The following is a 115226-nucleotide window of genomic DNA, read 5'->3' on the forward strand; positions in this document are numbered from 1 at the left end:
TGTACTATTGTTACCCCAAATAGCCGAGCTACCTTGACAAGGCACTCTGACTCTCGTAGAATTTCCTCCTACCGGGAACCCATAAGAATGATGTTTAGAGACTGGGAAACAAGTTACCATGAACTATTAGAAAAATCAAGTTTTGCAAAATTAGAAGAAAGACGCAAGTACCACAGATTAGTCATGTTTTATAAAATAATAAATAATATGGTAAATGTTGGTCCGATTGAAAAAATTATACGTGCTCACAGAATTGGGCGTAATGATCATAATATGAAAATGTACGTACCATTTGCAAAAACAGATTATTTCAAAAACTCTTTTTATATAAGAACTGCCAATGAGTGGAACATGCTCCCAAGTAATGTTATTAATAGTCCATCTCTTTCAACTTTCAAAATATCATTAAAAAGTTGCTTACATATTTAACTTTTTAAACTCCACAATAACAATTTGTCTTTACATTTTTATACAATTACATCCAAATTCGCGCAATATCAACTATATTTTAATTTTTACCTTAGATCATGCTGCAAATTTTTTTTTTATATAGCATTTTGATTCCTGAAATACCCAATCATTTGTATATTCAATAATGCTGTTTTGCAATCAATAATATTTTATGTATTTATTTTCGCTCTAAACTACATTGTGTATATAATTATTTGATGTATTATCGTGTTTGATATCATTTTTTTGTTGTAACTATGTTATGCAATAATAATATTTGTGAACTTTGCTTTTTATCAGGGATGCAGACTTGTACGGGTTTTTCAAACCCTTTTCTGCATCCCTAGACATGCTTGTCTGAATAAATACAATACAATACAATACAAAGAAAAAGCAAAAAGTAGACTATTCCAGATTTTACCACCAGCGTATCTAAAACAATTCTTAAAGTATTCACAAGAGTAGACTGTGGTAAAACAACATATAACGTATTGACAAGTCTACTACCGTGTGAGTCAACAACAAAGTTTACACCTAGAAAATTGCTAATTATTTTAAAGATCATATATGAACAGTAAATTAATATACATCTAATAAAAGAGTGTTTTGTCCCAAATCTTTTGGTACCATTTTTGTGTGGTATTTGTTCACGCTTGGATGAAGAGGAGGCATTGTTTGCGAGAGTGCAAAAAATCGACTTGCGCCAAAGTTATGCCTATACAGTAGGTATTATGTTGGGATTAGCGGAGTGAGAGAACGAATTGAATGTATCAAATGAAATGCATTGCATATGCTTTTTGTAGAAGCAAAGTCACTCACACAAACAAACACGCGCACAAATGTTCGTTGATATTTAATATTTTATATTTGATATGTGTGGCGTGATTAATTTTGTTAGGGATGTTATTTGGATCTGCAAAGACCGAATTAATACCCAAATCCCAATTGTTTTATTTAAATATCACATAAGCAACTTTGGCGCAAGTCGATTTTTGCACTCTCGCAAACAATGCCCCCTGTTCATCCAAGCGTAAACACATACGACACAAAATTATACTAAATGATTCGGGATAAAACACTCTTTCATAAGATGTAAAATAATTTACTGTTCATAAATGATTTTTATAACAATTAGCAATTTTCTAGGTGTAAACTTTTTTTTTACTCACACTGTAGTGTTAAAACCACCTCATTGCACAATCGAACCAGGGTTTTTCAATGAACACAGTTGTACATATACTACATGCTAAAAATAGTCACGTCTAGTGAAAATGGATTGCAATTTTAATGCTTTTTTATTATGTATATTCAAGCTATTTACATCATAATCAAATTCCTACAACAATAGCTGCAGCTCTTTTCTGTAGTCTTAACAGAATATTTATGTTTAGTACAGAACAGTTCCCACACACGGAACAAGAATACTCAAATATTGGATGTATGGTACATTTTGATATTTTATTCAAAATGAAAGAACTTATAAATTTACTGAGCTTTCTTCAAACATATCCGGAAAGGCTTGTTCCGAGGTACCTGTAATGCTCTTTACCTACTCGACCTCTAAAGTTTGAAAAGCTTAGCATAAAAGGAAGCACTATCAAATGAAATGAAAGTCGTTACCTGTCTGAGTTCCGGCAATCGCAGCCTTGGTTACAGACGTTAGTCCTAAACATAGAGGTGATTTAGATATTAACAATGGATGATAGAAAGTATATTTATCGAAATAGAAATTTATGTAATAGAAACATAAATAAAGGAGTAATTTATAGGCCTCCTGATCAGTCTGTGCAATAACTTTTAGATATAGCCAAACTGGTTCAAGCTTTCGCAAAATAAACACAAATACCACATCATGTCATGAAGCTAATGAATTGTTAAATCTGCTGGTAACCTTTTTTATGTATCCACTCATTAATTACACTACTTGGATGACCGTTCATTGTGTTTCTTTATTAGATTATGTTATTACTAATGAATCTCAGATTTGTTTTCCTGTGTTTAGTGTTTTTCATCATAAGATCAAGGAAAAGGGGGGAGGGTAGTGAGCACTAATTTATTATTTTTTGTTTTGGTCCGGAGGGCACATGCCCCCTGTGCCCCCCCCCCTGGATCCGCCACTAGACTGCTCTTCTTAATTTCACCTTTAAAATAGTGGAAACCAACAATTAATGTCAATCACAGCAGTAGAATTTGTATTCCAAAAAATGATGGTTAGTCACTTTCATCACAGTAACGTTACACATTTTTTTTTAAAGAATAAATTTGCCTTACCTGTTATTTGGGGTATTTAAACACTTTCGCAACAACCACATCAGAAACAATATGATAACAATATTAACAATCTCTCTCTTTCTCTCTTTTTCTCTCCCTATATCTCTCTCTTTCTCTCTGTTTCAATATCTATCTATCTCTCTTTTCTCTCTCTCTCTCTCTCTCCCTCTCTCGTTTAATCTCTCTCTCTTTCCCTGTCTTTCTTTCTCTCTCTCTCTCTCTCTCTCTTTCTCCTTGGCTCTCTTTCTTATAGTTGATATAGAAGTCTTACCTGCCACCATGATGATCATTGCCCATAGCATGATGATAGAGATCCGCTTCACCAGACGGTTCAGTCTGTCCATGGTCAATGAGTTTCTCAATCACAATAACATACAAACCTCGTCCAGATACGACTCTTTAACTATTAGTCTCAGCTTCGAGCTCCGTTACTTATCGCTCTCATGTGCTATATTACAAACTTAGTATGTGACCATCTCAAATCCCGCCAAAATTATTGTGAGGGCGAATAAATAGATTCTCTTTTGGCACTGACTTAAAGGACTATAATCTAGTAATCCAAAAAATATGTTTACTTCAACCTATTTAAGTAGTTGTGGTGGTGTTTACGTTTTAATTTATTATTCATTGTCGAGTCATGATCGGACAATTCTAGCTGGTATATCTTTGGTAAAAGACAGAATACATCGCATACATGTACTGTAAGGGGGTAATGGCCAAGTTTCCGGGAAGGGGGGGGGGGGCTGACGTATTCTATTTAACATATAAGTTGCATTAGAAGAAGAAGAAAAATGGAAGTCAACAACGTTTAGCTAATACATCGAGGAAGGCTATAATCTTGGAGGTTTGCTAACTGTTGTTATCATTTTAATTTTGTCACATTTTTAAACGTCGAAACGTATGTGTCCTCTGGTATCCGCACCTCCTGTATTTAAAAGTGCGTTGTACATTTCGAGATGCCGCCGTGAGGGACCCGCACGGGCAATATTCATTTTAAATGGCCCTCGGACGGCAGACGCCTGTTGTTGTGCATATCATCCAGGGCTCTTGAGGGGCCGTGAGGGCGCCGTAGGGTACACGTACTGAATCCTTGAGCACCGCAAGGCGCCCGTAAAGATTTTTCATGAGAATTGACCCCCAAAATCGCGAGGGGCCCGTCCGGGCAACGTGCGGAGCCCGCATGGGACCCGTAAGGTGCCCTACTGGCCCTTTACGGACTTTCTACGGCCTAACGGTCAGATAAAAAACGCCGGGAGAATTGGGAGCAGCCAACTCAGCACCACGGCGCCCGTACGGCTTAAAATACTGTCCCGGCGCCCGTAGGAACTTTACGGCAACCGGCCGGACCTCGGCCGAAAATTCCCAAAATGTCTGTTTTGACTCGCCGTACGGGCCCCGGAGTGTATGTGTGAAAGCCCCATTAGTACATACCCCCACTAGTTCGAAGTATTGTTTACGCTTTTCATTTTACCTTCACTTTATGTCCGTTGTAACCTTTTATAGCGCGTCAAAATTCTAACCAATTGTTGATGCTGACCTAGGCGTATATGATATAACAATGTCACCTGCCTGTCTCGTGTGCATTGGGCAGAAGGGCGTCATCGGTCAATGAACTCTTCCAGAACTAATCGAGAACTCACGTGTTATATCATTCTCTTCTAGGTGTTTCAACGACTATGACCCCCGGGCAGCCAAACGAGGGAACCTCTACCCCTCAGACCAGTGGCGTAATGAGCAAAAACGTTTTGAGGGGGCTGACAAAAAAAAATCGCAGCACCCCACTCTAACATGCAGGCCCCGCTGAACGTTTCGCAAAGTGGGGTCTAGGGGCAAAGCCCCCGGCGGGGGCCAAGGGGCGGAGCTCCTGAAGCTCAAGGGGTATTGGCATCAGTGGCGGATCAAGGAATTTCTTACCGGGGGGGGGGGGGCACAAAATGGCATGGGGTTAAATAAATGTAAAACGATGAAGCGACAGAACGAGGCTTTAGCGGAGAGGGAGCGAAGAGGGAGCGGAGCGACCAAGCGGGGGTGGCTCTGGGAGGGGGTTCTGGCCCAATCCCAGAGTAAGACGCAATTTGCATTTGCAATTTTAGAACCAAATTAGACGCATTTTCAGACACTTCCTGGAGTAATATGACGTAAAATTGCTTTCCCCTACCTTTTCCAAGAGTAGGAATCTTTTGCAATTTGAGAAACACATTTGGCGCATTGATGTCCACCGGCACTTCCTGGAAAAAATCGAGGCCTTCTGATTGGTTAGAAGTTAGAGAAAAGTGATCTGTCACGTCTTGAGACGTTGTATATGCTTTGATGCCGCACAATGCACAAAGACGGTGGTCCGGTACTTCATCAGTAGTACTTGCAAACATTTTCTCGAGTGTATAACCTGTGTCGTTATCAGGGGCGTCGCTAGATCTTTGTCAGTGGGCAGTGGGGGAGTGGGAAGGGTGTAGATGCCACCGATTACCGACAAAACGACTAACCAATTACCGACAAATATATTAATGCTAATGTCCAAATGTCTACAAATTTAACCCTATAACCCCGGGGCCAGGAACTGAGTTATTTTTCAGTCTCCCCCTCCCGCGCAAAGCGCGGAAACTTCGACACTTCATTCAATTATTAGAGAAAGAAGACGATCCGTTGTACCGTTCTCGACTCTTAATTCTTGTTTGGATCCAGTTCCCCCCCCCCCCCCTCCCGCCCGAAGCGCGGCAGTTTTGACGTTTCAATCAATTATTAGTGAAAGAAGACGATTCGTTGTATATTGTTCTTGTCTGAATTCATTCCCTCCCCCCCCCCCCCTCCCGCGTGAAGCGCGGAGGCTTTGACACTTCATCAACTTATTAGAGAAAGAAGACAATTCATTGTACCGGTTCCGACTTTTAATTCTTGTCGGAATTCATTTTCGCCCATCTCGCGCGAAGCGCGGAAACTCTGACGTTTTATTAAACTATTACTCTTTATGCTTGTCTTAATTCATATTCGCCATCCCGCACGAAGCGCGGAAGCTTTCACGTTTCATTAAATTATCAGAGAAAGAAGACGATTCGTTTTATCGTGTTCTTGTCTGAATTTAGTTTAACCCCCCCCCCCTTCCCGCGCAAAGCGCGGAAGCTTTGACACTTCAATAAATTATTAAAGAAGGAAGACGATTCGTTGTAACGTTCTCCCCTCTTAATCTTGTCTAAATTCAATTTCCCCAATGGGCCCCCCTAACGGTACATGTGCAGTGTTACATGATGTAAGTATGGAACGCCCGGCAGTGCTTGACACAGTTGCCTCTGGAAAGGATTTTTTGTTACTAGTGTTACTGTTAGGGGCACGGCCCCTTAGTGACTTTAAAAAAAAACATTTGCACTTCCTGGCCATTTGGGAATGTGTCAGTTCGCAACAGAAATTGAGAAATGCGCATTTTGTTGAAAATCATGTGATATCACGAACATTTATACATCACCTGTATATGGAATTGAAAATAAGTCATGGTTCAATTTTATTTCGGGGGGGGGGGGCTGGCGCCCCCCCCCCCCCCCCCACCAGTACGCCAGTGCCTCAGACAACTACCTTCAGGGCTACACCACCGGTCTCATCTACACCATCTGCAGTAGTTCCCATACAGCAGAATGTAACGAAGGGTACAACGGGTGAGCTTCTCCGCCGCTCCTACGCCATCACAGACCGGGGAATGGTGCAGATGTTCCGTGAATGGGTTGATGTACAGGGCCAGGGCACCCCAACGATTTCTGCAGGTAAGTCACCGTCAGTGATCACCATTTTGTCTCGCCCCTTTCAATTGTATTAGCCGGTTGCACTACAGGGTTCTTGCAATTGACTGTGGCTTTGTCAATCCAGATCTAATTGTATTCAAACATTTTGATTTGATTTTGATAAAAGATCTACATGATTTTCTAAGCTTCGATATCAGCATTACATAAAATGACACTCACTTGCTTGTACTACACCATCACCTCATTGATACACAAGTATGCGTAGAAGTAGGCAACAATTTCTTTTATGAAAAATCCATGTAGGGTCTTGTTTACTTAGGTTGTTAAACTTAATCATCATTTAGGGCCGTGTGCAGAAAGTTATGTTTACTCAATCTCCTTGTATAGGGTCGTGCGTACCGATGGAAAGCCATTCCTTTCATGTCTTCTCACTGGATCTGAAGAAGATGATTTACTAGCTTAAACTTCACCCAACCCTTCAGAAGATTGGTTTGATCCAGGTTATTCCAATACATGGTACATGAAAGACGAGGACAATGATGGGCGAGATGACTATTGCAGGTACGTTTTATATTTTCATTTGTCTCTATTTTTGTCATTCATTGTCTAGGGTACAATGTTTGCATTGTACAAACAGTTACCATCGACAATTTTGCCACTTTTGCAGTTTAAGATGTCACTTGACAGAGTCAGAGACATAAATGCGAACAGTTTGTTGAGACATAATGATCCAGTGATTCTTGGACTTCCATTAAATGACATCATTAATCTCCCTCCAATATTTATCATCGGGTTCACTTCATCTTTTTGAGACTTTTTTCCACGTACATCTAAATAACATTAAATTTTCAATACTGATAGCGCCAATAGTGCAGTGACCTATTTTTTTTTTTTTTAAATTGTCGCCTTATTGGAGCGTTGATCGTAGCTGTCGTTGGTAATGTGTAACTTATTAATTATCTGCCTTGAAAGACTGCCATGTCACTCGCATCGTTTTCATATTACAAAGATGTACTTTTGATACTTCATAGTTCCATAAGTTTGTTGTAATAATAGTTGCCATGGTAACCAGAAATTGGTGCCCGAGAGACACTGTCGAACTTTCAAAGACCACTGCAATGCTCTTTATAGGCTTATACATAGGTCGATCCATAAAAGGGCTGATATCTAAATTAATGGCGTCCATCACAATCGGTTATTAAAATGAGTCTGAATAGGGAATGACACCTGCTACCATTATTTATTATAAATCTTTTTTCTTTATAGATGCATTGGTGGTGTGCCCTCTACGTTGATTGTCTGTATGGGAGCTGGAGCAAATGGATTTGAGGGACCTGGCAGCGATATCTTACCTCCTAACTCCCCCGAGGAATGTCTCTTCCACCAAGCCGATCCTTTCTTTGGCTTCTAATTGTCTCATCGTCCAATGCTTACATCGTTGGTTTATCGGATCTGATAATGAACTGAAAATTGCAAGCATTACAGGCGATATAGAATGAAAGTGATTGCCCTATGGGAAAGCATTGTACGGGTTCATCTTCTTTACCTCTAATCAATGTAATAACACAGATAGTGAAATGAATCGGGGAGGGGTTCACCGTGCACTGCCCCCCCCCCCAACACATATACTCCTGACTTGAGTGTACATGTATATACAGTACAAGCTTGATTCGTCACTTGTAGGCCCTATTAGATTTCTATCACATAAAAAACGAGATTATCCGACATTATAATGCATTAACATGTTATAGTTTAGTTTAGTTTAGTTTAGTTTATTTCTTTATTAAAAAATCACACCCGTCATCAGACGGCCGGCCTAAAAAGGCCTATGAGTGATACATCAAAAATAACAGTCATAAACAATTTGACATGATAACATAGTACAAATATAAGTATAACATAATTACAATCACAGGGGAAAAAAAAAAAAAAAAAAAAAAAATTATTCATTTAAGTAGTACAAAAGTTCTTGGCGAGTTGTTAGGATTTGGTTTGCAAAACTGGCTATTAAACTGCTTAGTGAGTCAGCTGAAATTAGGTAAATAAATTGTTGGTATGTGGAAAGATCTGAAAACGTATGGTCATGTTCTATTATATCATAAAGAAGTTGTGATCTGATGTCATTATATGCAGAACAAATCATAAAACAGTGGAACTCATCTTCTATGTTACTAGAATTACAAAAAACACAGTATCTTTCTTCATATGGGACATTTTGATAACGCCCAGTTTCAAGAGCTATAGGGGCACAACCGCATCTAAACAAAGCCAAAGCACGTCTGTTTGATCTATTTTGACATTCTATTACATATTTTGACGTGTTCAAAGATTGTTTAAAATTTCGATAAGTTCTAAGTTTATTTTTAGCATGAGCTTTCTTCCTTTTATCGTCAAAAATTGAATTTCTCCATCTATTCTCGATTAATAATTTACATGACGATGACACAGTTTTTACAAAATTGTCTGTACTAACAAGATTAGCTAAAGGTAAAACATGTACACATTGTAATTTTGAAAAAAGCTCTTTGACTCTGAAACACCAGTTTTTGACTCCATTGTTTGCTAGAGATTTAGACCAAGAAAAGATTTTACTTGGGTAGCGGTCACTATTGAGTTTACTTAAGTTACTCCATAATCTAACAACCGATTGAATTTGGTGATAGAATGGTGGGTCCCAACCCATCTCCCCTAACACTGCATTGTTAGGTGTATATTTCCCCACTCCTAAGTAAAAACGGCATGTTCTGAAAAAGACACTATTTATAACAGAATATTCATCCACACCCCAGATACCACTTGCATATTGTAGTATGGGTAAAATCATGGCATCATAAAGTTTTTTATATGTCTTGAATAAAGAGCCTCCAATCAATTTGAATTTACTTATAACAACACCCAATGCTCTGGATGCAGACTGAGCTAGCATTCTGGTACCCTTCTGAAAGCTAAGGAATTCATCAAACCACAGCCCAAGGTATTTGTAGGAGTCCACAATATCAAGCTTTTCTCCATTACAATTGAATAGTGCTGAGGTTTTAGCTTGGGACTTCTGTCTAAAATGTACAATTTGGGTTTTTGAGGCATTAAATTCAATCCTCCACTTGCGAGCCCAAGCGCCAATATTGTCTAACATACGTTGAAGGTCATTTTCATTTTCAGCAAGTACCACAATATCATCTGCATACATAAGCATGTCAATATTTGTATCTAGTACTGGAATCCCCCCATTACATAGCATGACATTGTCAACTAAATCATTAATGAAAATGTTAAAAAGAACGGGAGACAAAAGGCAACCCTGTTTGACCCCTGACTCTACTTTAAAAAAACTAGTATGATTACCATTAACATTCACAGTACACGTAGTGTCCCGGTAAAGAGCCTGTATACAATTGTAAAGCTTACCATGAACACCAATTAATCTCAACTTGTACCATAGCAAAGATCTATTAACTCGATCAAAAGCTTTTTTTGCATCTATAAAACAAACAAAAGTGTCTTTTTTACAAAGCTTTCTGTTTTCAATCATAGAGTAAAGACTGTACAGGTGGTCGAGACAACTCCTTTTCTTACGGAATCCATTCTGTTCTTCCTTAATAATACATTCTTTTTCAAGGAAATGAGTTAGTCTTTCTCTTATGATATCACAATAAATCTTACATATCACCGATATCAGAGTTATACCTCTATAGCTTAATGGTTCACGTTCATCCATTCCAGGTTTTAAAATTGGATGGATTATGCCTTTTTGCCAAGCTGTAGGGGAAATACCACGTTCAAAACAAAAGGAGAGGAGGGCATGAAGGAATTGTATTGAAGCATTGTTTTTTACCATCTCCGAAACGATACCATCTATTTCGGCAGCTTTGTTTAATTTTGCCCTCTTTACAGCTGCAGTCACCTCTGTTAATTCAATAGAAAGGTTTAAATCATTTCCTCTAGTATCAGATTCTTGAACATTACACTCTAGGATTTTCAACTGTGTGTTAACATGTGATAAGAACCCATCATCGAAACCACTGCCATTATCTTTAAACAGAGAATGGAAATCATTTTCCCATTTACTCATAACATTATCATAGTCTTCACTTATTTCTCCATCATCATTTATTATTTCCATTGGTATATTTTGGTACTTCTTTTCTTCATCTGACCCTATTCGACCAATCTCTTTCCAAAATGAACAAGAGTCTTTATTTACCATTGCATCAAGAGCATTGATTTTTTTATACTGGTAAGCTCTCTTAGCTTTTCTGACCGCTTTATCAAAAATCTTATGTGCATTTTTGTAATCAATAAACATCACTTTTTTACCCTCAGTATTCTTGCACTTCAACCATTCCTTTTGTTTACATTTAACACAATTCCATAACGATTGCAGATTATCATTCCACCAGACCTTAGGTGAATGGGGAAGACCTTTTTGGGGTCTACTAGTTTTCCTTTCCCTACAACATTTATGAACACATTTTTGGATTACTTTTTCAAAGCCATAATACACATCGTCCAAATGTTCCTGCGATGATAGACCACAGTTAAGTTTACTTATAAGCTCACTTACTGCATTTTTACTTTCTTCATCGGACATAAAGGAATCATTAATATCATTCAGTTGGTATCGCTTGGATAAATTTTGAAAACTGGGTTTAGAGTGCATCTGGTTATCACTATTTTTACACACTGTTTTTCTGTAAAAATGCCAACATAGTATTGAGTGATCTGGCACTGAACCCACCACTGGGATTGAGTGTTTGTCTAGTAGATCAGCAACTAACAAAACATCAAAATTGAAATACAAATTTATGTCATGGTAAGGTACAATGCAATAGTCCACAACTGATTTTCCTTTGTAGGACACACAGGTAAAATTATCATTTGTATATCGACCATTCAGACAGCAAAAATTTGAGGTTACACAAAAATCTGCAAACAGTCTACCTTGAGAATTTACTTCAAAGTCTATAGTCTTTCTCTGTCTCATTGGGTCTATGCCTTCAATAAAGTCTTGTAAACCTCCGGTTCTGGCATTAAAGTCACCACATATCTGGATTTTACCCAGATCTTTATACTTGTACAATCCTGAAAACAACTTATCAAAAAACTCTTCTGCATGTCCACCTCTGCTCGAGTTCTCTGGGGGTAGGTAACATATGCAAATATAAAATGAATCGTTTTGCCGCTTATCTCTCAGTTGAAGCCACATAATTCCATCATATGATTTTTCCACACACTTTAGTGAAAATGAGCGAAGAATGCGACGGTGGACCAGAAATCCAACCCCACCGGATCCTTTCCTAGCATTTTTATGCAGATGTAGTCGGTCATGACCCAACCACACATAATTGGGAACTGAAATTGATTGACTTTTAGTAAGGTGAGTTTCCACTAGGCAAATAATATCAAAATCACATTTCACAAGGATGCTTTTCCTTATTGAACATGTATCCGACCAACCACCAACATTCCAACAGGCGACACCAAGCTGGGAATAGCCATCGTTATCCTACAAATTCTCCTTACTACTACTAGCTGATGCGTCCGCGATGGGATCATTAGGGGGTTTGAACTCCACTCCATCGATGAAGAGTTTGCCATTTCTGAACAGAGTTTTCTTGCCTGAGTTGTATGCTTCAGATGCGACGTTTTTCAGTTGCTGTTTTACCTTACGGTCTGCAAGTGTCTCATCCTGCTTAATGTAGAAAGGTACCTTTGCTGCTTGCAGCTTGCGTTTGGCTCGAATGATCCTATCCCTGTCTTCCACAGAGCCGACCTTGAAGATGATGGGTCTTGTTGAACCATCCTTCTTCTTTCCAAGTCTGTGGGCTATCTCCACTTTCGTGTCGATGTCGAGGTGGTCCTTCAAAACACTATTCACTATTCCTGAGGGGATTTCGTCTTTTTTCTCTGGGCCATAATTACAGAGGATCAGATTGCACTTCCGAGAGTGTCTCTCCAGCTTATTGTTGACGTCTTGGAGGTGCTTTATGTCAGCCTCACATGAAGACATTCGCTTTGTGAGGGGCGTCACTTTTCTCTCAATATACTTTAGACTACTGATAATAAGATGTTTATAAAAAATAATACGAGACCATAATAAAGGCTTTATACTGAAGAAAACAAAATGATATCATTGTCTTAATGTTTTGCAAGTCATTATAGGTATAAAAAGAAAGGACTTATTGAACGCAAAATAAAATATATGAACAGATACACGACAGTTTTCAGGTAGGCCTATATAATGGCTCTAACAGTTCCATCTAGTGCGAAATTTGAGAAAGAAAGAACTTTGAGAAATGATCAGGAGCCAGATCGATAGAGAGAGAGAGACAGGAAAGAGAGAGAGAGAGGGGGAGAGCGAAAGAGAGAGAGAGGGAGAGAGAGAGAGAGAGATGGGGAGGGAGAGAAAGAGTGAGGTAGAGTAGAAGGGAGTGAATATAATCCTTTGAAAGGTTTTACACGTTAATTGTAATACTATTTTTATCATATAGAACAGTGTTTAACAACAATATTTTGGAACAGGAATATCAAATGGAAGTTTCCCTGTTTTGAATCATACGAGCCTCATCTTTGCCAAATAAAAGAACATTTCATTGTCCCGTGAGGATCTATGGCCAACTTGGTTTTAGTCTGTCACATCATGACGTTTATTCTTCTATTTGTGCTTGCCAAACAAAGCATTCAACATAAATTGCCCATCTTAAACCTAGTTAGCAAAGTCTCCAAATCAATATACCGGTTTTCTAACATTTCAAATTTATGGAGATTCATTTCTTGGGTACCTATATTGACGAGTTACTCCATTGACCTGTTATTAATGAATAAAATATCATACTTAGAATTCAGTTTGCATACGTTACTTGTTGTTATGTCAAGCAAGTCTTGGGCAAGTTTCCAGGTTGTCAAGAACAACCTTTGTATAAAAGGTATGCACACAATTTTAATATTTTAGTAAACCAATTCCATTCCTTGTCTTTCAGTTCAGTATATGTAGCGCCTCCTCATGACAAAGGCTTGATAAAAAAATATAACAAATCGATATGCGTGAAACGTATATATATAGCCATAATTCATTGTGTGATGTATCGGTGGTGGGGTATCTCAGTGAACCAACAGCCTTTGATACTAGCATATTTATAAGGTCTACGAGACAAACAAACCATAAGAACTGAAATAAAGTCATACATAAGAAGAACTAGGAGTAAAGTGATATTTCTTTTTAAATGGTGAACATCACGAATCTGAGAAGAGGACCAAACAAGCAAATACAAGAAATAAAGAAATAACAGAAGGGTGAAACAGGGAAATACATAAACTAAGCGGATAAAAAGAAGAGTAAAATCACAGAAATTCATAGGGAGAGATACAAGTAAGACAATGTCAGTCTCCTGGAGCCAGTCGGTCCAGTGAACGCATCAGCAAGGGTTGGTGCTGAAACGATAATCATCCCCTGATAATGTATTCATTACATTGTAGGGGTATATACAATGTCTAAACATTGTAATGTTACGCTTTGCGTTGACCCGTTCTAGGTTCGCCCTTTTTCCCCCAGAAAGTGCCCTGTTTTATGATAGTGGTGGTTATTTCACCTGACAGCTAAGAAAGCAATAAATGCTTGTTAGTACCGGTGTGTCCCCACTTTGAAAGACGCCCCGCTGACTCTGCCACGAAACGAGTGTGGATATCGTTAGTTGTAGCCCCCCCCCCCCTGTTCTGTTCATCTGATGACTATCAGGAAGAGGGAATTGTCTTCGAGTTTATTCATAACTATAATAGTTTGTCCATTGAGGTAATCTGTTATTCTATTAGCATCACTGTGTAGTTTAGGAAGTTTTAGATGGTCAGTTATTTTGTCATGTTAGACCTTTATAGTCTTTTATTATATTCTTCACATTACACTGCATATTGACCAGTATTCAAAATACCCCTGGACATGGTGGAATCCAATCGGTTATTGCAAAATGTAATTAGAGCAGAGTGTCAAGGTGCTCATGAGCCGGCTATCCGTTCACACACTGAACTGAATCCTCCGGGTGTTATGTCTCCCGGAATTGAGGTTACATAAGAGACATTTATTTCGAGGTTTCTATCATTAAATCTTTACTAATTGATTCGTCTTGTTTTTCAATTTTTGTTTTCTTCGTTGAGTTCATAACGCTTATACCGTTCATAATTATGAACCCCGTTGTTTTGATATTTAAAGATGTGACAAAAATAAAACGGTAACAAAAATGGGCAAACGTTGAAAATAATAGCCTTCCTCATTGTATTTAGTTAAACCTGGCTGACTTCCAATCTTTTTTTTAAATGTTTTTTTTTTTTTATGCAACGTATATGGGAAAGAGAATACGTCAGCCCCGATCTCCGGAAACTGGGCCACTCTCCCTCACAGTGCACATATACAATGTATTTTGTCTTTTACGAAGAATTGACCAATCATGACTCGACAAGGAATAATACATTATGACGTATACACCCCCCCCCCCTCCCCCTAACTCGCCACCATCACTAAGAAGGTTAACAAATCTAGTTTAACTAAACATAACTTTCGGATTACTGGATTATAATAATTAATTTCAGTGCCAAGAGAGAATCTCTTTATCTGCCCTCACAATAATGTTGGCGAAATTTGTAATGGTTATAATATAAGCTTGCATAATAGCACATTCATGAGAGCGATAAGTAACGGAGCTCGAAGCTGAGGCTAATAGTTTAGGAGTCTTATCTGGACGAGGTTTGTATGTTATTGTGATTGAGGAACTCATTGACCATGGACAGACTGAACCGTCTGGTGCGGGGGATCTCTATCATCATGCTATGGGCAATAATCATCATGGTGGCAGGTAAGACTTCTATATCAACTATGAGAAAGAGTGCCAGGGAGAAGGAGAGGGAGGGAGAGAGATTGAACAAGAGAGAGAGAGAGAGAGGGGGGGGGGAGAGAGGGGGTGTGTACAAGCCAGTGAAGATATCAAGCATTTTAGACTACTCCAGTCATTAGACAAATTGGAAAGTACGCTATAATTATATACAACAAGAAAGGTGCCCGCACAGGTAGGCCTAAATCTCTTGTAGAATTTGCCTAAACAGGGGAGCAACTTGCTCAATGAAAGTGATCGCTTTCCTTCGACCCCATGCTCCAAGCCACCGGAAAGTTATGCGCTACTTCGCAACTGTTGACCAGGTGATGAGATTTTAAAAAGCGCATGAAATATCACGATTTAGAATTCCTACATCAGAAAATGGTATCTCAGCAAATTTTTGCTGTCCCTTTCAATGATTTCTTATAAATTGTTAAATGTGTAATAAGTTGAACAAACTAACACAACAATTTTGTAATTTCATTCTTTTTTGTACAACTTCAAAAAATACAAAATGCGCGTGAAAGCACACATTAGCACCCACCGACCACACCCAAAACCCAACAAGCCAGAACAATAGATCTGGTCCAGCAGGGGCGGCGAATTATTTTCATGACCGGGGGGGGGGGGGGAGAAATGCGAGGGACGAGGGAGCAGTGGCGTAATGAGCAAAAACATTGCTGGGGGGGCAGAAAAAATCCGCATCACCATCACTCTTTAATGTTACGCAGGCCCTGGGAACGTTTTTCAAAGTGGGGGGGGGGGGTTAAGTATTAACGATCAGGAAGAGCAAAGCAAAGCAAATTGGAGCGTAAATTGGCGTGGGGTCCAGGGGCAAAGCCCCGGCGGTGTCAAGGGGCGGAGCCTCATGAAGGTCAGCGGTTTTAGGCATTTAATTACGGTCAGAAGAGCATATTTTCATACCTTATATGTGACACTGGCAGGAAGAAGAAGCTTAGGGGTTTTATGAATTAAATTACGATTAGACGAGCATCCAGGGGCCGCCTTAGGTGAGGGAGCATAGTGAATGAGAGGGGTGAAGGTGACGGAAGTGACTACCCCCTCACAAGTTTTGTTGTATTAAAAAAACACATTTCTTAGCAAAACTATAGTATATTAAACAACAAGCAATATACTTTTTTCACACTTCAATTTTCTCGGTATTTAGAAGATTTTTGCGTTATCATTTGTCTAAATGCTGCACTCTTGGGCCCAGAGCCTAAAAGTGTGTTGCAGTCTTGAATCAGTATTTGCTATACATTCTTTTTGGCACTTTTTCAAATTTTGAGGTGGGACGATCCCCCCCCCCTAAAAAAAATTGAGGGGGGACGTGTCCCCCACCCCCCGGATCGCCGCCCCTGCGGTCCAGTAACCCAATTGTTCTGGATCGGTAACAATAACAGGGGCCCTAATATTGACCCTTGAGGCACACCTTGGTTTAATAGAAAGTGAATTCGAACGTGATTGCCTATACAATATGTTGTTTCCTATTTGATAGGTATGATTTGAACCAAGACGATGCATTATTGGACAAATCTATATCCTGTAGTTTACATAACATTATTGACGTGTCTACTGTATCAAACGCTCGCTTTAGGTCTGTAAAGAGAGCACCGACTATTAATCGAGCGTCGATGGCATGCAGCCATGACTCATCAGTTAATGTACTAAGTGTTGAGGCTGTCGAGTGACCGGGTCTGAACTCAAACTGTACTTAATACATCATCAAGAATTAAAAAGTCACAAGGCTGCTTGTGAACAATTCTTTTTATCAGTTTACTGATAGCTGGCAGTATAGATATTGGACGGAAATACACCAGTTTACGGTTGTGTGCGCCATTTTAAACAAAGCCAATGACCTAGAGGTCATGTATTTATGCGTAAGTTAAGATTGCGCCCATGCAAATTAGGATGACATCACTGCCTACGCGCTGTGTTTTGCGCGCACATCATCATTTGCATGGGCGCAATCTTAATTTACGCATAAATACCACTGACCTCGGGTCATTGGCTTTGTTTCAAAGCCATTGACTCGAGGTCAACCGTCTGCGCATGCGCACTGATACAACCGTAAACTGGTGTATTAGTCCTTGAATTTACATCTCCTTTTGTAAACAAGGGGAACACTATAGGCCCCTCCATACCCCACTCTTCTTTTTAGTTTAGTTTTTCAAGTTAATGCCTTCAAACAAATTGATATGAAGAACTCATTGTCTTGTTTGTGTCTCTGTTAATAAAATCCACGTTTACTTTGACCATTTACTTTGTAGAATCACTGCAAAATGTTAAATATACCCGTGAGAAATGTGAAAAACTAAACTAAACTGAAACTAGAACTAGATCCTCTTTTAATGATACATTTATCTCTATTCTTTAGGGAGAAACAGATCGGAAATATCTATTTCGAAATGTGAAATGTTTATTTTTATTTTCTGTAAGCATTATTAAATCTTACGAGGCCGACTCTCTCAATGCAAAGGAGTGTATATATATATATATATATATATATATATACATTCAGCACTTTAGCAGTATGTCAGGAATCGCTTCCCGTACCAGCAGAGAGAATGATTAAATTGGTTTGTTTTACCTGACTGCTAAGAAAGCATGATTGTCTATGTTTGTAATTAAGCAACCGGAGGGCAGACGATTTTAAATCCTAACCACTGTTCTATCACTGAGCCATTGCGCAAATGAGCCATCTCATTAGTCATTTTGATAAAGGAAAATAATATGTTGTTCTATTTCAATTAGGACTAACGTCTGGAACCAAGGCTGCGATTGCCGGAAGTCAAACAGGTAAGATCTTTCATTTCATTTGATACTGCTTCGGTTTATTCAAAGCTTTTCAAACTTTAGAGGTCGAGCAGGTAAAGAGTATTATATGTTCCTCAGAACAAGCCTTACTACTACTACTACTACTACTTCTACTACTACAACTACTACTACTCCTTGTGCTCCTCATCATCCTACTCCTCCTACTACTACAACTACTACTTCTACTACTACTACTACTACTACTAATACTAATACAAATACTACCACTATTGCTGCTGCTACTACTTTACTGCTATTATTAGTACTACGACAACTACGACTACAATTCATTTTATTATTACTACTACTACAAAAACTACCACTACTACTGGTACTAATACTATAACTACTTATACTATACTTCTACTACTACTACTATTACTTTTACTACTACTACTGCTACTACTGCTACTGTTTAGGCCTACATTTATGCTGTATTTAACAGAAGAAAAAAAATACACATAGACCTGTATGTACTGTATATACACTACCATGTCAAAGTATGGTACATGTATGATAAGAAATGAGTGGTTGTATTTTTTTTTTTTTTTTTTTTTTTTTTTTTTTTTGTTAGTGGCTGGGGACAGCGATTTTAGAAGAAGGGAGGTAATGTGACGCTCGGCGTAAAATCTAACTTGTTCATTTTTATAAAACTGACTTGAAACACCAAAATATATATGTGTGACTGATTTTTCGATCGTTTCATATATTTTTGTCTATTTCACTTGTTAAATTGCTGAGTTATACTGTCAGGCTGACTTACCATTATTCTGAATGTCTGTACTCTCTGAATAAGGCTCTTACTTTATTTTTATCAATATATTTCTCTAAAAGGTTACAAATTATTTGATGTAATCGCACTTACTTTGAAATAGTTATTGCCAAGATTTATGAATATTCATGTGCGTACATGTAATATTCGCGTGGTTAAAGCATACGCGCATGATAGTGCGCTGATATACGTGACAGCCGAGTTTGATTGATGTGGCTGTACACTTTGGCATTAGATGAGCTGTGAACCTGATCTGTCTGTGAACCTTGTTGAACCGATATTTACGGTAATTATTCCTTCCGTTTCCGCCCATTGCCATTCATATGCAGATTAGCTGATTTGCATTGCACCAACAACAAATGTTGATCAATCTATTGGACTTTGTACCAGAATTGATGTTTGAATGTTTATTTTAGAGTTAAATGTGTACTTTTATGGTTTTTAAGGCCGAATACAGGCCAGAAGCAGATTGGCCAAAATCTAGCCAAAATGGGATGGCCCAAAACTAGCCAAAATGGGATGGCCCAAAACTAGCAAAATTGGTATAGTGCATATGATTAGTATGACTGCTGTGTATATGGATGCTTGTTATATTTATATTCATTTATCAGATAATAGTTATCAATATGTATGCTTGGAACTGAAACAGAATACACAAAATGGACATGAATTCTTGGATTTTATATTACCGTGCCAGTAATTTTTTATTGAATAATGCAACACTTGATAAAATGTCTTTACAATTATATTGCATTACAGAGATGTCAGTTCAGATATCGCAGTCACTGTTAAGAAATGAGTATTGGAAGTGGTGAACATATTCCCTTTATTTATTACTTTTGGTTGAGAGATTTTACTCTTTGTAGCTAATAAATCATTAGCTACGCTGAAATTAGGTGTACTTCAGGTCGCTGGATAGTTTGACTAACTGATCCTTTGCGGGTATACCTAAAGGTCTAACCACTTCCAATCTGGTTTCTGTGACAAGTAGTTCTAAGAATGTTTATACATGTACAAACTTGTATCTATTTGTGAGATATTGAATATTAGTGCTACTGCTAATTATTCAATGGAGGACTGATTATTTAATTGGTCATTGGAACATTTTCTCTTTTATTATCGATTTTTACTCTAGACTATATACCATATCTGCTGTTTGACCTAATACATTACCAGTAATATGGATTTCTGGAGGAGGAGGCTGAGAGCCTCAGTAACGTAGTCTGTCACCTGTACCTAGTAGTTTAAGAATATATCTATCTACATGTATAGCAGTTGTAACTTTTATATATTGAACATTTGAATATTTAATATTTGTATTCTATATAGTTGTACCTTAAATATATTCGTCATATTTATGAATAAAGTAAATACGATCTGACGCTATTACTTGCATAAGATTTAGTCACTTGTAAATAGATTCACAATTCAACAATTAATGATGTACAAATTAATATAAGTAACTTATGTATTTATGGAGCTGTAACTTACATGTATATTTTATCTTAGTAACACATTGATAATGATCCATTATTAAGCACTGAATTACAGAGAGCAAGGAACGAATCCCTAGACAAACCGGATGTCTTAAGATTGAAGTACGTTTAAAACTGATTAGTTAATTCTGGAAGTTAGCAATAGGTATAGGAATTGGACATTCGAGGCTATAACCTGTTGTAAAGACCCTAGGATTAAAGATCGCATGGTTATGCCGACAGAGTGAGCTGCCATGTCGAGATTAGGGGTGGATAGACCAGTGAGTAGAACTCCCGTTGAGCGGTGATTACTAATACTATAAGTTGATTATGCTATAGGCAATAAGAAGGAAGGCAGTTAAGTATTTGTACTTTAACTTGGAATGGAGTGATTATTGGATGGCTGCTGGTCAGCCTAGATTGACCGTAAGATGAAGTGGCTATGTTGTGTTTAGCCCAGAATAGAATTACTTCTCATGTTTTAGTAGGAAAGATAATGTACACTTTGGAGTAGAATTCAGTTGCTAGTGATCTATTATTGTTACATCTTAAACCTGTCCCTATAACTGTTAACATAACACGCATACACTATCCATACTTTAAGCTAGTAATTATTTAGGTAAATTATTTGTTGTCGGACAAAAGTGACAACATATCTGTATATAATGTACATTTAAACTCTTATACTTAGTAATTGCATTGCATACATACTTGAATTGAATAACGTCGACATGAATTAGGCACGAAAGCCTCACTGTTAGTTGAAATCTATTAATAAATTGTAACTTGTTATTTGTTCACTTGAGCAATTTAGGGTGACAGATTCGTTCTTACAGTAATACATGTCTGTTACACATTAGTTACAGTAGTTAAGTGTGGATGGTGATTGGTATTTTTTACATCTACTTTAGATAGCGCAATTGAGAACTTCGAGAACGAAATCATCGTCTGATTTTATTCAGATACTTATCCACGTCATTGTGCCTTTAGATTGCTCGCTACCCTACGGGAGGAATGTGATAGGGGATTTGAGAGAAAGTGCCCCAAGATACGAGTGCGAATAATGTGTGTGTTTTAACTGCGTGTACAGGACACCCAGTGTGCCCTGTCACATGTTTGCAGTGTGTTGTGCAGATCGTTAGAGAATCTGAGTTGTACAAGTCTGATACGAATATTAGGATTAAATCATGCTTACAGAGTACTGACAGAATTATTCAGATCTCATGATGATGCTTTAACTCACCTAAATGAAGAAATACAAGTAACTTGAAGTGTGGAACAGTGTAGAGATGAGCCAGGCTGCTCGTGGCACGAGTTGAATCTAGCGCGAATGTTTACGAGAGCCCAGGGTTCAGGTCTAAGGTTGACCATTAGTGCGTTGTGTTGAATTAAAGAGGTGCGAAATGAGCCAATGAGAAGGCTGTGATTTGTGAATAATTAAGTCATTTAATTATCGTTTATTGTGTGATCCAACAGGTCAGGTATTTATCTCTTTACAACATCAAGTTGTAAAGAGAAGAGAATCTAGCGCTCTTAATAAAGACTAGATGGTGGCAGCTTAGTGTGTTGTGAATGTTGACTTCATTTTTCTCTCTCACTGACTTTTCTCTCTCACTGGGGAATTACAACACCACCACCCCTCTTCCTCTTTACCCCCCCCCCCCCCCCCCCTTTCTTCCTCCCATATTCCTTCTTCCTTCCTCTATTGTATTATCTATTAACCCCCCCCCCCCTATTCCGCCACAATATTCAATGATCGTTGCCGCGGTTGAAATCGAGTCTAAAGTGATGAAATTTTAAATAATAAACTCTTTATGTTGTATAGCTCCCTCTCTAGACATTACTTTAGCTTTAAAACATTGTTTCTTGCCTATTTGTTATTTCCGTTTAGAAATTATATATCAGAACTGTATATTCTGAGATTTTCATGGTCGCAGCTACCATCGAATGGCCTTTGGCGCTATTTAAAATATTCGAAATTTACCGGGGGCACCGGTAAACTTTTGATTATTTGATTTCTCGAAAACAGAAGTGTTTTAGGGGCTAATTTATTTTTTTTTTTTAATTTAGCGCTTATAATACATCCACAGGGGCATCCAAATATATCAAAAATGTAAAGAATTACTATCCATTCAATTTTCAAAATTTCCCAAAACTTTGCATTACCATTAAATTCTATCATAATGTGATAAAGGATGTCATTTTAAACACAGTTCTGCTTGGAGTTTAAAAATAAATGTGTTTGAAGTCGAATATTGATGAAAGAATAAAACATTTCATTTTTTCTGTGTACAACAGAAAACCAAAATTATGTTTTCCTTTTGATATCAACTTTTGTTTTCAATCACATTTTTATTTTATTTTTTATTTTTTTTGTAGGGGGGGGGGGGTGGAATCTTTGCAGAAGTGTATCTTTAACAACATTCTCTTTCACATTATGATACAATTGAAGTGAAATTTTGCTTTCAAATTTTCAGGAATTTGGGGCTCCCAACACATTAAAGAGGCTTTAACGGAATGATCTAGCATGAAAATTGCCTATAAAAAAAATAAGATTTGAATGTTGACATATGCTGCATATGAGCCCCCTGTCGGCAGGACTGGTCCAATAGCGACAACCCGCTTTTTGGTGAATGGAAAGTTGATATCGGTCCTTAGGGGGTCCAATTAAGGAAGACGTAATTTGTTTGTTGTTACAGAACGCGTGGTAGAACTGGGACGTGGCAAGTCGTTGATCGTCAAGACACCTCAATACATATTCGCATATAGGTCGGCATATTTTGGTGACGTTGAAGGTTTCTATACCTGGATCGTCAAAACGCCGCAGAACTGTACTGTCCGGATTGAGTTTATTGCCCTCAATGCGAAGGTGCCCGGAGAGATTCTAGAGATCGGATCAGGAAACGATACATCTACAAATCATGTAAAGATTTTTTTTTTTTTTTAAATTTCCAGGTAGATAGTGAAGAATGTATAACAATCAGTAGGGATACAAATAATGTTCAACTAAAAAAGAAACATGACTGCAATCACACAATGACAGTGTAGTTATATCATTTTTGGGGTACAGTGCCGTACCATTGCACAGTATCACTGGAAAGCGTACTTTACACCCCTCTGAAGTATTAAGCATCTCGGGGGGAGGGGGGTAATGGTGTGGGGTTGGTTTTTTTGTTTGTTTTGTTTTTTTGTTTTTTTACTTGACCCCACACAGTTCGTTAAAACATCAAGTTATTGACAAAAAGGTAGTCAGGTACAGGAGGGGAAGAAAAGTTATTTAAAAAATAACCACAATACTCATATTGATGATGCACTGTAGTTTAATGTTTGTGTCACTGTTTTCTGTGAAATTATCCGAAAAAACTAAACTAAAAAATTAAACGAAAAACTAAGTACAATGTTCTTCTGTCAATTTTGTTTCCTCATCTTTACTTTTCAACATTTGTTCTTGTTTTTCTCTATTGATATTGCCTAAGGTACAGTAATTGCTATCGTGTTATTGGTCCATTATAGATTTGGAGCTTGACTGGAACTCAGGCGAATATCCCGAGGTGGTTTGAAATAGATTCAAACGTTGTGTGGATGTGGTTCAGATCAAATGACCACAAGAATCCTACATCGCATGGATTCAGTGCTATTATAAGGCCTACGTGTGATCAAGGTATATGTTATACTGTCTTTGGGAATTTAAAACCATAGTGTTTTTTCCCTTTCCTCTACATCTTACATTATTTTTCTACTCCCTCACCTTTATCTGTCTCTCTCTTCTCTCTCAATCACCCAAAATAGGACAGGTTTTTAAAATCCTTAACTTGTTTCTGAACTCTACTTTAACGCTCTGTGGTTTTCGTCTTCAATGATATGTGTATTTATTATTTGTGCATGTACTTTTATTTTGCTTTCTTTGAGCATGATGAGTGGAGATGAATTGAATTGAAAATGAATTGCATTTAATTAATACGCCATTGGTTAAAGTTATTCTGATAGATCGCGCAATTTGTTAACTACTTGCTTAAATTTGATATAGTATTCTTAAGTTTAACTAATAGACTATAAGTAAAATTTGATCAGGTTTATCATTCGCTAAATATGTTGATATACTCTGATAGGCACATGGTAAAACTAAATAATACCTAGTAATACATCAATGATGCATTCTTGGTAAAACCTTTGAATAATTTGAGTTGCTATTTAGGGAACCTAATGTGATACTATTACGTCAGTGGTTTGATCTGATTCATGATAGGCCAAACGTAATATGCAATGATAGTGGATACTTTATTCTGAAACGCCATTGGTTAAACTTGATCTGATACGCTATTGGTTTAAACATAACCCAGTCCGCTATTGGTTAAACATAATCTCGAACGCCATGGTTCGTCATTGGTTCAACTGCGTTAATGGTAAGGATACAAATTATACGTAGTTGCTTAAAAGTAATTTTTGGCGTCGTTGTTTAAATTCAATTTTACTTTGAAGTACGTTTGACCGATAGATCTTTTGTCTTGCCATCAAATACCAACTGAACCCTTTAACCCTTTCCTAATCTCTCTCAGATATAAACACACCGTCATACATCGACACGAGAGGTAAATATACAGATAATCAAGTTTTATTTCCTTGGATATTCAGTTCTGTCCTATCTAGAAATCGATCTAATATGTTTCTTATGCAGTAAGAATTGTTGTGTGAACCAGCGACTTGTAATAAATCAAACCTTATTAAGAATCTGGATACAAAATTTGCTGAAGACACTCAACTTTTACATTAAAGCCCCACATGACTACTTATAGCTACTTGCACCCTCTCAACAGCCAACAATGCCTAAGCGGTACTCATTGATCCCCCATGATGCCCTTTTACTTTTGTTAATTGCAAACTGATTTGATGAGATAACCAACTGCAAGTGAACTCGCAGGGCAGTATAATCCCTCCCTGCCAAACCGTAGTGCAGAGGAGCTTTAAGGAAACATTCAACAGATATACGCAATGAAAGTAGTAATAATGTAAATCGGTTATATCCAATTTGTACATGACCTCTTTGAAGAAAACAAAAACATTTATAAATCCGAGAGAGCAATGCTGTTTAGATAAAAACAAATTAATAAATAATATGATGGCACATGCATGATGCCAAAGGTTTCATTCTTTTTTACAAAAGACCTATATAAAAGTCATTTTTCAAAGCTAACGTATGTCTTATTATTTTATCCAGGTTCTGGTGTATCACTATTAAGCGGGGTTTCTTACACCATAGCTTCACCTAATTCCCCTCAGAACCATCCTCCTTCCTTGAGTAGGATCTGGCTTATTAAACTCCCTCAACCTGCTTGTCAACTTACCATCGATTTCGACAAATTTACAACAAGATCGGTAGATGCCATGGTAAATGATTTTACTAATCATTCTTCCATCTAGGGAAATGTTGTAGCGTGAGTCTTGTTGTTGGGCGGGAGGAACGGGGAGGGTGAACCGGGCTTAAAGGTAAAGACCAGTATTGGAAACGCCCCAATTTCAAAAAATGAAATGAAAGCTCTTATTACCAATCATGTGAAAAAATATGTTTTGAATATTACATGACAATAAAAGTTTTGACGGGAAACCGCCTACTAATTGATATATTTGGTAAATTAGTATATCTATATACTGTTGAGAGATACAAATGCACGTGTCACGCACGTGTGTGTAGTCCCATATACATCTTTCTGTGTACAGTGCTTCTAACTTTATGAAGATTTGGCCAAATTTCTTATAATTTTTATGATTCCAGAACTTTGCTGTACATCTATGCTAGATGATCAACCTTGTCTGATCGATTTCACAACGTTTCTTTCACTATGCAATTGCATGACCATAACTGGTCTTTAGCTTTAAGAAATTAATCCTATAATCCTGACGTAAGTTTCCTTGTAACTTTGATTCAACTGAAAGATTCTCTTATAGTCTCTTTCTAAACCAAGTCTTTGATCATGGGCTGAATTAGTTGTTTTAGTGTGTAATTCTTTTGGTTTGAATTTAAATTTAAATAAAATCTATCATGAAGTCATTTTGGCTCTGTTAATATTGACTTCATGATCTGAGAGATGAAGACAGGGAAAGGATACTGGGGGATGGGGTTTCATTTTATGTCTGGATGGGCATTGGTTACCTATACATACATACACACATATTGGTATTTATTTAGCGCCTATAATTGCTTCTTTTGTAAATAGGGGCATTATCCCTTATTGTGTCTTAAACCGTCATTGCTTCATTAAACTTTAAAGACCTGTTATCTGACCTTGTAGTTAAGTTTAGAACTGTTTAGGGTGAAGGCAAATTGCGCCTCCTTATGTTCATGGAATGTATTTATAATTATTGTCGCAAATGGAATCCATTTATTTAACCTTTTTTGTCACATTCTCTTCATTCATTCACATAGCTTGAGATCAGTTCATCTGCTTCATTAGACACTGTTCGTGCTGTCTTATATGGTGACGTCATACCGGAACCAATAACCTTCACCTCAGACTATGTTCTCATTCGGTTCAGCAGCCGAACGTACTACATCCCTGATATCACCACAGGATTCAAAGCTCATCTATACGCTGACTGTGAATCAGGTAATCGATCAGATACGATACGATGATATCGTCTTTTCAGAGCAAGAAGGGCCAGTGTATAAATGTATAATTATGATGACGTTTTCCATGCTCCAAATAGACGATATATTCTAAAGCGATCTACATGATGATTGTGATCCGACCGGGTGAGTAAAGTCTCTTTTATAGATCGGATACAATGCCAATTGCCATGAAATTATAGCTAGTCACCTATTCTAACATTAACATGGATTGTCGTGGTATACGTGACTGCTTAAACAAAGCATGATGCGATTGGATAGAATGCCAAAAGTCTATTCAGGTCAGGTTGAATAATATTCACCATGCACTAACTACACATACACAGCAATACATATACCCCCGCCCACACACACAATTATACAAAAGCACGGACACACACGCACACAAACACGCACACGTACAGATAAATACAGAGACGGTCCTCCCGGGGTGCAGGGGGGGGGGTGCACAGTGTCCCCCACCCACACTTTTTAAGTACCCCCAAAGTTCCCTTTTCTACATAGGAAGTGTGCTTTTCCTTCGACAAGTTTCCAATTTTCCTTTGCAATAAGTGTCCATTTTTCATTCTCATATGCGCCCTTTTTAATCTTTAGTAATGCGCCTTTGCAGGTACTTTCTAATAAACGATCTCCTTTCTTCATATAAGTGTCCCTTCCCCTTCTCAAGTGCCCATTTTCATATCTGGTCAGTGCCCCTTTTCAGGTGCGATAATTTTCCTTTTAACAATGATACATGCCCCTTTTCCTTTCTAATAAGGGACCTATCCCCTTTTTGCATAAATGCCCCTATCAAAATCTGATGGGTGCTCCTTTTCCGTCGACAAATAACAATTACCAATTCTCATATTAAGTTTCCATTTGTCATCCCTGGCGAGTGCCTCTTTTGGTAGTTGTAAGAAGTGCCATATTTTTCACCTCTGGTGATTACCCTTTGTACTTTGTTTTTTGTAATAAGTATCCCTTTCGATAAGAGTCCCCTTTTTCCTCCCATCTTTTAACGCGCCCATAATTTCAAGCGACTAAGAACAATTTACCCCAAAGCTCGCTCGCTACACTCGCTTGCATTTATAGATGTTAGAATTGTGAAACTTATGAAAGGTTTTTTTCAGTGCTTATAACCCCATGAGGATTGGGTTTTTTCCTCTTCATAAGATTTTTTTTTTCGCTCGGCGACCTCAACAATTTTGCATTTTTTCCTCGCTCTTAAAAGAGTTTTCAGAATATCACATCCAACTGCAAAGTATGATGCCTATCAAGCAATATCCTGTATCGTGTATGAAAAGAAACAAAAATATTGAAATCATCCCTGATCATGTAATCACAATTTATATTTATATACCAATGTCTACAAAAATTGTATATTTTCGCTTTGAAATCTCCCATTTTTCCCTGCTGAAAGTGCCCTTTTTTCTTGGTGCCCCCCCCTTCTCTTTGGAAGTCACTCCGTCGCCCCTAGCTTCAGTAATATTTTTTAGTGTACTGTTAATTTGCATCTGTTTTTACATCATATCACACTCGTATTGCGGTTCAAAGACTAGTTTAGTCGCGGATGTAGGTCTGGTTTTGCACATCCATAAGCGTCATTTCTCGACGAACAACTTTTGTATGAGTGACTAGCGCGTATCTTTAGACAGCATGTTATTGTGACATCGTATATATCGTGACTGCAAAACGAACTAAAACTCTTAGCAATACTTTAAATAACTTGCGCATGCGCATGTTTCCTTATCCAACTTGTTTAGGCCTAGATTATGACCGATTTGAAATGAGCATTCGTGTGCAGTATTCAAACTGGGGGCATGTTTTAGTACATACCCCAGTAGTTCAAAGTATTGTTTACGCTATTCATGTTGCCTTCACTTTATGTCCGCTGTAACCTTTTATAGCGCGTCAAAATTCTAAGCAGTTGTTGATGCTGACCTAGGTCCTCACAATGTCGCCTGCCTGTCTTGTGTGCATTGGGCAGAAGGGCGTCATCGGTCAATGAAGTTCAAGAACTTATCGAAAACGAACAACATGTTTTCCTATAATTGTCTTCTAGGTGTTTCATCTGCTACGACCACCGGGCAGCCAAGCGAGGGAACCGCTGCCACTCAGCCAACTACCGTCAATGCTACAACACCAGTCTCATCACGTAACTCCATGGTCCCATCTACACCATCTGCAGTAGTTCCCATACAGCAGAATGTAACGAATGGTACAACGGGTGAGCTTCTTCGCCGCTCCTACTCCATCACAGACCGGGGAATGGTGCAGATGTTCCGTGGGTGGGTCGATGTACAGGGCCAGGGCACCCCCAACGATTTCTGCAGGTAAGTCACCGTCATTGATCATCATTTTTCTCGCCCCTTTCAATTATATTAGCCGATTGCAGGGCTTTTGAAATAGACTGGGGCTTTGTAAATCTAGATTTAATTGAATTCAAACATAATGATTAATAATTTTCTCTTGATTTGAATTTGATAAAAGATCTACATGATTTTCTAAGCTTCCATATCAGCATTACATAAAATGGCACAGATCTAAACATAAGTCCTCTGTCAGATATCTTCTTCATTGATACACAGGTACGTGTAAAAGTGGGCAACAATTTCATTCATACAAATCCATGAAGGATCTTGTGCACTTAGGTGAACCAGTAACATTGTTGAAGGTTGATAAAAAAAAAATGTATTTATTTATAATTATAAGATATAGTTGAGATATTTAAGGAATCGATCAGATCAGTTTTTCCCAATTTGTATCATTAATAATAGTCTGTTTTCACTCAAACTTTCAGATTATCTTTAATATTACATCTAGCATTGAATTCACTACCTAAGCATCATTTTTTCTCACTTCAACAATGCTTCTAAGTCCCTTTAAAGTTAATCATCATTTAGGGTCGTGTGCAGAAAGTTATTTTTACTTAATCTTCTTGTATAGGGTCGTGCGCACCGATGGAAAGTCATTCCTTTCATGTCTTCTCGCTGGATCTGAAGAAGATGATTTACTAGCCTATACTTCCCCCAACCCCTCCGTAGAATGGTTTGATCCAGGTTATTCCAATACATGGTACATGAAGGATGAGGATAATGATGGGCGAGACGACTATTGCAGGTAAGTTTTATATTCTCATTTGTCTCTATTTTCCCATTCATTGTCTAGGATACAATTTTTGCATTGTACAAACAGTTACCATCGAAAATGTTGCAAATTTTGCAGTTTAAGATGTCACTTGGCAGAGTCAGAGACATAAATAAGAACAGTTTGTTGTGACATAATGATCCAGTGATTTTCTTGGACTTAAATGACATTATTCATTTCCCTCCAACATTTATCATCGGGTTCACTTCATCTTTTTGAGACTTTCTTCCAAGAACATCTAAATTACATTAAATATTTAATACTGATAGCGCCAATGGTGCAGTGACCTATTTTTGTTGTGTTTTTTTTTGTCGCCAGGCTGGAGCGTTATCGTAGCTATCCTTGATAATGTGTAACCTATACTTCATAGTTCTATAACGTTTTTATAATAATAAATAGTTGCCATGGTAACCAGACATTGGTGCCCGTGAGACACTGCCGAACTGTCAAAGACCAGTGCATTGCTCTTTGTAGGCCTATACAGAGGTCGATCCATAAAAGGGCTAATATCTAAATAAATGGCGTCCATCACAATCGGCTATTAAAATAAGTCTGGATAGGCAATGACACCTGCTACCATTATTTATTATAAATCTTTTTTGTTTACAGATGTACTGGTGGTGTGCCATCTACGTTGGTTGTCTGTATGAAAGCTGGAGCAAATGGATTTGAGGGACCTGGCAGCGATTTCTCACCTCCTAACTCCCCTGAGGAATGTCTCTTCCACCAAGCCGATCCCTTCTTTGGCTTCTAATCGTCTCCTCATCGATCCAATGCTAACATTGTTGGTATATTGGATCTGATAACGAACTGAAAATTGCAAGCATTAAGTGCGATAAAGAACGAGAGTGATTGCTCTATAGGAAAGCACTGTACGGGTTCATCTTCTTTACCTCTAATCAATGTAATAGTGAAATGAATCGGGGAGGGGTTCACCGTGCACTGCCCCCCCCCCCCCCCCCAACACATATACTCCTGACTTGAGTGTACGTGTATATACAGTACAAGCTTGATTCGTCACTTGTAGGCCCTATTAGATTTCTATCACATGAAAAGCGAGATAATCCGACATTATAATGCATTAACATGTTACATGTCAATATACTTTAGACTACTGATAATAAGATGTTTATGAAATACGAGACCATAATAAAGGCTTTATACCGAAGAAAAAAACATGATATCATTGTCTTAATGTCTTAAAGCGAGGGAACCACTGCCACTCAGCCAACTACCGTCAATGCTACAACACCAGTCTCATCAAGTACTCCAGGTTCCCATCTACTATCTGCAGTAGTTCCCATAGTGCCTCAATACAAATTATTTCATTCACCTGATAAGAATAATAGTATTTCAATAGTCATAATGCAACTGTATATATTAAGTGTCGCTAGGTAGGTCAAGCCATAACGTTTGTCCAACCTGGCAACAACTAGTGTATACAGTTCGGATTCTGTCTATTGAAATACTATTATTCGTATTAGGTGAATAAAATAATTTGTATTGAGGCACTTTACAAAGACTTATGCATTAAATTTGGTTACATTACGAAAGTGGTCTATTGTTGAGGATAGAATGAGGAACTGTATATTTTGTCCTCTTTCTGTGTTCGTCTCTTCCTGCATGCATGTATATCGTCGATCTGAAAATTTTCTAATTGTAGTCAACATGGCAGTTGAGTACGTTGACACGCATGATCAGTCGGCGTTCGTCGTGTTCTCGTCCACTCAATCTAAAAGTCCATATTGTAGCAGGTGGTCAACTTTGGCAAAGATACATGCCACTTTCATCTCCGCATGATTTCTTGTTTCTTAACTTTTACATAATCTCTCTCATTACATCAGCTTCAGAAACGACGGATAATTTCAACTTGTTGGGACGAGGTGCATCACTAATAGTTGAATTAAATTCATTTTCCCAAAAATTACTTTCTTGATGTTTTTTTAACAACTCTGTTACAACATCAGAAAAATATGATCGTTGAATCGAGATGCTTTATTAAACAGATATGTTCAGAACTTTCCACGTATCATTCCGATTTGGACATTAAAATAGTTTATTCGTATAGTGTTGCATTTTTGCTTTTTTGATAGCGTTTCTAACCCTAATTCTTAAAGGTCTATACTCAGTCCATAGCTCATTACTTTGCTTAATAACATTAGCTCTCTTTTTAACTGTATCTCTTTAATGTATTTCTTTAATTAAATTATAAGTTTACTCATTTAACCAAGGAGAGCATTGCTTCCCCATCCGTTTAGTTCTCAAAGGCATATGCTCGTTCATCATAGATAATATCATAGCTTCCCAATTCTTAGCGGAATCATCAATATCAACAATTTTGTCAATGTTGCTCCAATTTTTTTTATTTTTTTTTTACATTTCGAAAAGCAACCCAATCAACACCCTTAGACCTCCTGAAATTTGCAGGATTATGAGCATGAGTGAGTAAATGGGGTGATTTCCATATTAGGTAATTCATATAATGATCGCCCATACAAACATCAATAACACCAGACACCTTTATGTTGTCTTGATCATTCGTCAACATGTGATATATAAGTGTAGCTGTATCACTAATAATTCTAGTGCACTTTGTGGTATTATACAACCCTTGAATAGTATTTAGCTGATCATAGTAGTTTTTTCGCGTCTTAAGGGGCTATGTATTTAAATCCCCTACTATAATTGAATTTGAATTAAAATTATTCATAAATATTCAAAAAATGTCATAAGCAATTAATGATTCAAGCCTTGAAATCGGTGGTCTATACCAAATTTTGTTTAAAGGGTGGGTTGAGACAGAGGCGGCGGAGCGACTTTCAAAGTGGGGGGCACCAACAAAAAAGGGCACTTTCTGGAGAAAAAAAAGCACCTTCAAAGGGATATCTCAAAGTGAAAATATAAAAAATTTTAGACATTGGTCTATACCCCTATATATTGTGATTACATTATCGGAGGTGATTTCAATATTTGTTTCTGTTTATATATCTTATACGATATTGCTTAAGCATCATACTTTGCGATTGGGTGTGATGGTCTCAAAAATTCATTTGCGAGCGAGCAAAGCTAGCAAGGAAAATGTTTATGATTTATGAGCCTGTCGCAGTGCGAAAAAATTAAATCTTCTGAGGAGGAAAAATCCAATCTTGATGGGGTTATAAGCACATTCTCATAACGGAAGACTGAAAAGACCTTTTTTAAGTTACATAATTATAACATATATAACTACGAGCGAGCGAAGCGAGCGAGCTTTGGGGGAAATTGCTCTTATTTGCTTGAAATTAGGGGCACTTATCGAAAGGGTTATAACACTTATTAGCAAAGAAAAGGAGCACGTGTCAAAATATAAAAGCTAATTATTAGAGGTGAAAATGGGGCACTTCTTACATCTAAAAAAAGAGGCATGCACCAGGGATGAAAAGGAATGGGCATTTGTCGACGGAAAAGAGGCACCCACCATATTTTTATAAGGGCATTTATAAGAAGTGAAAGGGGCATTTATGAAAAAGGCAAAGGTTCCTTATTAGAAAGGAAAACGGGGCACATATCATTGTTAAAAGGGTAATTATCGGAGCTGAAAAGGGGCACTTATCGCATCTGAAAAGGGCCACTGACCATACATAAAAAGAGGCACTTATGAGAATGAAAAAGGGACACTTATGATAAAGGGAAATGTGCATTTGTTGAAAGAAAAGGGGCGTCGATCAGATGTTAATAGGAGCATTTATAAAAGATGAAAAGAGCACTTATCAGTAGGGGAAGAGGCACTTGTCAAAGTAAAACGAGTATATATTAGAATTGAATAGGGTCATTTACAAAAGATGAAAAGGGGCACTTATGAGAATAAAAAGGAACTATTCTCATAGATATAAAGGGGTATTTATGAGATGGGCTCTTTTTAAATGGGGCACTTATCATAAGGAAAGGAAAAGGAAAGGTGGCACATGTGAAAATATAAGGTGCGCTTATCCAGGTTGAAAAGAGGTAGTTATTAAAAGGGGAAGGTGCACTTTTTACAAAGGAAAAGAGGAACTCGTCAAAGCAAAAGGGGAACCTCTCAGATTTGAATAGGGCAATATTTAGAGGTGAAGGGTGCGCTTATCAAAAGTGAAAAGGGGCGCTTCTAGTACCTAAAAAGGGGAACTTACTAGAGATTAAAAAGGGCACTTATGAAAATGGAAAATGGACACTTATTGCAAACGAAAATGGGAACTTGTCAAAGGAAAACGGGTACGTGTCAAAATAAAAGGGGCACTTGTCAAAGTAAAAGGGGCACTTTTCCTAAGTAAAAAGGGGCACGTCTTACACAGTTAAAGGGACACTTTTGGGGTACTGTAAAAAGTGAGAGGGCACTGTGCCCCCTGCCCCCCCCCTCCCCCTGGGAGCGCCGCCTCTGGGTTGAGAGTTCTTTATATTTATATAATAAGGATTGCTTCTTATTCAAGCAGAGAATGATCTTCTAGAACTGTATATTGTTCATATTCAATATTATTGTTTATGTAAACGGCCACAACCTCACCATTTCGATTACGATCTTTCCGCATATTAAGCGAATAACCAGATATCGAAACTTCAGCATCATGACTTTCAGCATCGAGCCTCGTTTCTTTTAAAGCACAAACATGTATATCATTCTGGATTCAAATAGACTTCAAGTCGTCAAAAATGTTTAACAGACTCAAAATATTCAATTGCACACATCTTAGTCCCTTTTAGCATAAAGCATCGAATTATCCCTCATTACCATATTTACATGCAACTGTTTGACAAACTGTAGAGGGTGCATCTGCATACAAACCATTTGCATCATGCTCATAAAATGGCAATTCTTTCACAAGGCACCTCGGACAATCCAAAAAATGTTCAGAAAGATTATTAACATCTCTACTGGGACACGAGCACTGATAACACGAATCCACCGTTCGCAACAAGTGCATAATAGACCCTTTGCATTGCTCTTAACACATTTAGAACATAAACCACAATTATATTTCTTAACTATGAAAGGGGTCATTTGCTTAAAAGATGAATAAAAGAACACTTTTCATTACAAAAGAATACGAAAGACTATTAAGTAAACCACTTAAAGCCTACGCCGAATATAAAAGATCATTCAGTCACTATCCAATGATAAAACTGACTAGAGTTAAACGACCAGTACGTGCATTGTGACGCCCTGTAGCGTTCGATCCCTGTGTCTGACAAGGGTCAATGATCCGGTTCTGTATGCACACAACAAAAGAAAAGATAATAACGTGGACAAAAGATTTGGCCAATTAAAACTGCTTAGGAACTTGTTTGTAATGGGCGGAGGCATAAAAACCATAAACAATAGCAGTTTTACTCGTAAAAGTTGGCAATTAATTGAGTACAGTAATTGTAGTACACATTCAAGAGATGTACTAAGAAAATTAATCCGCTTTAGGTGATCTCTGTTTGTTAGAGTTTCACGTCGCTCATCACTAGTTACAACTTTGATGCGACCATCGTGATTCAAAACATGCTTTATGTCGTTTTTCAGTTTAGATTTGATTTCCCAGAATAAATCAGTCCTAAGCTTTGTAAGGTTTTCCTAATGAAATGAGAATGAACCACAATGCTTCGAATCTTGTTTGCATACGTTACATGTTGTTATGTCAGGCATGCCTCGAGCAAGCTTTCTATGTTGTCAAGAACAACCTTTGTTTAAAAAATATGCACACAATTTGAATATCAAATGTTTTGTAAACCGGTTAATTTCATAGAGTCAGTTTCGAGTCACTTTATAGTATACATAAACTCCTAGTCTTTCAGTTCTATAGCGCCACCTCACGACAAAGGCTTGATCAAGAGGAACAACATGTCTCAGTCGTATATAGCCATAATTATTTTTTTGATGTATCGGTCGGGGGGAGGGGTATATCAGTGTACCGATAGCCTATGATACCAGTAGATTTTATCAGATATACGAGACAGACAAACCATAATACTGAAATAAAGTCATACATGAAAAGAAATAGGAACGGAAGATTAAACGATGAACATCATGAATCTGAAAAGAGTCAAAAAAAGTAAATACAAGAAATAAAGAAATAAAAGAACGGTGAAACAGGGAAATACATCAACTAAGTAGGGCTCGTTAGTTCTGCTCCCCGCCCCTAACTACCCCGATTCAATTTATCTGACGACCTTCAGCAAAATGGAAGAGGGAGTTCTTTTCGAGTGTATCCATAACTATAATAGTTGTCTAATGTGGGTATCTTTTTCATCAATGCGCAGTGTTTTAGATGGTCAGTGATCGTTGTCAGTCACAGCCACGAATATCTTTTTTTGGTCTTTTATTATTTTCTTGTTCTCCATATAACACTGCATAATGACCTTGCTCTAAGTGCATCTAACACGATATCCCTGGATTCCAATCGGATATTAGAGGATGTAATCAAAGCATAGGGTCAAGGGTGTATTAAGCCATCTTTCCGTTCACAAACTGAGCTGGAACCTCCGGATATTATTTCTACCGGGGTAGAGGTAGTTTTATGTTGGGATTGGTGTATGATAGGAGAGGTGCATCAAATGAAGCAGCAAGAAGAGATTGGTAATTCCGGAGTCATATGAGAGTATTTATTATTACCAAACGTTTGAGAATCAAATCAGTCACATCATTATGAACTTCCACATATGTAAAACACAAGATGATGTGAGGGTCTTGATCTAATGGTCATCAAAAATCCTCTTTTCCATGCAGAAAGCCAGAACATGTAATTTATATACAGAAGGATACAAGTACTATAATGGTAGATTATTTTGTGTCAAAGGGACAAAGACACGAATGAGGACCACCAAAACAAAGGCATATAAATGGACCCGCCAGAACAATGGACTATACTTGGTAGTTTTATTGAAAAGGATGATAAAGATATACACTTGGCTTTTAAGTGCATCTCAAAATGGGCACCTTGTCAGGGTATATATATGAGGGTACTTAAACATTTTAATTGGTTTTGGGAAATTACTTAACGACAGTAAAAATAGTAGACATTTATTTCGAGGTTCCCAAACTCTTGTTATTGATTCGTCTTGTGAGTAAAATTATTTTCTCTTTCGCTGAGTTCGTAACGCTTATACCGGTCATAATGCATATAAACCTCGTTGTTTGACGTTTAAAGATGTGATCAAAATATAGGATAACAAAAAATATCAAACCTCGAAAATAATAGCCTTTCTCGAAGTACTTAGTAAAACGTTAACGATAGTATGTCCCTTTTCGCAGCCAACATCAAATTCTGTGGAACTTTGCAGGAATTATGAATATGTCATGTATGTCCTATCTGTGAAATTTAAACCTTAGCAGTGTCCTTATATTCAAATTAGGCAAGGAAACCGGCTTACTTGCTAGACTTCACTGGCTGACACTATTGAGTGACTGACTCACTTTTTTCTTCTTTGTAATAACATACATAAAATGAGCTGTAAAGGGTACATGAGCATTTGTCTACATCAATAACCTACTTCTTATAATGGCCAAATTAAACTGATTAAATCTTTGCGCAGCATAAAACGTACGACCATTCGGTACAATGGTCTGTGAATCAGACTATTACTTACTGGCCCTATAGCTCTTAAGTCTATTCGACAACTAATAGGCGTTTTTTCCACTTAAAGACATTTTCAAGCCCCCCTCCCCCCCCCCCTTTTTTTTTAGGGAAGTTCTAAATTGGTATTATCTTTCAAACGCTGTTGGCATTAACCTTTTCATTTTGTTTGGCCCGCAAATGGGACATAGTACCTTTAATGTAACGTATATTGGAAAGAGAATACGTAAGCTCCTCTCCCGGAAATTTGGCCACTCCCCCTTTAAAAGCACGTATACAATGTACTTTGTCTTTTACGAAGAATTGACCAATCGTGACTCGACAATGAATAATGAAATATGGCAAATACCACCCCCACCACCACCACTGCAAAAACGTAGACAACTCTAGTTGAATTAATCATATCTTTCGGATTAATTCAGTGCCAATAGAGAATCTCTTTATTTGACCTTACAATAATGTTGGCAGGATTTGTAATGGTTATATAAGCTTGCATAATAGCACATGAGAGCGATAAGTAACGGAGCTCGAAACTGAGGCTAATAGTTTAGGAGTCTTATCTGGATGAGGTTTGTATGTCATTTGTGATTGAGGAACTCATTGACCATGGACAGACTGAACCGTCTGGTGAAGCGGATCTCTATCATCATGCTATGGGCAACAATCATCATGGTGGCAGGTAAGAGTTCTATATCAACTATGAGAAAGAGAGCCGGGAGAAAGAGAGATAAACAGAGAGAGAGAGACTGAAAGAGAGAGAGAGAAAGAAAGAAAGAGAGAGCGAGAAAAGAGAGAGATAGAGATTGAAACAGAGGGAGAGAGAGAGAGAGAGATATGGATAGAAAGAGAGAGAGATTGAAAGAGCGAGAGGGAGAAAGAGAGAAAGAATAAAAAAGAGATAGAGGGAGAAACCGAGAGAGAGAGAGATTGAAAATAGATAGAGAGCGAGAGAAAGAGAAAGAGATTGAAAGAGAGATACAGAGAGAGATTAAAAGAGAGAGAGAAAGAGAAGGATAATGCCAGGAGAGAGAGAGAGAGAGATTGATTGAAAAGTTTTGTTAAGATTGCACTTTGGAGCCAAGAAGCTGATATATGGTTTGACAAACGGATCAACTTGATATGAACATGATGCTGTTTGCACAAAGTATGATATCTATAACAAAATCCATGACCAACATGACTAAGGCAGTAACAGACAAAAGGTAGAATACAGAGAAAAGGGGGTGAAGGATATTAAGTTATATTGTGAAGTGACATAAGCTAGAGTGGGTCAAAGGATGAGCAAGCAGTCCCTATGCTCAACTTGTTTGAGGCCAGAATGAGGCTTTTGTTACGCGTTTAGTTCACAACACGGTTCGTCCTCAATTTAATTCATTCAATTCAATTCAATAATGGTTTTATTAAAAAACAATGCCTCGCAGCCAAAATGCTTAATTGTGCATGTTTACATGTATACATGAGCTGCATTACATAACATTATAGTTTATGTGTTACAATCATTCATTCAAACAGTATTGGTAACATTAAACAGTATTCATGTGTAGCATTTAAAATCAACCACTATATATTATTTACATTTTTAAAATCTATTAAACTTCACAATAGTAATAACAATAATTGATCAAAAGCAATACAATACATAACATACAAGTAAGTAAAAAGCTAATTCTGTAATTATTGCACCTGTGTCTTTAACAATTCATATTCATATTCATTGAAAATTAAAAGTCAGCAAAATGTTGCTCTATGTTGCCTTTTCATCAACGGTAAGTACATAATTATAAATTGATGTCCTTTTCGTATGAACGTATTTTCGTATGAACACCGATGAACGCCGATCGTGAACTCACAAAAAAGGTGCGTTTGGGATCAGCGTTTCTCAAAAAAGGGTTATTGGGAAGCATAAACGCACAATCATTTGTAAAACAAGAGGTGGTAATACGATGCACATTATATATATTACTAGCAGGTAGCCATTATAAAATGTAAAATGTAAAATGTAAAATGTAAAACGTAAAGCAGATAATGAGATTCCTTGCCATTCAACTGGTAAATACGACAGATAAATGCAACAGTGTAAATTGTGATTCTTTCATGCATTCAACAGGTCTATTAAGTACGAAATTGAGCTATTTCTATAGCGTTTTGTTTTACAACGAAATTGACGAATTAAACCTTCTCCACAGTGAATGATCTACATCATTGTTAACAGGTAACCCATGTTTACAAATTGGGCTGTTGGCAAGAGATGAGGCAACGTTAGTACACAATAGGCCATTTTTGTGATGTAACCACATTTAATGCATAAGTGTTTGTGAAGTGCCTCAATACAAATTATTTCATTCACCTGTTAGGAATAATAGTTTTTCAATAGACAGAATGCAACTGCATGTATTAAGTGTTGCTAGGTAGGTCAAGTCATCATGTTTGTCCAACCTGGGAACAACTTATGTAATTAGTTCGGATTCTGTCTATTGAAATAATATTATTCTTATCAGGTGAATGAAATAATTTGTATGGAGGCACTTCACAAAGACTTACGCATTAAATTTGGTTACATTACGAAAATGGCCTATTGTTTGCGTCTATCTGATAGCGTCTGCAAGGAACACAATTAAAGAGCTTTGTGATAGTTCGTATATATTGATCACCTGACATGGTCCTGCATGTCCTTTTCTGAATTCGTTCCAAACTTAAGATTTGATTTTACTCGATGATTCAATATTGGGCGAATGTATCCCTTGTAAACTGTTACTAGACCACAGAAACGTAACCTGTATGTTATGAGAATACGGTGCAGTGTACTGGTGTAGTGCAATGGATACTACATGAAATTAATAAGTCATATGAACAAGATATCGTTTTCATTGAAACACATACCAAACTTGTCTCAAAAATGTCCAAAAGATGCTATGTGTGTTCACAAGACGATTGATATAAATAATTCACCAATTAGTCCGCTAAGTCCAATAATATCATGCACTGATCGAGAACTCAACCAAAAGTGATGCTGCCTGCTATAGGCACATCCTTCAAGAAGGAGAGAGACAGGGAGAGAGACACAGAGAGAGACAGGGAAAGAGAGTCATGAGAAAAGGGGTAAACAAGATGAAGAAATCAAGCATTTTAGACTACTTCAATCATAAGACGGATTGAAAAAAAACCACTACAATCATATACAAAAAGAAAGTTTAACCTTAACAGTGGAGCACTTTTAGCGGTATTTCAGAAATCCCTTCTGGTGTCAGTAGAATCAGCTGCCTCCTACGTACGCCTTCCACTGGCCAGCCAAGAGGCCCACTGGTCTATTAAAGGGATTTGGCAACATTGTTCAGATGAGAGATAGTGGTGCTAAGGTAGTGAGTTCAATGCTAGATGTACAATTAAAGATAGTCTAAAAATTGAGCGAAAACGGACCATTATTCATGGTACATATATGGGAAAACTGATCTGATCGATTCCTTTATTCTCCCAACTATATTATTACACGTTAATTACATTTTAGGTGTTTGAATGGAAATCGTCATAAAGCAATAAAATGGCTGTACATTCCATTCCAGACATTGACGTGTTGACGGATTATATATTTTTTTCATGGAAAAACGGTTGGGAAAATTCAAAAATGGTTGGGAGAATTTACTGTTGATCACTGTTAGAGGGTGTCATACATCGACCTTTTCAAAGAAAACCATAGATATCTTCGTGGTTTGAGAATTTTTTCAGTATTTTTTGCATGTCAGAGAGTTAGTACAGTAGAAGGAATATAGTATTCACATTATTTACACAAATTAAGCAATTTTTTCTTCAACCTTCAACAAATACCAAGTCACTCAAATACTATCTTCATTATTTTGCAGAGAGGATAGCTTCACCTGACTGGTAACAAAGCATGTTTATGCTTGTAAGTAAGCAAACAGGAGGCAGAAGATTTTAAGTCCTCTCCACTGCTCTATCATTGAGCCATTGCGCAAATGAGCCATCTCATTAGTCATTGTGATAAAGGAAAATAATATGTTGTTTTATTTCAATTAGGACTAACGTCTGGAACCAAGGCTGCAGCTGCTGCCGGAAGTCAGACAGGTAACGACTTTCATTTCATTTGATATAGTGCTTCCGTTTACTCTAAGCTTTTCAAACTTTAGAGGTCGAGCAGGTAAAGAGAATTACATGTTCCTCAGATCAAGCCTTTCGGGATACGTTTGAATTTTGAAGTCTAACATAGACATCATGATAATCAAACGTGATGGATATTGTAACAGAAAGGCCCTGTGTTACTGGTATTCAAACAACAATACTACTATCACTTCTGCATCTGTTACTACTAATAATAATGATGCATCTGCTCCTCCTCCTCCTGCTCATACTACTACTGATGCTACTACTATACTACTACTACTACTTTTACTACTACTACTACTACTACTACTACTACTACTACTACTACTACTACTGCTTTTACTGATTCTACTACTATACTACTAATACTACTATTACTTTTACTGATTCTACTACTATACTACTAATACTAATACTGCTGCTACTACTACTACTGCTGCTGCTACTGCTACTACTGCTACTACTACCATACTACTACTACTACTACTACTACTACTGCTGCTGCTGTTGCTACTACCATACTACTACTACTACTACTAATATTACTTTTACTGATTCTACTACTATACTACTAATACTACTACTGCTGCTACTACTGCTACTGCTACTACTGCTGCTACTACCATATTACTACTACTATACTACTACTATTACTACTACTACTACTACTACTAATTCTACTACTACTACTACTACTACTACTACTTCTACTACTACTACTATCCAGGATGTCTTAGGAGTGGAGCCCAAATTTGAAATCAATTTGAAATTGAGTGTGCTGAAATATGAAAATCATGCCGGCTCATATGTTGCTCAGTTGGGGGGGGGGGGGGGGGGGGGGGGGCTGGGGGTAGTGAGCATTTTTATTTATTTATTTATTTTTTGCTCCCAAAAATTTGAAAAATTGCAACCCCCCCCCCCCATCTCAAAAAAAAGATAAAATTTACGTTAACAAATATAAATATACACATTTTTTTCCCACTGACTACTACTACTATTACTACTACTACTACTACTACTTCTAATATTACTATTACTAGTAATACAATACAACAACTACTATTACTAATATTACTATTATTGTATTACTACTACTACTACTACTACTACTACTATTACTGCTACCATGCTACCATACTACTACTACTACTACTACTACTACTACTACTGCTACAACCATACTACTACTACTACTACTGCTACAACCATACTACTACTACTACTACTATTTCTACTGCTGCTGCTGCTGCTGCTACTACTACAACTACTACTACTACTAATATTATTATTAATAGTAGTACTATACAACAACTACTACTACTACTACCATGGGTGTCGATACTTACGTAATACCTATTCATCAGGGGGGGATGAATGAATAGATCATCCCCCCCTGATGAATAGGTATCAGTTACGGATCGACACCCATGACTACTACTACTACTTCTACTAATGTTACTATTACCAATAATACTATAAAACAACTACTACTACTATTACTATATTACTACTAGTACTACTACTACTATTAATTCTGCTACTATACTACCAATACTATTACTGCGACAACTACTACTACTATTCATTTTACTATTACTATTACTAATACTTTCTTCCTTTACACCAATGCTCTATCCTTTTCATCATTTTTAGGTAACCCGACACATGCTCTGCCGACGATTGCTCCGCCGACATTTACTCCGCAAAACGCGACAATTGCTCCGCGACATTTGCTCCGCGACATTTGCTCCGCCGACAATTGCTCCGCCGACATTTGCTCCGCCGACATATGCTCTGCCGACATTTGCTCTGCCGACATTTGCTCCGCTGACAATTGCTCCGCCGACAATTGCTCCGCCGACATTTGCTCCGCCGACAATTGCTCCGCCGACAATTGCTCCGCAAAACGCGACAATTGCTCCGGTGACAAATGCTCCTCGAACGACAGTTGCTCCGCCGACATTTGCTCCGCCGACAATTGCTCCGCCGAAATTTGCTACGCCGACAATTGCTCCGCCGACAATTACTCCGCAAAACGCGATAATTGCGCCGGTGACATTGCTCCGCCGACAATTGCTCCGCCAACAGTTGCTCCGCCGACATTTGCTCCGCCTGAAGCGACACTTGCTCCGGTGACATTTGCTCTGCCGACAATTGCTCCGCCCAAAAAGTGTCCCATAAAATACAAATGTTACTAGTACTACGACAAATGCTTCGCCGACAATATTTTTTTTTCACGGGTTATTTTCGTTTCTTTTTGTTCTTCATTTTCTGAATGCATTTCATGAAATATTGAAGATGAAATGAAATGAATGAATGTTGATGATAATAATAATAACTAGATTTGTAATACTTGTTTTGAACAAGTATAGGTGGGCTGGTCTAACTAAAATTTGAGACAAAATAAAGGGCAAATTTGATATAGCTTATTGTTTCAGCTACAACATACTTGAAGTTCAGCGTAAACGAAGCTAAAACGACAGAGATATTGCTCGCGAAAGACGGGGATGTAGAATCCAGTTTTGAGAAAAACTCATGTCCCATAGAGAATACACGCAAAATGTGAAAAATTTACATGCCTCTTTTAATCGTGAAAATACGCCCTGATGCCTTTGTCAAAATGAAAATTTGTGAAAGCTGCAATCGTAGAAGATTGTCCCAGCTAGAACATATCAAAATTTGGAAGAAAATCGATCAATATTTACAGAGATACAATCAATTTTCAAAAAATATGCTGACGTCATAATATTATGCAAATTGAAATTATGAGTTCGGAGGCCATTATGATGACGTCGTGAGTTAATTGAGGGTCAAATGAGACATGGAATCATATCTCCGATTCATACTCTATCAACATATGAAAAAAATAGGGGTCACCTTACTTTCTAAAGAGCTACAATGGATTTTGTATGGGCATGATTTTTTCCCATATATGCTATGTATTACAAGAGCTCGCACGCACGGACATGTATCTTAAACGGACACTCACCCCGTTATTTATGGTCAGAAAAAGATGAACAAGGTATCGAAATGCTTGAAAAAATGTGCTAAATATGATGACGAAGAAAATTTGGCGATTCTATTTTGCAAAATGTCAGAACGAGAGAGAACGCGCGCGCATGCGCGTGTGCGAGATTTTTTATAAAATGCTTTAAATGGCCTAAAACGTATACTAAATGATTTTGAGTTTTTTTTTAGCATTTTGAAATTTTGCGCGCGCACCGACGCGCGGACGTACGCGTACGCGAGCATTTTTTTTATCTTAAATTGACCGGACGGATATTGACCTTAATCATGATAAATATGAATGAGAAAAAACTTTTGGTTATGAAGATATGATCATGAGTTGATTTTCAGAAAATTTTACAAAATGGCGCCTAGATGAAGTCATCAGTCAAGGTCAATGTTGAAAACATTGTGCTTTGTACATATGCCTATACATATGTATGCCAAATTTGAAGGCATTTGATTGAGCCATTTTCAAGTCATCGTGCTTACAAAAAAGTGGTTAGATGTAAGAAAAATAAATAAATAAATAAATAAATAAACTAGATTTGTAATACTTGTTTGGAACAAGTATAGGTGGGCTGGTTGAACAAAAATTTGAGACAACATAAAGGACACATTTGAGATAGCTCATTGTCTCAGCTACAACATACTTGAAGTTCAGCGTAAACGAAGCTAAAACGACAGAGATATTGCTCGCGAAAGACGGGGATGTAGAATCCAGTTTTGAGAAAAACTCATGTCCCATAGAGAATACACGCAAAATGTGAAAAATTTACATGCCTCTTTTAATCGTGAAAATACGCCCTGATGCCTTTGTCAAAATGAAAATTTGTGCCAACTTCATTTGTAGAGAATTGTCTCAGCTAAAACATATACAAATTTGGAAGACAATTGATCAATATTTACAGAGAAACAATCAATTTTCCGTAAATATGCTGACGTCATAATATGCAAATTGAAATTTTGAGTTTGGAGGCCATTATGAAGACGTCATGAGTTAATTGAGGGTCAAATGAGACATGAAATCATATCTCCGATTCATACTCTATCAAAATATAGTATAGTATAGTATAGGTGGGCTGGTCTAACTCAAGTTTGAGACAAAATTAAGGCACATTTGAGATAGCTAATTGTCTCAGCTACAACATACTCAAAGTTCAGCGTAAGCGAAGCTAAAACGACGGAGATATTGCTCGCGAAAGACGGGAATGTAGAATCCAGTTTTGAGAAAAAGTCATGTCCCATAGAGAATACACGCAAAAAGAGAAAAATTGACATGCCTCCTTTAATCGCAAAAATACGTCATGATTCCTTTGTCGAAATGAAAAATCATGTGAAATGCATTTGTAGTGAATTATCTCAGCTAAAACATATCAAAATTTGGAAGAAAATCGATCAATATTTACAGAGATACAATCAATTTTCCAAAAATATGCTGATGTCATAATATGCAAATTGGAATTTTGAGTTCGGAGGCCATTATGATGACGTCATGAGTTAATTGAGGGTCAATTGAGACAAGAAATCATATTTCTAATTCATACTCTACAAAATATGAAACAAAATTTGGGGTCACCTTACATCCTAAAGAGCTACAATGGATTTTGTCTAGGCATTTTTTTGCCCATATATGCTATGTATTACAAGAGCTCGCACGCACGGACGTGTATCTTAAACGGACGCTCACTCCGTTATTAATGGTCAGAAATATGTTAAAAAGGTAGAAAAATGCTTGGGAAAATGTGCCAAATATGATAACAAAGAAAAATTGGCGATTCTTTTTTGCAAAATGCCAGAACGCGCGAAAACACGTGCGCATGCGCGTGTGTGAGATTTTTTTTTAAATGCTTAAAATGGCCTAAAACGTATGTAAAATTATTTTGAGACTATTTTGAGCATTTTAATATTTTTTTGCGCCCACTGACGCGCGGACGTACGCCCACGCCTGCGTTTTTTGACCTGAAATTGACCGGACGGATATTGACCTTAATCATGATAAATATGAATCAAAAATGGCTTTTGGTTATGAAGATGGGATCATGAGTTGATTTTCAGAAAAATTTACAAAATGGCGCCTAGATGACGTCATCAGTGAAGGTCATAGTTGAAAACGTTATTGTGTTTTGTACATATGCCTATACATATATGTGTTCCAAATTTGAAGGCATTTGATTGAGCCATTTTCAAGTAATCGTGCTTACAAAAAAGTGGTTCGAAATAAATAAAAAAATAAATAATAAAGGCAATTCTAACGAAATTATAAGGTGGTCTGTACGATATACAGCCCACCTGATAATAACGGCAATTTTAACAAAAGTATAAGGTGGTCTGTATTAGATACAGCCCACCTGATAAATAAATAAAGGCAATTCTAACGAAATTATAAGGTGGTATGTACGATGTACAGCCCACCTGATGAATAAATAAATAAGAAAGGCAATTCTAACGAAATTATGAGGTGGTCTGTACGATATACAGCCCACCTAACAATAAAGAATAATAAAGGCGATTTTAACAAAATTATAAGGTGGTCTGTATAAGATACAGCCCACCTGATAATAAAGGCAATTCTAACGAAATTGTAAGGTGGTCTGTACGATATACAGCCTACCTGATGAATAAATAAATAATAAAGGCAATTCTAACGAAATTATAAGGTGGTCTGTACGATATACAGCCCATCTGATAATAAAGGCAATTTTAACAAAAGTATAAGGTGGTCTGTATTAGATACAGCCCACCTGATAAATAAATAAAGGCAATTCTAACGAAATTATAAGGTGGTCTGTACGATATACAGCCCACCTGATGAATAAATAAATAAGAAAGGCAATTCTAACGAAATTATGAGGTGGTCTGTACGATATACAGCCCACCTGATGAATAAATAAATAAGAAAGGCAATTCTAACGAAATTATGAGGTGGTCTGTACGATATACAGCCCACCTAACAATAAAGAATAATAAAGGCGATTTTAACAAAATTATAAGGTGGTCTGTATAAGATACAGCCCACCTGATAATAAAGGCAATTCTAACGAAATTGTAAGGTGGTCTGTACGACATACAGCCTACCTGATGAATAAATAAATAATAAAGGCAATTCTAACGAAATTATAAGGTGGTCTGTACGGTATACAGCCCACCTAACAATAAAGAATAATAAAGGCGATTTTAACAAAATTATAAGGTGGTCTGTATAAGATACAGCCCACCTGATAATAAAGGCAAATCTAACGAAATTATAAGGTGGTCTGTACGATCTACAGCCCACCTGATAATAAATAAATAAATAAACAAAGGCAATTCTAACGAAATTATAAGGTGGTCTGTACGATATACAGTCCACCTGATAATTACAAAAATAACATTAGTAACACCACCAACCATAATAATCATTGTTGTCATTATTATTGTGATACTTCTTCTAGTACTATTCCTACTACATGTACTAGGAAGAAGGAGGGGAAGAGGAAGAATCTTATTGTTTAATTTTTGTATTATCGAGGCATACAAATGCACAGGGAGGTAAGAGAGGGAAAAGCAAGGCGATAAAGAGGGAGAGAGAGGGAGAGAGAACGAGAGGGGGTAGCCTATGGCCCGGGTTCAAATTCAGTTCTCTTTAATTTATGTGACCCAGTACCGATGATCATAATTTTATCTACCATGTGATTGTCATGTGTACGCCACACCGAATAGCACTAGCTTACATTTTGTTATTGTTGTCAAGAACTTATTGGCATGCAGCCAGTAAATTTTCATCATGTGTTTGATCTTGTATTGAAAAAAAAGATCAAACACATCATCATAATCTACAGAGTGCAACCAAAAAATTCTTAACAACAATTGAAATTTCTTTCAGGAAGCCTAACACTAAAAGCTGTTTTTGATTCAAAGAGCATCGTAGAGACGATGAACAAATAAGAATAATACTACATTTACTTCTATTTTCCCCGCCAAATGATACGAACGAAAAAATCAACCGAGGGTAATCAACTGTTCAACGAATTTATCATGAGTCCTTGACAAATTAATTAATACTGCTTGTCAAATATTATTGAAGAACAGCAAAGGCGAACGCGATTGTCGCTACAATTCAGAAATCATTGCTTGCATTGCTTTTCTCTCAAAATTACCGTGAGATATCAAGCTACATAGAACTATGATCGACAAAAAAGATATTGTCTTGAAAACAGTCAGAAACATTTGAACTTGAATGAATAAAACATAATGCAAATGAATAATACTAGAATGAATAGGACACAAGTTCATTTTTACAATTTCAATCATCCAGTACCAAATACGTAAGCAAAATTCGAACCAGATGTATTTAATGATAAGCTCAAAGACAATGATTCATGTCAATTGTCAATTGTCATGAGTTTATCGTCTATATAGACGTATTGCAAAAGATAATCAGAATAATAATGATCAGAATGATACCTCTACTATAAGGCCTAATTCTACATGTACTATACTACACTACTGCCATTGTAGATTATGCTGATAATACATATGATAATAATGATATGATAACAATTATAACAATACTATATACTTATACTAATCGTCATCAAAATCATCATGTTCATATTCATCATAATGATAACAAAAATAATGATTATAATAATTACAATAATAATTTATATTAACGATGATAATCATGATAAGAATAATAGTCACAATAACAAACATAACTAGACTTTAATTCGTCACTTAGACGAATTAGGTGATACGTATGATAATGGTTTACATAACAAATAATGCATTACACGATATATTATTTTGTAAAATGCTTCTCCCATTATGATCTATTCATATGTCAAGATTAAATTGTGTCTCCTTGATCATCATGGATCTAGGGAAGATAGATTGAAACAATATATGACCTTTGAACCTGTGCAGTAACCAGTTACACATTTGACTCTAATTTACATCATGAAGAACACCTTTTGACGATTTTATCTTATTCACAGAAATGAAAATGTAATTGATAAATGATTATCATCATTATGATAATGATGATCATGATGATCATGATCATGATCATGAGCGCGATCATGACATCTTATTGAAAAAATGAGGGTTGATTTAGATAGCATATAGTCTCAGCTACAACATACTCAAAAATCAACAAAATCCATGCAGAAATAACGGCGATATTGCTCACAAAAGACAGGAATGTAGGATCCAGTTTTGAGAAAAAGTCATGTCCCATAGAGAATACACGCAAAATGTGAAAAATTGTCATGCCTCCTTTAATCGTAAAAATACACCATGATACTTTTGTCAAAGATAAAAGTTGTGGAAACAGCATTTGTAGAAAAATGTCTCAGCTACAACATATCAAAATTTGAAAGAAAATTAATCCATATTTACAGAAATACAATCAATTTTCCAAAAATATGCAAACGTCATAATATGCAAATTTAAATTTTGAGTTTGGAGGCCATTATGATGACATTATGAATTAATTGAGGGTCAAATGAGACATGAAATCATATCTCCAACTCATAATCTATCCAAATATGAAAAAAATATTAGGAGTTTATATCTATTCTAGAGAGTAACAATGAATTTTATATAGGCATGTTTTTGCCCATGTATTGTGGATAAAGATAACGCAAATCCGCGCGTGCTGTCAACTTTGACGGACGCTCATTGCGTTATTAAAAGGTGAACAAGTTATCAAAATGCTTGGAAAAATGTACCAAATATGATGACAGAAAAATTTCGGCGATTCTATGTTGAAAAACGCTAGTACGCGCAAAAAACAGGCGCGCATGCGCGTGAGCATAATTTTTTCTCAAATTCTCTATATGGCCTGAAACGTATGCAAAAAAAATTTGGGATGATTTAGAGCATTTTAAATTTTTGCGCGCGCGTAAACGCGCGGACGAACGCGCACGCGCGCATTTGCGCACGTTTATTGACCTGATATTGACCGGACGGATATTGATCTTAATCGTGATAATTATGAATGAGAAATACTTTTCCGTTATGAAGATATGATCATAAATTGATTTTTACAAAATGGCGCCTGGGTGACGTCACGATGATTTTGAGTCTTTGAAAAGTCACGCAGTTCTAAGTTAGACTAAGATCTATCATCATTGAAAGTTTCATGACAATGGCTTTATTCAATCTTGAGATATCCTGCGAACAAAATCGAGGAAGAATACTAGGAATAAAAATCTTGACGAAATCAATAGGTGATACGTAGACTTCGTTACGTATCACCTAATAATTACAAAAATAACATTAGTAACACCACCAACCATAATAATAATTGTTGTCATTATTATTGTGATACTGCTTCCAGTACTACTCCTACTACATGTACTAGGAAGAAGGAGGGGAAGAGGAAGAAGCTTATTGTTTATTTTTTGTATTATCGAGGCATACAAATGCAAAGGGAGGTAAGAGAGGGAAAAGTAAGGCGATAAAGAGGGAGAGAGAGGGAGAGAGAACGAGAGGGGGAAGCCTATGGCCCGGGTTCAAATTCAGTTCTCTTTAATTTATGTCACCCAGTACTGATGATCATAATTTTATCTACCATGTGATTGTCATGTGTACGCCACACCGACTAGCACTAGCTCACATTTTGTTATTGTTGTCAAGAACTTATTGGCATGCAGCCAGTAGATTTTCATCATGTGTTTGATCTTGTATTGAAAAAAAAGATCAAACACATCATCATAATCTACAGAGTGCAACCAAAAAATTCTTAACAACAATTGAAATTTCTTTCAGGAAGCCTAACACTTAAAGCTGTTTTTGATTCAAAGAGCATCGTAGAGACGATGAACAAATAAGAATAATACTACATTCACTTCTATTTTCCCCGCCAAATGATACGAACAAAAAAATCAACCGAGGGTAATCAACTGTTAAACGAATTTATCATGAGTCCTTGACAAATTAATTAATACTGCTTGTCAAATATTATTGAAGAACAGCAAAGGCGAACGCGATTGTCGCTACAATTCAGAAATCATTGCTTGCATCGCTTTTCTCTCAAAATTACCGTGAGATATCAAGCTACATAGAACTATGATCGACAAAAAAGATATTGTCTTGAAAACAGTCAGAAACATTTGAACTTGAATGAATAAAACATAATGCAAATGAATAATACTAGAATGAATAGGACACAAGTTCATTTTTACAATTTAAATCATCCAGTACCAAATACGTAAGCAAAATTCGAACCAGATGCATTTAATGATAAGCTCAAAGACAATGATTCATGTCAATTGTCAATTGTCATGAGTTTATCGTCTATATAGACGTATTGCAAAAGATAATCAGTATAATAATGATCAGAATGATACCTCTACTATAAGGCCTAATTCTACATGTACTATACTACACTACTGCCATTGTAGATTATGCTGATAATACATATGATAATAATGATATGATAACAATTATAACAATACTATATACTTATACTAATCGTCATCAAAATCATCATGTTCATATTCATCATAATGATAACAAAAATAATGATTATAATAATTACAATAATAATTTATATTAACGATGATAATCATGATAAGAATAATAGTCACAATAACAAACATAATAATTACAAAAATAACATTAGTAACACCACCAACCATAATAATAATTGTTGTCATTATTATTGTGATACTGCTTCCAGTACTACTCCTACTACATGTACTAGGAAGAAGGAGGGGAAGAGGAAGAAGCTTATTGTTTATTTTTTGTATTCATTCATTCATTTCATTCATTTTTATTTTTTCATTTCCAACAAAATACAATACATAATAACGAATACAATGTAAAATGTATACAAAACATAGTTACATTGGTAATAAACAAATCTTAATAATAATTTATACATTTTAGGAAGACAAAAAATGAATTTTAAAACTTAATTGCATTAATATTTTGAGAAAATGGAGAGGTCCACTGAAAAGCAAAGCTTGTAAATTGTGGACCCCTCAGATAATAATGAGTGTGAACAAAATATTGAATACATAATCAATTAAAGAATAATAGTGGCCAACAGAGAACATTTATTAAAACACGTAATGACTGTAAACAAGAGAGTATTATCGAGGCATACAAATGCACAGGGAGGTAAGAGAGGGAAAAGCAAGGCGATAAAGAGGGAGAGAGAGGGAGAGAGAACGAGAGGGGGTAGCCTATGGCCCGGGTTCAAATTCAGTTCTCTTTAATTTATGTGACCCAGTACCGATGATCATAATTTTATCTACCATGTGATTGTCATGTGTACGCCACACCGAATAGCACTAGCTTACATTTTGTTATTGTTGTCAAGAACTTATTGGCATGCAGCCAGTAAATTTTCATCATGTGTTTGATCTTGTATTGAAAAAAAAGATCAAACACATCATCATAATCTACAGAGTGCAACCAAAAAATTCTTAACAACAATTGAAATTTCTTTCAGGAAGCCTAACACTAAAAGCTGTTTTTGATTCAAAGAGCATCGTAGAGACGATGAACAAATAAGAATAATACTACATTTACTTCTATTTTCCCCGCCAAATGATACGAACGAAAAAATCAACCGAGGGTAATCAACTGTTAAACGAATTTATCATGAGTCCTTGACAAATTAATTAATACTGCTTGTCAAATATTATTGAAGAACAGCAAAGGCGAACGCGATTGTCGCTACAATTCAGAAATCATTGCTTGCATTGCTTTTCTCTCAAAATTACCGTGAGATATCAAGCTACATAGAACTATGATCGACAAAAAAGATATTGTCTTGAAAACAGTCAGAAACATTTGAACTTGAATGAATAAAACATAATGCAAATGAATAATACTAGAATGAATAGGACACAAGTTCATTTTTACAATTTCAATCATCCAGTACCAAATACGTAAGCAAAATTCGAACCAGATGTATTTAATGATAAGCTCAAAGACAATGATTCATGTCAATTGTCAATTGTCATGAGTTTATCGTCTATATAGACGTATTGCAAAAGATAATCAGAATAATAATGATCAGAATGATACCTCTACTATAAGGCCTAATTCTACATGTACTATACTACACTACTGCCATTGTAGATTATGCTGATAATACATATGATAATAATGATACGATAACAATTATAACAATACTATTTACTTATACTAATCGTCATCAAAATCATCATGTTCATATTCATCATTATGATAACAAAAATAATGATTATAATAATTACAATAATAATTTATATTAACGATGATAATCATGATAAGAATAATAGTCACAATAACAAACATAACTAGACTTTAATTCGTCACTTAGACGAATTAGGTGATACGTATGATAATGGTTTACATAACAAATAATGCATTACACGATATATTATTTTGTAAAATGCTTCTCCCATTATGATCTATTCATATGTCAAGATTAAATTGTGTCTCCTTGATCATCATGGATCTAGGGAAGATAGATTGAAACAATATATGACCTTTGAACCTGTGCAGTAACCAGTTACACATTTGACTCTAATTTACATCATGAAGAACACCTTTTGACGATTTTATCTTATTCACAGAAATGAAAATGTAATTGATAAATGATTATCATCATTATGATAATGATGATCATGATGATCATGATCATGATCATGAGCGCGATCATGACATCTTATTGAAAAAATGAGGGTTGATTTAGATAGCATATAGTCTCAGCTACAACATACTCAAAAATCAACAAAATCCATGCAGAAATAACGGCGATATTGCTCACAAAAGACAGGAATGTAGGATCCAGTTTTGAGAAAAAGTCATGTCCCATAGAGAATACACGCAAAATGTGAAAAATTGTCATGCCTCCTTTAATCGTAAAAATACACCATGATACTTTTGTCAAAGATAAAAGTTGTGGAAACAGCATTTGTAGAAAAATGTCTCAGCTACAACATATCAAAATTTGAAAGAAAATTAATCCATATTTACAGAAATACAATCAATTTTCCAAAAATATGCAAACGTCATAATATGCAAATTTAAATTTTGAGTTTGGAGGCCATTATGATGACATTATGAATTAATTGAGGGTCAAATGAGACATGAAATCATATCTCCAACTCATAATCTATCCAAATATGAAAAAAATATTAGGAGTTTATATCTATTCTAGAGAGTAACAATGAATTTTATATAGGCATGTTTTTGCCCATGTATTGTGGATAAAGATAACGCAAATCCGCGCGTGCTGTCAACTTTGACGGACGCTCATTGCGTTATTAAAAGGTGAACAAGTTATCAAAATGCTTGGAAAAATGTACCAAATATGATGACAGAAAAATTTCGGCGATTCTATGTTGAAAAACGCTAGTACGCGCAAAAAACAGGCGCGCATGCGCGTGAGCATAATTTTTTCTCAAATTCTCTATATGGCCTGAAACGTATGCAAAAAAAATTTGGGATGATTTAGAGCATTTTAAATTTTTGCGCGCGCGTAAACGCGCGGACGAACGCGCACGCGCGCATTTGCGCACGTTTATTGACCTGATATTGACCGGACGGATATTGATCTTAATCGTGATAATTATGAATGAGAAATACTTTTCCGTTATGAAGATATGATCATAAATTGATTTTTACAAAATGGCGCCTGGGTGACGTCACGATGATTTTGAGTCTTTGAAAAGTCACGCAGTTCTAAGTTAGACTAAGATCTATCATCATTGAAAGTTTCATGACAATGGCTTTATTCAATCTTGAGATATCCTGCGAACAAAATCGAGGAAGAATACTAGGAATAAAAATCTTGACGAAATCAATAGGTGATACGTAGACTTCGTTACGTATCACCTAATAATTACAAAAATAACATTAGTAACACCACCAACCATAATAATAATTGTTGTCATTATTATTGTGATACTGCTTCCAGTACTACTCCTACTACATGTACTAGGAAGAAGGAGGGGAAGAGGAAGAAGCTTATTGTTTATTTTTTGTATTATCGAGGCATACAAATGCAAAGGGAGGTAAGAGAGGGAAAAGTAAGGCGATAAAGAGGGAGAGAGAGGGAGAGAGAACGAGAGGGGGAAGCCTATGGCCCGGGTTCAAATTCAGTTCTCTTTAATTTATGTCACCCAGTACTGATGATCATAATTTTATCTACCATGTGATTGTCATGTGTACGCCACACCGACTAGCACTAGCTCACATTTTGTTATTGTTGTCAAGAACTTATTGGCATGCAGCCAGTAGATTTTCATCATGTGTTTGATCTTGTATTGAAAAAAAAGATCAAACACATCATCATAATCTACAGAGTGCAACCAAAAAATTCTTAACAACAATTGAAATTTCTTTCAGGAAGCCTAACACTAAAAGCTGTTTTTGATTCAAAGAGCATCGTAGAGACGATGAACAAATAAGAATAATACTACATTCACTTCTATTTTCCCCGCCAAATGATACGAACAAAAAAATCAACCGAGGGTAATCAACTGTTAAACGAATTTATCATGAGTCCTTGACAAATTAATTAATACTGCTTGTCAAATATTATTGAAGAACAGCAAAGGCGAACGCGATTGTCGCTACAATTCAGAAATCATTGCTTGCATCGCTTTTCTCTCAAAATTACCGTGAGATATCAAGCTACATAGAACTATGATCGACAAAAAAGATATTGTCTTGAAAACAGTCAGAAACATTTGAACTTGAATGAATAAAACATAATGCAAATGAATAATACTAGAATGAATAGGACACAAGTTCATTTTTACAATTTAAATCATCCAGTACCAAATACGTAAGCAAAATTCGAACCAGATGCATTTAATGATAAGCTCAAAGACAATGATTCATGTCAATTGTCAATTGTCATGAGTTTATCGTCTATATAGACGTATTGCAAAAGATAATCAGTATAATAATGATCAGAATGATACCTCTACTATAAGGCCTAATTCTACATGTACTATACTACACTACTGCCATTGTAGATTATGCTGATAATACATATGATAATAATGATATGATAACAATTATAACAATACTATATACTTATACTAATCGTCATCAAAATCATCATGTTCATATTCATCATAATGATAACAAAAATAATGATTATAATAATTACAATAATAATTTATATTAACGATGATAATCATGATAAGAATAATAGTCACAATAACAAACATAATAATTACAAAAATAACATTAGTAACACCACCAACCATAATAATAATTGTTGTCATTATTATTGTGATTCTGCTTCCAGTACTACTCCTACTACATGTACTAGGAAGAAGGAGGGGAAGAGGAAGAAGCTTATTGTTTATTTTTTGTATTCATTCATTCATTTCATTCATTTTTATTTTTTCATTTCCAACAAAATACAATACATAATAACGAATACAATGTAAAATGTATACAAAACATAGTTACATTGGTAATAAACAAATCTTAATAATAATTTATACATTTTAGGAAGACAAAAAATGAATTTTAAAACTTAATTGCATTAATATTTTGAGAAAATGGAGAGGTCCACTGAAAAGCAAAGCTTGTAAATTGTGGACCCCTCAGATAATAATGAGTGTGAACAAAATATTGAATACATAATCAATTAAAGAAGAATAGTGGCCAACAGAGAACATTTATTAAAACACGTAATGACTGTAAACAAGAGAGTATTATCGAGGCATACAAATGCACAGGGAGGTAAGAGAGGGAAAAGCAAGGCGATAAAGAGGGAGAGAGAGGGAGAGAGAACGAGAGGGGGTAGCCTATGGCCCGGGTTCAAATTCAGTTCTCTTTAATTTATGTGACCCAGTACCGATGATCATAATTTTATCTACCATGTGATTGTCATGTGTACGCCACACCGAATAGCACTAGCTTACATTTTGTTATTGTTGTCAAGAACTTATTGGCATGCAGCCAGTAAATTTTCATCATGTGTTTGATCTTGTATTGAAAAAAAAGATCAAACACATCATCATAATCTACAGAGTGCAACCAAAAAATTCTTAACAACAATTGAAATTTCTTTCAGGAAGCCTAACACTAAAAGCTGTTTTTGATTCAAAGAGCATCGTAGAGACGATGAACAAATAAGAATAATACTACATTTACTTCTATTTTCCCCGCCAAATGATACGAACGAAAAAATCAACCGAGGGTAATCAACTGTTAAACGAATTTATCATGAGTCCTTGACAAATTAATTAATACTGCTTGTCAAATATTATTGAAGAACAGCAAAGGCGAACGCGATTGTCGCTACAATTCAGAAATCATTGCTTGCATTGCTTTTCTCTCAAAATTACCGTGAGATATCAAGCTACATAGAACTATGATCGACAAAAAAGATATTGTCTTGAAAACAGTCAGAAACATTTGAACTTGAATGAATAAAACATAATGCAAATGAATAATACTAGAATGAATAGGACACAAGTTCATTTTTACAATTTCAATCATCCAGTACCAAATACGTAAGCAAAATTCGAACCAGATGTATTTAATGATAAGCTCAAAGACAATGATTCATGTCAATTGTCAATTGTCATGAGTTTATCGTCTATATAGACGTATTGCAAAAGATAATCAGAATAATAATGATCAGAATGATACCTCTACTATAAGGCCTAATTCTACATGTACTATACTACACTACTGCCATTGTAGATTATGCTGATAATACATATGATAATAATGATATGATAACAATTATAACAATACTATTTACTTATACTAATCGTCATCAAAATCATCATGTTCATATTCATCATTATGATAACAAAAATAATGATTATAATAATTACAATAATAATTTATATTAACGATGATAATCATGATAAGAATAATAGTCACAATAACAAACATAACTAGACTTTAATTCGTCACTTAGACGAATTAGGTGATACGTATGATAATGGTTTACATAACAAATAATGCATTACACGATATATTATTTTGTAAAATGCTTCTCCCATTATGATCTATTCATATGTCAAGATTAAATTGTGTCTCCTTGATCATCATGGATCTAGGGAAGATAGATTGAAACAATATATGACCTTTGAACCTGTGCAGTAACCAGTTACACATTTGACTCTAATTTACATCATGAAGAACACCTTTTGACGATTTTATCTTATTCACAGAAATGAAAATGTAATTGATAAATGATTATCATCATTATGATAATGATGATCATGATGATCATGATCATGATCATGAGCGCGATCATGACATCTTATTGAAAAAATGAGGGTTGATTTAGATAGCATATAGTCTCAGCTACAACATACTCAAAAATCAACAAAATCCATGCAGAAATAACGGCGATATTGCTCACAAAAGACAGGAATGTAGGATCCAGTTTTGAGAAAAAGTCATGTCCCATAGAGAATACACGCAAAATGTGAAAAATTGTCATGCCTCCTTTAATCGTAAAAATACACCATGATACTTTTGTCAAAGATAAAAGTTGTGGAAACAGCATTTGTAGAAAAATGTCTCAGCTACAACATATCAAAATTTGAAAGAAAATTAATCCATATTTACAGAAATACAATCAATTTTCCAAAAATATGCAAACGTCATAATATGCAAATTTAAATTTTGAGTTTGGAGGCCATTATGATGACATTATGAATTAATTGAGGGTCAAATGAGACATGAAATCATATCTCCAACTCATAATCTATCCAAATATGAAAAAAATATTAGGAGTTTATATCTATTCTAGAGAGTAACAATGAATTTTATATAGGCATGTTTTTGCCCATGTATTGTGGATAAAGATAACGCAAATCCGCGCGTGCTGTCAACTTTGACGGACGCTCATTGCGTTATTAAAAGGTGAACAAGTTATCAAAATGCTTGGAAAAATGTACCAAATATGATGACAGAAAAATTTCGGCGATTCTATGTTGAAAAACGCTAGTACGCGCAAAAAACAGGCGCGCATGCGCGTGAGCATAATTTTTTCTCAAATTCTCTATATGGCCTGAAACGTATGCAAAAAAAATTTGGGATGATTTAGAGCATTTTAAATTTTTGCGCGCGCGTAAACGCGCGGACGAACGCGCACGCGCGCATTTGCGCACGTTTATTGACCTGATATTGACCGGACGGATATTGATCTTAATCGTGATAATTATGAATGAGAAATACTTTTCCGTTATGAAGATATGATCATAAATTGATTTTTACAAAATGGCGCCTGGGTGACGTCACGATGATTTTGAGTCTTTGAAAAGTCACGCAGTTCTAAGTTAGACTAAGATCTATCATCATTGAAAGTTTCATGACAATGGCTTTATTCAATCTTGAGATATCCTGCGAACAAAATCGAGGAAGAATACTAGGAATAAAAATCTTGACGAAATCAATAGGTGATACGTAGACTTCGTTACGTATCACCTAATAATTACAAAAATAACATTAGTAACACCACCAACCATAATAATAATTGTTGTCATTATTATTGTGATACTGCTTCCAGTACTACTCCTACTACATGTACTAGGAAGAAGGAGGGGAAGAGGAAGAAGCTTATTGTTTATTTTTTGTATTATCGAGGCATACAAATGCAAAGGGAGGTAAGAGAGGGAAAAGTAAGGCGATAAAGAGGGAGAGAGAGGGAGAGAGAACGAGAGGGGGAAGCCTATGGCCCGGGTTCAAATTCAGTTCTCTTTAATTTATGTCACCCAGTACTGATGATCATAATTTTATCTACCATGTGATTGTCATGTGTACGCCACACCGACTAGCACTAGCTCACATTTTGTTATTGTTGTCAAGAACTTATTGGCATGCAGCCAGTAGATTTTCATCATGTGTTTGATCTTGTATTGAAAAAAAAGATCAAACACATCATCATAATCTACAGAGTGCAACCAAAAAATTCTTAACAACAATTGAAATTTCTTTCAGGAAGCCTAACACTAAAAGCTGTTTTTGATTCAAAGAGCATCGTAGAGACGATGAACAAATAAGAATAATACTACATTCACTTCTATTTTCCCCGCCAAATGATACGAACAAAAAAATCAACCGAGGGTAATCAACTGTTAAACGAATTTATCATGAGTCCTTGACAAATTAATTAATACTGCTTGTCAAATATTATTGAAGAACAGCAAAGGCGAACGCGATTGTCGCTACAATTCAGAAATCATTGCTTGCATCGCTTTTCTCTCAAAATTACCGTGAGATATCAAGCTACATAGAACTATGATCGACAAAAAAGATATTGTCTTGAAAACAGTCAGAAACATTTGAACTTGAATGAATAAAACATAATGCAAATGAATAATACTAGAATGAATAGGACACAAGTTCATTTTTACAATTTAAATCATCCAGTACCAAATACGTAAGCAAAATTCGAACCAGATGCATTTAATGATAAGCTCAAAGACAATGATTCATGTCAATTGTCAATTGTCATGAGTTTATCGTCTATATAGACGTATTGCAAAAGATAATCAGTATAATAATGATCAGAATGATACCTCTACTATAAGGCCTAATTCTACATGTACTATACTACACTACTGCCATTGTAGATTATGCTGATAATACATATGATAATAATGATATGATAACAATTATAACAATACTATATACTTATACTAATCGTCATCAAAATCATCATGTTCATATTCATCATAATGATAACAAAAATAATGATTATAATAATTACAATAATAATTTATATTAACGATGATAATCATGATAAGAATAATAGTCACAATAACAAACATAATAATTACAAAAATAACATTAGTAACACCACCAACCATAATAATAATTGTTGTCATTATTATTGTGATACTGCTTCCAGTACTACTCCTACTACATGTACTAGGAAGAAGGAGGGGAAGAGGAAGAAGCTTATTGTTTATTTTTTGTATTCATTCATTCATTTCATTCATTTTTATTTTTTCATTTCCAACAAAATACAATACATAATAACGAATACAATGTAAAATGTATACAAAACATAGTTACATTGGTAATAAACAAATCTTAATAATAATTTATACATTTTAGGAAGACAAAAAATGAATTTTAAAACTTAATTGCATTAATATTTTGAGAAAATGGAGAGGTCCACTGAAAAGCAAAGCTTGTAAATTGTGGACCCCTCAGATAATAATGAGTGTGAACAAAATATTGAATACATAATCAATTAAAGAAGAATAGTGGCCAACAGAGAACATTTATTAAAACACGTAATGACTGTAAACAAGAGAGTATTATCGAGGCATACAAATGCAAAGGGAGGTAAGAGAGGGAAAAGTAAGGCGATAAAGAGGGAGAGAGAGGGAGAGAGAACGAGAGGGGGTAGCCTATGACCCGGGTTCAAATTCAGTTCTCTTTAATTTATGTCACCCAGTACTGATGATCATAATTTTATCTACCATGTGATTGTCATGTGTACGCCACACCGACTAGCACTAGCTCACATTTTGTTATTGTTGTCAAGAACTTATTGGCATGCAGCCAGTAGATTTTCATCATGTGTTTGATCTTGTATTGAAAAAAAAGATCAAACACATCATCATAATCTACAGAGTGCAACCAAAAAATTCTTAACAACAATTGAAATTTCTTTCAGGAAGCCTAACACTAAAAGCTGTTTTTGATTCAAAGAGCATCGTAGAGACGATGAACAAATAAGAATAATACTACATTCACTTCTATTTTCCCCGCCAAATGATACGAACAAAAAAATCAACCGAGGGTAATCAACTGTTAAACGAATGTATCATGAGTCCTTGACAAATTAATTAATACTGCTTGTCAAATATTATTGAAGAACAGCAAAGGCGAACGCGATTGTCGCTACAATTCAGAAATCATTGCTTGCATTGCTTTTCTCTCAAAATTACCGTGAGATATCAAGCTACATAGAACTATGATCGACAAAAAAGATATTGTCTTGAAAACAGTCAGAAACATTTGAACTTGAATGAATAAAACATAATGCAAATGAATAATACTAGAATGAATAGGACACAAGTTCATTTTTACAATTTCAATCATCCAGTACCAAATACGTAAGCAAAATTCGAACCAGATGTATTTAATGGTAAGCTCAAAGACAATGATTCATGTCAAATTGTCAATTGTCATGAGTTTATCGTCTATATAGACGTATTGCAAAAGATAATCAGAATAATGATGATCAGAATGATACCTCTACTATAAGGCCTAATTCTACATGTACTATACTACACTACTGCCATTGAAGATTATGCTGATAATATAGATGATAATAATGATATGATTAACAATTATAACTAGACTTTAATTCGTCACTTTGAAGAATTAGGTGATACGTATACTATTTTTGTATCATGAAAGTGTGCCGATGATGATCTAATGATAATATTCATAAATACGATAATAAAGATATTGATGATGATGATTTATTTGTTTTAAATGACGATGACAATGATTAAAAGTGGTATAGCGCCCCCTTCAGGTATTCGATAGACAATTTTTATATGATTAATTAACTAAACAAGCTCAAATTTTCGCCTGATTGCAGAGCCTACGAATCATTGAACTGATATTTCGACGCACTACATACGCAACATAATGAACAAGTCTAGACTGGAATGTAGTATCATTCACCTCCCATAGGCATAAGACGCATATTAAGCAAAAAATCTAATGACGTCATCAAAAAGAATAAATATTGGTAATAATCTTGTGAAGAATTGTCTCAGCTACAACGTATCAAAATTTAGAAGAAAATTGATCAATATTTGCAGAGATACAATCATTTTCTGTAAATATGTTGACGTCATAATATGCAAATTCGTATTTTGACTTCCAAGGCCATTATGATGACGTTAAAATGTACTTAATGGCCAAATGAGAAATGAAATCATATCTCCGACTCATATAATCAAAATAAAAGAACAATCGGGGTCTAGGTGCATCCCAAAGAGCTGTGATGAATTTTGTGTAATCATGTTTTTGCCTATATATGCAATGTATTACATGTGCTCGTGCGCACGGCAATTTATCTTAAACGGACGCGCATTCCGTTATGAAATATCATGACAAAACAAAAAAAATGTGTTTATTTGTTGTGTAATGGCGTTACACGCAAAAACGCGCGTGCCTAGAACATACTCTGTTTTTATTAAAAAGTGAATTTGACGTCACGATGATTTTGAGTTACTGAAAAGTGTCACAATTCTAAGTTATGCTAATATTAATCATCATGGCAAGTTTCATGATAATGGCTCTAAGTTATTCATTCATGAGATATCCTGCGAACAAATTAATGGCAGAATAATGAATGGGAATAATAATAACTTGAATTTGTCACTTTGACAATTTAGATTATACGTATGCTAATGTTTTAAATAATGAAGAATGTATTTTCACGATTTTATATTATCTTCTAAAATGCTCTTTCCTATTAAAGGTAAAAACCAGTATTGGAAACGCCCCAATTACAAAAAATGAAATGGAAGCTCTTATTACCAATCATGTGAAAGAATATGTTTTGACTAATACATACATGATGATAACAATTTTGCCGGGAAACCGCAAACTAATTAATAATTATGTTTGGTAAATTAGTTTATCTACATGGTCTGTGAGAGATAAACGCACGTGTCGCGCACGTGTGCGTATAGTCCCATATACATATTTCAGTGTACAGTGCTTGTAACTTTACGAAGACTGGGCCAAATTTCTTATCATTTTGATGATTCCAAAACCTTGCAGTACACACCGATACTTATATGCTAGATGATCAACCTTTTCTGATCGATTCCACAACGTTTCTTTCACAATGCAATCGCATGACCATAACTGGTCTTTACCTTTAAGGTCTATCCATATGAAAAGTTTCAACTGTGTAGTTTATTGACCATTATGGATCTATGGAAGATAGATTGAGACGATATATGACAATTGACCCCATACAATAAGCAGTACACCTTTGACCCTAATTGACATAACGAAGAATGCATTTTCACAATTTCATCTTCTTCCATGAAATGCTCTACCCGTCATGTGTACCTAGATTGTGCTGCGCATAGATTCAATCGGATTATTTTGGGCCATTACAAGAAGTGGGTTATTGATGTGGACAAATGCTCATGTACCCTTTAAGCTCATATTATGTATTTTATTACCAGAGGAAAAAAAATTGGTCAGTCACTCAATAGTGTCTGACAGTAAAGTATAGAAAGTAAAGGGGTTTCCTTGTTTAATTTGAATACTAGAAAACTGCTAACGTTTTTATTTCACAAATAGGACAAACGCGACATATGCATAATTCCTACAATGTTCTACAAAATTTGCGAATTTAACTTTCAATTGAAAATTTCGACATAATCCCACCCTCTGATCAAAAAACAAAAGACACAACTTTTATAGCCCATAGTCTCAGCTATAACATACCAAAATTTGGGAGAACATAGAGCACAAATAAGCTAGATAGTGCTCAAAGATTAATGTCATGTAGATCCATGATTTGAACTAAATTAGCACCTTCCACAGGCTTAACACGCAAATTAAGAAAATCTGTCAAGTTACCTTTAATCGCAATGTTCACTTTGATGATGTCATCAAAATGAGAAATAATATGCAGTTAACTTGTAGACAATTGCCTCTACTACAATATATCAACATTAAGAAGAGAATCAATCAATATTTACAAAGATACAATCAATTTTCCATAAATATGCTGACGTCATAATATGCAAATTCGTATTTTGAGTTCCAAAGTCAATATGATGATGACACGATATACTTAATGGCCAAATGAGACATGGAATCACATCTCCGACTCATACTCTATCCGAATATGAAAAAAAAAATTGAGGGTTCCCGTCCATCCCAAAGAGTCATAAGGGTTTTGTGTAGGCATGTTGTTGCCCATATATGCTATGTGTTACATGAGCACGCGCGCACGGACGTTTATCTTGAACGGATGCTCATTTCCTTATTAATGGTCATAAAGAGATAAACATGGTATCACATTGTTCGGGAAAACATGAGGAATACTGTGTCAAAAAAAATCCAGGATGAATTATTTTGCGTTCGGCCGTGACAAACGAAAACGCGCGCGCATCATTAAATTATTAGAGAAAGAAGACGATTCGTTGTACCGTTCTCGACTCTTAATCCTCGTCAAAAATTCAGTTTCTTTTGACGTTTCATTAAATTATTAGAGAAAGAAGACGATTCGTTGTACCGTTCTCGACTCTCAATCCTTGTCTGAATTCAGTTCCCTCCCCCCCCCCTTCCTGTGCGAAGCGCGGAAGCTTTGACGTTTCAATACATTATTAGAAAAAGATGACCATTCGTTGTACCGTTCTTGACCCTTAATCTTTTTTTCTTCTTTCTCTCTCTCTCTCTCTTTCTCTCTTTTTTGGTCGGCGTTTTTTTTTTTTTTTTTTGGGGGGGGGGGGGGACCGCCCCCAATGCCCCCTGTCTACGCGCCTATATCCTCTCTGTCTCTGTCTCTCTCTCTCCCACTCTCTACTATTTTGCACTTTTTCGCTTCGCGCTAAACATTTAGCTCGTTGCTTTTTAACGCTGCGGCTTAGCATTTAGCGCACTGCATTTCTATGATGCTGTTGATTGAATAAATTGAATAAATTCAACAATTCCTGATGAAGCCGTATGAACGAGAATTAAATATATTCTTGTCTCATATACAGTTGTCTCATTTACGTATGTATTATGAAAATGAGATAGCAACATGTGTATATTGATGGTCATCTTGCAAGTAATAACCATTAACTACTCCCATCTGGCTCTCATCATTAATTTTTCTCCTCATTTTTAATTTTTGTTATGGTGAATTATTGGGGGGGGGGGGATGATTGCACAGGCCATCCCCACCCCACCTGAAATATTGGGGGGATATCCCCCCCCCCCCCGGGATTGACACCCATGCACGGGTAAATATGTTGCTGTGTCGGGTCAGCTGTGTCGGTATTTTTGCTCGATCCTTGTGTACTATATCAATGCAGAAGTTTGAAGTCGGTGAGATGTATATTATCGGTCGGCCGACAATTTTTTTTCCCCTACGAACTGTGACTTTGTATCCGCTGTGACGACTTCGAGAGTGACTACAACTACAATACTTGTATTTTCTCGAAGTTTCACTTTCCTATAATATCAGCTAAAGAAATCAGAGATTTAACATTTTCAGGGAAACTAAATTCAAACAAGGATTAAGAGTCAACAACGATACGACGAATCGTCTTCCCTTCTCTATATTTTGATGAAACGCCAAAATTTCCGCGCTCCGCGCGAGAGGGGAAAACTTCATTTAGACGAGTCGTGAACGGTACAATAATTCGTCTTCTTTTCCTAATAATTTAGAGAAACGTCTAAGCTTCCACGCTTCGCGCGGGAGGCCTAACACCGACACCCCCTAACGAGCGCGCTTCGCTTGCTCACTACCGCCCCTCCCTAAAATAAGATCCTAGCTCCGCGCCTGCATTAAAATATATAGCTATGATGTTGACTAAGTTGACAAAATAATTTTGTATATTTATGTCGTCGAGGAAATTGATTATTTGCGCATACGCAAGTACTATAGATAGTCCATAGTAAAAACAATTTAGCCTTCGGCCCCGGGTTTATAGGGTTATTTGTAGATATTGAGACACTTAATTTTGTCGGTAATCGTTGGCCTCTACCCCCCCCCCCCCCCCCCCACTGAAAAAGGTCTAGCGACGCCCCTGATACAATGTATTAGGTCATCGTGGAAATTCTAGAAAGCAACAGGGGAGGGATCAAAATAAGCTTTGAAGGGCACTTATACGTAAAGAAGAGAACCCTTTCAGACGGGAAAATTAGATGGCAGCCTTTTTGCTTATTCCCATTTATACAAATCATTTTGTAGCAGTTTGATGTCAGTTCTTCACGATAAGCCAATAGCTCTTCTTCCGGTGGTTCCGTGAGTCCCTTAAAGTCAGTGAAAACAAAGTACTCGAATGAGATTGGGTGTTTTACACACTAATAGATATATATATATATAGTAAAGCTACATACACTTCACTGAAGGAAAGACACCTATAGAAAACGGACTGGATATTATTGAAAATACTATTCTAAACAAGAATGTACTACATTACGTTACAATTTTACGAGAGAATTGGAACTCGAGAGGGGAAGAAAAGAAGATTAGTGATGAAAATGAAAGAAGACTAATAGCATGAGAGGAAAGAAAAGAGCTATGAAGACAAGAAAAGGGTGTAAAAAGGAAAAGGAAGAGCAAGAGAGAGAGAGAGAGATATATAGCCTTGAGCTTTGGATCGGCTAATGAGTAATAAATGAAACAGATTTTGAGCGGAGTAATTATCTTTCGCCGGAGAACTTGCATAAGGAGCTAAAACTTGATGTTTTTTTAAATCAAACATTATGGGAAATAGCAAAAAACGGCTGAGCATTTATTGCACTAATTGCCAGAGGAGCATTCATGTCTTCCACGAGGCTGCACTTTTGGATCAGAGAGCAATTTAATTGTCGGCGGAGCATTGTCTTTTGCGGGGTACTTTTGGGGAGGAGCAACAATTATTGTCGAAGTAGCCTTTGTATTTTACGGGGCACTAGCGGAGCAAATGTCGGCGGAGCAATTGTCGGCGGAGCAAATGTCACCGGAGCAAGTGTCGCTTCAGGCGGAGCAAATGTCGGCGGAGCAATTTTCGGCGGAGCAAATGTCACCGGAGCAATATTGTCGCGTTTTGCGGAGCAATTGTCGGCGGAGCAATTGTCGGCGGAGCAAATGTCGGCGGAGCAAATGTCGGCGGAGCAACTGTCAGCGGAGCAACTGTCGCGGAGCAATTGTCGCATTTTGCGGAGTAAATGTCGGCGGAGCATGTGTCATGGAACCCATTTTTAATGTGCAATACAAGAATATAAGAATATTTTTATTTTTCTAACTATTATTTTGATGGTTCATTTGTGATGATAAACACAACGAATCAGTTTCTCGTGTATACAGTGCGTCCCAGAAAAAGAAACCGAGAATTATCGATGTTTTATTATAACTTAATAACAATTATAATTAACAAATGACACACATCTGAAAAGCTTAGATCTTCCTCTTTCATTTGATGCAACTCATATGATTAATATCTCACGCATAAGTGATTAAAAGCAATTTGAAGAGAGGAAACCAAAAAGTCATTTGGCGGGCGCTATCTGAATTTAAAAAAAAAAAATCACATTTCTAGAAAAGTCCAATTTCTGCTCTTTCATATGACACCTCAATCAGGAAAAATGGGCGAGGAATAACAAAGTTCTGTTTGTTTAATAATTTGATCAAACGAGCTCGTTTTCACTGGCTACCTGCCGTAGCAACAGACAGAGTTGACAAAAGACTTAACTCCGTTTAGTTGAAGATCAGCCATGCATCAGGTCTTTCGTCTTCTGTGTGCATGGCTGATCGTCAACGAAACGGAGTTAAGGCAGAAATTGAACTTTCTAGAAATGTGATTTTCTTTTTAAAATTCAGATACCGCCCGCCAAATGACTTTTTTTTTCTGGGACGCACTGTATATTACGTATTTTTACAATGTGTGACCAAAATAAATTTTGTGAATTTGGATGAATAAAAGGAATTTCATTTCACTTCATTTCATCATCATCATTGTGATCATTATTATCGTTGTTAGGGTTGTTCTTATCTACATGTACACCTATTACTATCTTATCATAATCGTTACCTACTAAAATACAAACTGAACTAGCATGCGGCATGAAAATAATTGTCCATGATTAATTGTTGGTATAATTATATTGAACATGTTTCTAGGTGGTCGAGTAAAGCTTGGTGAAGGGGAATCGTTCATCATCGAATCGGGAACTAACCAGCGGGGTGTATATGATTCTGATCTGGATATATTGTGGAGAGTGAAGGTCCCTGAATCATGTGATGTTCTCATCGTATTCGAGTCCTTCGTCACAGCGTTTCAATACGATTATCTGTATATCGGAAATGGAACGAAGAAATCAGACTATCCGGTAAGAATCATAAATATTGTATTCAAAATGTCCCGTACAGTCGGCTAATACCATATACATGTTTATATACCTCACTTTAGCAATCCAGCCATCTGATTGGTCGACATTGGAGTCGTGATTTTAGTCATTCCTTAAAATGCCAAAACCGGTCAATAGTCTTTTGAAAAAAGCCCTAGGGCACTTGTCAAAAGACTTTTGACCGATTTTTGCATTTTACGTATATGCGTGCAATCTCAATGGGAAGGATATTAGCATACAAACTTGAGTGGTGCGCGACCAGACACCCTATTAAGACGAGGTCTCGATAGCGTAAATAAACTTGATTACCATGATTGATATAGGCATAGTTGTATACGCTCAGATCAAGGGGAGGTTGCATGATCGTGCTGTCACCCCTCGGGCCTCGGGGTGATAGCACGATCATGCAACCTCCCCTTGAGCGTATGAAAACAACTATGTCTCTCACAGCAGTCATTATTACTATAATAACAACGAAAATGATAGTAAACCCAAATAACAGTAATGCAGATTTTGATGATGGATGACGATGATGATGATGATGATGATGATAATGATGGTTATGATGATGGTAATGATGTTAATAAGAAGAATAACAGTGCTGGTGATGATGTCTGTGTCTAATGATTCGCCTAACCGTAACCGAAAAATCTCCTTGCTTACTATAAGCCGGGTCACTTCAACTACGATTCTGCAATCACCATAATTTCAAAGTATAACAGATATGTTATTTCATGTTGTTCCTAATAATATAGACATGGACTTTATCTGGGTACACCGTGCCGTCTCAGATCAGGATGAATTTCTCTACAGTATGGATCAGGTTTACTTCAGCACCTTACTCAGGACGACGTGGATTCAGAGCTAACATCATATCTACATGCGAACAAGGTAAAATACTGCTTCATTGGCGTAGCCACAGGGAATTAAGGCGGGGACAGATACCCCCCCCCCCTACTCCATTGATTAACGAAACGAACAAAGGTAAACCCTGAGAAAAGAGAAGGACGTGAAAGGGAAAAGGGAAAAAGGACGATCGAAAAAATACCAAGCACCACCTTGCACCCCGGCCCATCCCTCTAATCAGTAGCTTTATACATTTCATTTTCATTATCGACGAAACTTCTTCATTATGTAACTTGTATTTACTTTGTTTTGATTTGTACTACTTCTGCTTGTAGAAACAAAACATTTAATGTCCTTTGGCATGACTTTGCTCTACATTTCCCACACTCCACCCAGGTGATGTAAATGGGTACCTAGCAGGAATTTATTCCTTGACATGCAGCTAGGGGGTGTAAGATGACACCTTTTTTTGTTTTGGTCTCAAAATTTGAAAATTTGACATTTTGCTCCGTTGGGGGGGGGGGGGTTTAGGGATTTTTTACGGGGGTTTACACACATAAAAATACCAAAGGAGGGGGGTTAACCCCCAAAACACCCCCCCCCCCCTGCGTACGCGCCTGCAAGAACCCATTATTATTATTATTATTATTATTATTATAATCAATGAGCGATACACTTATTACATGTTAATTAGGAGTCGTGATTTTAAAAGTTCCCCGAGACCTCACTGAAATGCGTGTATTACATTTAACACATGTTTCGATAGAATGTCGGTGAACTTTTACGTATGACGGTTTCATGAAACGATGCTGGTTTTAGAACATTTCCCTATAAAGCTTGTTATCTAAATGGTTCAAACAAACAGTCTTCATGACAGACTCACAATGGATGCAAACCAGTTCCTCCCAAACTGCAATGTCATACTGGGGTTCAAGATTAAGATTTTCACCAACATTAACATTGGTCTTCAAGGCCCCTCCTTTTAATCATTATTCATTCTTCCATTTTAAGTCTACGGATTGATTGGTGTAATATATTACTTATTAGGCCGAGGAATGTTACTAAAATACTGAATGTCTAATACAATATTTCCCTTTGTTTCGCAGATAATACAACAGTAGACACGGTGGGTAAGTTCCTGAAATGTAATTGTTTTTATAGATATCAACTTAGAAAATAGAATACCTCACTTTTTTGGTAAGTGAGGAAATCATTGCAAGATATTTAATCCTCAAATTGCTATTTAAATCAACATTTCCCCCAAAGATTGCTGCTCGTCCTTATAACAGCCACATCAAACTATTTAATTGGTTGAGCAATACCTACATATTAAGTTCATAGATGACTAGTCTAATTGTGAAATTAAAATTTTGCTCCAAAGCAAGGTAATACAGATATACACGCTGGAATTTGTAGTTGTTATCAAATGTACTTAATTGTGGAACGTCAGGAGTGTCCATTTTCGACAGACATGAGCGATAAAAAAGGACCCATTTATTATTATTATTATTATAATTTGTATTATTATTATTATTGTTGTTATTATTATTATATTTTTGAACTAGTGGAAAGTATGCAAAATGTTGTCTGATTATTCCTCTAATAACCTGGGATCTCTTCACGTCTGATTTAATTCATTTCATAGGTTCTGGATATCAGGCATTGGATGGAGAGACGTATCAGATCGCTTCACCGAACTATCCAAACAACTATCCTCCGGGTATAACATTAACCTGGGCCTTTCAGCTACCAGACCCACGAGACTGTAGAATCTATGTCACTTTCTTAGACTTTGAAACTGAACAAGATAATGATCAGGTAATACTTAGATAGCATTTGATCTCCGTTATAACAACTTTGTTCTAGATCACATTAAAGAATACCTTTGAATAATACAGAAATGCCTTGTACTTATCAGGGGAAAATGCAATGATAAAGAGGAAACCGAAATCAACTGGGATAAAGGAGAGGTCTTCGTTTATTTTTACAGCACTATAACATCTATATCGTTAAAAATATATTTTAGAACCTTTACTAGAGATTTTAGTAATTTCTGTGATCATAATTAATGAAAAAATAATGACAACCGATTCGAAATTCACAATGTGTAGGTTCTTGATCATTCAACTTTTCAAATAATCCTGAACAAATTAACAAGCCTACTGTAAACCCCTTCCCCCCACCCCCCCCCCCGATCTTGTGTGCCTGTATCCGGTTGTGGGTGTGGGTGTGGAATGAAGGTACGTCATATCGCCTACCTTAAAATAGAAGCATTAATTAGACCCCATTCCAGAAAATGATTATTATATTCCCTTTGTTGCTGTTCTTCAGGTGCTTTTTAGAACTACAGAGGGCGCATCAACCAAAGACAAAGAAAGCTTTTCAGGAGGGAGCGTACCCTTAAACCATCCTATCCTCGTTCAAATGGAAGACTCCTCGACCTACGCTTATATTCGATTCACATCATTGGAAAGATCGTCCACGGCTCGTGGTTTTATGGCTAACGTCACAGCAGACTGCAAACCAGGTTGGTTAATCGATTGATGGGTTAATTGATTGGTTGATTGGTTGATTGGTTGATTGGTTGATTGGATGATTGGTTGATTGGTTGATTGGTTGATTGGTTGATTGGTTGATTGGTTGATTGGTTGATTGGTTGATTGGTTGATTGATTGGTTGATCGGTTGATTGGTTGATTGGTTGATTTTCGATTGATTTACGTTAATATGCCTTAGTGATTGCTACATTTGTATATGTATGGAGAAGGTGTCGCTGTCTTCCAGTAAATCATAAGTACTGTACAATTTTAGTCGAAATTTGAAGCAAATTAATATGAATAAATTTTAAAAATGATTTGAGTCAAACAAACTTGGATGATGTTCTTACTTAAAATAATGTAAATACTACATACCAAATATTTGAAATTGAATAATAATAATTATCCTTGCTTATATAGCGCCTAACACTTACTTTATCAGAAGTCTCTAAGCGCTCTACAACAAAGCAGCATAATTACCCTGGCTTTAGCAGTGCAGCTGTTACGCGCGCTGCGTTTCAAGGAATAAATTCCTACCAGGTACCCATTTACTTCACCTGGGTGGAGTGTGGTAAATGTAGATCAATGTCTTGGCAGTCGATTGGTTTTTATTTAAACAAATCATGATCAACAGTTAACTACTGTAAATGGTAATATATCTCCACTATCATTGATTCAGAGTGGTGTCCGGCAAGGGAGCAAACCCGACCCTTTGTCATTTACATTAATGACGAATGATTTACATTATGTGATCACGAAAAGTAAAGTGTCATGATATGCAGACGATACATGTCTTTATTTTGCTGCTGGAAATCCTATGGAATTAGAAACAACTTTAAATCATGACTTGTCTTTTGGGGGGAATGAATGTGTTTTTTTCATAATAATTTTATTTGGTATGTGAACAAATCTAAATATATTTGTATTGGTACAAAGTCAACAGTACGTTTATGTACAAATATCCGAATTAATATTAATGGTGTTAAAGTTCTACAGAATTCGATGTTGGCTGCAAATGGGACATAGCATGTTTGAAGAAGACTGTCCTGTAAATTACAATTAAAGATAAACTCCAGTTCTGGTTTAAAAAAAAAATGATTCTCACAGAATCAAACGAAACTTACACTGGATGTTCAAGATTACAAATAAATGACATGTGCCAAACAATGTTGGAAGAAAATGTATACTGGCTGAGTAATGAGCATAGAAAGACAAGGAAATCAAGTAGTACTAGCCCCGACACCATGTGTGTTGTCCCATATATAGCTTTCTGTGTACAGTGCTTGTTACTTTACCAAGACTCGGCCAAATTTATGATGATTTTGATGACTCCAGAACCTTGCAGTGCACACCAATACTTACATGCTACATGATCAACTGTTTCTGATCCATTCCACACCTTTTCTTTCACAATGCAATCGCATTACCAGAACTCACCTTTATCTTTAAACAAGAGATACTTCAAAACTTTCCTTTAACGACTCTACGGTTGGGGATTGATGGATACTAATTGTTAAACTAATCCATAATTCAGGGGCTGCAACAGCAAAAGCACTATCCCCTTAACGGGTATTGGTTCGGGGACCAGGGGCGTATTGGAAAGTAGCATGTGTTGCTGACCGTATTAATGAACAATAGGTTTGAGAAGGTCGTTTACATATGATGGAACATACCCATCTTTAATTTTGAATAAGATCAACAAAATCTTAAAGTGAATGCAAATTAAAATAGTAAGCCAATGAAGAGATTAGTAAAGTACGAGTTATGTGTTCATATTTTCTGGTTTGGCGGGTGATGAGACGGGCTGCCAATGTTTTGAATAATTAAATTTAAAGTGGACAAATGGTGGAATTCGGCAAGCCAAAGTACAGTCCATCATAATAATCTAAACGAGAAGTCACAAAAGCATGGATCAACCATTCTGTCTGTCCAAATAATTTCGAAGTCTACTAATCCTTGAGATGAAGAAAGCAGTCGTCCGACAAATATTCCTGATATGTTGTTTCATATTCAGTACATTATTAACAGTGACAATAAGGTTACGAACTACTTCTAATTATGTCAACGCCGGCAGCATTAAAGCGTGAAAGACTGTAACAGCTCCTAAACTGAGAGGTGACGTCATGTACCTCTGTCTTAAATTGATTTAACCTGAGTTTATTGGAAGAAGAACAGGACATGATATCGGAGAGGCCCTCGCTAAGTTTCTGCATAGAGCCTTCGTGATCTTTGGATGTCATAACCACTTACAGCATGGTGTCATCGGCGAACAGGACATGATTTGTCAAGCTGATCTAGACCACCGCATCACAAGAGGGCCATTCATATTATGATACATGAAATAGGCAGCATGATAGCACATGTTCTATAAAGTATTCCCTGTCCACCTCACAGCGCCCTGGTCGTTAAACCTTGAAAATTGTTTTTGTTGTAGAATTTCACGTATAACTGAATCGTATTAAAGTAGACAAATGAATATGTCATCTCCTAGATGCACTGTGAAGCATTTGGCAGATGATTTTTTTTAGTTTTTTTTTATTGTTGTCGTTCTTGTTTTCATCTATTCATCTATCGTTTCGTTTTGTTTTAGGATACCACGTGGAGCTGGAGCGTAATGAGACGTATCGGCTGCAGACATCTAACTACCCTCTCTACTACCTGACAGATAGTGACGAGTCTTGGGTGATAAAGGCTCCACAAAGCTGCGATATTCTCGTAGAATTCGCTCGATTCGATACGCAACTCAACCAAGATGTTCTTCATATCGGAAAGGGACCTGATATGTCTTCCAATGAAGTACGTTAACATCAAACACATTTTTAATAGGACGGATGTTGGACCAAAGTCATTGATAAGTCCACATTGATGATGTCCACTTTTTGGACATGCATTAAACAAGTTAAAAGTGACCTTTATAATTCTATTAAACATTTGCCAGCACAATTGAATAAATATCACTCGTTGTTCCTTTGCGACGCCCCTGTATTTCAACATTGATATTTCTATCGATATTATGTAGAGAGCAACGTGTCACTGGACAACTGGGGCATGAAATAATTGCCTTCATAATCTTCATAATTAGCTTGCAGGTCCAATAACGATATCGAAATGATGTCACGAGTGCAACAGGCGTGTGAGTATTTTGAGGCTTGACATTGTTAAATTGTTAGATTGAAATAATTCAATATATACCTTTATATTATATTTTAGCTGTTTTTCTTGTCTGGGAACTCGGTGCCGAGATACCTTGAGGTAAAGTCTAACCTGGCTTGGGTTAGATTCACATCAGATCAGGATGATAGCTCCAGACATCACGGCTTCGATGCTCACGTCACATCTACTTGTATAAATGGTTAGTCTTTTTTGGCACTGGCGTAACGTCAGTAATTAAAGGGCATTGCCGTAATGGGGGCGGAACATCGGAAATATTTGGTACATTACATGTAAGAAAACAATTAGGCAATTTGTTCAGGAGAGGGTCGAGTCATCCTTAGGTTGCCTTTCCCCTCTCCTCTCTATATTCTATTTCCCTCCCCTTCCTGTCATTAATAGTGAAGGGGGACGTGCCTCTGACCCCACCCCCACCCCCCCCCCCCTGTTAGCTAAGCCACTGTAATTGGATGTCACTATTAGCTTTAAAGTTAATCAATTGGACAATCATGGCTTTAGGGCTAAACTGTAAATACTTCCCATTAAGATATTAAGATACTGTTCGTCGTCATACATTAGTATTAGACCTAATATCAATCATACTTATTCATTGTATAGAGATAGATATTAACGGGTGGCATCAAGGCTATAGAGCAAATTTAATTCCTCCTTAGTACAGTATGTCATTGGTTATCAACATAGCTTGAAAGCTGATATCAACCTTATATATAATAACTAATGATTGACAGATATACTTTCGAGCTACAATTATCTTTGCTTGCAATAAACTGTATGCATTTATATTCCAAATACTCTTTGACTGATAAGGTTTTCTTGTTCTTGTCTATGTACAGATGCCGCGATCGAGCATAGTTTTGATACGAGAGGTAAGTGCACGCTGTAAACCTTTGTGATATATTTGGATTTCATACGCTTGCCTTCAAGGTAAAAGCTTGTCAGAGGTTTATCCAACCTAGCATTTTATACCATGTATGTCACCTGCCTTCTCGTTTACAGATAGTAATAGACGAGTTAGATATTTCATAACAAGCTACTTGTCGCAGAAGTATCCATGAATTTGAATGCATAAATAATTGGCCAATTAACCACAAGTCGGCTAAGCTTACCGCATAGCCCTGATAATTGTCTGACCCTACGATGCATTATCTCGCCTCCAGTTTCCTTTGACACACATTAATACTAAATTTTCCCCCTTTTTATTCAGGTACTGCTGTAGCACTGTCCAACGGTGATATTTATTCCATATCATCCCCCAACTATCCAAATGATTATGGGAGCGAACAACACATAGCATGGATGTTCAGGATACCAGATAACTGTCAGCTTAATATCGTCATTAATGACTTTGTAACAGAGGGCACCTTTGACAAGGTTTGATTCCATTTTATAAAACTTATCTCTTTATTTCCTTCATCATTCCTTGAAACCTTGCAATTATATAACCTTTTAGCAGCTCCTAGAAGCTATCCGTAGATAACGATATAATAATAATAAAAATGAACAACTCTACATTTATATTGCGTACACCACTACTGACATACAATCACCCTTTACGTAGATATCAACAAATCATACAGACTACAAGAATATGGTCATTAATCAAAATTCAACATAACTAAGATATTACGAAATGAAAAGGTGACATATGGTCAACATAGCTACAGACATACTACTAATAACCAAAAGTAATAAAACAAATATTCTAACTCAGGTAATAATCATAATGTAAACAGTACGCACTATTCATCAACAAGGTCTTCAATTCTTGTTGAAAAGTTCTAATTGATGAGCTCAACTTCAGGTCCAAGGGTAGGGCATTCCAGGCACGTGGGGGCAGCAATGCAACATGACCTAATATCCCATGATCCATTCTACCATCTCCACTATGTAGCTAGGAACCTGATTTGACTTGATTTTGAATATCATGGATAGTATTTTGCAGTCTAGCCTCTGTATCACTGGGAGCCAGTGCAATTGTTTCAGTAATGGTGTGGTGTGATCCGAGGATTAAGAACTAGTAATAAGTTATGAACCTTCTCCAGATGATATATTGTGGGTCAGTTTGAGATGTCATGGTGAAGTAAATGATAGCTTTATCACAGTTATGTACAATCAAACATTGTTTGTTTATTTATTTGGTTATTTTACCTAACTGCTAAAAAAGGCATGTGTATACTTGTAAGTAAGACACCAGTGGACCTGCGGCTTTAAGTCAACTGCGAGGGACTTCGTAATGCGTATTAGTGCTTTACCAAAGTGCACGAGCGCATCGAACCTGGGACCTCTCTTAAGAGGCCACTGCTTAACCACTGACCTGTCGTTCGTCTGAGTGTGTACCGAGCGTCGATCCGCCTCTGTAGCATTTGGGTTCCAACAGGAGGCTGCAACACTTGAAATTAATGAGAAATAATGACTGCATGGAGTGTTGCCTCTCTGAATGCAGATGAGCAGATTAATATTCTACAGGGGGGGGGGGGATGTTTCACAAAGACTAAGATCGAATGCTAGTTAGACTTAACTATGGCAGGTTGTTCATGCCACTGTTTGATTCTACCATTTACTGGCATTGGTCTCTCAACGGACGTACACATCATGGTCACAAATCTACAGAATTTACACTTGCTGTTAATTCATTATTGAAGGAAAACATATTATCTAAAGATCATAAACGAACAACCTGCCCTAGTTAAGTCCAACTTAAATTCGATCTTAGTCTTTTTGAAACACTCCCCAGGTCTCTGCAAGTGGGGGTGGGGGGGGGGGGCAAAATAAAAGAAAAAAGTAGTAGTTTTGTGAAAGTTGTCTAAACGTGTTTGTGTAAAAGACCTTTCAAGTTTTCTTACATGGATACGCTGCCCTAGAGTGACTTTAGAGAGTCTTTTCGGTCGCATTCTGTACAGGAATGGATGGTTGCGAGTAATTTTCAATATCACGTTTTAGGTTACAATCAGGACACCAGAATTTGTGGTCAGTGAGTTCAATGGTGACGTCATACCTGAACCAAGCTTTATCGATTCCACGGTGACAATCGTTAAATTTGACAGCGATCGAAGTACTCAAACGAGAGGATTTCAAGCTGATATCTCTCCCTTATGTGACAGTAAGTATAAACAACCTGTCTTGGTGTTTGGGCTAACTCGGTATTGCCCTCCCCAGTCCTTTTTTCTCCAATGCTAATCTGGAACGGCTGGTATTTATTTGAAAGGGAGGGGGTGGTGTCAACTTAATTGATAAATGATAAAATCCTATCATGTGCATTTGTTGTGTTTTTAATGTAAGCTTAGTATCTTATCTAATAAATATCAAAAGCATTCTTGTAACTTAAAGAGAAGGTTGAGTTTTGGAAAGAGGTGAACAATAATTTGTGAGCGTTATTATTGTTATTATGCAAGTGTAGAAGAACATCAGATAAAACATTTTCTCTGAAAAGCATGGCTCTTCAAATACCTTCATATGCTAAATATGGCATGTAACAGCCACATGTTTGTGTATTCCCATATACATCTTTCTGTGTACAGTGCTTGTAACTTTACCAAGACTGTGCCAAATTCCTTATAATTTTGATGAGTCCAGAACCTTGAAGGACACATCAATACTTATATGCTAGATGATCAAACTTTTTGATCGATTCCACACCGTTTCTTTCACAATGCTATCGCATGACCATGTACAACTCAACTTTATCTTTAAGTTTGATGAGCGTTTCAATTTTGAAGTTATTCAGATGAAAAGTATTCAAAAGTGTTTTTTAACCACGACACTCATGCTACTTCCTTTCTCTTCTCACAGTCACTACTACAGAGACGATTCAAACAAGTAAGTTTCTGCTGGATAATTTCGTTTCAAGCTTCAATCTTAGAAAAAGGGAAGCTGTTCCAAAAGCGTTACCCGTGAAGCCTACGGAAATGGACCCGTTGATGTACATGATAGAGAAATGACCATCTAAATATTTTACACATCACCCCCTGCCCATTTAGATCTCTGAAACCTAACCGAACGCCCCCTACCCATTCAGATCTCTGAAACCTAACCGAAAACCCCCTACCCATTCAGATCTCTGAAACCTAACCGAAAACCCCCTACCCATTCCGATCTCTGAAACCTAACCGAACACCCCCTACCCATTCAGATCTCTGAAACCTAACCGAACGCCCCCTACCCATTCAGATCTCTGAAACTTAACCAAACGCCCCTGCCCATTCAGATCTCTAAATCCTAACCGAACGCCCCGCTACCCATTCAGATCTCTGAAACCTAACCGAACGCCCCTACCCATTCAGATCTCTGAAGCTTAACCGAACACCCCCTACCCATTCAGATCTCTGAAACTTAACCGCGAACGCCTCCTACCCATTCACATCTCTGAAACCTAACCAAAAAAACCCTACCCATTCAGATATCTGAAACCTAACCGAACACCACCTACCTATTCAGATCTCTGAAACCTAACCGAAATCCCCTGCCCATTCAGATCTCTAAATCCTAACCGAACATCCCCTGCCCATTTAGATCTCTGAAACCTAACCGAAAACCCCCTACCCATTCCGATCTCTGAAACCTAACCGAACACCCCCTACCCATTCAGATCTCTGAAACCTAACCGAACGCCCCCTACCCATTCAGATCTCTGAAACTTAACCAAACGCCCCTGCCCATTCAGATCTCTAAATCCTAACCGAACGCCCCGCTACCCATTCAGATCTCTGAAACCTAACCGAACGCCCCTACCCATTCAGATCTCTGAAGCTTAACCGAACACCCCCTACCCATTCAGATCTCTGAAACTTAACCGCGAACGCCTCCTACCCATTCACATCTCTGAAACCTAACCAAAAAAACCCTACCCATTCAGATATCTGAAACCTAACCGAACACCACCTACCTATTCAGATCTCTGAAACCTAACCGAACATCCCCTGCCCATTCAGATCTCTAAATCCTAACCGAACATCCCCTGCCCATTTAGATCTCTAAATCCTAACCGAACGCCCCGCTACCCATTCAGATCTCTGAAACCTAACCGAACGCCCCTAACCATTCAGATATCTCAAACTTAACCGAACGCCTCCTACCCATTCACATCTCTGAAACCTAACCAAAAAAAACCTACCCATTCAGATATCTGAAACCTAACCGAACACCACCTACCTATTCAGATCTCTGTAACCTAACCGAACATCCCCTGCCCATTTAGATCTCTAAATCCTAACCGAACGCCCCGCTACCCATTCAGATCTCTGAAACCTAACCGAACGCCCCTAACCATTCAGATATCTCAAACCTAACCGAACGCCCCTACCCATTCAGATCTCTGAAGCTTAACCGAACACCCCCTACCCATTCAGATCTCTGAAACTTAACCGCGAACGCCTCCTACCCATTCACATCTCTGAAACCTAACCAAAAAAAACCTACCCATTCAGATATCTGAAACCTAACCGAACACCACCTACCTATTCAGATCTCTGAAACCTAACCGAACATCCCCTGCCCATTCAGATCTCTAAATCCTAACCGAACGCCCCGCTACCCGTTCAGATCTCTGAAACCTAACCGAACGCCCCTAACCATTCAGATATCTCAAACCTAACCGAACGCCCCCTACCCATTAAGATTTCAGAAACCTAACCACACACCACACATACCCATTCAGATCTCTGAAACCTAACCAAAAAAACCCTACCCATTCAGATATCTGAAACCTAACCGAACACCACCTTCCTATTCAGATCTCTGAAACCTAACCGAACATCCCCTGCCCATTTAGATCTCTGAAACCTACCCAAACGCCCCTGCCCATTCAGATCTCTGAAACCTAACCGAACGCCCCTATCCATTCAGATCTCTAAAACCTAACCGAACACCCCCTACCCATTAAGATTTCAGAAACCTAACCACACACCACCTACCCATTCAGATCTCTGTAACTTTACCGAACACCACCTACTAATTTAGAGTTCTCTATCCAATGAATATGTAAAGAGTGTTTTGATCAAGTTTACTTTTAAGGGTATATGCTTATTTCACCCCCACAGTTCCTCCAGTCATTCAGCCCATCGAACCCATAACTATTCGACGAAGTCTACCGACTCGAATTACGTGTACTGTACTACGCGGTGACCTCCCTCTTCACCTCCGGTGGCTAAAAGATGGTGAAGCTATTCCAGATGGAGTTGGAATTGAGTTTGTAAATGGTGCTTTCTCTAGCTCCGTAATGATAGCTGATGCTACTGTTGTACATGATGGTCGCTACACATGTGAAGCAAGTAACTTAGCTGCTGCAGTCAACTATACGACAGCTCTTACTGTACAAGGTGGGTCTAATTTCCAATACTTTTTTTTAATGGGGGGAGGGGAAGGCGTCCTAAGTATTAGTCACATGTACATAATTACAAATTAGAAAACATACAAATCAAAGGCATTTCAGCGAATGTTCTGACTGGATAAGATGGATGCATTAACCAGCAATGTGAGACTTAAAGGTACATGGTAGTCAGTTTCCATGTGCAGTAGGTCAACATTCGCTGACACCAGACTCAATGGAACCACAAGTAATGGGTGTACAAGTCTCGCGAACAGCATACTCGTGCCATCAAGAAATACACCTTAGTCTCTCGGAGAGTCTGCGGGCGAGGGAAATGTCAAATTATTACTTTTCCATATGGGGCTACTGGGGAAAATGCAGAGCATCATGTAAGGTCTGGTCGTCATAAAAATTGATGCCACTCCCGGTGATTGACAAGACTTGTTATTGGGTAAACACCCAAATGGTGTTAAACTCCCAATGAGAGCCTACTACTATGCCTCTTTAACGGATGATGACACATGCTGCGATTGCGCACCCGTCGGCAAAACTGGGGCAATAGCGACAATACGCCATTTGGAGAACGGAAAGATGATATTGGTCCTGAGTGGGTCCATTTTATAAGGAAGACGTTATTTTATTTTTTGTTACAGAAAACGTGATCGAACTTGGACGTAACGGGTCGTTGAACGTCAAGACACCTAATTACAGGGCATATTTTGGGGACGTTGAAGGTTTCTATACCTGGATTGTCAAAGCTCCGCAGAACTGTACTGTCCGGATTGAATTTCGTACCCTCAATGCGGAGGTTCCCGGAGAGGTTCTAGAGATCGGATCAGGAAACGATACATCTACAAATCATGTAAAGTAACTTATTTATTTTATCATTTCTTTTCGGGCAGATAGTTAGAATTAATACAAATGAGTAGTTGTATAACAAACAAAAAAATAACTAAAGAAAGAAATAATGAATGAAACCACACAATCGCAGGATGGTTATATTTGCAAAATGGTAGCCAGGTATAGGGGGGGGGGGGAGATAAGTAATAACAATAATAAGCAAAAATAACTCCTAGTAATGATTATTGTTCTTTGTTAAATTCTCCCATTTTCGGAAACGAAAAACTAAGTACGGTGTTTTTCTGTCAATTTTCTTTCCTCATCTTTACTTATTGTCATCTTGGTCAATTATAGATTTGGAACTTGACTGACACCCAGACGACCATACCGAGGTGGTTCGATATAGATTCAAACGTTGTGTGGATGTGGTATAAATCAAATGACCACAAGAATCCTACATCTCATGGATTCAGTGCTGTGCTAACGCCTACGTGTGATCAAGGTATATGTTATGCCGTCTTTGGTAATTCAATTCCTTTCCTCTACATCTACCATTTTTCATTTTCTCTCTCTCTCTCTCAATCACTCAAAATAGGGAAGGGTTTTAAAATCTATATATTAGATGCTGCCTGTGGAGACAGATAGTCAACCTGTTCGAAACGTCGAGCCACTCATCCTCTCCAAGCGCTATAGTTCTCCTTAGAACTATATGCTAAGAAAGATAACAAACAGTCCTTTTTCAGGACTACACACCCCAAGAAAGATTACCGAGTCAGAGTCTTTTTCAGGACTCCTCAACTCTCTCTCTCTCTCACATGGTGCACCCGCAAGCCTACTGTAAATCTATATATTGTCTCCAAACTCTTTTACTTTTTTAATTATATGTGTATTTATTATTTTTGCACGTATGTTTCTATTGATTTCTATAAGTATGATGAGTGATCTGATTCGTGATAGGCCAAACATAATGTGAAATGAAAGTGGATACTTTACTCTGAAAGGGCATTGGTTAAACTTGCAGCCTTTTCACACACAGATAAAATTCTATAAACATGATTAGTTTAAAGGGTTTTAAACTAATCAGCTGTACATGCGACATCATTCACACACAGAAATTTCGGTGCGATCGTTAATTGTTTCGTGATTAACTACTGCTCTTAAAATGCGCAGTAGTGCCATTGCGCATTGAAGGTCAGGTCATATCAAACAAAGCACACGCTCCATCCAGTTTGAACACGTTTAAACCGTTCACACACACAATTTCAAGCTCTCTGGATACGAACTTTCGTATCTGCAGCCTGCTGTGAGGGGCGTATGAATCGCGATTTCGTATCTATCCGAACATCGTATAAACGATGTTCACACAGGGAAAACATGTTTATACTAATCATCTCTAGATACGATGAATTTTAGCTTAGTAGGAAAAGGCTGCATCTCTGATACGATATTGCTTAATCATACCCTGTCTGATATTGGTTAATCATACCCTGTCTGATATTGGTTAATCATACCCTTTCTGATGTTGGTTAATCATACCCTGTCTGATATTGGTTAATCATACCCTGTCTGATATTGGTTAATCATACCCTGTCTGATATTGGTTAATCATACCCTGTCTGATATTGGTCAATCATACCCTGTCTGATATTGGTCAATCATACCCTTTCTGATATTGGTTAATCATACCCTGTCTGATATTGGTTAATCATACCCTTTCTGATATTGGTTAATCATACCCTGTCTGATATTGGTTAATCATACCCTGTCTGATATTGGTTAATCATTCCCTTTCTGATATTGGTTAATCATACCCTGTCTGATATTGGTTAATCATACCCTGTCTGATATTGGTTAATCATACCCTGTCTGATATTGGTTAAACATAACCTCAAACCTCATGATCTGTCATTGGTTAAACTGTCTCAATACTAGAAATTATATTGAACGGCCTTGGAGTGGTTCAGAAATAACCTAACCAATAGGACCCGATTTGCTTCTATTAATGATTGTAACCCAAATAATAATAATAATATTTAATTTGTATATAGTGCTTAATACAAGTATTCTATCAATAACTTGTGGGTACCACAAGGCTCTTTTGGGTCCGCTTCTTGTTATTATCCATATGAATGGCTTCATAAATTCATCCACGGTTCTTTATATCCTAAACTTTGCAGACGACTCAAGCATTTTCTACTCACATCCCAATCCTAGAATTGTTCTTGATTCCCTGAATTTTGAATTGCAATTTGTAGTCGTATGGATACAAACAAAACAAATCCTTTATAAATGTGAACAAGACTAAAACCCCGTCTGTTGTCCGGATGACATTCTACCCAGTCAATCGGGGTAACGTCCGGACAATATCGAGGTGAAATCGAGGTGAGTTTCACCCTAGTCGGGCTAGGGTGAGATCGCGGTAACGTCCGGACGTTGTCCGGATGACATCCTGATAAACGACCTATTAAGACGCGCGCGGAACTCTACCCGGGTAGATGACGTCAGGGCCTTGAACAATATATACATGTACATAGCGCGCGCCAGCTGATCGCGATGAGGGAGGTTTTTTGAAAATGGCTGGTTAAGACGGTGTCCATGAGCCTGGCAAAAGCTCACCCCGTGTTTTACGATCAGACCCCATCGGGGCTTAATTTCATAATTTTCAGCAATACACTCTCTGAGCTACTAGGACTAGCTTTTGTTAATGATACCCAGATAATTCCACTACACTTCTTGATGTTTTATCGACTGTAAACTAACATGGAATACTCAAATTGGTCATTTAAGCAAACTGTTGTCTAGGAACGTAGGTGTAATAAAATAAGTTAAAATCTTTTTTTCCATCTCATGTCTTAAAAAATATTGTATCCAACTATGTTACTGCCTTATCTAATCTACGGGGTGCTAGCGTGGAGAAATGGTTTAAAATATTTTTTGAAAAATCATGATCCGAAAAAGAGCAATATGAAAAATTAAATCTGGCTGATTTCTAGGCACATGCTTTCTTGCAAATCGTTTTCTGAAAGTTTCTAATTTATACAATTATTTCCTCGGAATTTTCATGCATCAACTATTAAAGTAAGGGTGATTCGCCAAATGTATTCCCTCCCATTGTTTGCTATAAACAGCCTTATGCACTCCTATCCAACAAGACAAAGAGACAATATTCATCTCCTCCCCAATCCGGACAGTTTATGCCCATGAAACAATTATGTATACAGGTCCCACTTTTTGGAATGGTTTAAATTCAGAGGTTGACGACGCACCATCGTTAAATTTCTTTAAAGGCCCACTGTACTGCTTGTAGCTACTTGCGCCCTCTCTATATTAAACAATGCCTAATCGGTGACCATTGGTCCCCCATGATCCTCTTTTTCTTATGTTAACTGAGAGCTGAGTTGATGAGATAACCACCTGTCCAGTGACCTTACAGGGCGGTCTAATCCCTCCTGTAAACTAGTACTGATAAGCTTTAAGCTCAAACTTTGAGATGTTCATTTTAATTCTTACGTCTAATATAATTTGTTTCCCCTCCCAATCTTTTTTTTTTCTCCAATGATAATCTTAATTTGTAATTATTGATGCATGCATCGGATTTTAATGTATACAAACAAGTAACTCGGTTCTATGCTTACTAAATTGATTGGATGACTTCGCATTTTAACCACGTGACTCTGGGTATTGGTGCTGATGCATTATTCTGTATATAATTTTCCTAATTCCGTTGTGTTTTAATTCCCCCTGTATATTACGTCTTTCTCTACTGCTACGGTTTTTACATCTACAATCTTTATTTAACCATTAACCTATAATATACAAGCACTGCTTTTCTTTAATTTTCATACTCTACTCTGTCAAAAGTAATGCTTGCATTTCCATAATTTACGAATCCGTTCTACTGGCAGCCTGCCCTAACAAAAAACATAGGTGACCAAAGACTCGTATGCATGGCTGATCGTCAACGAAACGGAGTTAAATCTGTTGTCAACTTTGTTTTTTGCTATGGTAGGCAGCCAGTGAAAACGAATTCGTTTAATAAAATTATGGAAATGCAAGCATTGCTTTAAACAAACAGAACTATGTTATTACTGGTTCATTTTTTTCTGATTGAGGTGTCATATGAACTTTCTAGGAATATGGTTATCTCTTTGAAATGCAAATACGGTTCGCTAAATGAATTGTTGGTACCCTTTCTTCAAATTGTTTGAAATCACTAATGCGTGAAATATGCATCATATGAGTTGCATCAAATGAAAGAGGAGGATCTAAGCTTTACGAATATGTATCATTGATTAGTTTATTCATTATAATTGTGAGTTATGATAAATCATCGATAATTCTCGGTTTCGTTTTGTCTTGGACGCACTGTATACATATCAATTTAAACAAATATTTTGTATGTATATCTATATTTTTTGTTAAATGTGGAACAAATAAACTTGAAAACTTGAAACATAGTTGCTTAGTAAAATTCGTTTGCCCCATAGTTTGAATTCAATTATATATTGAAGTACGGTTGACCGATATATCTTTTTTCCTGCCATTAAATACCAACTAAACTTTTTACTTCTTACCCAATCTCCCACAGATGTAAACGCCGAGTCATACATCGACACGAGAGGTAAATATACAGATAATCAAGCTTTATTTTCCCGGATATTCAGTTAATACTATTGTAATAATATATCCTTTCAGGGACCTAGATAGAAGTCAATCTACGTTGTTTCTTATGCAGTAAGAATTGTTATGTGAAACAGCGACTTCCAATAACACAACATATTAATTATAAGAATCTGGAGAAAAATATGCTGAAGAGCCTCAACTGTTACATTAAGAAAACATTCAATAATAAGCCTACAATACAACTGAAAACGATTATATTCAATCTGTATATAGCCTCTTAAAAAAATGTTTTAACACTGAGAGAGCAACGCTATTTTACTAAAACAAAATTATGAAATGTATGACACATGCATGATTCCAAGGATAACAAAATAATATGTCAATAGAAACTAACTACCTTTAATGACGTGTAAAATAGGTAATTATACAAAGCTAACGTGTGTCTCATTATTTTACCTAGGCTCTGGTATATTACTATCAAGCGGGGATTCCTGCAATATCGCATCACCCGACTTCCCTCAAAACCATCCTCCTTACATCAGTAGGATCTGGCTTATCAAAATCCCTCACCCTGAATGTCAACTTACCATCGATTTTGATAATTTTACAACCAGATCGGATTCTGACAAGGTAAATGATCTTTCATCCTAAATTTCGTGTGATATATATGAGTCTTGTTGTGGGGCGGGCGGAATGGGGACGGGGTGCACTGGTCTTAAAGTAGATATTCTTTGGTTTGAAAAACTATTTTCATTATTGCAAAGTTGAAACCTTAATTCGACAAGGTCATCAAAATTCAATGCTTGAAAACATTCGAAGTAATGATTATTTTAAATTACAAAACGCTTAAACTCCGGCATAGCACATGAAGAGCTCTCCGAACGCTGCTGAGATATGTGAGATCACAGGATGGACATGATTTGCAAAAGCAGACGATGTCCCATGACATCTCACATATTTTCAGTGCATGTTCTTTCATCTTCTTTGGAGTTTTTTCTCTTACTTCACTACCGTCAGGCTAAATGTATAATATATTGCCTCACTCTAAACCCCGCGCATGGTTTTATTTTGATGGCAAATGCAGCGATATAAAATAAAGGAATCTGTCGCTTGTAAACAAAAATAGGACGCCATTGTATATTCAGCTGCACACGCCGCGGTATGTTCGGCGTTTCAAGAGGGAACAAATGTCGTCCTTATATGATTCGTTTTTTTTTTTCTTAATATGAAAGTCTGGTTTCTTTGATTGTTAATTAACCCCTATCCTGTGTATTTACAAGCAAAAGATTTTAGTTATCATAATCGGTTTCATATCCCCTTTTGAATGGTTTGAAATAATAGCTTTGCAATTATGTTCATTCACTACGGGATGTCGTCTACTTGGGCAGTATTGGTCCATTATGTGACGTCATTAAAACATCGTTATTTTTCAGGCGAATCTCTCGTAATATCCCAGATGCTATGGAGGTGGTTGCATTTGTATTTTTTTTATAAATTACCCGATATGTAGTTGACCTAAAACTTTTACGATGGCCATCTGTTAGCTTACCAGTTTCTAGTGATACATTAGTTGACATATTTGTGATTTCTTTGAATTTCCACTACAAGATACTAATGTTATAATCCCTTCAAGAGTTTCCTCGTAACTTTGAGTCAACTGAAAGATTCTCTTATGCCCTCTTTCTAAGCCCAGCATTTGATAATGGAATGGATTTTTTTTCTTCGTTTTTTGTTTAAATCGAAATATTATAAAAACCTATTAGATAGCCATTTTAGCTCTGTTGTTATGGCATATCCTATATTGAAAAGGACTTGAGAGATAAAGAAAGGAAAATGCAACTGGAGGATGGGGTTTCATTTTATGTCTGGGTGGGCATTCATTACCCAGAATCTCTTATTTTCTTCAAATGGGGGCATCATCCCCTATTGTTTCTTAAACCGTCATTGCTGCACTAAACGTTTAAAGACCTGTTATCTGACCCTGTAGTTAAGTTTAAAACTGTTTAGGGTGAAGGCAAATCGCACCTTCTTATGTTCATGGAATATATTTATGATTATGATCGCAAATGGAATCCATTATTTAACCTTTTTCCTCACGCTCTCTTCATTAATTCACATAGCTTGAGATCAGTTCATCTGCTTCATTAGACTCCCTTCGTGCTGTCTTATATGGTGACGTCATAAAGGAGCCTATAACCATCACATCAGACTATGTTCTCATTCGGTTCAGCAGCAACACGAACTATGGCCCTGATATCAGCAGAGGATTCAAAGCTCATCTATACGCTGATTGTGAATCAGGTAATTCATCAGATATGATAGCATGGATCCGGGCCAACTCGGACCAGGGGACAACTCGGCCCAGCTGCAAAAACGGTCATTTTTGTCATTTTACCCTAACTCTAACCCTAACTCTAACCCTAACCCTAACCCTAACCCTACCCCTAAACCTAACCCTAAACCTAAACATGCACAAACTGACCGTTATTGTACCTGGGCCGAGTTGTCCCCTGGTCCGAGTTAGCCCGACTCCGATAGCATGATATCGTCTTTTCGGGACTTTACTCTCAAGCAAACATAGCGATTTTGTGCTTTCATATAGAAGAGCAGAAATTTGTTGCGACAAACTCTTACTAATAACTATAATAGTAGCGAAGTATACAATAGCGTGTTAGATGGCTACGGCTGCTGCGCGCTCCTATATAAGAGCGAGAGCGCAGCAGCCGTAGCGATCTAACTCGCTATTTGAATTTCGCTACTCTATAGTTTCTAGTAGAAGTTTGTCGCAACAAATTTCTGCTCTTATATATGAGAGCATAAAATCGCTATGTTTGCGAAATTGTTGTTTCCCCGTCTCTTCAGAGCCAGAAGGTTCGGTGTGTAAATGTATGATGATGTTTCTCTTGCTCCAAACAGACGCTAGAGCAATCTACCTGATGATTGTGATCCGAACGGGTTGTAAAGTCTATTTTATAGATCGAATACCATGACGTTATTATAGCTAGTCTCTTAGTGTATTATTAACATGGATCGCTGTACTAAATGTGACTGCTGTGTAATATAAGATTTAGCATAATGTGATTGGATAGAATGCCTAAAGTCTATTCAGATCAGGTTGAATTTCATTTATCATGCACATCCACGGACCCACATCCAGCCCACCCTCCCCCCTTCCCCCTCCCACACACGCACATCAAAACAAGCACGCGCACACTTACATGGAAACCCATACAGTCACACTTCTCGAACATTTGTTTTATTTCACTAAATGTTGCGTCTCATAAAATACGAGGCAAGGAATAAGTATGAAGACCCTAACGAAGCAAAGAGCTACAGACCAATCTCCCTGTTGTGCCACCTCTTCAAGCTCTTTGAGCGCCTCATCCTGAACAGACTGGGGCCAGTCACAGAACAACACCTGATACCAGAGCAAGCAGGTTTCCGGCCTGGAAGATCGTGCACTGGCCAAGTGCTAAATCTAACCCAGCACATCGAGGATGGTTTCGATAAGAATGAACCGACTGGAGTTGTGTTCGTCGACCTGACAGCTGCCTACGACAATGTTAACCACCGTATACTTCTCGACAAGCTCTATACCATGACAAAGGACTCCCATCTGACTAAGCTTATCCAAGTGCTCCTGGAAAATAGACGCTTTTATGTTGAGCTCAACGGGAAGCGCAGCAGATGGAGGAAACAAAAGAATGGTCCACCTCAGGGCAGCGTACTTGCTCCTGTCCCATTTAATGTTTACACTAACGACCAGCCAGTGTACCCAGGGACAAGAAGCTTCATCTATGCTGATGACCTTGGCATAGCAGTCCAGAATTCCTTCATAGACAAGATAGAAGCCACTCTTTCATCAGCCCTAGACAACCTGACAGACTACTACAACAACAACCATCTGAAGGCTAACCCTGCCAAGACCCAGGTTAGCTTGTTCCATCTCCGCAACTACAATGCTGGGAGGAAGCTGTCCCTGAAATGGAACGATGTCTCATTGAAACACTGCGATCACCCTGTCTACCTTGAAATCACTCTTGACCGAACCCTTTCATACAAACAGCATGTTCAAAAGGTGAAGGGTAAAGTTGGGACAAGGAACGACCTCCTACGGAAACTGGCAAACTCATCTTGGGGTGCCAATTCCTCCACGCTGAGGTCAACTGCTCTTGCGTTGTGTTACTCTGCAGCAGAATATGCCTGCCCTGTATGGGGAAGATCATCCCATACAAAGAAAATTGATGCAGCACTCAACGAAAGCTGTAGATGCATCACTGGCTGCCTCAAGCCCACGAATGTGGACAGCTTGCACTCCCTGGCCGGCATTGCTCCATCCGATGTCCGCAGAACAGTTGCAAGTAGGACTGAACGCAGCAGACAAGTTGAGGACACCCGCCATCCCCTTACTCGCATCAACCGGCCCCTACCCGCCTGAAGTCAAGGAAAAGCTTCCTTCATACAGTCCAGCCACTGTCACGACCTCCTCATTCAACCAGAGTGATCTTGTGGGAAGAGCTACCAATCCCGACCAAGGAACAGCTGCCCCCTGGCCATAGATGTGATTGGAAGACGTGGAAGTCCCTCAATAGGCTTCGCACAGGGGTGGGGCGATGTCAATACAACATGAATAAATGGGGATATACTGACGACACAGACACCAACTGCGAGTGTGGAACATCCGTCCAATCCATGCCACACCTATTAAGATGTCCACTCCTAATTGACCAATGCTGCCTGGAAGACCTGGTGGCAGCAAATGAGAAGGCTCTTCAGTGTGCCAAGGCCTGGCAGAGCATTTGAGGACACGAAAGAAGAATACAAAGTGTATCCTTTTCTTGAACATGATATTATTTACTTTTGGTGCTTGATAAATCTTTATAGATATTTATCACAACTATGACATTTTAGATGGTTACCATTTCGGGTTTTTTTCTTTTCTTTTTACTTTCTTCTTTCTTTCTTTTTCTTCATTTTCATTTTTTTAAATTCAGTTATGAGTTATGAGTTTTTTATCGATCGGGTGGGTGGTACATGCACAACATTACTTATTATAGGCTCTGTGTAAGATTGGCTTGTTAGAACTCGTGTGAGTAATGTGCCGCGGGATTCCATATCCTTAAACTGCTGGCGAACAGAGCAACAAGACCAAGCTCTGTAATTATTAGGATCTCTGCCCAGTAGTGCCGTGTTTGTGCCATCGAACTGGATCGACCAAATCAATTGATTCATAATATAATATATGCAATATTTTTCCCGTAACATGAGAGTAATTTTAATAGTTTCATACTATTAATTAAATGTAATGTTAACTGTTATTGTATAATTGTTTTAAATGGGGGCACGCTACAAGAATCCTATCTTGCACCCCGGGGCAACGTGTCTGACACGGCCGGTTGTAGCAACTACTCCGAAGATCAAGATTACATTAATCTTGATCTAAGGAGACACGAACGAACGAACTTCTTTGACATGTTTGACAACGATCCGTCTCCTGAGAGAATTAGCGAGAAGTAAAATATTGTATTCGTATTGAAATAATACAACAATAAATATTAAAGAGAAGGCGCATTTCTAATCAACTCATATTGATCTCTTCCAAAACAGATGTTACTCAGCCGTATGTTGATGTAATAGGTAAGTAAAATATGGCAGTTACTTCTACATCTCTCAATAATCCAAGTGTGCAAAAGTGTTGAATGTTAAAAGTAAATTTTGTGGATGGTTTAATCTGTAATGATGATAATAGTAATAATAATGATGATGATAATAATACAAATGATATAAACATTGTAAACTTATAGAGCGCACACACCGTCCAGGGACGCTCATGACGCTAGCCCAGCAACAGCTCTCTGTATAACAACTAAAGTAATTGTTTATTTGATAATAGAGTTATACCATCAGAAACTCCACCAAAAAATGCAACATTTGTATCACCCATTTCAATCCTCAGCTCCACCAGGTGCATACACATGTGAAGGATAGTCTATTATCTTTGAGAAATCAGATTTGAAGTTTAATTATTGGTTTATGAGTGCCATTGATGGAATTCCATGAAGAGTGTTTTACCTACGCCCGCTATAATGATAATGAATATATACACCTCTTCTATTTGAATGAGTTTATCTTGGCTTTAATGACATTCAATAAATTATCCCAAATTTGGGAATAACTGCGCGTTCTAATAGATGAACATTGTATTGAGGAAGAAGACATATCGGTGCGGACTGATGATTCCGACTTTGCGATCTTATTACTTTTAGTTTTCATAGCTATTTGAAGATTTTTTCTTCATGTTTTCTTTCCATGTCGGGTCGATTATCTAACATCACCGTATCTTTACGTAATTAGAATTAAAAAATTGGCAGATCAGATTTTGTTTTGTATGTAAATACATTTATGTTAAATGCCTTTAAATAAAATCTCCTTAATATGAAATGTTGTTTGAAATGTTATTACTCATACAGGTTCCAATGTAACCATGTCGAGTGGAGATACGTATTACATCGCTTCACTCAGCTATCCATACAACAGCTATCCTAGAGAACAGAATGTGATCTGGAGATTCTTTCTACCCGAACCAACATGCCAACTATCCATTGTATTCCAAGACTTTCAACTTGGGAGATACAGTGATCATAAGGTTGGTTTCATGGCTACATTCACTATGAACATGACGGACAATGAAAGAGGACAAAGCATACAGTTCCTCGTTCTACCCTCAACACTGACTGTGGTAGACAAAGGAAGATCCCTTCACTGCTATTATGTAAAAATGTGTAGAACAGGTGAATATGCATGTGACAACTATTTTACACATTTTTACATAATTAATGAAGGGATCTTCCTTTGTCTACCACAGTAATTGTTGAGGGTAGAATGAGGAACTGTGTATTTCGTCCTCTTTATTTGTCCGTCATGTTCAATATGATTGGCCTATCATTACACCCCGTGTCCACACACAACACTTTCCCTGATTAGGGGTGATTAGTTATACCGTTTCGGGAAATTTATACGATGAAATTGTGTGTGAGTGTGGACGCTTATACTAACGATACGTCGTATAACGAAACGCGGGTGTGGGCATCGTTTCGAACTAGAACTCAACAAAGAATCACGACTAATCAAGTCTAATCACGTAAAGTGTTGTGTGTGAACGTAGTATAACTAGTCGAAATAGAACGGTATAACTGGGCGGGGCTTAACGTAACATCGCGCGAAAGGAGACCTTACCTCTCATTTCCGCTTCTTTTTCATGACCGCAGTAATAAACTGCGCACCTATATTGGTTGAATTTATTTGAATTTAATTTAGAACTCTGTATTAGTACACAGTTTGATATGATGATCCTTCGACTGATGATTCCCTATACCTTGACAAGGCTGATAAAAATGGATGCATTGTAACCGTTATTCAATTAAAGCGCAGGCGTCCTTTCCATTACAGGTTAGGTAATAAACAGTCGCTATCGAGGGACAAATTGTGTCCTCCGTTAGTGGGATAAGTTCTGCATCTGTGAAAATGCCTGTCCTGCATTAAAGTCTTGCTACTAACTGCGAACCTGCCTTGAAAGTGTCTAAGAATGACTTGTCCGATCTAGTCTATATTTGAAGAGCTTGATTCCAAAAGGAGCTAAATCCATATTTTACCAAAACTGAGTTTTTTTCTTAAAAAAATGGTTTCCTACATGGGAACAAAATGCACTATATCACATTCTAAAATTTCACCAGGAAGTATGAAATTTTTAAGTTACAATATCATGTTTCATTCCAAAAGGAGCTAAATCCAAATTGGTTTCATTCCAAAAGGAGCTAACTCCACTTTGGATAAATCAACTTTTTTGTTTCTCCACTTTCCCTTCAGCCATGTACCTTCATGTTGTTATTTATGTTAAAGGTGTCGCCCTGGACCAATACTATATGATAAGAACAAAATCTACCAGTTATTTCTGATTTTTACTAAATTATTAAAATTTATGGATTTAGCTCCTTTTGGAATGAAACATGGATTTAGCTCCTTTTGGAATGAAACGGATTTAGCTCCTTTTGGAATGAAACAGTGATATGTTGTTTACTTTCTTTTCCAAAGGTATTTTTAGATGTGATTTCACTGTTATTATTTAAAAGGAAAGGTTTTCTACTGAATTTAAATACATTTCAGTGACTTTATTGAGAAAATATTCTAAAATTTCACAAATTTTAGGTACAATATCATGTTTCATTCCAAAAGGAGCTAAATCCACGAAAAATAAAAATCTAAAAATTAATAAAAAATCAGAAAAAACTTCTAGATTTTTTAAAACCATATATTATTGGTCCAGGTTGACACCTTTAACATATATAACAGCATGAAGGTACATGGCTGAAGGGAAAGTGGAGAAATAAAAAAAGGCGATTTACTCAGAAGTACCCAAAGTGGATTTAGCTCCTTTTGGAATGAAACTCTTCATTTCTTCATTAATTTATTGTTAACCTCTGATATTCCTCGAACAAACTTATGCAAGGCTATCCCCAGATCTGGCTAGCCCAAAGGGATGTTCACGATAATAATAATATATGATTTTTAACTCGGAAATAACCGAATCTTTCGATCAAGGCGCGACAATAATGAATATGCAAGTTACATATACATTCTGAATAGTCAAATTATGGAAACTGCAGATAACGTAGAAAACTGTCACAAATTTTAAGGTTAACTGTTGATAGAAATGTGTAAGTGAGCATGGAGCATGGATTATACGTGTCCATTGATGCGGAACTTTTCTCGTTGTCGGACGACATCCACTCTCTATATAGGGTGTCTCCGTGAAAGTTACACGACCTATCGTTCTGCTTTACAGGTTTCAATCAGTACATCAGGATCCCTCGATGACACTCTGGCTGACATAACTGGTGACGTCATTCCCGATAACTTCACTCTAATGTCTGATGACGTCATAATCCATTTCTTAACAGACTATTTTAAAGGCGACGGGGGTTTCAAAGCTTCTGTTTCTGCTATCTGTGTACCGGGTAAGCTTTTCTTCTGGATGTGTGGTAGTACAGTAGTTCATTCCCTTGACTGTCAATAAATAATAATAAACTATTTATGTTGTAAAGCTCCCTCTCAAGGTCAAAATATTGATAAAGCCATAAAACAATGTTTCTTGACTAAAACCGACCGATTAGCTATTCCCGTTTAGAAATAAAATATATCACAACTTCATATTCTGAGATTTTCATGGTCGCAGCAACCATTGTGCGGCCGTAGGCGCTTTTTGAAATTCATCAACATTCACCGGGAGCACCGGTAAATTTTTATATTCAATTTTCCTCGAAAGCAGAAGTGTTTTAGGGACTAAGTTCTCTAGTGCTTATAATGCATCCACAGGGGCATCCAAATATATATATATAAATTGTAACGAATCACTATCCACCCGATTTTCAAATTTTCCCAAAACTTTTTATTACCTTTAACAAAGTTCGATTCGACGGGAATAGGAAGCAGGACCAACGCTACGATAGTGCAAAGATTGTTATCTCTTCTTTAATGGAGATATTATTTGCTCAGAGTCAATTAATAATTTACCAACTTAAAATAATTCTAGTTGAAATTATACGCACAAATAAATTCAGAATGTATTAACCAATGTGGGAATCCCACATCTATGAATAAAAAGAGTAATTCAAATTGTTTACTTTGTCTTTTTACCTGCAACGTATTTCTTTATGTTCACATTGATAAAAAATACCTTTTCGTTCTCATTCTCACTTTATTGACATTGTTATCTGAATGAAGTCATGTTTATTTTGTTATCTTGTGTTCCACCCCATACAGGTGCTACTCAAGAACCTCCTATTGATCCAGAAGGTTGGTTAGGTTGATCTTCTCATTTATAACAATTAGACAAAGATTAACAAACAAATTAGTGATTTAAAATATTAAAAATCTCCATATTCATTATTACCGATCATCTGAAGCACATCGGAGTAATCTCAAAATCATAGAGATACAGCAAAGAGGGTGACACATTGATTTAAAGAGAAATAGAGCAACAGGGGAGTGAACATGTACGTCATTTTCAAAAACATGCAATATCCTGTATCTTTCAGGTGCATTCAAGTTTTGTCAACTTATTTTATTTATATGGGAACATCTGCCCTTTTGCTTGTAATAAAATATTCCACTGCCCCCCCCCCCACTTTTCTTGTTGAGAAAGGAAAGGGAGAGAGAGGGAGAAAGAGAGTGAGATAGATAGAGAGGGAGAAAGAGGGAGAAAGAGAGAGAGATAAATAGAGAGGGAGAGAGAGAAGAGAGTAAGAGAGAGTATGATCTAAAAAGAATGTTAAATGTTAGACTGAATCTTTTCAAGTATAATGTCGACATCGAGTAGTTCTTCGCTTCTCTAATTATTGGTGAGAGACAGAGAGACAGAAAGAGAGAGACAAAGTGAAGAAGGGAGATGAGATTGAGAAAGAGGGAGAGCCATCTAAAGAGAATGTTAAATGCAGATATTTTTAAACAACATTTTTTTTTTGTACAGGTGGTAACATCAGCCTCTCTGATGGTGGCAGGTACTCCATCGCTTCACCCAACTACCCTTATGGAACATATCCTGAACGCCAAGATATCACGTGGTATATCTATCTCACGCACCAAGAATGTCAACTCAGCATCACATTTCAAGATTTCCAAACGGAAGCCGGATATGACAAGGTCAGTATCAAAAAGATGGATCTAGTTCGTTTCAAATGAACATTTTGTTTCCTCCAGAAATTCCCTTTTGAACTCTTATCATGCCACAGGGCTAATCCCCATTGTGCCAATCCCCAAATCCTTCCGTACCAAGTTTATTTTGAGATAATCTGATTAACGCGATGGTTCTATGAATATCGAGTGCAAAACACACATCACAGTCCAATGAGCATATGAACAGTAACTGATATTACGAATGCGTGCTTGCACCCACAAGGCACTGAAGCAATGGCTCTCTCGCATGTACAAAGCACTATAACGGTAGCGTGCATGCAGCCTCATGGCATGCTATGAGGTATGCTAGTGCAACCATGTTAAAGGTAAAGACCAGTTATGGTCATGCGATTGCATTGTGAAAGAAACGTTGTGGAATTTATCTGAAAAGGTTGATCATCTAGCATCTAGCATCTGCAAGGTTCTGGAATCATCAAAATGATAAGAAATTTGGCCCATTCTTCGTAAAGTTACAAGCACTATACACAGAAAGATGTATATGGGACTACCCTATATCTCTCACAGTCCATGAGAGAAACAAATTTACCAAATAAATGAATTAGTAGGCGGTTTCCCGGCAAATTTGTTATCATCATGTATTAGTCAAAACATATTCTTTCACATGATTGGTAATGAGAGCTTCCATTTCATTTTTTGAAATTGGGGCGTTTCCAATACTGGTCTTTACCTTTAACATGAGGAGTTTAATTTAAAACTATAATAATACGGAGAGGAAGGCTTATTACTTGAGGCAGGACCTCGTGTCAAGTGTGCCTAAGCTCACAATACCAAATAAATCGTTTCACTAACTCGTCACTTTGCACTTCAATTATCGTAAATAAATCATGAGAACCCAAACATCCAATTCATTTTCAAAGGAAATATCAAGCTCAAACGGTTTTTCCACTGGGTCCGTGTCAAGTTGAGACAATTTAGAAGCAGGAGTATTTTTTACATTATGTTTTATATTAATTTCTGATTACTTCATTGTTTATTATTCAGATCTTTACAATAAATCAAACTTACAGGTGTATTCCAAGGCATTCACGTTTAGTGAGGTTAGGATTAGAAAGTAAAAACATCAGTTTCATTGGATACTTACTCTTTTGATCATCTTGTGACCTTTCACTAATACCTGATATTATACATGTATCTCAAATCTCAGGTTTACATCAGTACGCAGGACAGAGAACGCGTCTATTCTGGTGCTGCCATTCCCGACCCTGTAACCATCACATCATACTATGTAGTCATCCGCTTTACAAGTGACTCCCTGACAGGATATAAAGGGTTTAGAGCGAACCTCCAAGCGCAATGCGAAGAAGGTATGAGATGCAAAGCAAAACAGATGCAGGGTTTTAAAAAAAAACGAGCAAAAGAAAATGGAGTTATCATGTAACGTCGATCGTAATCAAGATTATAAAAGAAAAAAATCTGTCAAGGGAAGCAAAAAAAAAAAAAGGAGGAATATCAATTTTTTCAAATGTTTTTACAGGGTCGAAATGTAAAATTTGTCATGCCCCATTGATTTAAGAGGAGGCAATGACCGGTTACCCCCCCCCCCCCCCCTCGAAATGCCCCTCCTTGTATTTCTGATTACCTTCATTTTGACCAACACCATCCTGAAAAGCCATACCAAAAAAAAAAGGAATTGGAAGACGATCCTCCAAAACACTCCTCTTGGAATGTTTACTGTAGGTGATGGTGGTGGTGGTGGTGGTGGTGGTGGGCGTTGTGGCGTGCGCCTGTAATCCAGCTAAAAAGTGGAAGTTACAAACTGATTCAGCCGAGGACGCAGGTTCGAAACTGAGTCACGTCTTTCGGATGGTGACGTTTAAAGGTCGGTCCCAGACGTAAATAATCATATCTGATTGATACACGTCTGCAAAAAACCCAATACACACACACAAACACGTAATATGTATGATTTGTGTGAACGGTACGAGTATACGTATCGCCTGCGCCTAGCTAGCTGACAATAACGCGTCGCGACGATATCGACAAAGTCGGAGAATGGGTGAGTAATTGATCGCAATATTAGTAGATTTAGTGAATTTAGTGATTAATTTTGAAAGATTTGTAATAGTGATCTTCGGTAATTTCTTTTCATTTTGAGACTGTTCTCAACAGATATTTGGGGAAAAGGCTAGGGAAATATTTCTCTTCAAATTGCACTTTGATTTTCATCGTCGTGAATTAGTAGGCTGACTGCGGTTTGCCGTCATGTCACCCAGTTAGGGCCCGGGGTTCCGGCAGGCCCACCCCGTGGAATTGCGGTGCTCATCTGGGGCGGTATTCTGAACATTGTTGTAAGTATTGTGTTATCTTTTGTTGTATCTTCCAGAGATAACACAGCGCTAATATTGTTGTAAGTTGGTATTCTGAACATTGTTTTATCCCTGTGTTATCTCTTGAAGGACCGCCTCTATCTTATCTTTGACCACTGTTGACACGCCCATTTTATGGACCCTACCAATCAAAATCTATTTTATATAAGCATGATAAGTAGGTCAACCAATAGGAGTACTTTATGCTACATCTTCGCGCATACTAATCTTTGGCGTAATTAGTTATTTGAGCGCTTATTATATATGCGCGTCCTCATAATTGTGGCACATGGATCATAAAGACAAGTCACGCTTTCAAGAGACATCACAGAGATGAGAGCATTAAAATCGTCATATCCTAGCATGTAATTTCTTAGAAATTTCTCATCTTTGATGTCTCCAGTCAACACACAACCTTCTTCTAACTCGTCTATTGGCACTAAGTTGGTTTTGGGCAAGAAAGAATGCCGCTATTATATCACCACGAAAGATGCAACAACTCCCTACCTGTTGTAAGTATTGTTGTAAATACCATGCAAGATGAGATAAGATAAAAGATACAACAACTTTCAGAATACCAACTATCTCGACATATTATCTCTCGTGCGCATATGCAAATGAGGATTAAACGCCACTTTATTAATAATACGCACAATTACAAGCGCACCAAATTATGAGCGCAGGCGCGGCCAATGAGATGAGAGAAAAGATACAACAAAAGATAACACAAAAGTTACAACAATGTTCAGAATACCAACTTTATTTTATCTTCAAAGATACAACAATATTAGAGATAACACAGGGTTCAGAATACCGCCCCTGCAAATTTGATCGTCATCATGAATCTAAATCATCAATCATTGATTGAATTTAAATCTAGATTTAACGTACACCTTGAAATAATCTATGAAGTATGATTTTTTTAATAATCCAAGTGGGTTAATTCTTGTTAAAATCTGGATAATGGATCATGGATAATCAAACAACTCCAAACCCTATTTTATTTAGGCCTAGATCTAGATGTAAACCTGGAACTTATTAATAAAAATATTCAAAAAACAACAACTAGGATTTGTTTATTTAATGTTTAGATTTTGTGTGGGTCCAGCATGCTTGTCTAGTTGTCATAACTCATATTCATAAGGAGTCTACATTAAAGATTTGTTTCCAAATTGTGCAGTTCATGTTGATAAATATATTTTTGTTGGACGTTGTATAAGAAATGACCCCTAGTCCACAATTATGTTTACTTATCTGTAGTCCACCTCTTCTTGTTATAATAAACTAATTCTACTTAGTACTTCTTCGTGCTCATAGGCCATAGAAAGCACTGTGTGAGGTACAAGTTAAATATTCCATTAGTTTTACTTTGTACTGTGGTTCATTAAATAGGAATGTTGATTTCCACACCATGTTAAATTTAAGGCCAACCATGACATAAAAAATAGCTATTATGCTTGATCTATTTTATTGTTAAGGAGAAAGGGATGCCTTGATTATTGTATTGGTTTTTTTCCTTCTTTTTGTTCCAACAGATTGAAACTAAAGAGCTGAAAGAAGTTAACAACATGAAGCAGAAAGTCCCATGCAGGTAAAATTACCAGGTTATTTAGCACACAAATATTAAACGATCACCTACATGTATTAATTCACTAAAAAAATAAATGGAACTAAGTTGACGTTGCAATTATAGCGCTTAGAGACTTCGGTGGTGAGCGCTTTATAAGTAACATTTTTATTATTATTATTATTATTAGCGTATATAGTGGAGGGTTTATTTTATTCTAGTTCTGCACCTAGCATACAATTTCAATTTCAATTTCAAATTTATTCACATTTCCAACAAAACATTACAAATAATTATAAGCATTTAAAACAAATTTAAGAAATACATGTTGGAAACAGAGGGGTCCACTAAAAAGCAATGCTTGTACAAGTGTGAACACCTCAAATGAAACTTAGGAATAATGAGTAATTCAATTTACTATTCTGTAATGACAAAAGGAACTACAAAATAGGGGAAAGAAAAATGGGGATGCCAACAGAGACGAGAAAGGGACAAGACAATACTTTACACGACACAGATAGAAGAACATGGTCATAATTATAAAAAGAGTAGACAATGACAAAAAGAAGTGAGAGATCGAGGGTACAGAAAAAAATACTAAATGATGAGCTGCATGTGGGGTTGAGAAGGAGATAAGGAAAGAGAAATATTGATGTCTTTAATTTTTTTGGTTTACAAAGGAAAATGTGTCCTTATTCGAAGGAGGTCCTGTGTGCCCGCCCCCCCCCCACTCAGTGTTATTTGGGGTATGCGTATGCGTGTTCCCTCCTTTTGAAAACACCCCCCTAAGTCTGGTGTGTAAAGTCAATACGGGCCGGATTTTTGTGTACTATGAGCCAGACTTCGTGAAAACTACCCCTTTACTGGACATTTTGGGAATACGCATGCGGTCCTGCCGACCCCTGAGTGGGGGGGGGGGAGGGCGGGCCTGTGTGTAGAAGAGCCATATCTAATCCACATCCAAAGCACTACATGTAGGGTATACACAGGACCCCTCATTACTTTTTTGTAAGGGCTCCTTTCACTTCTTGAGCAATGAAGATGAAGAAGAACACAAAATAAGATGAAAGTCTGTTTAAAGGATGTATTATGGTTGATATGTATCCATTAGTATCAGTTTTAAATTGAAGTACCTACTTTGTTTCCTGTCATGTAGGATGATGCTTCTCTACAGTGGGTGATGAAGGCATGCTGGTTTACAAACTCAGGAGAGGAACAAAGAAGAGATATTGGCGGGATCATATCTAGAGATGCGGGCCTACTACACTTCATACGAGCAAGTGTGCTAATATACATGTAGGTACCCCGATAAACTTTTGTGGAACACATGTCATGCAGAAAATAATAGGTCTGACGAAGATATTTTTCATTGTCAGTTGACTTGTAAAAGAATAATTGACTGAATATCACAATTGTGATTTAGATTAAAAATTAAATGTCAATATAGATGAAATATATGACTACGTTACATGTTTTTCAGTATATTCTCGGGTCCAAGTTGTTTGGTCATTTTATGTCCCATACTTAAAGGTAATACACAGTTTTAGTATGGGGTCATAAATTTGGTTCAAATGAACATATTGGACGCATATGAGATCCTACAATATTCAGTGATCGTTGTCGCGGTTGTAATCGAGTCTAAAATTATGAAATTGTAAATAATAAACTCTTTATGTTGTATAGCTCCCTCTCAAGGTCAATATATAAATTTTTCTTGACTAAAATCGACCAATTTGCTATTCTCGTTTGGAAGTTATATATCACATCTACATATTCTGAGATTTTCATGGTCGCAGCTACCATTTGAAATTTATCAAAATTTACCGGGAGCACCAGTAAATATTTATATTCAATTTTTCTCGAAAGCAGAAGTGTTTTAGAGGCTAAGTTTTTTAGTGCTTATAATACATCCACAGGGGCATTCAAATATATCAAAATTATGAAAGAGTACAATAGAGATGGGTTTAAACTGGAATATTTACATGATATTTATTTATTATTTGTATTATATGTTTGTAGAATACCACATTCAATAAAGCCAATGAAGTTTATTATCTTGTAAACGTAGAAATAATTAAAGATAACTAATCCTCAATGAATAAACATTAAAATTCTAACAATGTAAAGTACCATCTTATAAGATGAAACTGAGGACTGGGCAGAAAGATTCTCCTTGAAATTTGAGTGATAAAGATCTATCAGTCCATATCAAAGATTGAATTAATTAATGATATTTTAATTATAATTATACTTGTTGAAATTCATTTACCTCTATGGATGGGGGGGGGGGGGCTTGCTATCCTCTTCCTGGTGCTGTTATTACATGGCCCATGTAACGGGTTGCAATAGTGTACACATATGATTATATGTTTATATTAGAAGGACTTAGAAAGTGAAAAGTTTTGAATTATAGCATTAGTGTTGGTAGAAGTAACGGCAGTGTTGATTGTTAATGGGAGGGGAGGGGGGGGGGTTGTTTCCCCAGTGAAATTAACGTAAAGTAAGATTCAAGATTCAAGATTCAAGATTCAAGATTATTTTATTGGTCCATGCATGCAAACATTACATAGAAATTTTGCTTCCAATGGCTTTTTTGACAGTGAAAATACAAATGATAGAAAATACAATATAACATTTAACAATAGAAAACTATGTACATAAATATGGATAACTGTTTATAGTGTGCATATGCCCCTCAATTTCCTATTGCCTACATTTAGCATGCGTCATAAATTAAAATGTCTCATAATATAATATAGTATTTCTCGTCACCACCCCCCCCCCCCCCATCCGCTAGCTCCCGATCCACAGATGGTTTGGATTTGCAGAAAAATAACAGTAAGGAAATTAACGTAAATGTAAAGTTAATTAAAAAAAGAGAAAATTATTCTTAAAAATAAAAATTATACAGGACATGGCCTCCTAACAAAAACCCTGGTACCACTTCGGTGGTGTTGTTGTGTGTTTTTTTTTAGGGGGGGGGGGGCAAACCAATCAAAAATTTCTAGGGTTAAATTCAATTGTCTTTAAAAAATAAAATTATGTCAAGATATTGAAATTAAGCAATGGTTCACTTTCCTTTTTTCAAGTTAGAAAACTTGAATAAAATGCTAACCCTAAATTAAAAATGTTCTACTTCTAGCAAAGCTTCTGCAAAGGCTGCATAAGGTAGAGTGAAGAGAATCCAATTGAAATGTGGACAGTAATGGAGTGAATATAGAATGGTTGATCGTAGTTGATAACGAGGGAATGCAAATGAGTGGTATTAAAAGTACGACTGGAAGTGAGACAGAAAGGAATTGCAAGAGGTTGTTCAGTCAATGGAACAAACCATGCAGAAGATAATTTTCGGAGAGAAAGAGAGAAAAGGGGAATCATTAAAAAAGAAAAAGGGGCACCTATCAGTAGGAAAAGGGTACTTACAAGAAAGGAAAAGGAGGCATGTGTCATAAGGACATTGATGAGAAAGGGAAGGGGCTCTTATTAAAAAGGTAAAAGGGCACATATCAAAAGGTAAAAGGGCACTTATTAAAAATTATAAGGGGACGCGTGACAAAGTAAAGAATAAAAAAGGCTTTTATCAGATATCACAAGAGGCACTTATGAAAAGGGAACAGTGGCACTTATAAAAGGTAAAAGGGGCATCTGTCAGATTTGAATAGGGAGTAATTAACGCAGGTGGTAATAGGCGGTTTAATAAGTAGGCCTATGTGAAAGAATGTGTTTTTATCTCGAGTTTGTCTCATCATGCGTGGGATCTGTGGGTGCTGGGGTTCCTGAAGCAACCCTATACATGGATTTTCTTCAGTGGGTGCATATAACCCATGGACATGTTTGTAAACCTTCAAATGATGAATTATCATCGAGTCCCCCCCCCCCCCCCTCATTTTTTTTTTGTCAGCTCGTGACAAACATATAATCCAGATGAAATAATTTCTTCACAGCATATCAGTGGCGGATCCAGGGGGGGGGGCCGAAATGGCCGCGGCCCCCCCCCCCCCTATTGGCGGCGCAAAAAAAAAAGGAAGAAAAAAAAGAGGAAGAAAAGAAGAGAAAAAAGAAAGGAAAAGAGGAGAAAAAAAGGAGAAGAGAAAAGAAAGGAGGAGAGAAAGGAAAAAAGAAGAGAAAACAAAAGAGAAGAGAAAAGAAAAGAGAAGAGAAAAGAAAAGAGAAGAGAAAATATAACGAAATTATTGAATAGAGGGGGGGGGGCCGGGCCGGCCGCATCAAATCTCGAGCCGCGGATTCAAAGTTAAACGTTAAGAACAGCCCCTGCGCTACAAAGGTCATCACTCTGAAGTGAGAAATTTGAAAGGGCACAATATTTTGGGTGTCTTTTAAATAGAAGTTATATACTCAACAGTCAAATTCTAAATTAACGGTAGGGCCGCTTCACAACTCTTATTTTGCCCTTCATTTGGATTCAGCTCATACCAACTCGCTTGTGCTTGTATTTGAACTCATGTTGGTAGTAATCATGGACAGGGGCGGCAATCCTGGGCCCGATAGGGGGACACATCCCCCAGGAAATTTAGAAATATAGCTAGAAAGAAATATAGCGAAAAGAACGTACATATTGGGCTCAGGGATTTTCTAGAATGCATAATTTCAGCCGATTCAACATTGAAAAAATCTCGCTTGGTCGCTACGCCCCGGCCGGCCGCGGCCCTCGCCCGATAACACAAAACTATGACGCTCCCGGCCGTGATTTATCCATGGTTGGTGTAATAGATCTTTTTTCCATTTCATTTCTACTAACCTAATTGTGTGCCATCACAATCATGATTGTTTCATTTTCCCTTTAAAGCAGGCGCGTAGCCAGAGGCGGTAGGGGCAGTAAGGTGACATAGGACGAAAAAGGAGCAGACAAAGAAACATTTTTGAATATTCTGACAAGTCGAGAACGGTACAACGAATCGTCTTCTTTCTCTAATAATTTAATGAAATGTCAAAGCTTCCGCGCATCGCTCGGGAGGGGGGCAACTGAATTCAGAAAAGGATTGGGAGTCGAGAATGGTAAAACGAATCGTCTTCTTTGTCTGATAGTTTAATGAAACGTCAAAGTTTCCGCGCGCGGGAGGGGGGAAACTGAATTCAAACAAGGATTAAGAGACGTGAATGGTACAACGATTCGTCTTCTTCCTCTAATAATTTAATGAACCGTCAAAGCTTACGCGCTATGCGCGGGCAGGGGAAAACTGAATTTAGACAAGGAGTCGAGAATGGTACAAAGAATCGTCTCCTTTCCCTAATTTAATGAAACGTCAAAGCTTCCGCGATTTGCGCGTGAGGGGGGGGGGGAACTCAATTCAGACAAGGGTTAAGAGTCGAGAACGGTACAACGAATCGTCTTCTTTCTCTAATAATTTATTGAAATGTCAAAGCTTCCGCGCTTTGCGCGGGAGAGGGGGGGGGGGGGGAAAGCTCATTTCAGACAAGGATAAAGATTCGATGACGGTACAACGAATCGTATTCTTTCTCTAATAATTTGATGAAATTTTAAGCTTCCGCGCAAAGCGCAGGAGGGGGAAATTGAATTTAGACAAGGATTAAGAGTCGAGAATGAAACAACGAATCATCTTCTTTCTCTAATAATTTCATTAAACTATGAAAGGCCAAAGCTTCCGTGCTTCGCGCGGGAGGGCGGAGGGGGGGGGGGGGAGGAGGTGGCTGAATACAGTCAAGTTATAAGAGTCGAGAATGGTACAACAAATCTTCTTTCTCTAATAATTAATGAAAGGTCAAAGCTTCCGCGCTTTGCGCAGGCGGGAGGAACCTGAATTCAGACAAGGATTAAGAGTCGAGAATGGTACAACGAATCGTCTTCTTTCCGTTATAATTTAATGAAACGTCAAAGCTTCCGCGCTTCGCGCGGGAGGGGGGGGAAAGCTCAATTCAGACAAGGATTAAGAGTCTAGAACGGTACAACGAATCATCTTTCTCTAATAATTTCAATTTAAACTATAAAAAGTCAAAGCTTCCGCGCTTTGCGTAGGAGGGGGAAAACTGAATTCGGACGAGGAATACGCGTCGAGAATGGTACAACAAATCGTCTTCCTTCTCTAGTAATTTAATGAAACGTCAAAGCTTCCGCACTTTACACGGTAGGGGAAAAACTGAATTTAGACAAGGATTAAGAGTCTAGAACGGTACAACGAATAGTCTTTTTTCTCTAATAATTTAATGAAACGTCAAAGCTTCCGCGCTTCGCGCGGGAGGGGAAAACTGAATTCAGACAAGGAATACGAGTCGGGAATGGAACAACAAATCGTCTTCCTTCTCTAATAATTTAATGAAACGTCAAAGCTTCCGCGCTTCGCGCGGGAGGGATAAACTGAATTCAGACAAGGATTAAGACTCTAGAACGGTACAACGAATAGTCTTCTTTCTCTAATAATTTAATGAAACGTCAAAGCTTTCTTCGCGCGGGAGGGGGAAAACTGAATTCAGACAAGGAATAGGAGTCGAGAACGGTAAAACAAATCGTCTTCTTTCTCTAATAATGAATAAAAGTTCAAAGCTTCCGCGCTTCGCGCGTAATTGGGAGGGGGGTGGCAGCGAGCTGCCCGAATATGAGTTTTTTGATATCTTTTCTCGTTTATTTTGGTGATAAATAACACTTTCACAATATTATGGTCAAATTGTTGCTCGCTCACTAGCCGAATTGTGAAACCAGAAAATTACTTTTTCGGGCAAGAGGCTACAGCCCCTCCCCCCCCCCCCCCGATGAAAATGTCCAAAATTGTACCGGTATGGTGCTTCTAATATGACCTTGAAAAAATCCTATTGGAAAATCCTGGCTCCGCGCCTGGCATATGAGTAGGGAAACAAAAATGTGAAAAAGAAACCAAAGATAAACTTTTAAAAAAAAAATAGAGAGAAAGGAAAGAAATAGGCCTATTATCTTGATCCTTTTCATTTCAATTTTCTTGCAATTTATTTATTTCTATAATCTTCAGCCTTCTCCACTTGCATCTCTCTCTTTCTCTCTCTCTCTCTCTCTCTCTCTCTCATTATGGGATAAAAAATAGCGTATGAACCTACTCATGTAAGGCATAATTTTTCCTATCGGTCTGTATTAATTTTAAATTATGCGAGCCAAATATTGGTACGTAATGGTGACCAGCAGTGACGTAATAGGGGGTAGTGCAGGGAGGGGCGAGTTTCCCCCTCCATCCTCCGCGAAGCTTATGACGTTGCATTAAATTATTAGAGAAAGAAGACGATTTGTTATACTGTTCTCGACTCTTAATCCTTGTCTAAATTTAGTTCCCCCACCCCCCTTCTGCGCAAAGCGCGAAAGCTTTGACGTTTCATTAAATTATTAGAGAAAGAAAACGAATCGTTGTACCGTTCTCGAAAATAATCTTCGTCTGAATTCAGCTCCCCCTTGATATCCCTCCTGCGCGAAGATCGAAAGCTTTTACGTTTCAGAAGACGATTCGCTTTACCGTTCTCGACTCTGAATCCTCCCCCCCCCCCCCTCTCCTGCGTGAAGCGCGGAAGCTTTGACGTTTCGTTTAATTATTAGAGAACGAAGACGATTCGTTGTACCGTTCTCGACTCTTAAAGTCTTAATCATTGTCTGAATTCAGTCCACCCCCTCCTGCGCGAAGATCGAAATAGCTTTGACGTTTCATTAAATTATTAGAGAAAAGGACGATTCGTTGTACCGTTCTCGACTCTAATCCTTGTCTGAATTCAGTTCCCCCTCCCCTCCCGCGTTTTATGTTCCATTAAATCATTAGAGAAAGAAGACGATTCGTTGTACCGTTCTCGACTCTAATCCTCGTCTGAATTCAGTCCGCCCCCCCCCCCTACCGCGTTTTACGTTCCATTACATCGAGAAAGAAGACCATTCGCTGTACATATTTTGAAACCACGTTTGAATGTTATTTCCCCCAAGGCCCCCCCCCCCCACCCCCCTCCTTTCAGTACGCCAGTGCCCCCCCCCCCCCATTACACCTTGTTGGCGGGAAAAATCGCAATTGATCTCCCCTACCTTTCTTCTTTCTCTTTTTTTTTCTTTTAAGTTTGCTGGGGAGGGGGGAGGGGGGGCAAGGTCCTTTCGGCCCCCAACCTTTTACACACATTGTTGGCGGGATTAACCGCAAATGATCTATTTCCCCTTCTTTTCTTTTCTTCTTCTCCAATTTCCTTCCCCTTTATCTCCTCTTTTCCTTTTTTCTTTCCATTTCTTTCCTTCTCTCTTATTTTTTTTCCTTCACTTTCTTTTAAGTTTAGTGGGGAGGGGGGAGGGGGAGGAGGCAAGGTCCTTTTGCCCCACCCCACCCCGATCCACAACTTGTTGGCGGGAAAATTGCAACTAATACCCCCTTCTTTTCTTTTCCTCTTCTCCAATTTCCTTCACTTTATCTCCTCTTTTCCTTTTTTATTTCCATTTCCTTCCTTGTCTCTTATTTTTTTTATTTGGGGGGGGGGGGAGGCAACAGCCTAGGACGCCCCCCCCCCCCCGATCTCCTTCTTCCCCCTTTTCTTTTCCCTTTCTCTCCTCTTTCCCTTTCCTTCTCTCTCTCTCTCTCTTTCCTTCCTTTTTTTTTTCCTTCTTTTTTTTCTTTTTTTCCCCTTCTTTTTTCCCTTCTTTTTTTTCCAGGGGGGGGGGGCGGGCGGGCGGGCGGGCCCCCGGCCCCCTGGATCCGCCTCTGCTTTCGCCCCCCCCCCCAAGTCAAGAGCCTCCCCACCCCCACCGAACTACAACTTGTTGGCGGGAAACTTGTTACTGATATCCCCCTTATTTTGTTCTCTTCTTCCTCTTTTTATCTTTCCCTTTATCTCCTCTTTTCCTTTCATTTCTCTCTTTTTTTCCTTTCCTTTCCCTTCCTTCTCTCTAGTTTGCAAGGGGGAGGCAATGCCCTTTCGGCCCCCGATCCACAGGTTGTTGGCGGGATTAATCGCAACTGTTCTCCCCCTCTTTTCACTCTTTTCTTTTCCTTCCCCCACCGAACTACAACTTGTTGGCGGGGAAACTTGTAACCGATATCCCCCTTATTTTTTTTTTCTTCTTCCTCTTTTTTCCTTTTTTCTTTCACTGTCCTTCCTTCTCTCTTATTTTTTTTATATGGGGGGGGGGGGTGGTAACAACTGGGAGGCAAGGCCCTTCCCCCCCCCCCCCCCGATCTCCTTTTTTCCCCCAGTTTCTTTCTCTTCTTCCATTTCCCTTTCTCTCCTCTTTCCCTTCTTTTCAATCTCTCTCTCTCTCTCTCTCTCTTCTCTCTTTTTCTGTTTTTTCCTTTTTCCTTTTTTTCCGGGGGGGGGGGGGCTTGATCCGCGCCAGAGTTACACAACATATTCTGACCTCACTGAAGCAGCTTTTTTGCTATTAGTCTCTTCTCAATGACAATTTGCATTATTTTTTTAAACGCCAGCGTCCATTTACGTGATCTTTCGTAGATTGCATATAGCAAATTAACTATTTGTTGGGTCACGTAACCCAACACTTCGTAGATTTGGGTGACCTGTTTCACGAAAGGGCGCAATACGTGATACGTGATACGTGAGTGTTCGTTGCAAGCCTGATCCTGGTGGAGGTGGTGATGGTGGAGGTGAACTTAAGGGGAGGAGAAGGGTTGCCTTAAACACAATGGTACTCACCAGGCGCGCCGGAAGCAGTTTGGGATTGGGGGGGGGGCAAACATTCCAGGGGCTCACATTCCAGGGGCAGTGACGTAATGAGAAAAAAAGTTCGGAAGGGGGGGGGGGGGCAGACGAAAAATCTGCATCACCACCAGTATTACACGTTACATGCAGGTCCCGCGGAACGTTTTTCAAAGTGGAGTATTATCGATCAGGTAGAGCGTAAATTGGCGTGGGGTCCAGGGCATGAGCCTCGGCAGGGGGTCAAGGGGCTGAGCCCCCGGAAGCTCAGGGGTTTTAGGTATTTAATTACGGTCAGATGAGCATCCAGGGGCCCGCCTTAGGGCCCTTGGTGGGGTCCAGGGGGCAGAGCCCCCGGAAGCTCAGGGGTTTTAGGTATTTAATTAAGGTCAGATGAGCATCCAGGGGGCCGCCTCAGGGCCCTTGGTGGGGTCCAGGGGGCAGAGCCCCCAGAAGCTCAGGGGTTTTAGGTATTTAATTAAGGTCAGATGAGCATCCAGGGGCCGCCTTAGGGCCCTTGGTGGGGTCCAGGGGCAAAGCCCCGGAAGCTCAGGGGTTTGAGGTATTTAATTACGGTCAGATGAGCATCCAGGGGGCCGCCTTAGGGCCCGTGGTGGGGTCCAGGGGGCAAAGCCCCGGAAGCTCAGGGGCTTTAGGTATTTAAATACGGTCAGATGAGCATCCAGGGGCCCGCCTTAGGTCCCTTAGTGGGGTCCGGGGGCAGAGCCCCCGTAAGCTCTGGGGTTTTAAGCATTTAATTACGGTCAGATGAGCATTTTTTATACCTTATTTGTGACATTGGCAGGTCACTTATTTTTTTCTCCGTCTTTCTTTCTTTTTCTCTTTAACATACTTTTTCAAAAAGGAGGGGGGGGGGCTCGAGCCCAGCCACTTTGCAGACCATGACATAAAGGCTTCTAAATAAGCGTATTTCGCCCGACTGTAATTTGGGAATTTCTTATTTTCCAACAAACGCATAAGAAGGTATGACTTACAAAAAAAATGGAGAAAAAATGCCGGAAAATCATGTCACAACATCAACATTTGTATATCACTTGTTTCGAATAAGAAATACATCACCCCCCCCCCCCCATCAGTACGCCAACGTTCAGGGGCTCATGTCTTCTCACCCCTATAACAAAAAAACGGACACGCTTTCCCATTCTCGCACAATATGTCCACGATATGCGCGTATCGCTATTATAGAGACCTCCATTGATAAATACCGTATAGGTGGCATGCGCAATGTTTATGAAATTTAATTCCTGTGAACTTTCCTTTTTCTTTGAATGGAATTGTATATGTGATTTAATTCAGGTTTTTATTATTGTTACGTTCTTTTGGATTAAAAATACAAACCATGTTTACTCCTTTACTGTTTTTTTTTTTTTTTTGGAGGGGGGGGGGGGGCGTTTTGGGGGGGCAAAAATGCGTTTTGCCCCCCCACTTTTTTGACTGGGGGGGCAACTGCCCCCCCTGCCCCCCCCCCCCCCCCCCCCCACTTCCGGCGCCTATGGTACTCACTATGGAGCAATGGAAGTAAACTTATTATTTAATTATGAAAATGCACATTTAGTGCTAGAAGGAGTACGTGAAGCAAAATATCTAATCAAGATTCCAAAGAGGTGTCGTACGATAGGTCTATATCACTCGACTGGGAATGCAAGAGACGTGGGTTCGATCCCCGGCATGGCACATGTGTCCTAAGTTAAGCAAGGCATTTTATCTATATACATTGCTCTTCTCCACCCAGGTGTTAAATGGGTACCGGGTAGGATGTGAACGTCGGTGTCGTTGGATTAGCATGCGCCCACATGTAAAAGGGTGACATGTTGGAATGCTCCATGGAGAGTGTGCACTGGTCAGCATCGTAACATAATCCAGTGATGGGGTAATAACACTGTAAGCGCTTTTGGCGGTTAAGATGTAACTGATAAAACGCTTCATAAGAAACAGTTACTATTACTACAAAGAAGTATCACTAGCACGATCATTCTCTATATTGCTGATCAAAACATTGCATTGCGTTTAATATAAGCAGTTTAGACTAATATCAATGCATAAGCAAATTTCTCGGGTAAGTCAATTGAACAGAACAGTATTTTAGCTATAAGAGGTGTCGTGGATGAGTGGATACGTCGCCGGACTGCCACTCTCCACCCAGGTGTTAAATTGGTTACCGGTAGGAAGGAATTCCTTAAAATGATGTGAGCGTCGAAATCGGCAGCCTAGCATAGCCGGGTAATGTTGGAGCGCCTTGAGGACCTTGCAAGGTCGATACGTGCGCCTATACAAGAATCCAATATTATTTTTATTATTATTATTATTATATCCATTTCATTTCAATTGTGATCATTTTTCATCCTGTTAATGCGAATTTAGTTTACTTTATATTCACTAAAATATTTTGATGAATATTCAACAAGATTTATCGCGAAAATAATAGCTATCAAACAAACAAATTGGAGCTCAATACGCAATGACCTCCTTGAAGCGCTTACAAACATGACGTAATCGTTTCATCTGATCGTGATGCGGATCAAAGGGTGGGTTGGACAGGGAGGAATGTTGTGATTAGTATAACATTTCTGATTTACACCCTACAATGCTGTATAGAGGGTGAGCCTTCGGTGTGTTTGGTGGGAAATCTCGTTGTCGCTGTTGTTGTCGTTGTCGTTGTCGTTGTGTTTGTTGTTGTCGTTGCCATTGTCGTTGTTGGTCAGGTCTGACCAGGCCCTAAACTAGTTCTTTATTTATAACATAACAATATGTATTATCAACTACTCGGCATTATGTAACATTGGCATTTATACATGAGAATTTACTTGAGC

General features: G+C 37.5%; 3 protein-coding genes and 1 long non-coding RNA gene across 4 annotated transcripts; all 4 read left to right on the forward strand.

The window, feature by feature from the left end:
* Positions 1–15120: 15120 nt before the first annotated feature.
* On the forward strand, positions 15121–30873 carry LOC593995. Its single transcript, XM_030977146.1, has 10 exons — positions 15121–15289; positions 18062–18106; positions 23071–23294; positions 23885–24032; positions 24928–24960; positions 25587–25756; positions 26793–26973; positions 29035–29305; positions 29919–30092; positions 30729–30873. The coding sequence occupies exons 1-10, from the start codon at positions 15217–15219 to the stop codon at positions 30871–30873; spliced, it is 1464 nt and encodes a 487-aa protein (XP_030833006.1). The 5' UTR covers positions 15121–15216.
* A 7183-nt stretch (positions 30874–38056) lies between these two features.
* On the forward strand, positions 38057–77765 carry LOC100888201 (tolloid-like protein 2). The gene is made up of 11 exons (XM_030977156.1): positions 38057–38369; positions 41723–41770; positions 69609–69817; positions 70591–70726; positions 71788–71811; positions 72327–72499; positions 73013–73208; positions 75808–76013; positions 76428–76569; positions 77222–77254; positions 77593–77765. The coding sequence occupies exons 1-11, from the start codon at positions 38297–38299 to the stop codon at positions 77763–77765; spliced, it is 1413 nt and encodes a 470-aa protein (XP_030833016.1). The 5' UTR covers positions 38057–38296.
* A 1567-nt stretch (positions 77766–79332) lies between these two features.
* Positions 79333–97262, forward strand: LOC100888123 (cubilin). The gene is made up of 11 exons (XM_030977287.1): positions 79333–79488; positions 80178–80204; positions 82424–82702; positions 83346–83554; positions 83887–84034; positions 88121–88153; positions 88616–88785; positions 90276–90456; positions 93763–93792; positions 94626–94801; positions 96998–97262. The coding sequence occupies exons 3-11, from the start codon at positions 82603–82605 to the stop codon at positions 97226–97228; spliced, it is 1278 nt and encodes a 425-aa protein (XP_030833147.1). The 5' UTR covers positions 79333–79488; positions 80178–80204; positions 82424–82602; the 3' UTR covers positions 97229–97262.
* Positions 97263–100828: 3566 nt separating this feature from the next.
* LOC115920744 lies at positions 100829–104036 on the forward strand. The gene is made up of 3 exons (XR_004062513.1): positions 100829–100903; positions 102749–102804; positions 103937–104036. It is a non-coding gene; the product is annotated as an uncharacterized LOC115920744 (long non-coding RNA).
* Positions 104037–115226: the final 11190 nt, after the last annotated feature.

Source organism: Strongylocentrotus purpuratus, unplaced genomic scaffold, assembly GCF_000002235.5.
Source record: "Strongylocentrotus purpuratus isolate Spur 01 unplaced genomic scaffold, Spur_5.0 spur5_scaffold_1, whole genome shotgun sequence".
NCBI lineage: Eukaryota > Metazoa > Echinodermata > Echinoidea > Camarodonta > Strongylocentrotidae > Strongylocentrotus > Strongylocentrotus purpuratus.

What these genes read in the sequence shown, in the direction of transcription:
- LOC593995 (XM_030977146.1), top strand. Translation starts at nt 15,217, where the DNA reads ATGGACAGACTGAACCGTCTGGTGCGGGGGATCTCTATCATCATGCTA. An exon ending in ACGATACATCTACAAATCAT is followed by an intron (nt 23,295 to 23,884) that starts GTAAAGATTTTT and finishes GGTCCATTATAG; the next exon opens with ATTTGGAGCTTGACTGGAAC. An exon ending in GGGCGAGACGACTATTGCAG is followed by an intron (nt 30,093 to 30,728) that starts GTAAGTTTTATA and finishes TTTTGTTTACAG; the next exon opens with ATGTACTGGTGGTGTGCCAT.
- LOC100888201 (XM_030977156.1), top strand. Translation starts at nt 38,297, where the DNA reads ATGGACAGACTGAACCGTCTGGTGAAGCGGATCTCTATCATCATGCTA. An exon ending in CGAAGAAATCAGACTATCCG is followed by an intron (nt 69,818 to 70,590) that starts GTAAGAATCATA and finishes CTAATAATATAG; the next exon opens with ACATGGACTTTATCTGGGTA. An exon ending in CACAGCAGACTGCAAACCAG is followed by an intron (nt 73,209 to 75,807) that starts GTTGGTTAATCG and finishes GTTTTGTTTTAG; the next exon opens with GATACCACGTGGAGCTGGAG.
- LOC100888123 (XM_030977287.1), top strand. Translation starts at nt 82,603, where the DNA reads ATGATAGCTGATGCTACTGTTGTACATGATGGTCGCTACACATGTGAA. An exon ending in AACGCCTACGTGTGATCAAG is followed by an intron (nt 84,035 to 88,120) that starts GTATATGTTATG and finishes AATCTCCCACAG; the next exon opens with ATGTAAACGCCGAGTCATAC. An exon ending in CCAGATCGGATTCTGACAAG is followed by an intron (nt 88,786 to 90,275) that starts GTAAATGATCTT and finishes TAATTCACATAG; the next exon opens with CTTGAGATCAGTTCATCTGC.